Genomic DNA, 103,841 nt, shown 5'->3' with positions numbered 1-103,841 from the left:
GCCAAATAACCGGCAGACCAAGATGGTGTGGGCCCCAAGTCTTACAACTTGTAAACCGAGAGAGCAGGCTGCGGAGGGAACGCTGAGGGAAACCACGCTCGTCTTTTACGCGAGCAAACCTGGAGGAAGGCTCCTGCTGGTCAGTCATCGAGGAGGTAACTGAAGAGCTCAAAACCGTGCTGGTCCCCCTCACCAGGATCTGCGCGGCAGCATGGATTTGCCCAGAAGCTCCTGGGGGCCACCGAGGCAGCAGATGCATCTTCACCTGTCTGGCTTCACACCACCAGTGGATCAGGGAGCTACAGCCTGCTCCGTTTTGCTACCAGAACGTCCTCCAGCGAGATAGCAAACCTTGACCTTAGGAAAACCGTAACTGTCTGTACCAGAATTTCTGTCCAGCTCACTGTGATTAATATACCTCAGTCTGTGAGGAAGGATTATCGATACCATTAATAGCACACTTTGAAAGGGAGGTTACTTTTTCAGACTATCCAAAAGTAATCTATAGGCCCCAGAAGTAGGCTGAAAATTATTTTAGTTCTCCCAACACTATGTCATGGGAACACTGCCAACAAAATAACTTACGGAGTAGCATTTTCCCTGGAGAGCTCACATGTAAGTGCCTAACAAGCTGAAGACTCTTAAAGTAATCATCTTATCAGACCTTACTATGTCATCCTGCGCCCTTAAAGAAAGGCAAAAATAGACTGTTGGAGGATTTGTGGTGAAACCACTCCTGTTCTCATGGACTTGCACCCGTGCCTAGGTGAATTGTTTCCTGCATACTGGGAAGAGGAACACGTTAAGAATAAACTATAAGAATCTGAAGGGGTCAAATCATAAATCTTTAGCGTTTGTTCTCTGGATAAACAAGCATGGTGGAGAAACTGATTGAAAACTGATTTGTTAAGTGGTACAAGCAGAAAGACATTCAGGAAGATGGAATGAAAATATCTCAGGGAACATCTGGCAAATTAAACAATTTCGATTAGGTTTACAAGAAAACAAGGAAATCCGTGCCAGATTGATGAGAGAAGCATTTAAAAATCACTTGGAATCCTGATGGCTTCTCAAATAACCCATCTACCCAGAACAACATGATTCTTAGAGCAGTTGGTACCTTGCAGAGGTTTAAGTTATTAATTTCACTTTTGTTTTTCCCCAAGGATCCATTCTACTTAAGTATACAGAAACTAAAACATTTAAGAAAAAGCCAGATACTTGCAAGAGTTTGTAGGTACAGCTAAAGAGGCTATCACCAAAGATAAAGGTTCATTATCACTGATGTGTTTGGTTAAGCTCTCAAGAGTCAAATAAGAGAAAAGTAAGAACATTCCTGAATGGGACCTGCTTCCCCCCCCCCCCCCCTTTTTTTTTAAGAATTTTAAAAATGCACTTATAAAACCACAGTAAATATTGTTCAGCTACTGCAACAAACCAAACATAACAGAGTACCTGACTTTTCCTTTGTTATTTTTAAAATGCACTGGCTTCTTCCTCACTAATAATGACTGTTTTGGCATTTGTCAATCCAATTGGAAAATGTGCATAAAAAAGGAAGATTAGGTAGATTAAAATATAAGTGAATGACTATAGGAAGTTTCAGGCATATTTACTGGTCATATCCTAAAATGAACTGATTTAAAAAAAAAACAACAAAACAAAACACTAAAAACTTGGCCAAATCTAATTTATTGTGGACATGTGACCAGAGCCTCTAGTATCCCATATGCCAGGGCAAAAAGTATTGACCCTTGCTGGAGACACGATACTAGATAGTGGATTGTTAGACAGACCTACTATGGTAATTTCTACATTGCCATAACTTAAAAACAGATGCAGCAACAACTAAGTGCACCAACACAGATCTTAAAAAAAGCTTAAATACCTCTGTGTAATAAAATGTAGGAAGAACTAACAGCACGGATGGTCTATAATTAGTATAACCACACTTTGTAATATGCTTTCCTTCTAATTCGCCAGCAGAAGGAATGTAATCTTCCTAGCAGTTTTAAGCTTTATAGCAGTAATTATATATTTTGTGTGAAGTGTCAAAACCCACAACTTAAAAAAAAATGCAAAGTTCTTGATGGATTAAAAGAGATAAGATTAGGATGTTGAAACCTTAATCTCTTCATTATCATCGACATTTCTAGCACATTATAGGAACAGGTCAAAATCCTTGGGGATATAACATCACCTGCCCAGAATACCATGTGCCATAATAGCCGTTATTGCACAAGACACACATGCTTTTTCATCTGTGTTCTTAGAGTATCTAACTCTTCAAGTTTGGGTTTTCATACCATTTTACCTTTCTTTATTTTTACTCCATTTAAAATTATATATCCAAAACTATAATTAACACGTATGAGCAATATAAAGTTATAGTAATACCCAGTAATAAAGTGAGGGTAAGTCTCTGAATGCAAAACCGGTTCTTGCATGATCTGTTAAGTTTTTAAGTACATACATAATGACATCTAAACATACTATCAACTGGTTGCATAATACATAATTTATATCAGAATTCATCTGATTATAGGAGTAGTCTAGCTGACTATAAAAAAGGGAAAAAATTATGGTTCAATAATCTGGATATTGGTCAATTTGTACAGTTGCATACTTGTTTTAAGGAACATGTAACAACAGTCTTCTGGGCTTTGTGTGTTTTGGGAATGACTGTCAAACATATTCACAGGTCATCTTTTCCCAGATGGTAGCAAAAACAGTTTAGGAACTTTTCTATCCTACTGCTCCATGTACTACAATTCAGTTTGAGAGCAATCCTCATAATACATAGCTCAGTATAAATATTCATTTATTGAATCGCATGGGAAAGTGTTCTGGTTTTATTTTTTTATGCTCAAGAAGTGGCATTTCTCACTCACAATTAGGCAGCTTATAATATAAATTTTGTCCAAAAATAAATTTTTTTTTTGTGTTTAGAATAAAAATGTGCAAGTATTCTTCATTTGAAGTATCTTGTAGAGATTTCTCCTAACCTTTCTATAATGTGTTTTTAGAAGGAAGTGAGTGCTAAATGACTAATTAATTTCATTTCTTATTTCAAACAGAAGTAAAAACAGAAGAAAGTGTTTTCTGGGGAATTATCCTGGTTTATATTTAGTCTGGATTGAACTATTTCAGTGTGCAGTCATACATACACCATTCTACCTGGCCTGATCTTCATTGTGAGCCGCTTAGTGTTACCGCAGTTACAGAAAGCAACATGCATCAAAGAACCTCTGATGAAAGACACCGGACAAAGATTTTATGTCTGACTGGTTCAATGTGAAACCAAAAAAGTCAAGTAAGGAAAAACACATCCCATAAAAATGTACAAATAAGTCACTGTATTCTAGCCAACAAAGAAGCTGAGAGAATATACTTGATAACTTCCCTGGGCACATGACGACAGTGGATGCTAGTTTTAGTTGACTTCAGAATTTACAATGAGTCACCTGGAAATCACGTCAGCCACAGAGTCCTCCTCAACCCACTGCATAGGGGATTTACTTTCTAGCTGTACTAGTACCAGAAGCCTATTTTCTGAAAATAGGTTTTTGCTTTCTAGTTGCACTGAAGTAAATGAGCTTCTCAGGCATAGTTAAGTCAAAGCGACCCTTCCCCTTGGTTTGGCTGAGGTTTTTTGGGGGTCTTATACCTGTTCTTCATTGATACCCAGGACTGCCCTTCCCAAGAACCACAAACAGGAAATGTAGGATCTTTAACTATACATCTGTCGTAAATAACAAACAAGCAATAACCTGAAAGTGTATGGAAAACACATATGAGCCAGAGGTATGCACATCAGAACTATTATACAAATCAACTGAACCTGTCCCAAAGCAAACATTAAAATATTTAGTAAGAATATAGAAAGATGGGTGTTTCTTTTTCCTGAAATAACATTTTTAGATCACTTGAAGACTACAACCTGTGAAGTACAGATAATCTGCTTTCATTAGCTCATTTTAAAAGACAAAAAACCAAAGAACAATTTTGGTAGTTTAAGCCAGATTTACAAATTCAGGATTTTCAGTACGATACAGAATTCTGCATGTATGTGCTTTCTATATTTCACCATCATGACAACTAATAGAGAGTTAATGTCAAGCAAACATTATTTCAGGGTACAAAGATGCTTTGCTATGCCATTGTTAATGAAACATATTTAATCCTTGTTTTTAATTTTCTTACTATTTTTCTTCGCTTTCTTTTAGTGAGCCTGTCTTGACTATTTCTGTGCTTCCAGACAGCTGTCATCCCATACTGGCACCTCCCTGGTTCTGAACATGTAATTTAGAGGTTTGGTATTTGTACATGTAGTATACTGTTCATCTTTCTAGATGAGAAAGATTTCATCTTATCCCCCATAAAGGCTGTGAGAAACCATATAAAGAGGACAGTACAAATAATCTTTATCCATTATGATTTATTCTCTACAATACTTCATTAGAGGATAGAGTTCAATTATTTACACTCAGAAGTTATTATATAGGTAGGAGGCAACCAAGTGTAATACAAAGAATTGGTCTGACATCTCTGCACTGAAGGTCAAAAGAGGTCTCCTGCTTTAAGGAAATAAATTAACCAAAAAACCCAACAAAACAACATGTAGTTTCCAGAATACAAACATAAAACAGCACTAATAATCAGTGAAGATTGCAGATGTTTGTTAATGTACTATGAAAACAAATTATTCTGTGCAAAGGTTAAAATGAACTCTTAGATTTTCTTACAGATTTTTTTTTTGTTCTGATAAATTGTAGATATGTGATATTTTGACGATAAAACCTTCCCAAACTGAAATGGCCTCAGTTGAGACTGACTGTTGAACATTATGAAAAAAAAAAAAAAATTAAGAACCTCACAGTGGAAACATTCCAACACTGACAGACTCCAGTGATCAAAGACATTCTCCTGTAGTAACTGTAAAACAAAGACAACTCATAATTGCAGTGAGATTATTTCTCAGTTGTGGTTGTCATGAGAATAAGCCCTTCTAGACCAAAAGGCACTTGCTTCTAAGGATGAGTTAAATCCAGATCAAACCAGGTAACAGTTGCTTTGAGAAGTAGTTCTAACCTGCTGTCCCAGCCAAGTAACCACGGAGAAATTCTTACATCAGTTGGTCATTGATTTTGGTTGCCTCCATCTTGAGGCAACTCAAAGTACATTTTGTTTCTAGTTCACCTCTTTCATCCTTATGCATAGCTGCCATGTAATGATCTAGAAATGGGATTATTTCCTGAGACCACCTGTCCTCGTCATACATTTTTCTTAACTAACTTAACTATTGACACACTTTTGAACTGATTTTATAGCTGGACCCTTATGGGACTAAAGCTGAGAGGGCCTGTTTCTTAGGCAGCAGACCAGTGTTTCTGATTTGCTAGCTTCTCTTCTCACTGCAACAAGACAAGAACACAGTACATATTTAGAGGCATTTGTTTGTTTGTTTGTTTGTTTTTTAGACAGACTGAGTGGGGAAATGGAAATGGGAGAGGATACGGCTTCCCCAGTCCCAAACCATCTAGCCCACTTCAGCCTTAAACCAACCAAGTCACTCAATCCTCAAATTCTGTTCTTTAAAAATGACAGCTAACCCTCCCCACCCCACCCCTTAGTCATCCCCTATTCAAATAAAATGAAATCAGGAAAACACTATACACTGTTGAAGACACAGAACAGGGCAAATATTTGAAAAAGAAACAATATTGTTGAAAAGCCTGGCACTGTATGCCTGCATGACCAGTCTCACTGAGCGTGCTCAGGGGTGAAGTTTTAGCACCATTTTTTTGCTTTTTTTAAACCTTTTAGAAATTAAATTCTAACATAGAACACTTGAACAGTAATGAGTGTAGCCCTATGTATCATACTGTTTGACAGCTGAAAGGTGAATGGTCTGTCCAGAGCTGACCCCACCCTCCCCCATCACTACACGGCACCTGGGAGAGTAATTACAAACCACTCGAGTTTGTAACAAGACCGGTTTATTCTCAGCAGCAGGAAATCATGAAACAATCCCTTAATCTTCAATTGCTTTTCAACAACATCACAAGGGAAAAGTGGCAATTTATAAGAATGACCCGGTACAGGAGGAAAGCTGGGTCGATATTGCACCGTTATCCAGAATAGGACCCCCTCCTTTCCCTCACGTCTCTCTCCTCCAGCAGGAGGACGTTACACCAACATGAAGCGAAACTGCACGATTCTGTTTGCTTCTCTAGGACCGGAAGGAGCAGCAGCATGCAGTTCTGAGCTTTCTACCAGCCCTATTCCCTGCCATGCCAGGAGAGAATTTCAGGCTTGAAACCCCAGCCCATTTTAAAAGCCATCATTACCACACACAAGCAAACTTGAAAGATATGTGCAACCAAACAGCCATTACTGTGCTATGCCCTTGTATTTTCTTTCCTGATCATCATTGACCCTCCAGAAATTTGGAAAACAAAACAAACCCAAAATTATATTTTGAAGTCCAGTGACGTCATTGAGAGAGTATCATAATTTAGAGTCGATGACATCCCTCAGTGACGCTGCAGAGTAACAACTGGATAACTTATCTTCCTCTTAGATGAGGGTATTTCTTGTAATCATCAATGATGGGAGAAGAAATACAGAATGCACAAGTTTCACACAGTTTGGGTAACACAGGTTTCCCCACTCACTGCCTTGATGTGGTAATGACTAAACTGTATAAGATAATAACTTACCAGTGAAACTACATAGCTCTATTCCATAGGCCTGCTATAAACTGGAATACTCACAGTTCTCAAGATCAATAGTCACACCAGAGAAAGTGGCTGTCCTATCAAAAGGAAGGTCCCCGAGACTGTTAGCTTAAGTTAAACAAATTTCAGTCACTAGTCTCACTTGTATGACTACAGTCAATGTCCTGCAAATCCCTCCCCATCCCTAATCCAATTGGGCTCCATTACAAATGTTTGGACACAAAACTTGGTCGGAACAGAGAAAACCGTCCAGGGACACTCAAGTACCTTGTCCTTCGCATACACGGCATGTGCCTTGTTGCTCTCTTACAGGCGTAACAGCATTCTACTTCATAGCAGGCTACATTACAAAGCACTGTCTAAAAACCCAGAAAACGGTAAACCAAGAGGATTTCTAGAGACTCCAACCTACAGTAGCATCTGATAATTAAAGCCTTCTAGGGTTTATTTAAATAATGGATTCATCTGCAATACCATCCAAAGGTTTTTCACATCTTTAAGTGTTTTCTGTCCGTGAGGATGGGGTGCTATCCAGATGTTAAGCCCTCCCCAATATCATAATGTCCGCCTGTGATGTGTGGGGACTGCAATCAGCTCTTGGTACACAACAGATACCAGAGGTTAAAAAAAATTAAAAAGAACCTAAAAAATGTTTTGTTGGACTCCGTTGCCCAGGCTGCCAGGGGAATGCTCCTACTTGATCTGGGGGGCTTCCATAACAAACAACTCAAGTTTCCGGAGTGTTGGTAACACACAAGAACGGATCAGTCCGAAGTGGCACTTTCACTCCTAGAGGTCTTCTGCACCTCACAACAGTTCGTAGGCATGGAGCCCCAATCCAACTGAACCCCCGTTCGGAGGGAAGGCTGAGATAAGGCTTGGGCCCCTGAAGTTCTGTCATGCTCTCATCCTCCCCCCAGGTCAGCTGGAAGGCAGACTTGGCAACGGAAGCTAGCATCATAAAATGGTGCAGTAATAGAAGTAACTGGACCAGGAAGAGGAGGCATCTGCCCCAATGATGTCGTAGCCATTGGCAGCAACTGGGGAGTGGGACTGGTCATGCAGCCGTGTGTCAGGAGTAATGATTGTAGAGGGGGGGGGCATGAAGGGTGCCATTCTGGAAACAATGCTGACGGGAAGCCATGTATTCTGCATAACTGATTGTCACCTTCTCACTGCGGTACCTATGGGAACAGCGTAAGAAAAAAAAATAACGTGAACAGACTATGCAATATGAAGGGACGAGACAGAAGCATTCATCGCAGATCACCTTTTAGCTAACAGCCAATAATGACCAAGAGGAACCCGCTAACTTCAAAAACTACTTTGATATTGCCTCATGCAGTAGTCTGAATAACCCATCTAAGCTTGAATTAGCTTTGATGTCCCAAAAGTTGAGCCCCATTCAAGGCAATCATAATTAAGGGGACTCCTGAAGTAGCACACGGGAAACAAATGATCAATTTGTATTCTTTTTCCACTTGCTGTGGAAAAAAAAAAAAAGGCATGAAAAGTTTGCTGGAAGAAGAGTCAGTTTCAGAGACTAAATAACCAGTATTTCATTATTATTTACCTTTGTGGTTATCTTCACATTTGAAAAGCTAGTGAAAGACAATGATGGAGAGTCGGGTAAAGGGAGGTTTATTATAGCAAAATTGTGACTTAGCCCACGTTGTACAATCAGAGTTCACAAAATGTGAAGTGCCTTCTGAGAGACCAGAGATCTCCAGGTGCTTCTAAAGCATGCTACACAACAGATGACTTCAAAGTGGTTGTGAATTGCACACTAAGTCCATGTTACACCAGATTTTAATGAAAACCTTCATCCTGTCCTCTTTGTTAAAAAAAACCCTGCATACCCACCTCATTTCTCCAGAGGTAAGGAACGACCTGATAAATTAGTGTTTCTATACAAAACCAGAATGTCCCAATTTTGACTAACATAAAGGGAGCTGAAACCAATAGGACAGCTGGGGGTATAGAAAAGCAAGCAAATTCTGAAAACCAGCCAAATTGAGTGTGGTTTGGTTTTAAGACAGCTGTCACCTCCCAATAGCTACACCATCCACAGATGAGCACACTGAGAAAAGGAAGTTCATTGTAAAGATACAGAAAAATCAACCTTTTTAACTTTCAAAGGTTCTGCTTCTTTTGGTGTTTCATGTGGATAATAATATTAAAAACAGTGACACTTCTCTTAGAAAATGCTGACTTCGATCCTGCATAGACCGAACAAATTGCACTTCATTCCATATACATTATATGGGTAACACGTGGCATTTATGATTTTGTCTTTCAGACTACATCTCTCATCTGAAAGACACATGAAGACTTACTTCAAGCACAAATACTTTAAATTACCCACAAAACACTATAAAGTAAAATTATAAGATGACAAAGATTGACTCACCTGGTGAGTTTAATTGTTTTCCTAAAATCATTGGTAATTGGAGCCTTAAAGCCACCTTTCCTGAGTAAGGAGTCTATGGTCTGGATCTGATCCCAGTCTATTGAAAAAATAGAAGCAAAGGAAATATTTCAATATAAAAATGATGTTTCAAAAAGATAAGAGATGCATTAAAAGGCCTCTAGAAAAGCAAACCAACTAAAGAGGAAACTTTGAGCTTTAGAAATGCCAGTGTTGAACTGGACATACATGGTCTTATGCATGCACACTATCTGCACATGCCAACCCCTTTTAACCGATATTGGAACTGCAATGGTCTATAAAATAGTAATTCCATTTTCCATATGATTTCTCTTCTTACAAAGGTCTGTGCCTTGCTTCTGTTGCAGGGACCCCAAACTGTTTTATCACGTGCCACTCAAGTTGAGCTCTCTAAGCCTTAAAATAAGATAATACTTAGCTCTTTACATAGACAAATGGGGATCAACCTGATGCTCTAGTGATAGCACAGTGCACTGCTATGTGAGAGATCAGAGTTAAAATTCCTACCTTAGTCTTTTGCCCCAGAGCCAGGAGGATGCGACCACTCCACTCTGCTAGGTGGAGGAAAGGAGGCAATATTTTGAGCAGTTACCATGGTGACCGCTACTATATTTGAGTGGGAAGTGTGCTCCAGAGGGGCCCTGTTTCCTGCCCTCATCTGGAGGATGCTACTTTAGCAAGAATGAGGAGGAAAGGGACTCTCCTGTTGGTGCTGTGCAGCCTGCAGTTATCCTAGTTGGTGGGAGAAACATAGAAGAGGAAAGATGCAACGCTGAATGAAGCTGGAAGATCCATACTTTGAGATCCTCTATTTCTTAAGCCCTAAAACATTTTTACACTAAGATACAGCTGTGCACAGATGTGGGATGAGAGAAAGGCTAGATGAAAACCCAGCAGCAGCTGTATCAGGTGTCAGTTATCCAGATTAAGCCTGGTGGCTCCATGGCACTACTATGAGGATAGCATTGCAATCCAAGCCCAAAATCCATAGATTTATGTTACCCAATTCTGTGACACAATGTGTTGACAAGTTTGGCTGCCATCTCAAACCCACCTTGTTCCTTAGCAACCTCAGGTAAATACGTGGCTGTGCGTTTGACACCTTTCTCATTGATGAACTCTATTCTGATCCCATGGATCCCAACCTATAGATGGAAATGAATAGCCAGATAAGAGGTGTTTGCTAGCACTGAGTCCGTGATCGAGTTGTCATTCCCACAACGCTGTGTATCTCTCTCTCTATGGCCAGTTTGGCTTTTGCCTGGATAAGGACATTCTCTTCCCTGCTCTCTGTCCTTGCCAGGCAGGTCTCACAAGTAGCTCACTGCCACCTTTCCCAGACGAGCCTAACCAGTCTCCCTGCCACCTCTCCTGAAGTAAGTCTTGTCAGCAGTCTGACAGTTTTTCATCTCTTATGGTGGGCAAGAAAGACAAGATCTCTACACAAGAGTCACATCTAAAATAGCCCAACCACAAAGTCTATTTAATCTTTCTTGAACTAAATGCATTTCCACATACAAGGTCCTAAAAATGATTAATACCTTCGGTCTTAACTACTTTTTGTTCCCAGTTTCTATTCACAGCATCAAAATACTTCCCAGGTTTTTACGTATGTATTCACACCCATCTCCTACTGGGCCAAAGCCATAAAACACTTTCATGTCTCTCATTCCCATTCAGATTCCCTCCCAACAAAAAGCATACTGCTAGCCCATCCTCTTCCTCCCTTCTAGTTTTCCAGCCCCATTTCTTCTGTTCCCAGTTTCAATGCCCGTACACCCCTGTAACAAAGGAGACACATCACCATGTACTAACCCGAACCCGAACGGAACGAGAGAGTGATGCAGAGTTCCAAATGCACCTGTTCTCACCTCCCAGTCCAGGTAGTCACTGGCATCCTCAAAGTTAGTGAGGAGGGAGACAGAGCAGAAGAGTTTGGGCAGCTCCTCGCGGGTCAGGGGGGGAAATCGGCTGTCCTTAAGTGCACTAAAGGAAAGAAAAGATACATTGCCTAATACAAGCATCGAATTGAAGTGTCAGATGCTCAATTATTCCCTTTTCGATTATGCCTCTGTGAAACACGTTTGTCTTTGCTACTGCAGAGAAAGTGATTTGCATCTCTTCCTAATCTAATGAACTGTAATATGCAAACACTAGTGCAAGCTTCCTGATGCTGTCCTCCACTTACTGCAGTTGGAGAGAAATTATGTGCTACGTAAGATGTCAAAACTGTTAGTATGCAAGACAGAGTTGACGTTAGCCTTAAAGCATCAACCAGAATTCACCTGTTGCAAAGATGTTCCACTAAATCCCGATATATTACCTCACCCTAACTATCATACAATTCTCAGGTTTATTTTATTGCAAAGCATATTAAATTGAACTATGTCGATCCAACATCTTCACCTTGAATCCTTATAGATCTTGAGCAAATTAAACTCATTTCAGATTTATTTCATTTTCAACATACTTACCTGGTTAATGTGTATTCCCTGAGTCCTGAGTGAAGATTCATGGCTGAAAAGGTCCCGATGCAGCCACGAAGCCGCTTGTCTCGCCCCGTCTTCCACGTCACAAAGAGCGGACTGAAAAGGCAAAAAAGAGAAATACTCCAGCCTCTAGAGATATTTGGTTGCTAGGGGGAGACCAACAAGGTGTGAAAGAGCATGTATGCACGCACTTGCTTTCTTTCCCCCTAATCGACCCCAATAGGCATGTTTTCTCACCTGCTATCTAGCAATAATAAAGCCCCACATCCACACACCCCCAAATGCAAAAAACAGCATCTCCCCCCACCTTTTCGGCATACTCCTTCCTCTCCACCAGTACTCTGTAAGCTCTCCACCAGCACCTTCCTGGCCAGACTCTGCAGAGTCTTCTGATGAGTAATATGGTTATTTGATCCCACTGATTACCTCTGTGAGTAATGGCTTCACTTAGTAGCATCCACTAGTTTACATGACAACCCATATCAAAATTAATATAGGTGAAGCAAATAAGATTACTTATTTATCGTACTGTTGAACCTGAAAGGTCCCCAAACCATCTATAATTCAGGTTTGCAATAAAAGCTTTTCTTTTTTTTTTTAGGCATAAAAAGCAAGCGTAGGGTTTTTTTCCCCTGTTATTTCCATGAGGATTTGAATTCTGGGTCCATCCCTAGTGCTCAAACAGTTCATGTTCACATCTTTTGCTTACCTTACATTTGGTTTATTTCTACACAGATTCTCTCCTGTTGAACATATCTAAATTGCTATATTGTTCCTACTCACACATCACACAGATTTCCACCTTCCTGTCTACCATCATGAATGTACAGGTGTAACAATAGATTCTCAAATTCAGCAGGCTTATTTCAATCTGTTAAACTAGAAGCCATGATTAAGGCCCAAAAAGCAAGAAGTTCAGAACAACAGTATTCAGAAGAGCTCTAGGAAGAGGTAAACAGGTAAAGATGACTGTAAATATTAAATGCAAAAAGTTCACTTCTACAGAAGTGAGTGAAGTTGCAAACAACTGTAGAGAGAAACAGTAAAGAAAGGACAATCGTGGCCGCAGCCATACAAGAATGTCCAAACATCTGGAAAATTCTGCAAGGCAACTGTTGATGCTGATCTAATTATAAAAACAGGATGACTGATCTCACTTTTTCAGCTTCCATAGTACTGAATACAAGATGCGGTCACTTTGAACCCAAGCGTAAATGAGAAAGTTAGTCATCAGTGATTCCACACATCAGTCTATGGATTTCTATTGAACTTTAAAAGATAAGTAACATGATGGAAAACATGCAGTGTTAAGAAAATAATTTTCTGAAACTAAACAAACACTGGCAGGAGTTCTAAAGCATGAAAACAGAATAACTGATTGTACATCAGAGCACAGACACTTACTTTCCTCAAACCCTTGAAGCTCTTGTAAGCAATATATTTTTGCAACAAACATTACAAAAAAAAATATGAAGGGATTCTGTTCAGACAACAAAACCAGCATGGAGCGTGGATCATTTCTCAAATACAGGCAACAGAGCTTCTTATGACTAAAGCAGTTAGAACATAATTTAAACTGTAGTGATAGAGCAATGCCCAGTGATGTTCCTCAGAGCAACAATGGAATTAAAAAACCTCTATCACAGCATAAATCCATCCTTCAGGATCTAGTTACCAGCTGTGACCAACAGCAGAAGCACTACCCAAAATAGCAAATAGCCCGTAAGTGATAATTGTGAAGCACTTTGCCCACAGAGGAAGCGGAAACATTCTTCCACAACCAGCAGCCACCTTACGGTTGCTTGACCAAGACAGAGGATTTACTGTTCTAGTTTTCCAACAACACTTCAGGGCACTTGCAGGATATCATTCCTCTACGCTTTCATCTAGCTACCATATGTTGAAACGGAAAACAGAAACAGAGCATAAGAAAACACATTAGAAAGCTTACCAAAAAAAGATACTACACTTACAAAGGAGATTTCTGAGAAACATTACTGTCACGAGCTCAGTGGAAATTTAGCTTAATCGAAGTTTGAAGCCATTACTTAGCCCATGTGACACTCACCCCGAACAGAAACAGGAAGGGAGAAAATGAAAAGCATCACTGACAGAATACAAATCTAAGTTCCTTCTCTTCTTGGATTCAAATTACAGGTTCACATTTCCAATTCACCTCTTTCCCCTTCCAAAAAAAAAAACCAAACCAAAAACAGAAAAACCAAAACAAAACAAAAACAAACCACCAACCAAACATTTCCACTGAGCTGACACGGCTTTCTGCATCTATAACAGAAGAGGTATTACTGGAAAGGACACAATAATTACATTCAGAAGGCTGTCATATTTTAAAAGATCTTAAAGCACATTTTTAACAATTTTTCACGGTGGTCATAACAACTGAGGCATAAAAAAAGTTTTGTACAAGTATATAAAATTTCACTATTACAGTTTTTCACTGCAGAAAAGACATTGTTTCTATATCTGAAGAATAAATGCATTAGCAAACCGCAGGTGCAGCTGACAATAAGCCAATTGTTCACAGCCCCTCCCTGAAAAGTGTGTTTCCCAGATGTACTGAGAAAAGTCATGACAATCTTTGCCCATGTTCACCCAAGAGCACTTACCAGTACTTTGCGCTTATATCCTGAGCAGATGATGGCAACCGTTTCTCCCCCAGCCACAACATCCTACTTAGGTGTGTTTGATGAGGGTTGGCTAGGCTGAGGGGAGGGCAGCTTCAGCAACTAAAAACTAGGTTCTCCAATTGCAACTACAAAGGGAATTTTAAAGTAGCAAAATACAGTTTGTTCAAATCAGAATTTAGCTCGTACTAGGAAAAAAAAATGTTACAGTACAGATTTTATGATGCAAGTATCTCATTATTTGTCTTGCATGGCAACTGGAAACTTGCATGGTGTAGTTTTAGTACCCGTATGTAATACCTACTATTAAAAAAATCAGCCTGCTATACAGGTTCAAAATTGTCATTTTTTCAGTAACCTGAACTACAAAGGGGGTATTTTCTTCATTTACGTTAGTTCAGACATAACTACGAGTGTTGCAATGCCACCTTCTCTACATTGATTTGTGAAAGTCACTGCTAACATGTATATAAGGTTCCCTTAGTCCGTAGGTATCTAGCAGCTCCATAATTCCCATCAAGATTATTGTCCGTGTGCATATCCTCTCATGCTGGTAATTGGAATTCATGGTAGTTTTCAAGTCACAACCCTGTAACTTTTATGTTATTACCCTGTTTATGCAGAATCCTGACCTTCACGACTACTTCTATCGTTGTATTAGGGTTCAGCACCAATATAAAAGATCTGTTTTCTGAGAAATAGGTCAGGACAAACCTGTGCATCTTTCTATCCCTTCCACCAACAGCCTCTTTTCTGTCTGTCCAGAGAGACTTCTGGTATATACCTTTGTTTTGTTCAAAGATCTCTTACATTGGCATTAATTATGTTACAAAGGACAACAATGCAAATTATTTGTGTATTTTCACTTTGCTTACTCTCATATTTGATAACATTTGGCTTGAAGTTCATTACATTACTGTCTCAAGTGTGACAGTTCACACTTGGGTGCTGCCCTACAAGACAGCAAACCCCATGCTTTTCCCTGAGGTAGGGACAACTATTTGCTAGAAGCAACAGCGTAAATGCGGAAACACAAGAAAATTCAGGTAGGCATTTGCCCGGAGGGGAAGAAAAGAGAAGAGCTGGTTTTGCTTTGGAGTGCTGATCTAAAAGACTTTTAAATTATCAGCACAGAAATGCCCAGTGAACGATTTTTCACTTTTCAAATTTGGGCATAAAATTCAAACAGCTGAGATTCCTGAAAGAACGCCCTTTTTGAAACTAGTCAACAGGAACAGCAACAAAATCCAGCTAGAAATCTCCTTTAACACCAAAATAATGAATCTGTATAAAACAATCTCTCTTGCTGACTTAAGAACAGAACAACAACAAAAAACACGCTTTGCATGTCAAGTAACAAAATAATAAGCAGATTAATGTATAATTTCCTAAAAGGAGCCTACATAGCTTAGGCATGAAAAACAACAAGGAATATTTCAGTTTGAGGGGGTCCCTGGAACTATTCTGTATTCTAGTCCAGAGTATTTCTCCGTTCACTTATATATACAATATTAAACAGCTTAGTCTGTGGTAGCATTCAGAACATGCATCCATAATCCTGCTTGGATAATAACTGCATGGATGCACAACCTACATCTACACTGACAGCCAATAAGGTGGGGAGACATTCAATACACGGAAAAAGTCCTTGACCTGTTTAAGCCATTGTTCCTTTACATCAATTTAAAATTCATTAACTTAAATTACAGATGTCAACAACTTTTTATTTTATCTGTTGTTCTGGAGGTGGCCCCTGGAGGAGTGTCAGAAGGTGTACCTGTCATTGATCTTTCCCATATAATTCTTCCACCAAACATTTTAACAACATTAACATTTCCACACCTACGCATTCAACCTTCAGATAAACATTAGCTAAATCTCACCAAAGCGAAATACCTTCATAAATCCTCCTCCTCACTTCTTCTCATACACACCTCCTTTCTTCTTAACCTTGGTATCGTCCTTGAAAGTTAACTCTCCATTTCTCCCCACGTTGCCCGACTAGCACTGTCTTCATAACACAGTTTTTCAGTTCTGCAACTGGCAAATTTTTGCTTCCCCTCCCTGCTAAACCCATTACCTTGGACAACTCAACACCCTTGTGAGTGTCCTTGTCCAGTTCTCACCAGCTCAGCATTTGTTTCAGGATGAGCTGGGAACTTGTTTCAACTTCTTACTTTATTCCCTTCCACTTGCTCCACAGAAGGAACTCTCTCCCCTTGTCCCTTCAACCAAGTTAGTGCCCGACATTAGCAGCAACATCCTCTTCAAATTAATGACATTATTTTACTGTTTTCTGAAAACTCTAATTTCAGTTTCACTCATTCTTTTAGTACAATTTTATGGGAGGCACAGCGCAGTTAATTTTCTGCAGAGGAATCTATTTACAAAGAAGGGAGCAAACTTTAACAGAGTGTTATTATGAAGCCGGGTTGCACTCCTCGATAAAGCATGCAACACCTCACCCAACACCTCAGACTGTGAGCTGAAGAAGCACCACAGTTCCTCCTATTTTGCCTAGCTCTCTTTCTGTAGAGCTAAGCACGTTCTCCCTTGAAGGCCACTCTTCAAAGTGGAGAATCCATTCATCTCCACCAACAAACATAACAGAATATTTTTACTCTTTGGTGCACTTGCAGTGCATCATGTTTTGTTTCTTGTAGGCAAAGCACCAGAACAGCCCCCTTCCTCCCTGCACACCAGTTTTCCCATTTTCCAGAGGAAACCCTTCATCCCTCCCCAACCAAACCCCAGCTCCGGATGCTGGTTTCTCAGCTTTCCTCCCGCACATGGATTTACTCACTAGGGGTCATTGGTAAATCGAGGAAGTCGTGGCTGAGGGAAACCATAGAGATGACAGTAGAGTACATCAAAGCAGTAGCAGCACATCTCCGCTGTCACCACCAGGTTCTTGGTGCTGTTGGCAGTTCCATTGGGCCGAGTAAGTGGGCTCAGAGCTCCTGAAGTGGGATTCATTCGAGTAATTGGGGAATTTCCTGGGCCCAAAGTCAAGTCAGATACGTTCTCCCTTCCATTATTCCCGTCTGTATGCTGGTGGTTCTGAAGAGGACCTGAACTGGAGCCTGGTACAGTTGTGGCCTGATTCCCATGACTGTGCGTTCCACTCCCAGACAATTTGGGCTTCTTTACCCCACAACAGCCAGCTGCCAGCTTGGGCTCAAGTGGAGGAACACAGCGTCTTTTTCCCATCCTGCTTCAAAACTCGCTGCCTGGAGCACTGCAGAACCCTGGCAAGGAGGGCGTGGGGGGTGGGAAAAAAAGCAATACACAAAACAGTTACAGGTGAAAAACCAACAGCTGCTTCCTCACTTCTGCTAAGGTGTCAGAGAGGTTTGCTTTTGCAACAAAAAGAGGAAGAAAACCCTCACAACTGCAATTAAGTACAGAACTAAAACCAGTTCAGCAAGCAGAATGGGTGTTTTTACACATAAATTGAAAGAGCGTATAAACAACATGCATGAAATCACACTTTTAAAGTTATTGGTGAAGTGTACTGAACACTGTAATAGGCAGCTCATTGCAAAAAAACTATAACCAGCCTTACCATAAAGGGAATGAAACTGTGGGAGAACAGGAAAAAAAAAAAAAAAAAAAAAAAAAGACACTGGACTACAGATATACCCCATCCACTACTTTTCCAGGTCACCCATTCCCCCTCAGTCACTGCCCGCACCAATGGCAAACAATCTATTGAAAAACGACAAGTGCATTTCCCCTCCCCGTTCTCAACAGAAGAATGACAAGAACTCCAAATGACACCTTCAGGGCTGGACTCCCAGGGGTGCTGCCCCTGATTTAGCGCTACCATAAGCAAGACACAAAGAGAAGCTACCAGCGTTGAACCACCATCTTCTAAACAACAAACTATTTTCCAGACCCCAAGAACTAGCATCTGCATTTACTTTCTAGGATTAAGTAAATCAGTAGTGCTCACACATAAACACGTAGAGTGTAGAGTCAGCATATGCAGGAGAGGAAGAGCTGAAGACCAAGCACAGTCTGAACAGAGGGAAGCAGTAATGGCAGGAAACAGATATGGTATTAAAAAAAACCCAGAACAGTGTTTTGCTTACAGAGAGGAGATGCTAGCTCTTGCATCACAAGAAGGGGTGGAACAAATACAGGGACAAAAAGCCTATGCAGACAAAAATGAACAAAGATGATAGGCAACGATCGCACGTCAACGGTAGGAACTTAAGTTTAAGTGTAATACCATCATCACCATGAGATCTAAACACACAAAGGGAGGGAAAAACAGTTCCCCATCTGTCAAATGGGGCTAAAAGCACAGACGCATAAGTCACAGAGAACACCGTGGAGAACTGGAAGTCACACTCAGCTCTTGTGAGTACCAGGCTACTTCTTTAACCACCAGAGCATCCCTCCAGCTCTTCCAAGTATGTAACCGATGGCTGAACTGACAGCACATTCACAGAACAGGGGGGTGTGATATGTACTGAAATTCATGGTGTGACAACTCCCTTCCTTCTCTGCACATGCAAACAACGTAAACTTTATCCATGAAGTTTCATCAGCCATGGTAAGAGTCGTACGATGCTTGAACAGAACCTGAACTGGTATAAGATGTGTTGAGACGTGTCTCTTGACACAAAACACGTACGCTTGCAGTGCTTACTCTGCTTAGCAATCCTCACCTCAAGGTTTTAGAAAGATAACCTGCATAAGGAACAATTTACAAGACCTAATGAAAATGATCCTTGTTCCTTTGATCTCTACCTTTGTAACAAAAAAAAAAAAGGGAAAAAGAAAAGTATAACTTTGACAAAGTAAATGTAATTTTCTTCAGTGCCTATTGAAAGTTATGCTACCACGGCTCAGTGAAGCTGCTGGGATAGATGAGCCTTTTCAAGTTATCGCTGAAGGCTAGCCGCGTTTAGGGGGAGAAATTATTTATTTGTTTGAAACCATAACTCTTCATTGTAAACTGAGGACGTGGCGGGGGCAGAGGAGCGGTCTTCTCCGTTTATCGCCCTACCCGCCGGGCTCTGCAGCCGCAGAAGGGGCCTAACAAAGGCGGCTGCACCCAGCGGGGGCCGGCTCCAGCGGCGGGCCCCGGGTCCCCGCCGCGGCAGGGCCTCGGCCGGCCGCTCCGCCCCGGGCCGCCCCTGCCCAGGGGAGCAACTTCTGCGCGGAACCAGGCGGCCTGGCCGCCAGCACGGCCCCGGGGCGGCGCGGCTCCGCAGAGGGCCTCAGCCCGCTACTTCGTGACCGGACCCGCCGGAGAGCCGGCACCACGCCCCGCGGCTCTGCCCCGCGCTGCCACCCGCGCCCACCGACCTCCGCGGGCCCCCCGGAGCGCCCGCCCCGCGGCACACCCGCCGGGCCGCCCCCGCCGCCGGGGCGGCCCCCGCCCGCGGAGCACAGGGGCCGGCCGGCCCCCCCCCCCCGCGGGACGAGCCCCCCGCGCTCGGACACAAACTTTCCGGCGGCGGTGCCGCGGGCTGCGCCAGCCCCGCCGGGGGACGCGGCCCGGGCGGCCCCGGCAGCCCCCGCCCCTCGGCCCCGCTCTCCCGCAGGGCGCAGCCCCCCCCCCGCCCCGCGGGGCAGAACCGCCGCCGCCAGGGGGCGCCAGGGGGCGGGAGCCCCCGGCCCCGCTGACCCCTGCCCTGCCACCGCGACGGGCCGGGCGCCGCCGCCTCGCCCCCCCCGGCCCGGGCTCGCCCACCTCCTGCACCCGTCCCGGGCCGGACGCGGCTTCTCCTCCGCCTCAGCCCAGCCGCCGCCGCTGCTGCCCCGCCGCCGCCGCCTCCTCCTTCTCCCGCCTCATGGAGCCATGGGCCTGGGCGAGGCTCCCCAGAGAAGCGGGCCCGGCGGGCGGGGGGAGGGGAGCAGGGCCCGCCGCGGCCGGGCCGGCAGCCGGGCTTCCCGGGGCCGCCGGGCAGCGAGAGGAGCTGGAGGACTGGAGCGAGGCCGAGGGAAGGTCCTCCGCTATCCCGGCAGCCTCCTCCCCGCTCGTGAGGTAATGAGGGAAAAATGTACATAGTCCGCCAGCCTCCCGTCGGCCCCGCGGTGCCAGCGCGACCATAGAGAAGGGAGGACACTCTTCCCCCCTCGGAACCATAGATACGGGGAACTTCCGCTCCCGGGCGGAGGACGCGCGGGGCCGGGCTCCCTCCCCGTCACGTGACAGGCCGCACGTGCGAGGACAAACAGTCTCGGGGGCGGGAGGGGCCGCTCGCGCGCGGGGCTCCCCCGCCTCCGCGCTGACTCGTGGGGCGGGGGGGAGACACCCTCACGTGGCGGGGGCGCCGCGCTTCTATTGGCCAGCGGGCGTTGCGCCGGCCCTCCAGAGGCGGGGCGCGCGGTCGGGAACATCCATTCCGCGGTTCGGGGCGGGGAGAGCCTCCCCAGCGGCCTGCCGCCCCCCCGCCCCGGGGCCTTGGTCCGTCCCGCAGGGGGAAGGGGCGGGCAGCGCCGCGCAGGCGCACCCCGCTCGGGGCTGAGGGGAGCTGCGGGGCCCCGCAGCCCCCCGGCCCTGCTGGCGGCCTCGGCCCGGCCTCGCCCAGCGCGGGCAGGAGCGTCCCGGTGCGGGGACGGGCGCGGGCGGAGGCCCGCAGGCCCGTTCCGCCGAGGGTTTCACGGGAACGTACGTACGGCGCGGCTCCTCCGGCCCGGCAGGACGAGCGGGAGCAGGGGCAAACCCAGCACAACGCTCAGTTGAGGCCGGCCGGCCGCCGGTTCTGTCGCTGTGGTTTTTGCTTGCTAAGACAGGGATAAAAATAGCCCTGGCCGCCGAGCAGATTTTATTGACAGCGAGACGTAAAACACGCTTCTGGCAGTAGCATAAAGGTACCGGGTGTCACAAAAACTACTGCTTTAGTATTTCTAACTGCTTCTCGGCCCCCGCGGGGCACCCCAGTCTTCTCCACCCCTCCTACGCAGCCCTATCAAAAATACTGCAGAGAAGCAGCGATTCCCTCGGTGGCTCTAGGAGACGGGCCCAGGGGATAACCTCAAAGGAGAGATGTCTCAGCTGGTGCTTCCCGGTAGCAAAGTCTCTGGGGTGAGGGTTACTGTAAAAGTCAAGGTGTTGGGGCTGTTCTCGGTGCACAGCAAGTTACGTGACCACAACGCTACTTTCCAGCTTCCTCTTGAGAACACCGGCAAAACGCTTAAGAAAGCTGACAAACGGGTTTTTGCACACTACACATTCAACCTCAAGAGACAAATAAACTGGCATAGCTCTAAGACTGAAAAATGGAATTTCTGTATAGCGTTCCTGATCTAAGCATAACAAATAAGAGGCAAGAAAACAACATTTGCAGAAATCCAGTTGAATGTCCATGGATCTTACTACGAATCAATATGGTTTCTGCAGCACTAGGACAACACTGAAATTACCATTCTAAGGCTATGGAATAGCACGATCCCTTTAGTCCAGATGATAGCCTTGAATACCAGTTTATGAAAATTAAGGTTACTACAGGAGTCTTTCCAAAGAATCTGATGAGAATAGCCTAGAAGAAAGGATTAAGAGCAAGTTTTTAACTTTTGCAGTCTTTAGAAGAATCCTTCCCTCCCTCCCTCCCCCCCCCCCCCCCCCCCCAATACCTCACCCTTTGCTGGTAATGCCTTAGATTTCATCCAAAAGCCCTTTGCCAACGATGCAAAACAGTTCTCAACCCTATAAAAGGCAACTTCATAATCGCAAGCGAGCTTCTTGCAGAGTCTTTACGGACCTGGGAGCGTTGGCGGTGTCAGTGTTTTATTACTATGACAATGTCAAACAAATACTTGACCAGTTGTGCATGTTCTGTTCCTGAAGCACAAGAAACACGAGGTGATAAGCGGCAGTTTATCTGATTCCCACCTTTTCATGTCTTACCTCTCACATTTTAATTTCTGCTGCGCCAGAGTCTCTTGCATTTCAACAGCCACATGTATATGCACACGCTCCTTGGGGACTTGTAAAACTAGGGATATTTTGATGTTTTCTTTCTTCTAGCCAAGGAAATTAGCAAACGATTATCATAACTTTCCTCTTATCAAAGTTACAATATCATTATACTAGAATTGTATCTTACAATGAAAGTGGTTTTATTTTAAAAAGTAAAATCAAGCTAATATGAAAACGAGACTGCCATCCAGACAAATCTGAAATAAGTTGGTTGGTTTTGTATGTGTTAAAAAACACATGAGCAGTGTGAATATGGACGTGCTACTTACTTGTTCAGTTTAAAAAAAGAAATCAGAAATAAGGAATTAAATACCTTTTTTTCTAATCTAACTTCTGAAATAACTCAGTTCTGAATAAAGTCAAGATAACAGCCCTATAACTGGATAAGGAAAAAAAAAAAAAGTATTCTTAAAACAGAATTAGTTCACGAAACTAAAGCCTCCTGCTGAGGAGACTAAAAATTAACTGATTTGGCAACATTTCTGAAAAATTAAGGTTAAATGCACAAGCGCATGGGGGGGGGCATTCCACATTGCATCTTTAGGAGCTGAAACGTGAATTAAGTTTTCCTTCCCTCTGCAACACAAGAGGCTGACTACTTTCCAACATTCTGTTTCTTCTCCCTAAAAGGCTTCTTTCAAGGCTTTAAGTTGTTTTTGAGTTTACAGGTTGAATAGTTTCACTACTATAGAGGTATACAAACTGCTCACATACAAAAACCTCCAAGTCCTTTATTAATGTTTTCAGGATGTATGTGGTACATACAATTAACATTACACCAGCTACGGGAAGTCCTCTGTTGCAAGAGGTACTTCAAAACAAGTATCCCAGAGCACCAACATAGACACACACACACACACACACAGACAGACACTACAAAAACTTTGAAATGATTTCCCTCCCACTTTTTTTCCTTTTTTTTTTTTTTTTAATTTGACAGCTAGGACTTCTGAGCCATTGGAGATTCTGAGCATGGCAGATCTCCTAGTGCAGTGGCACTGGTTTAAGAAGGCTACTTCAGACACTGGAAGGTCAGAAGAACAAAAACTGAATGGGGTAACTGAAAGCGGTGCCATTTTCAGTGCTTTGAAGCATGGCTGCTGTCTGGGTCAATACCTGTATGTCAGCCTCCCGGTGTCCCCTGCAGAATCTTCCCCTGCATTACAGGTGTATACACACCTCATGTACGTTTACCCCTAAGCTGCAGAACAGAAGGAGAGCACTGTCCACCACACATTGCATCACTAGTTCCAATTAGTAGGCACTGACACATCAGGAGGGTTAAAGAAATGGGAGTGGAAAGCCTTTAAAAAGGGATGAGCCTGAGAGAAATCTTTGTTCATTATGACAGATCAGTGACAATCCCTTCAGGTCACCAGGCTTCACATGTCCATCTGTAGCCATCTGTTCCCTAAACTCATCCTTTTTATTCAGATGCTCTGCTTAAAAATAAACCCAAACTACAAAAAGGTTCAACTCCATTCTGTACACGTTCTCCATTTCCAGAGTCATTATTCTGGCTTTACACCTTCTCCTTTCGCTTTAATTTGGATACTTTCTTGACAGTTCCATTCTTGTTTAGAAGCTTCAAAACACGATCCTTGTGATCCAAGACCTTTAGCATGGAGTCTCGAGCCTCATTGATTTGATCCATCACAAGTTTACACCTCTGCATATTCCCCTGAAATGAAACACTGTCGTCATTAACAGCAGACCGTCTAGTCTAAGCAGCCACTGCGCCTTTTCGTAATACCACTTGTAACTGATGACACTGGAAAGAAACACGGGAAGTGTACCCATGTGATTTTTTTTTTTTTAAGCCAGCTTTAGCTCTTACTAATTGCAGTAGGATGTTCTGTAACTAAGGGTAAAGCAATTCTGCTGGGTTGAGAGGCCACAGGAACCTACCTGTATCAGTTCATTGATTCGATGCAAGTCATCATCGGTCGCTGCCTTTTTCTTAGGAATGAGTCCCTCCTGCAGAGCAGTCAGTCTCTCATACACATCATGCTCCAGGTTCGTCTAAAAGACATTAGCACTTCATGAGAAGGTTCACCGCTAGGCCAGAAAACATTCGCCCGCATTAAGAAAGCTACACAGAGAAGATGATAATCTGTTCCCTTCTCAGCTGCTCATGTTAGTAATTCAGAAGATGGAGCCTCTGACATAAGAGTGTGGCACTATCATTCTTACTAACATCCTATTTACAGGATTGCTCCACTTCTGAACAAACATGGACCCTAACCAGAACTGTTTCCCCTATTTCTCACAATACTATTCCAGGAATGCAGAGGTTTTGGGGAGTTTGGTGCTAGAATGCAGAGCACCTACCTCACCCCCAACCTGAAACAGAAGCATCCAGGAATGTGGATCAGTGCTGCCTCCTCAGATCAGCCGCACCATCCCAAACAGACGCTTCTTCAGACCTGTGCATCAGCAGGAGGGAGTTGCCAATTTTGATCATCTGTACAAAATACATCAGCTCTTATGTCTGGATCAAAACCAACACTCTAAGTTTCCAAGCCACTTACGCCACATTCCTGAGAAAGGGGGAAGCACGTCCCACTCCCTTTGGGCACTACACACCAGCTCCTTTACGGTATCCCAATGTCAGATGACCATGTACTGAGTTTGTAAAAACATCCTCCTGCCTTATGCAACTCCGTGTTCCCCCATGTCGTAGGAAGCTGGCAAGCCCCGTTCACCTACCAGCTGTAGTAGCTGTGCCGCACAGAGATGGACCTTCCACCCTTGTGCACGACAGGACACACCCTTCTGACTGGCAATCTCCTGCAGCATAGCCTTCTTCTCTTCTGTCACCGGGAAATACAAAGATGTGTTATTCAGATTTCAGGAGTTCGCCAGGCCTCTCTTCTCAAACAAAAACAGTAACCCAACTCTGGCTCCCCATACATCTTAATAAAGGAGAGCGAGCAAGGTTTTGATTTGAATAGGAAAATAGCTGCCCATCTGCCATGTACCTGACTGTTGCTCTCGCTTATTAACAGGTTATCTGTATTTCCAGAAAAATTATATCCTGTTCCTCGCCCCACTTAAAAAAAAAAGTAGTGCTCAGTGTTTCAACACCCTGCCTGAAAAAGTAAAGGGTCCACCCTTTACCACTGAAATACAGATCTACTCCCTCCTTGATGGGTTTTTACAACTGTGCAAACACAATCTGCTTAAAAAAATCCAAGATATTAGCTAAAAAACCTAAAAAACAGTATCTGATCTCTATTTTCCTCATATTAGGAAAAAAATTTTCTTTGAAAGCCCATTTGTTAGTTGAGAAGACTAGTTACGCTAAATCCAAAATGTTTTTGATTAAACTGGCAAGTTTGTTAGGTAGTAAGAAAATCAGAAAACTAAACTGTAGCATATCACTGTAGCATGTCACTTAAGGATTACTTTCTTTAGTAAGTTTCTATCACTGTACATAAATACATTTCTCAATAACCATAGGATTTTTTCTTTTTACAAAATTATATCTAATTCTACGTGGTGTCCTTCCCTTCTTTTCTCCTTTATCTTGAGAGCAGAAGAGATTTAGGCAACCTCTAGCTAACAACAGTCATTAGCTCACTTTATCAACCCTTGTTTTCCCCAACTGCAATCAAAACCTTTCTGTGGGATTGCTTATCAACACCAGCTAGCTAAGAATGCTCTTAAGACACCGTTACCAGATACGCTGAAGCGGTTCATCCTGGATGAATGAAACTGTCAAACTACAAGAAGCAGACTGACCTTTTACCCGGACATCACTGTATCGCTGAAAGTGGTGGTAAGCGGCTTTCCAAGGATTGCGATAATGCCGGAGCAACGTGATAGGCGGCCTTGGACGCACAGGGACGTATCTGACACCTTCTTCATCTAGAAAAGGATCCAGGGAGAACTGTATTATTATTATTATTATTATTATTATTATTATTATTATCATCATCATCATCATTAAGTAGGTGAAAGTAGGAGATCAGCATGACACAATAACTCCAGCAGAAGATCGGTAAGCACTACCTCATACAAAATGATGCATTATATATCAAGAAAGGTTATTTTCCCCGCAACGTCACTATACAGAAAGTGCTGAGAAGCGCATACTTGGACTCTGTATTATTTCTATTTTCAAAGCAGGAGAATGACAGAGCACCTCCTCTGAGAAACAAAAGGAAGCAAAAATACAGACGTTTGAATAGGAAAAAAGACATTAGAGATTACATTACCTATATACTCCTTTGGAGGAGACTTGCGCTTCTCTGCCTTCACCAGCAAACTTTTGGCAGTGGATTTCTCATCATCAGTGCTGTTTGTTTCCATCATGTCCCCTTCCTCTGTGGAGATGACATGCTGCTGCTTACGGGGTTTCTTCCTCGGGGAGGCACCAGGTGGCAAATCACTTGGAGGCATTGAAAGGTTGTTGGCCAGCAACGCCAAAGATGGAGACACAGTACTCGTAGTCAAAGGAGGGACTGCTGAGAGGAAGGAAAGAGGAAGAAAACCCAAACTGTCAGTAGTGCAAAGGTAACACACTGGCATTGTTTGAACACTACCTCTAGTTGCTGTTTCAGCGCTTGTGAGGAGCATGAACTCCACTGTATGTGCACTTCAGCTCCACGTGTGTAGAAGGCCAGATATTAAGCCAGCAGCAATTGCTAGGACAAGCCTATACCCTACGATCTTTAGTGTCTCATGTACAAGAGCATAAAGAACGAGAGCAGAGACAATTGTCCCTCAGTTCCTTCATATTCAAAGCTTATGTTAGCTGAATGCTACAAAAAGGAATCCATGCTAACAGCTGTCTTGCGTTACTGTAAAAAAAGGTATCTTTGTGTGCCAGCACAGATCACAGTCAATAGCAAGGAAGTCCCTTTCCTCTTCATAATGTAAGTAGAGAGTGACATGCAATCAAATTGGGACTGCAGTACTCCTTGCAAGAGTCTACTTGTACTGCCAAGCCAACAGCACCATGTCAGTAAGTCACTGCACCAATCAACACACTCTGAAGCTGGGCGGCACAGCAGCAGGTAGCTTATGGGGACACTCCTTGACATTCAGAAGGGAAAGCTCTATCAGCCATGACTCAGGCTGCCACAGAAAGCTTCTGGGATGGGATCTCTTGACAATTTGGCATAGCCACAACTGACAGTAAAAGACAAAAGAACACTGAAGAGCCTAGCGCTATCTGCCTGTGCTCCAGAGACATCTGTAGCAAGCAGCTTCTTCTATCACAGAAGAACATACAGCTTTAAGGAGAGTGACGAAACCAACAGCAACAACAGAACTCTGATACCACATAACCCATGAATGCGGGATGCATTTGTATCATTTTGCCACTGTATAGTGCCTGACCTGAGATCCATAAGAATCTGAATTTTACTCATCATACCATCTGAAAGCAGCTATGGCCAAGCCGGATAAGCAAGGCAATATAATGAATATTTTAAAAAGTTCTAGAGAAAAATATCCGTGAATCACAGGAGGGCCCTATGAAGTCCTACTCTGGTCACTAACATACAAGAAAGGCCCTTGGACCTGAACAGTAGGATTTGTGGGAAAACTGAAATTAACTGTACCGATTCATGATATACTGGTACCGCTGCTGAGCATGTGCCTTTTAAGCACGGAATTCACACCGACTCTTTGGAGTTGGATCATTTGAACATGAACACAGCAGTCACAGTAACAAGTGATTTCATGGGAGATTAGGCAGAAGGCAAAGAAGAAATTTATGAGTAATAAGGCATATGGGAACCCTCTGACTGGTAGTCTGTGCTACCTGAAAGAGAAGCAATTTCATTTTCAGGATGGAGGTGTTGAAATCCTCCTAATTTCTACGCTGTCTCAACAACAAAAGAAACAACCTGATGATTAACAACCACCTACCAGATACTGGTCGCATTATGTCCATAGGCTCCACTTCCTCTTTGATTTTTATCTCTGGTACCGCAGGACCCAGCACTGCTGACAGGGCACCGCTCATGGTTGATGGAGGAGCGGGTGCTGCCACAACTGCGGTAGAAGTTGGTGGAGCAGCTGGGACAGCTCCTGGAATGGTGGACAGAGCTGCTGCAGGCTGCGAAGTGGGACTGGCTGCTGCGATGATTGTTGGAATGGCAGAGGGGGGTTGCTGGGACGTGGGGGGGACCGCAATGGTGGGCTGCTCGCCGCCTTGATTAGACACTGCCTCCATAGACACAGTGACTGGAGTGGCCATGGACACATGAATTTCAGGTTTTGGCTTGGCACTGTAACATCAAAAAAGCAAAACAAACTGAAGTTAACTGCATTTCAGTCACAACCACCTAGCACAAAGTGAATGAGCCAAGCTCAATTCAGACTATCCAGTTCTTCCTGCACCCGCAAGTAACACCTGGCTCAGTAACGTGTTTAACAACAGGAGGTGTCATCTCAATTACATTTCCTCTTCCACTTCCTTTCTAATCCTCTGTATTTATTATAGATGGTATTTTCTTCCACTCACTGTAACAAGCAAATCTCATGACTAATTCCAGGTAACTTCAAAATACTTGTAAAAGGGTCAAGACAGTTTCACAATGCAGACAAGAGGAACTTTTACCCAAAGCTGTACTGCCCCCCATCCTCTGTTTCCAAGAGCTCCCACTGTGGCTAATAGTTATAAAACAATAAATTGTAAAGCCACTGAAATCAACTGAAGCAGGGTAGAAGCTCCGTTTACCTTTCTTCAGCATTAATTTCCAAGTACTATAGAAAAAAAAGTTTCAAGGCCTATCCTTTACAACAGCAGAGGATTTTTTGTTTGTTTCTATGAGAGCTCATAACCACATCTTCTAAAAGGCTACTGCCCCAGCTTCACAACAGCAGAACTAGTCAAGTCTGTTCAAAGTTGTCACGCTGACAAATTCAAAATAGATTAAGTTTCCCAAAAGAAAAGAAAATGATCCAATAGCTAAAGAATACAAATCAAACAAATATAATGAAACTATTATGATGCACTTGGTTGTTTCCTAAAGTCTTACCCAGCAGGCCTTGGTGATCCAGATGTGCTTCGCATAGTACTCTCGACACGTGTGCTAGCTACTTCAGGTGGCTGAGGTGGAATTAAGCTTTTCCGGACTGCCAGCCTGTAAGAGACAGACAGATCTAAGATTCCCACCTCCCTGATGCAAAGACAAATACCACTGAGAGCAAAGGAATCGACCCTCTCTTGCCCAAACCAGGACAGGAGTTACAGCTGTATCACTGCACTCTGTCTTCAGTATAACTGATTTGCTACAGAAAAGTCTCATTTTACTTTTCAAATTAGATGTTATGTTTTGTTTTCTTTAAAGGTAAAAGATTAGTTGCTCTGGCCTAGTCTCACCCCCATTTAGGCCAGTCAGACTTTCATCTGACTTTCATCCTGCCAGTCAGAGCATCTTACTGAGACTGCCAGGCTCCCACAGTGGACGAAGGGAAGTCTGGCCATGCCACTGTCCTCCACTGCTTTTTCAAGACTGAGCAAACATCTGGAACTAAACAGTGCTCAGACAGGCATCTGCTTTGTTTAGTTGGACTAGGCTGTGTCAAAGCCTGACTCCAAGACCTCAGGCCCTGAATGTGGATGTTGGGCAGCACAGGGCTGAATACAGAAAAGTATCTGAGAGACCATTCAGTCTCCTGTGGGGCTGGAAGTCAAACTGTTGTCCAAAATAATTAACCTCTCAAATGGAAGCAATCTTTAGTGATCTGCCTCTGCTTCTTTAATTTTTGTTTCAGTTTTACAGCATGCAGCTTCTCTGCCTTAAAAAAGGTTTCCACCCAAATAAAAAAAAATAGGCAATTTTAGTCTCAAAGGACACATCAGTTCCAAACGTTTTCATTTGTTAGTTGGGAGGAAATGCATTGTTAATTCTAAGGCTGTCTCTTGCCTCTTTATTCAGGCATTTAAAATCAGACAGACGACATAAAATATTTTAAGAGTTTAAGTTACTCCCTCCCTTTTTCCTAATCAAATTTCACAGCAGGGTACTAATCCTGTCCTTTCTACTCATCCACATATTCTTTCAAGAAAAGCACTGAAGACAAAGCACTGAATTCCAATTTTAGTAGATTATGAACTCTCTGTTTTTATTACACTAAGCAAGAAAGCCTCAAATCCACTTTCCCTCAAAAGGTCACTCTCAAGAGCTAGGAGGCAAACTGTCCTTCTTCTCATTTTATTACTGACAGTAAGAAAAACCTATATCCTGCCCTGGGCAAGGAAAAGAAGCATGTTTGACAGATCAGCAGGTTACTCACGACCACTGCTGACTGAATAATCTGCTAGAACTTTTCTTATCTCCACTGAAATGATTCCATTTAGCTGGGCTAGATTGCACAGAAGTGTCATTCACATGTCATCTTCAATTCTACTCACCCATCTGTGGTTGGTTTCTTCCGGAGGATGCTTGGGCGTGGGGAAGAGCCCTGGGCTGGCGCGCTGGCACTGGCACTCTGGCTATGGGTTTGCACAACTGTAGTTGCTGCAGAAGCCGTGTTGAATGTGTTGCTAATAGGATTGGCTACAATGGTAGCTCCATCTGCCAAGACTACTGCTGGGAAGGATGGACATTGACACAGCAAAGAGAAGAAGAGATAACAGAGAGGAAAAAGTAGCAGTTACTTAAGGAAATTTGATGACAAAGCAGGTGTTTGCAGAGCACATGTTGTCCATGCTCCCCTTGACTCCATCAATCTTTAACTGCAGTGCTTTCAGACTATTTTGTAAGCAACACCTTTGCTACAAGCAATCTAATCACTGAACCTTCTGCAGGGAAGATGGAAACTACCTCCTTCTGCCTAACAACTGCTGCTAGGGAAATAATCTTTTCCAGAAGAAATGGAAAACACAGAAATCACTAGGGAGATCACCAACACAACTGGGTCAACAGAAGAACACTCCTGGTAGAGTCTACGTGGCAATACATGCCATTCATAAGTAAGCACCATCAGCTGTGTTTATGTTCTGACCTTCTGCCAAAGCCTGTTTGGCCAACTAACTGATGCAGAGCGTTTAGACAGTCAGGAAGTCGCCACACAATAAGCCTGCCAGCTTTGCAACAGCGTATTCTCTTGGTTGCCATACCCCATTTCTTCAGTAAGTTGTTGGGGTTTCATCAGACCCATCATTTTTAATGAAAGATGGTTTCTATCACAGCCCAGGATCAGGTTACCAACTGCTGAAGCTACCTGGCCATATTTTAATTGCTACTGAGATCTAATGTGTAGCCGGAACAGTTTGGAGAACATCATTTACTTGTAAATTACTTTTCCCACAAGGCCTTACTGAAGAGAATTGTTTAAGCTCAGGCACTACCAGTCTCTTCCACTGTAGTAACCCATTCAAGGTTACCCACACACTCCACCCGGTACACTTAAAAAAAAACTAAATTAAGAAATAGGTAAAAAAATATTTGCTGGGAGAATATGCATATCAATGTATTTAGTGTCCACTACTGGACCACAAGATCATTAATCAAAGAAAAAAAATAAGCCAAATTTGCAGGAGAGAAGTTCAGTTGCTCTGACTAGATACAAAGCGTGGACTTTGGTGGTTGCTCTTACCTGAAGTCTTGGTGTCAGCTTGTGGCTGCTGAGCACCGATTGGTGCTGGCTGCAGTCCCTGCGTGCCAATTGGTGCAGCAGGGTGGAGTCCTTGCGTCCCAATTGGCGCTGGCTGAATGCCCTGGGCACTGATTGGTGCTGGCTGGATCCCCTGCGCACTGATGGGTGCCGGCTGGATGCCCTGGATGTGACGGGCATGAGACGCATCCACGGTCATCAGCTGCATGGGGTTGAGGTGGACGGTGGAGGCCACTCCCACGCCAGTCTGAGCCGTGATGGCCGAGTTGGGCGCCTGGGCTGAAACTGGGATCAGCAACACAGACAGCTCGTCACACCTACCCAGTGGGTCGCCTCAGTTCCCCCTAGCACCTCTCACTCGAATATTTACTTGCAAAGGCTATTTTGCTTTGAAAAATTAATTTGCCAGCCTGCTTGTTGCAGTAGTAAATTTGAGAGTTGAGAGACCAGATTGTCTGCCAGAAGAATGAAACATTACTCTTTATTTCCATTCCATTTTCTATTCCAAATTGCAACAAGAGAGAAAAGATCAAGTTCAAATCCACTTTTGGTTAGACTCAAATTATATTTCTGTACCCAGCTTCCAGTCTCAGAAAGCTGTGCACTATTTTTCCTCAGTATCTTATTTCACAATGCTTGTAAGTACCAACACTTCGCATTTTTCCTGCTTAAAAAAAAAATCAAAAAATCAAAAAATCAGAAGCCTAAGCCATTTCTTTTCAAGAGACAGTCTTTCCACAGAGCTTATCACTGCATCAATTAAAAAACACCAAACCTTTGACTGTACAAAAGCAAGCAGAGACTCAAGTGTAAGTACCTTAAAACAGGGCTTACTTCCTTATCCCCCTTCCCCAGCCACATAGTCATAAAAACCATTTTCCTTAGCACAAGTGGACAAACTGTTCTGAAGTTGAGTATAATCTTATCTGACTCAGAACAGGGCTTGCAATTATAGGCTGGATCCCACAGCTAAAATGAACACGAAATCCTTTTGTGGCAGAATGATGTCCCCAATGAAGCACCTGTTCTAAGACATTCAATCCATTTATTTGAATTTACAGCTCTGAGCAACTGTGATTCCATCTTTTCAGATCTACTATACGGCATATTAAAAACTTTTCCCAGGCAGCGTCTAACAATGCTGTTAGACTGCCTGCAGTTCCTGGGTCTCCAGATTTCCAGTCTTTACAGAACAGTACCACTATTTCTGCAGCCATACACAGAATGCAAGTGCAGACTTGCCAACAATGGACTTGCTTACTAACAATGGAGAGCCCTCTCATCGCAGAACAGGCTGTTTTTCTCATTGTCACAGGATTTCGATCAAGTTCTTGTGCTGACAAGACACTCTGAAAACAGCTGTCAAACCCCAGAAATCCAGCACTAGGTCCCTGAAAATGGCTTCTGTATAAAGTATGGCACATTCATTCTCTCAGTGGAACAGCTTATGTGAAACACTCCTGTTGCACAACTTTCTATCCAACAAAATCCTTTTGGGAGACTATATAAACCCAACCAGCATTTGGAAAGCCAAAGCCAACATTCTTCCCCAAAATTCCATGTTAACACTCCTTATCTCAGTAATCTTTTTAAAAGTCTCCTCTGCACTTTTACCTAAGCCCTCAACTGGCTGTGCTCAGCACAGCTGCATATCCTTCCCTGAATTGTCTGCTTTGAGTTGTCACCAGTTATTGCCATAATTAGTACCTTCAACTGATGCTTCAAGTCAATTTAACAAGCAAAATGTCTCTGTCAATGAGCTCCTGCTGAAGAACCCACATCTGATTTCTTAAAAATTAGCATTAGCCTACCATCACCCCAATACGCTACCAAAACTGAAACTCCTGATAGTCTGCAATCACGTTCTATCAGGGGCTCTACCACTCCTCAACCACAGCTGCCAACACCAAGTAGCAGCACTCACCTGCATATTCTCCTTTAAAGCCTTCAGCCAAAGTGCTGAAGGAAGGTACAAAAGAAGCTCACCTGCCCCTTTTGCAAGTCACTTAATTATCCTGAAGCCCACCTCAAATCCTGACATGACATAGTCAAGACTTGCAACTTGGAAATTTCAATGACAGAAAGAACAGGCCCCAGTAACTCAATTCTCTGTGCATACTTTCCCGTTCAGCAAATGGGCTTTGCCACCTACAAGTCCTTCCAAATTCCCTCTATACTGCTCAGGGGTAACATGCTGCCAGCAGACACAGATGTTCCATGAAAATCCAAATCATGCATATTCCTAGGATTTGGACTGTGGAGATTATCACATTAGAGAGAATAGTCCTAAACCACTCAGTTTTACCTAAAAGCGCTCCAAATTCTGTCACAGAATGACATAAGTTTGGGTTGGCTATGTGGGCTCGCATTACACATGATTTTTTGACTGTCTGCAAATCACTGCAACAGTTCAAACACATTAATTGCTCCATTCCTTTAAATAGAACACTAATGCAAAAGTGTGCAATACGGCTTATTTTTTCCATTTTCGGTTCAGGTTTCTCTCTCAAACTGTACACTCGTGTGGAAAGAGATTAAAATGGTCTCGTCAGAACACCAGGGAATGAAGATGCATCAAAGAGCTGGTTTGGTTTGGAGGAGTTGAACTTTTTGATTTGTAGAATCAGAAAACTGTTACTTACAGAGATGCAAACCCTTAGGTATCAAATGTGAAACTCCTGAGGAAACTGTTATTAGCTGTGTTTAGTACCTCTGAAGCGGTTCAATACCCCTTGCCCATGAGCCTTCCCCTCAGCCAGCAAGTCATCAAAGACTTTTTGTGACAAATTGTCAGAATCAAGCATAGAAGCCTCTTCGCTTCTCCCATCACTGAAGCTCATACATGAGCTAACAACTGAACAAAGTGTCAAAGTCAGCTTGCCCCAGAGCTTGCCTTACCTGGATACTGGCGAATGGTGGAAACTGAGCTGGTGATAGGGGTATAGGTGTGCGCAGTCAGAGGATAGGCAGAGGGCGGGTATGTTGGTAAGAAATACTGGAACTGGACAGGCACCGACTGCCTACAGGCATCAAAGAGAGCAAGTATTATACACACCATTTCAACAGCTCATCTTCAACCTCTGCCTTTGGGCCACTCCCTGAGTTTTGTAATCTCAACTGTCATAAGCTATCAAGTGTCTCAACTATCATGATTAATTCAAAACTACCAAATCACCCCCATCGCAGGTTTTTAAAAGACATTATTTCCAGCATATCAGAACCTAGAAAAGCAGCAAGGCACTCAAACCCTACTCACACACACTCTCATTCATAGAGCTGTTATTTCCCCACCTGTTGTCATTTCTGGTTTCCATTGCTACTGGGTTTGGAGATGCCCGGTGACTAGAGAGGGGTATGAGATTACTCCTCTCTGCTGTGTAATCAGACTGGATCCGGGGAGAAGTATGCGTGATTTGCTGAGGAACCACTTTAGCTGCATAAAGACAAATGTGTAATCAGTTAACAGTCAAAGTAAAAGTTGGTAGATGCTGCAAAGGCAAGATTAATTCTCCTGGCAAAACCCCCAATATTACTCCCTGCCCTCTGCCAAATTAAAAAACCCACCCCATCCCCAGACAATTTCCTATCCACAGTGGTGATAGGTTTCCTCAATAGGAAGAAATAACAAGGGAAATGAAGCATTTTTCATTGATTTGTACCAGAACAGACGGACATTATAAATGCACATGTAAGTTATACTTGCTAACAGATTAAGTTACTCCAGCGCTCAAATGAATTTTTTTTTTTCTTAGGATCAGCCCATTCCTTTCTGCTGTCAAGGACTTATTTATCCAAGTTTTCAAAGCAGAACTTGATAGAGACCAAGGGAAATGAGATCAAGGCAGACAAGTATACATAGACAGAGGCCAAGAAAAGAAAGAAAACACCTACAAAAGCTTTACAGGAAACACTGAGGTATTGTGTTACAACTTCACTCCTTGGAAATTTATGGCAGGGAAAGATATTACAAGATTTCAAAAGAACAAGAAGGAGGTCAGCAGGAAAACAGAGATGCACAGAAAGAAACTTATGCAGTTCTGTAGGAAACATCTCAGGCAGATTCCACAACTAGGCAAATAAGTGTCTCACCTCTAGACCTTAGTGTTTTACCTCACACACTAACCAAACTCGACTGGGCTACACTCAAGAAGCACAGGAAGGAACTTACAAAATCAACTATGAAAGCCATATTCTATTACCAAGCAGTTACAACTTCCAGTATATACAACACAGGTTCTGAAATGCCAAAAGGCCCAAGTTCGTCTAAAAATTCAATTGAGTAAGTTAATGAGCCATTTTATTATTTAGTCCTCCTAGAACATCTATTTCTTCCTGGTATTAAAAAAGCTATGCCACAGTAGACCTGTTAATTGGTTTCTCCCAGCTTGAACTGATTTTCTTCCCCTCCTTAATTTGCTAATATACACAAACACTACTAGTACGAACAGAAAATTGAAGCATCAGTTACACACTTTTCTTAAAACTGATATCACTCACCAACTGGGATGTTTGAGGTCGTGACAGCTGTAGCATGGGAAGAATGGGAGGGCATTGTCATGGTGACAATGGTGCTTGTAGGCGCTTGGGTGTGAGACACAGAACCTAAAGAAAAAAAAACCATACAAGATCTTTCTACGGAGCCCTACCACACCAGTGTATCTATATCCAAAGAAAGAGGGCAAAACCCCCAACCCAGACAACCTCCCTGAAGAACTCGGCAATTTCTCTCCTGAAGTCTGCTCATGCACTTCCAAATGCAGTCTTTACCATAAAGAAGTCCTCAGAAGTAATCAGGTCCCATCTTCAAGGAGGAAAAACAACAGAAAACCCAACAAAAAACACACCCCACATGTCTCCTACAACAGCGTTATGAATACTCACCAGCTGTGGTTGCTGAAGCAATCGTATTCGTTGCCAAAATAGGTGCCACTGTTGCTGCTGCCACTGGAGTACCAGTACTGAAAATGGTTTTCTATGAAAAGAAAAGAAAATCTTCAAGTTAAAAGACCAGTATATTTAAAATATTTACTTAGTATGCAATCATGCTGCATTGACTGTAAAGAACATGAATTTCTCACCGAATACTAACTCTTTTCCCAAATTTAATCTTAGCGCTCAAGATAGAAACAAAAGAGATTCTGTCTAGAAGAAGCAAGAGGTTTTTTTTTTATTCCTCCTTCTTGCAGTTTACCTGAGCCATGGTGTGGAGCTGTGGCTTCTGTGTTCCTATAGCTGGGTGAGACGGTAGTGTAATCCGAGTAGCTGTATCCCTCGGCTGTGCAGGCCGCTGAATACTAATAGCTGCGGAAGGCGGGTGCTGCTGGATAGACAGGGTGGGTCGACTGGAGAGAAAGAAAAATAGTTATGAAGATGACCACACGGATACTAAATATGAAAGATAAGATGCAGGGACACACATCAGGCTTTGGCCTCTTTCTTTTTGAAAGCAGCACTGCTATCAAATATATGTTCCAGTTTCTTATGCTGCTTTAACTACACTGTTCTGTCCTCATCTTCCGTAAGTGCCCAACTAGGAGGGCAGACTTATCAATGACGTGTGTCAGTTAATAAAAAAGACTTTCTGTCAGGGATGCTTTTCAATGTTCGTGTGTTATTTTTTTCACTGTGTCTTCATAAAAAAGGTGGGCTGAATTAGCCACAAGTTCCTGCAACAGAAACTCTGCTTTCCAGGAAGCAGGAGATCACAACTGATTCATTACGCTCTTTCTTTCTCAGAAGACAGAGCAACAGTTCATGTTCATAGTAATTTTTATTCACAGAACTGAAAGCATTTGCATTGTGCAGGCATTACTGTTTTTGTATTACATCATCCCCCATCTAGAGTATTATCAGCTCTGGATGATTAACACGTGTGTTTCCCCTTCCTGCAGCCTCTGTAAAGTCCGAGCACTGTAGATTTCAAAGCGTCTTTACCTGAGGGTTGATTCTGTAGCATGTGCTGCTGTTGTAGTTATAACAGGGGACTGAGCTCTTGTGGCCGAGACAGTTGCCACCACAGCCGGAGGAATAGTGCTTGAAGTTGTCACGGGAGGACGAGACTATAGAAATGTGTCAAGAAGAGACAAATTCAGAAGAGAAATTCTGCTATTTAGACAACAGCTTGGAATTACTTGGCTAAAACTGCTTTTTTCTAGATCTTATCGCTAAGTTTTGGCATTCCAAGACATTTCCAGTCTTTCTGACTTGATCTGCAAGCTCCTAAGCAGATCTGTCCTGGTTTTCAAAGCATCTATGTCATAGGAATCAGTAACCAAAGTTAACAAGACTGGATCCCTTGAAGGTCTTCAGGAAAAAAACCCAAAGGTCAGGTCCCTTCAGAATGAAAAGGAACCCTGATCCAAGTATATACAGGAAGTCAAAGGTGATTGCATTGGGATGCTAACTGAAAGCACAAAGTAAAGATGTTTAACCCTTTATCCTAACATTGAACACTAGTACTATTGTATGGAGACAATATCTACAATCTTCTCCTTATATGTGTATATAAGCTGAGATATACAGAAGCATATTAAAATGAGATTTTTTTTTTATTCTACATCAATATATATTTTTAAGAATAAATTAACATGAGCACATCATACCAGACCTTTCAGACTTTAAAACTTGAGTGTATCTAAACTAAATCCTCTTCCCAGTTTCTAAGCACCTTGGAGACAGTTAAAAACCCAATTTCTGGCACCAGGTCTATGAAGGAAATAAAACTAATTCACTATTATAAAGCCATTTCACTACTTGCTATTAGAAACTGGTACCCGAGAAACAGAACTGGACGAGAGCTGGCAGTAGCCTCAGCCCAGTAAATACACAGTTACAAGTAAATGGCAGGAAGAATTTGGAGCCGGTGGTCAGAGTTCTGCAGAGCTGCCTGGCTGCTACCTGCCTGGATTGGCTGATGAATGATGTGCTGAACGGCTGGCTGAGCTGTAGCTGCATTTGGCAACTGCGAAGCTGGTCTCAGGACTGTCGTTACTTTAGAACTGGACATCACTGCAGCAGCCGCTGCACCTGGGAAACAAACCAAGTGCGTTAAAATACCGTGCACCCAAATGACTCCATTATGACCGCAGAGACAGACTCTGATCTTAGCTGGTATGTATTTCAGTTTGAATGTATTTCACATGTATGTCAGTTCAGGTGATGTTGGTTTAAAAGTAAGGCTTGCAACAAATATACATAAGGTTCACAAAAGTATGTGGGGAAGGGTAGGTATTATTTTAAATAAATTGGCTTTATTAATACTTCTTATTCCCCTACAATAACCTTGCATTGCAAACCCAATCTTTTTCTATTCCAAGGTATGGAAGTCAGTAGAAATAATTCAAACAGTTTGATCACTGGGCTAATGTGTAAATAAGTCACCTGATACCAACACAAAGAAAAACAAAACAAAAAAACCCCAACCAACTTTTAAAGCTACAACAGCATAGGACTTTGCTTCATTTGTCTACTGTTGGCTGTCTCCTGATCAAAAGAAATTGCTATCAAAGGCAAATAGCCTTGAAATCATTTGATGGACTAGACTGCATAGCTTCTGTAGATGTCCCTAATTGAAATTATTACCTTGAAAGTAAGCTGAGAGAATAAAAGCAGGAAGGGAAAAAAAAAAAAAGCAAACAAGCACTAAGTGACGATACAAAGTCTGTGGCAGCTGTGCCACAAGAATCAAGTGAACAAAACTACATTTTACTTCACCTAGAAGTAAAGCTGCACAGTCCTTCCACCTGCTCTAGTAAAAGATTAGATCTTTACTCATGTCAACTTCTTTTTCTTGAGTGATCAAATAACAAATAGGAAAAGAAATAAAAATATAAATGGTACTTTGAATTCAAATCAGTTTAAAGTTAACTGGAAACTTAACCCATAAGCTTTTTGAAAGTAGAACTGCAGTCAAAAACCAGACAGACTGTATTGAGCACAGGGCTTCTTTTAAGGGGCTGATCTCCTGTTTTGTAAGCCATAGCAACCAAAATCCTGGGAGACAAGAGTCTGTAGTTTGCACCAGCATTTAACTCAAGGGTAAGTGCAAATGCACACAATAGGCTATGTTATCATGCACAAAAATGCACAAGTGATCCTGTGACAAGTGGGTACAAGAATATGCCTCACAACTGCTCAGGTGCCACTGTCATAGGCGAACAACGCTTGCTACCAAGAACCTACATGACATTTTGCAGGATAGGTCAGTCTATACCAGTGTATATTTTGCCTTGAAAGTGTTCCCTGTTTTAACAGCACAGAATTAGAATAACAGACGTGCTGGTATCTGCCAGCATTTTAAACACTGTCCCACAGTCCTGACCTAAATGGCTGAAGGCAACATAATGCTTAAAAGGCAACCAGTCACCTATTATGCTAGCAGTTTTAACAGCTGAAGTATTAGCTGCGTTAGCAGTGAGGAGAATTTTTAGAGGTGAAGGTTAGATGCACCTCCCCTGAGAGGCTGTGAACAGAAGGCAGGGATAGCACAGCTAGATCTTTACCTCGGGGTAGGTGAGAAGCTCCAATGTGTAGCGGAGGCCCAGGAGCACTACTTCTGATGATAGACATCTGCACATTGGTAGCCATGATATGATGCAAGTTACTGGGATGCCCCTGCAGAGTTAAAGAAATAGCAAAACCCAAAATAAACGATCAGCTGTGTTGACAAAAATTAATGGCCACATGTGCTGCTTTTGGCTGGGGTAGAGTTAATTTTCTTCATAGTAGCTGGTATGGGGCTATGTTTTGGATTTGTGCTGGAAGCAGTGTTGATAACACAGGGGTGTTGTAGTTACTGCTGAGCAGTGCTTACACAGAGTCAAGGCCTTTTCTGCTTCTCACCCCACCCCACCAGCGAGGAGGCTGGGGGTGCACAAGAAGCTGGGAAGGGACACAGCTGGGACAGCTGACCCCAACTGGCCAAAGGGATATTCCGTACCATATGACGTCATGCTCAGCATGTAAAGCTGGGGGAAGAAGAAGGAAGGGGGGGATGTTCAGAGTGATGGCTTTTGTCTTCCCAAGTAACCGTTACGCATGATGGAGCCCTGCTTTCCTGGAGATGGCTGAACACCTGCCTGCCGATGGGAAGTAGTGAGTGAGTTCCTTGCTTTGCTTTGCTCATGCGTGTGTGGCTTTTGCTTTACTATCAAACTGTCTTTATCTCAACCCACGAGTTTTCTCACTTTTACTCTTCTGATTCTCTCCCCCTTCGCACTGCAGGGGAAGTGAGTGAGCAGCTGTGTGGTGCTTAGTTGTTGGCTGGGGTTAAACCACGGCACCCCACTAACAGCATTACCATATCCAAGTCCCAAAGACAGAAAAGAGATTTTGTAGAAATACTTGGTGTACAAACGTTGCATGCTTTACAAGTTGAGTGCAGAAAGAGGCAGATATTTCTACAGGATAAAGTTACAGAACCTGCTAACATTGTGTGTGGAAAATGCAAAGATTTATCTATTTCACTGATCTATTTTTCTGGTTGGCACATGGGTGACAGACAGTCAGCAGTCACCCACGTATCAACCAGAGAGATGGCCCTCCTGCCACTAGTGACTTTTAAGGCATAGATTCATACCACCTCTCCAGTAAAGTCAAGAGAATAGCAGGAACCTGGCAAATGCTGCAACAAATTAATTCTGTTTTCTAATAATTCTGGACTTCCCAAGGATATTAATAGAGCTAAAAATCCACTGAAACTGCTGCACATCCTTAGCCAGCCTAACTCAAATCCTCCTAAAGGCACTTTACATCAAAACCCTGAGACATCAGAGGTTTAGTGATGAGTTTTCTGGCAAACTAGTTTCAAATCACAAGGACTGGCTCTGCAGTCCAAGTTAGAGGGGAAAAAAAAATTCTTATGTCTCAAGTTTTGTCCCTAGTGGTTTAATAAGAATACAATGCACAGCCATGGACTGTTCACCAGTCTCTTCTGATCTGCTCCCAGGAGAGCTAAAGAACACTGCAGTGATGAATCCCAGCAGTTTGTCTACACTAGAAATTCTCCAAGTGTTACTGAAACAGCAGGAGCTTTTAAGGAAAGACTCAGCTGCAAAGCAGCTTTTGGATATGGCTCTGCTATCACATCCTCACTGTGCTACGTCAGTTGGAAGATTACAACAAATCAGCAGCTTTCTAAAGAGCTAGTGATAACTGAGTCTGAGGTTTAATGCTCCAAGCAGAACCGATCCAACGAGTGGCCACTGAATGGGGAAGCCTGCTGCCTCTACCCTCCCTCCTGCTGCAAGAGCCCACCTCAGTTGTACCAATATTAGTATTGATCTGACCACGTAGTGAGCTGGAAAATTAAAAACAAAAAAAAAAAAACAAAAACAAAACCCCCCCAAAAACCCAAAAAACCCCAGACCTGTTGCCCACTGATCGTTGCCACAGGAATTGTTGGAGCCTGTGGTATGTTGCTTTCCATGGTCACAGTAACTTGCCCAGGAACCTTTGTGGGAGCCGAGAGAGTAGAGGGTGGAGCAGGAGCAATAGGCCGGCTGGGCATGGTGGGCTTCAAGGGAGGCTACAAGAAATACAAAGACAGAAACGTTGGCAACTCCAAATGAGAGCTCAATGTTGAAGCAGAAACCATTTTTGGGGGTCAAAGCCTGGAGAGAAAGTCAGCTTTGCGCAAGGATAAGTATGGTTAAGTATTTGGAGAGGAAGGATACTGGTCATTTACAGCTATTCCGTTTTCATTTGGGACAAAGAAAGGGCATATTTTGTACTGCAAATATGCAGCTTCTAACATACAGCATGAGTCACAAGTGGAATCTGTTAGGGCTATGGTATTCCCCTACAGACACCGGGCATCAACAGTTAATTTGATACTCTCATCCACTCCTGCAGGGAAAAGGGGAGATTTCAGAAACTGACTGAAATCACTCTTCTCTTAAGAGGAGATAAACAAAACCCACCCCCCTCAAAAATAATGCTGTGATACTATGAAGTCCTCAGTGTATGGTATGGAACAGCTAAACCCACGAGGCAGCGTACAGTCAGTAGAAGCACGCAAGGAAAGCTTAAGAAACAAAAGCAGGGGAGTCTTCCGTGCAATTTATTTTTTCTCAACACTGTAACTTGTAATATAGATTGTATTTTTTCCCCTATGAATTGTGAACCTCCTCATTACCTTCATAAGTCCATCTGAAAAGGAAAGTGGGACAGCTGGAGTCAAATGTGCTGGTGGTGCTGTCACTGTCACTGGGGCACCAGACTGGACAGGGTGGTGCTGCGTCAACATCTGAACCTGTGGATATGGCCGAACCACCACCGGTTCCTGCTTTTCTTCTCGAGGTTGTATAGAGCTGCCAGGGCCGATGTGCTCTCTGGGAGCAACTTCTGAGTCGCGACTAGATTCATCGCTCACTAGTGAAAAAAAACAAAAAGGGAACTCTGAGGAAAAAGGTAAAAAAGGTTAACAAGTTCACATTGGTCACCCACCAGGTCAGAGATGTGACGTCAGAAACAGTCTAAGTAAAAGAAATTCACCCTTACAATTAAACATATCCCAGTGATGAAAACCCTAGGAACTCTGGCACTGCTTCTGCCGGTTCCCCTCAGAACTGATGGGTCTTGTAATGCCAGGCAGCCTGGGGTCATCTCTGAGAGGTCCATCTAAACACCTTCTTCAAACAAAGATTTACTAATTTTTCTTTGAAGTGAAAAATACATCATTATCTAAGTAACCTCCATGAAGTCCCGCATCAAACAGGTAGTATTAGAAAGCCTTCATTTAATGCATTATGTATCTGAATATCAAGCTGAAAAATAAGCGTAAACCCCCCTGACAATGAAGCCGCTCCCCCCCCAGTCACCTCTGGCAGCCTGCTGGAAACCTGTAACCTTGGCAGGGACAGCAGTAAGTGGAATCAGGGCTCCCACCCCATTTTCAGCTACCTGAAATGTTCCTGTATTCACTCATCACTTGTGCTAAAAATTCGGAGAAGGGGAGCTGAGGGCGCAGGCAGCCGAGCAAACACGCTCGCAAGGAGCAAAGGAACAGCTCTGCCCTGACGTCGCTTTTCAGTCAGCAACTCAATTGATTTTCACGTTGTTCTTCCCGTTCGCGACCGAGGCAGCTTTCGGGCTGGCTGCCAGACGCCTGCGGGGCCGTCCCGCTCCTCCCGCCCCGCGCCCGCTGCCGCCCCGTCCTCCCACACCGCCGGGGACAGCGGGATCACTCCCTGCCGCTGGAGCCGACGGCTGCCCGCGGGCTGCGGCCGCCGGCGGAGGGCGGGCGCGTCTCCCGGAGCCCGCTTACCTGTGGCGGCGGGGGCGATGAGCCCGCCGGAGCCGCTGGTGGGGATGGGCGGCGGCGCTGGTCCCAAGCCGGCGGGCGGCGCGCCCGAGCGGGGGAACTGCTGCGAGCTCATGTCCGCCTGCGGGCACCGCCGACCGTTACGTTGCGTCACAGCACGTCACGCTACCGGCGCGGCGCGGCGCGGCGCGGCGCACCCCCCCCCCCCCCTCCTCCTCCCCCCCGCACCGCCACCGCCTCACGGGGGGCAACGACACCCCCCGCAGGCACCGCCCCCCGCTCCCGCCCCGCTCATTGGGCGCGGCGCTAGCGGCATTGCCAACCCTGCGCCAATGCGGCGCGCCCCCGCCACACCAGCCAATCCAGCGCAGGCGTCCCTGGCCAGTGAGGAACGACCGTACTAATGACCTCAGGAGGCGGCGAGCCAATGGCGGGGAGGACGGCGCTGGCCAATGAGGGCCGGCCGTGCCGCCCGGGCCCGCCCTGCCCTGCCGTGCCGTGCCGCCGTGAGGGGCCGCAGGGCCCGGATGTTCCCGGGAGCGCGGCGGCGCCCGGGGCCGCCCCTGCCCGCACCGAGCGTGACCCGCAGCGCCCGGCCCGGCCCGGCTCTCCCCTCCCCGGGCTGCTCTGCCCTACCCTACCCTGCCCCGCCCTTCCCGCCCTCCCGCCCCGGCCCCGGCCCCGGTCCCGCCGCCGCGCAGGGCCCCGCCCCGCCCCTCTCCTCTCCGCCGCCGCCTCAGCCGCTCGCACCGCTCCGCGGCGCTGCCGCCAGGCGCGGGCTCCTCCCCGCCGCCGCGCACTGAAGCGGCGGCCGCCGCCCCCCGCTCGCAGCCCTTCTCCGGAGCCACCCCCGGCTGCCGGAGAGAGGCGGCGCCGGCCGCGCTGCCCGCGGCGTTACCTGTGCCCGAGGCGCCCCGCGGCAGCCGTCGCTGAGCCGCCACCGCCGAGAACCGAGCTCTGCTTCCGCCGCCGTAGCTGCCCACGGCGGATTGGCCCCGGTCGGCCCCGCCCACCCCGGCGCCCCCCGCCCATTGGCCGCGGCGGCCCTCCCCCGAGGACTGCTGGGAGATGTAGTCCGCGCACACGTCCCGCCGGGCAAATTCCTCGCGAGAGGAGGGAGGGGCGGCGCCTCGCCCGGGCGCACTATTGGCCGTAAGCCCTGGGGTTTCCTGGGAAACGCGCGGGGGGCGGGGCCATCTGCCGGCCACCCCCCCCCGCGGCGGCTGCTGGCGGGGACCGCGCACCCCCGGCAGCCCCGGGCCCGCGGCGGCCTCCGCGTCCCTCACCGCCCGCCCCGCCGCCGGGCCAGCCCCGTCCCCTCTCCCGCCCGCGGGCCCCGCTGCCTGCGCCTCCCGCCGGTGCCGCAGGCAGGGCCGCTCTGCCCGGCCGCCCCTGCCCCTGCCCTGCCCGCGCCCCCTTCACCCTCGCGTTTCCCATTTCTCCCTGCGCAGGGGGCAGCGCGTGCTGCCAGCACCACGGCACAACACGTGCGTGCGTGGAAATCATTCTGCCGACGCGTCCCGGTGAGAGATCTGCTGCTCGCTGCTGCTTTCTAAATCAAAGCATGTGAAGAAGCACCCTGAAGTCAGGGAGAGCGCAAGGCACTGCGAAAAAGCTGAGCAGATCGGGGCTGGCCCTCTGAGATGTAAAGTTTCGCCGGTGTGCGCCTGCTGCGTTCAGAGAAATGGAACTTTGTAAACGAACAGATTGCATCAATGAATACCTGACTCCAACACCCCTGTTGTCTCTGGCGTAAATATTTGCAACTAACTGGGACAGAGGTGAAAAAATAAATAAATAATAAAAAAACCCTGGTAACAACGCACATTGCAACCCTGAGACGCCACCGGTCCAGGGCTGCCTCATGTTTGATTACGCGCACCTCAGAACACCACTATTTTCCATGACGTTGTTGTCATTTAGGTCCTTACGTCTTGAGGCTCAGAGATCAAGTCAGATAGACAACTGTCGTTTTCAGAGTTTTAGTCATATTTTTAAATAAAAGCAGAAAGAAAACCTTGTAATTACAGAATCACCTTTGAGTAATCCCTAACGTTGCCTTGCAAACCCTTCAGGTCTGTATTGTGAACAACCCTGCGGACAGCTGCTGAGGAAGCTTTGGGCACGGAGAGCGGCTGGGTTCACTTCGGAGGGATGCTGCTCTTTGGGGTGACCATTGACCAGGACTTGAGACCTGTCCTGTGGCTTAACTCTTGGGACACTGCCCTTACCCCTGTCAGAGTCACTTTGCCTGGCTGGACGCCCAGCTTTATTCTGGCTCAACACCTCTCGAACGAGATGTGCAGTTCTGTTCCCCCGACCCCGGGGCTCAGAAACACCACAGTAACGCAGGAGAACGTTCAGAGGACGTGACAAGGACAACCGGACACCGAGCACCTGAAGAATGGGTACATGGAGTCGGCATCTTCGGGCTGCAAAAGGGACAGTTCAGAGGGATTTCTGGGGGAAGAGCTGTAAAATCATAAATGGCGCAGAGAAGATGAATAAAGAACAACTGTTCTGTATCTGCCATATGCTGGTTTCACTTCCCCTCGTATTTACACTGTAAACAAATGAGCAAGTGAAAGAAGCTGCGCTTTGCACAGGGCGGCTAAGTTGTGGGGCTCTTTCCAAGAGGCCAGGGTGCCCACGAGACCCGTGAACGGAAGAAACGGCATTGGTTCCACCTTTGCCTCCGGAGTTACCTACTTCTCAAACTGAGACTGCCCAAATGTTCTGGAAAAATCACCGCTCTTCGTTTGCCCCCAGCTTCGGCTCTCGCCCGGACGCCCCCCGGCTCCGGTAGGGACGCAGCCGCCGACCGAGCGGCTCCGTGCTGCCCCGGCAGGGCTGTTCTCGCCTTTTATCCTGCGGGTCCCCCCGCTGCCGGGGCGGCAACACGCGTGTGCGGCGGCGGCGAGCCCCGCCGCAAGGCCGCGGAGGGCAGCGGGACTTCAGCGGGGCGGCACCCGGCCCCGCACCGCTTCCCACCCCCCCGCGGGCCGCGGCCGCCGGGACGGGGCTCGCCGCCGAGCACAGCCGAAGACCCGCGGCGGCTCCGGCCGGGCCCCGCTCGCCGCCCCCCGCCGGGCTCGGGCGGTGACAGGCGGCTCGCCCGGGACGTGCCCGCGCCCCGCCTGCCGCCTTACCGGGGCTGCCGCTCCGCGGAGGCGCAGGACGCCAGTAACGCCGCTCTCGTCCTGGCCGCAGCGCGGCGGGACGCGGCGACCCGGCCCCGGCTCCGGGCTGAGGCGGGCTCCGGGCTGGGTGGCGCCAGGAACGGGACCCTGAGGGGCGGGCGAGATGTCCCGCGCCGAGGGGAGAGAACGGAACGGCCGCCCGCCAACACCCCCCCAAGATGGCGGCCAGGTGACGCTCTGGCGCTGCCCCGCTATAACTCTATGGCGGCGCGGCCCCCCTCGCCCGGGAGCGGAAGCGTCGTGCCCGGAAGCGGCGGGAGCGGCACGAGCCGGAAGGGAGCGTGGCGGCCGCTGGCAGGTGCGGTTACCACGGAGACCCGCGCGCGGGGCAGGGGGGTCCCGAGGCCGCCTCCCTCAGGGCGCCTCCGCCGGGTGGGGGGGGCTCGGCGGGCACCGGTGGCGGGGCGGGCTGGGCTGGGCTGGGCTGGGTGGAAGCGGGCGGCCGGTGCGGGGCACCGCTAGGCCGCCGCCCCTGAGCCTGCGGAGAGGAGCGTCGCAGCCCGGCGGCGGTGGCGGGGCCCCTCGGGCGGCCTGTGCGCTCCGCTGGCGTCGGCCCGTCGGCGGCCGTGCGGGCGGGGGGTGACGAGGAGCTTCAGGGGCCGCCCTCGGGGGTTAAACGCCCTTCACCGTTAACGGACAGACATCCCAATTTCAATTTTTTTATTTTTGTTGTCTTTTGAGTCATCAGCGTTGTCTGCGTTGCCGCTGTTCGGTTAGCCGGCCTTGCGTCGGGAGCGTAGCGCCACGGGTAAGGTTTTTGTGAAAGCGCGCTGGATGTTGACTGGTAGCGAGAACAAGTTATTTCTAGTCGAGGCTCTTCAAGCCTGTGAATTAGGAGGGATCAGTTAAACGCCATGTTTTAGTTTCAGTATCCCTAGCACGGCAACAGGATCCCTGTGCTTTAAGAGGCGTGCTTACAGCAGCAGTCCAGGCGTTATCAGTGACCCTTTCCGTTCGCAGTACTCGGTTCACAGATACCTTGCTTCAGCGTCGTGGCCTTGACGCTGGGAGTTGGCGTCTTTGCCCAAGCAGCAGGTCTCTCTTCTTTTGCCCTTCCCTGAAGTGGAGCCTTTTACCCGCTTGCTACCGGGCAGGCTTCACAGTGCATGGCAGAGGTCGGTGCCCTCACGGTCTGCCAGGACCCGTGGCTGTGGGATGATTTATTCCTTTCTCTAAGGCAGGATGTGCAAGTTTCCAGAAGTCAGCTCTATTTTCAACTCAGCAATTGCAGGAAAAATGAGGAAGAAAAATACTTACAAAACAAACGAGGCTTGAAAAATCCACTTTGCAGTGTTATAATTCAGATTGGTTTTTGCTTTGTTACCTTCCACAGAACACAGCTGGATCTCCTCATGTCATTTATGTTCGTTCCCATGCCTCTTACCTCTTCTGTTCTCCATGGTGCATTTTTATTTTTCTTTGAGATACTGGTCTTTCCTTTGTTTTATGGTGGTTATTATTCAGGGCGTGTAGATATTTCTAACCTGCAGGTTTTCAGTTGGCTAAACTGGTGTCGGGTGACAGATGTGTCCTTTTTTTTTTACTGCTCCTATTTCATATAGAAAAAGGCCTTTATTACAGTCTTTCACAGAATGGGAAAACAGGCATGAGAGAGTAGCGTGGGAGCTTTAATCGTAAGAATGCAGTACAGTATATTCATTTGCATGTTCCGAACTACTGTGTATGATTTGCAGTGAATAAGAAGGACCCGATTCTGGGAGGAACCGCAAACCTCGGGTTTTTTTTGTTGCGCTTGGCAGAAGCCAAGGTTTCGCTCCACAAATATTGACCGAGCTTCCTCCTCTGCACAGAGCGAGCGGTAGTTGTAACCGCTCCATGTCATGCGATGCCATCTGTCTGCTTCCCAGGTGCAGTGTGAAACAAATGTCGTGTGCACTTCATATATTATAGCAGGGCATTTCTGGTTTTATTCTGAAAGAAAGGACCTTGAGATACAGAAAGACCAAAGGGTGAGTGATTGCTGGTGAACTTTTAGCTGGAGTAGTGTAAATTTTTAAAGGGAGTACAATGAGGTTGTTTTGTTTATCTCTCTTTATATATATACAGGCAGAGCTATAGCTGCAGATATATAACATGTGTGCAAAGACTATTTTTTTACATTGAGATTGTCATGAAAAAGAGGCACAAGTTAGATCCTGACAGGTTGTCAGGTGTGATATACCTAGAATTCAAGTGGGCTGTTTTTCCATTTGGGGGGCGAATGGCAAATGAGTTATCCAGAAAAATAAGAAGTAAGAGAGTGCCTGGGTGTATATTCTACTCTAGTCAGAGAGGGGGGAAAAAAGCTTGAATTTTTGGAGACTGCAATGGAAAGCTGACAGGAGAATTCAAGTGTTCCATAAGCTTGAGAGTTGTGGGCAAGGAAATTCCACTCAGCTGTGTTATGGTGAATAGGTCAGAGAATATACAGGCATGAAAGTACACATGAAGGACAACAAAGAAATGCCCCCCCCCCCCCCCATTTAATTTCTCATAGTAAGTTGTATCATTTGAGTCTATCTTCATTATTTTGTTCATTTTTCAGCTTCTAAAGTTGGTGGTACTTAGTGCATCCAGGAAATGCTTGTTTCTTCATTCCCCAGAGAAGTCGTCCGCTGTACCCAGCAGAACCTGAAGGGCTGACTAGGGAACCTTAACCTCACCTGGCTCTTCTGACATTGGTTAGTACACCAGCTGATGTATGTGTGCGAATACAAAATGCAACTGTACCTCCCATAAAATGAACAGTGGGTTGGTTTTCCACCTAATTTGAAACATGTGGTTTGTAATTCCTCTTCTTAAAGCAAGTAGTATATGATGTGGGTGTTCCAGAACAGAAGCAAGTTTATTGAAAAGCATAAATGTAGAGGAAACTGGAATTGATTTAGGTTTAGTTGCAGCTCAGGAGTCAGATCTTAAAGTCCTTGTCTCTTTTCATGTTTTCATAGTATTTTTGATTTTGTAAGCCCAGGTGAGACTATGATTATCTCACAGATGCATTACATTAAATGGGCCACTGAATCATAAAATATGCTTTCATATATTTGGATATGTAAGACTCTGTATTTATAACAAGAGACAATGCAAAACTAACTTTTTTCCTTCATCTTTTTTAGGCTTCTTCTATAAAATGGGAATACTTATTGCAGTTCTTGGAATCTGGTTCAGCTCTTCGCTTGTAAAAGGAGATTCTAAGGCTGTGACAACATCTCTAACTACAAAGTGGTCTTCAACTCCTTTATTACTTGAAACAAGGTAAGTGCACTGTGATTTTTCATTGACAAATCAGAATATGTTTAGATGATAAAGTGACGTGTTCTCTTTTTCATTTGTTTTGTGGTGCTTTGGATTCTGGTCATTACTAATTCATTGGCAGTAATAACACTTAATTGGACGTCATCGTTGCTGTGCTTGGGGAGATGGGATGAAGTTTTTAAAGGAGATAGTAGTAGTTTTTTGCGTGATAAATTCTTTCATTGTGCATTAGAACAAACATTAATAACAATGAATAATTCCATAGTGAGTATTTTTTGCCTCATGAGGTTTTACTCAAAGCAGAGGTTTAGCATGGTCTTGTAAGATTCCATAGTAAAATATTTTTGACTTCAATGATGACTGTAGGTTTTGATACATATCTGTTGCTCGTGTATGTTTAGTTCAGTTAAGCTTGAGTTCAGCTTTGTTCGTGTGAGTTGTGCATTGATCATCTGAAGTGAACTGCTTTGTTAAGAGTTGTGCAGGTCAGCCTGGGGAGATTTCTTCTATGGTATTAAAGACTTTTTTTTTTTAAAGACGCTATTTAAAAAGAAAAAAGAAAGCAAAATGCTGTCTTTTCCCTGCCAGTCTGCTTAGCACTTTAGAAGTCCCCACCATTTCATTTTGTGGTATTCTAATTTGGAGATGCCTATGCAAAATAGGACTTTTAGATTTTTGTGTAAGTGTGTGTTTAATTTTGTATCACTTAAGGGTGTTGCCACATATGGAATTCTGCCTGTGTTATTGCAGACTGGTTCACATGAAAGTAGTTGAGCATTGATGAGTTTCATTCAGATGGGTATGGCTTTAGGTGGCAAGACAGGTGGGTCCTACATGAAATTAATTCTCTGTAACCTTGTCTATAGAAGCTGAACTTTGAAGACTGAAAAATCCTTAGACAATGAAGTGCAAAGCTCAGGTGTTAATGCCAGGATTTAAATACCCTGACAATGCAAGACATTTGCTGGGGAAAAGCTTACCCTAAAAGACTGTGAAATAGTAAGCAAATAATTAAAATAATGTGCCAAAGGCTTGATATATAACCTAACCATTATATTCAAAGACTTTGGGTAAGTAGGATTGTTCATCTCGGGCGAACTGCAGAATGATACAGCACTGCAGTGTAAAATCATTCCTGCTGTTCAGTTTACTCAGCCCAGCACTGCAATTCATTACCCAACTGTTGAAGAAGTACTCATCACCTGAGGTCAGAGCAGGTTGAAGTGAACACATAAGGTATTGCGGCAGGTGGTAGGCTCCAAATCTTGTGTTGTAGCATCCTTTAGCGTGTTACAAGTTTAGACATGATAAAGTATTTGTTGTTAGCCATGTTTAGAGAATTATTTTACTATCTAATGTTGTATACCTACCTAATCATATGCTTAATATACAGTGAATTACAACATTATGATTTGAAACTGCGACTTCTCCTTTTGCTCATTTAAAACCAACCAACCAGCCAAACCCCACCAAAGCCAGTAGTTCCAACAGACTACAGTTTGTTACAGCAAAGTAAACAAAAATGTATGTTTCTCATAAAAGAGAGCCAGCAAAGAAATGCATTAGGGGGGATAGCTCCCAGCATGTACACTGCTGTCTGGCAGTGGTCTTTGAGAGATTAATACGTGTTTTACAAGCTTCTTCATGTAGTATGTGTTTGTCCTGGTGTGCAACTATTATTTGTTTGCGTTTGTTTGGTTTTTAGCTTTCCTGGTCTGCTTTTTCTAGTAACATATGGTTTTCTGATATAGGTAAATATATGGTAGGAGCTAACTTTCTCTAAAGCTTTATAAAGTATTAGAATTGTAACTTGAGAGAAAATTCATAGGTCTAGCTAACTCTTCTCTTCTTACTCAGTGAATTTTTATCAGAAGAAGGTCAAGAAAAATTCTGGAATTTTGTTGAAGCCAGTCAAAATATTAAGACACCTGAACATGATGGTAAGTTTTTTCATAATCTTTTTCTTGATGATGACTGAAAGTTACGTGGTTGAAAAAGAAACTAAAATGTTTTGTCTTCTCTTGTGTTAGTATTGTACAAGTCAAATGAGGACTGGCTTCAGTAATGTTTTTACTGCTAAGCGCTCAAGGCTTTTGGTTATCTGTTTGACAAAAGCTGTAGTGGACGAGGCTGAAACGTGTTTTACTTGCCAGTTTCTGTTTCAACCTGAAGTATAAAATATTATAAATGCTTTTTCTCTGTGTTTCTATTTCTCAACTGAAATTAAATGGGGGCTTTTAACTGTTTCCTTCCTCCCCAAGCCTATGTTTGCATCCTCAGGAACGTATATAAGTGTACTCTCATGGATCTCTATTGAAGTTCACTCTCATCCATCTGTAGAACTGGCTGTAATGAAAATGGAGGAGGAATGGTCATGTGCATATTTACAATTAATGTCATGGGCTTCTGTTAGTATAAATTGCAATTAAGATGAAAAGCCCCTCTTCAATGAGAGTATGGTATAGAAAGATAACGACTTGTACTTTGACCTTGCAGGTAGCGATTATTCTTCTTACCAGGAAATGCTGAAAGTAGCCTGCCAGGGTCTGTCACCTTTGCAGCAGAATTTGTTGAAATTTTCCTTGTCTTTACGCTCTTATTCTGCAACAGTTCAAGCTTTTCAACAGGTTAGTACAGAAAATCCTCAAATGATTTGTAGAGCATTACCTAAGGCCCAGGAAGGAGTGAGCTGTGTACGGAGACAATTGAGAGTATAAAAAAAATCCTGAACTGATTGAGTGCTCCAACATCTGAGCTGAAGAGCATATGTATGTACTAATTTCACTGAGTGCCAAATTTGAGTCCATCTGTCTAGAGACTAAAGAATTGGGATTTCGAAATGTCTGCATATCTTTGATGGCTGCTGCACTAATAAATGTGTGAAGATTTTTATGAGGAAAATCCCTATGGCTCTGTTGGTACTTGTGATGCCGCTGCTGTTCCCGTTATTCAGTTGTACTTACTTGAAGACAGTAATCCGTTAATACATAGCTCTAATGATTAGAACCCATAATTGGAAGTTTGTTGTACTCTCTGTTCTTTTTCAGACTCGGGGTATCATACAGTTCATTGCAAGTTGTCTCACATTATAATGTGCTTTATTTAAGTAATACTAGAAGACATCTTCCTTTTTCATCTGGAAGCATTTTATCGTTTGATGTTTAACAAATACAGAGGTTTCTGACATGTAATACAAAAAACCTCAACTAAAAACCCTACAATTGCAAGCCTCACTTTTTGTACCTGGAACTAATATTACAGCTAATAGTAATAGACTGGAAAAATATTTATAATAAGTTAAGACTTAACGCTCAATTTTGCAAGTTTTACCTTGCATTTAAATTATGTAATAAACAGGGAAAAAGTACTAGTTTAGAATTTAGGAAGCGGAAGAAGATGACCGATTGCTACAAAGCTATGCTGTTGTCATTTGCACTTGTTCTAAGGGCAAACGTTCAACCTACTTTATTACAAATATTTTAACACAGATAGCAGCAGATGAACCTCCACCAAAGGGCTGTACCCTGTTTTTTGCTGTGCATGGGGAGAAGACATGTGAATTTGACTCTCTTGGAAACCTTTTACAGGCAGCTTCAGAAAGGTATTTGCTTAATTTCCTGTCATTGGATTAACTCTTAGAATTTAACCTAGTTAGACTGACTGCTGTAAAGAGACTGTAACAAACCAGTAGTTTCTATATTCTTGCAGTGTTGATTTATACTGTCCATTGCTTGCACAGAAGTGGCAGTCTCGTATTTCTTGTTAATCCAGATTGGAATGATTGTTTTCTTATCCCTTGCTCTTTGATATTCTGCTAGAAGGGGGAATGCTTTGAAAGTGCACGGGAAAAGTTGGAAACAATTTGTTGAAGGACAGTAGGAATTCTCAGGAATATGTAAAGCCTTTAGTAAGTAGGGAGAACAGAAGGAGCTGGGCTGCATATTAGAATGATAGTTAATATAACAGAGATCATTTCACGAATGGATTGAAGCATGCATAGATTTTTTTTTTTTCCCTATATAACTTTCTCAGTATTAACAAAGAAAACTATCACCACACAATCTATTTCAAATTCAGATTTCTTTACAGGAACAGAACTTGATTGTAACTTTTAGTAACAAAAAGAAACTATAAAATATAATACTTCTTTAGAAAAAAAGAAAAAACCTTAAATTTCAGTTTTTCTTCATCTTGGTAGTTTTGGGTTTTGTAGGCATAAAGGGTTTTTTTCGTCAACGTGCAGACATATGGCATCTATAGCTCACATGTTATTCTTCTGACTCGTTGGGAATATTTTAAATATTTCATTGTATTTTAGACAAAATTTAAAAACAGAAGTTGAAAATAGTCTTCTTATTCACTTTCTTGTTTGTATACTAAGCCAAGGACAGGGTTCCCTTGAATTTGAGTTCCTGGAACATTTGCTTCGTTAGCCTTTTATTTTTTTTTATACAGAATTTATGAATCGCCATCGGGGGGGAAGAAAAGTTAATTGAAAATTTAAGGGAAGTGGTTAATTTTTGAAACGAGGATCATATTAGATTCAAAATAGCCCCTAGCTACTTGTTTCATTTTCATATGTCTGTTTTTAACAAAGCTTTATCAACATGCATCAAGTGCTGCCGACCTTGATAATATGGGGGAATAGCTTGACATACGTATTCAGTGAGGACAGGAACAGTGTATAAATGTGAGAAAAAGAAATTTTGCATCTTGCATTGAGTGAGGAAATGCTATGAATCACAGTGTAATAATCTTCAATGTTTACTCTTAGGCCAAAGCCATTTTTGTTCAAAGGGGACCACAAATACCCAGTGTCAGACCCTGAAAGTCCTGTCGTCATTCTTTACGCTGAGATTGGCTCAGAGGAGTTCTACAGGTACCATAAGAAGCTTGTTTTAAAGGCTGAGGCAGGAGAAATCACTTATGTCCTCAGACACTATATTGCTGTAAGTATATTTGTGCATTGTAACAGGTATTTGACATGGAAAGAGTAAATGGCCTGGGTTTTAAAAAAGAAAAATGGCCTAAGTTTGTTCCTTTAAATTGACATTTCCGTAATGTGTTGCTGCTTGATATTTATTTGGAATACTCAAAGTTTATTTTTTATTGCATGTCGTTGAGGAATTCAGAATATTTGAAATCTCGCGATTGTTTAAATAAGAGGATCATTTGATTTGACAAAGGCAGAGTTAAACTCCAGATTTTGCTCTTCCTATAGTAGATTATAGGAAATAGATAGTCAGAACTTTGCACAGTCAGGCCACTGAGTTACTTGATATGAAAAGCAGGGATTAACCTTAAAGGTACCATTTTCAGATGAAAGGCATTGTTTCTGTAGCAATTTTATTACAGAACCACTTACCATTCCAAGTGCAATTTATCCTGGTTTCCATCTCCCTCCCCTAAATTGCCCATAAGCACTGGATTAGTGTTTAACTCTACTTTTCAAAAGCTCTGAGAAATTTGAGTTGACTTTTTTCCCTGAATATTGCTTAACGTTGCTAAAACCTGCAGTGCAGCAGGTAGTAGCCAGACTTGAACGCAAAAAAAAGCATCAGCTGGTTCACTTCTAGTGACATTTGCACTTTTGATAAAAAAAAGTCACACATTGCATACACTCCTTTCCTTTTAAAAAGTAATTTGTTTGTCAGTGTTGGGAGGAGTAATTACATTCAAAATTAAGTGTATTACACAATAGATCTTGACACAGTTGTGTGACTCCTGTATGCTTCAAAATACTTCTAACAGTAATCATGTTTGTTTCCCATTAAAATCAGAACTAGTTATGCGTCTCTCTTGAGTCATTGATTTATCCATTTTTTGTAATTCTCTGTTGTAATTCTTCAGTGAATGTCTCATTTTTGAATGTCACAGTTGAAGTTCCTTTCCCTCCTCTATCTGATTTGAAGACATGAGTCTATCCTGCTCTACTTGACTTACACGCTGAATCCTGAAAACATTGTTTTGTGTTCCTTTTTGCTTTGTGGTTTTTGGTGTTTTTTTGGTTCATAGAGATATCTTTGCTCTCTGAACTTCAAAAAGTTTTGTTGAAATACAATAGGAAATATAATTATTACAGTACATTACTGCAGAATCACTCTGTATTTGTTTCTCACTTATGCATTACCATTTATGTCTGAAATGCGTACCAGCTTGAGATTTCTTAGCTTTGGGAAATGGCAGCTTTTAATTTGTACATCAAACTAAGAGTGCCGATGTGGTACTGTTTGCTTTTCCTTACAGAATCCTGGTAAGGAAAAAGTCTACCTCTCTGGCTATGGTGTGGAACTGGCTATTAAAAGTACAGAATATAAGGCCAAGGATGATACACAGGTGAAAGGTGAATTATTATTTAAATATTTTAATGTGAACATTTTAATTTTGCAAAGATAATTTTGTTTTTCTTTTAATATGAATGACTGTTTGTCTGAATTGCAGACATTCTTCTTTCTTCAGCTCTGAAATCTCTTCTCTTCTTTTGGAATTATGTTCTTTATGAAGCGTATCTTTGCCATAGCACTTGTCTTCTGTCTTTGTGAAATGCTGGGCACAATGCAGTCACGACTCTTGACTAGATCTTAGTAATAGCAGTACTAATGTAATTGATTTTTTACCACCTAACCAGATTCTCTGCAGCTGTAAAGCAACTCCTGTACCTTAATTTGCCATAGCTTATCCATCCTCAGAGCAGAATGTGTTTCCTGTTCTTTGGGAAAATAGAACTTAGAATTCTGCATGATTTTTTTGCTTTTGCTGCTCTCTTTAGAGCGCTGATCTCTGTTTTGCAAACTCTCATGCACCTGCCAAAATTTTTGTAGGGTAGTCTGTGTGTGTGTGTATACTTTTTATTTAGATGTTCACGCACACACATAAATCCCCAGAATTTCCTGCTTTTATCTTGGACTTAGGTAAAAGAAAAGGTTTTTTGGTTTTGGGTTTTTTTTAGTTCGAGATGACAGTTGTGGAGAACAGAACTCAGATTTTGAATTGGGTTCTTCAGAATTTTGCAGTTTTATCAGCTTCTAGATACAGATCTAAACTCTGACTCAGAATATTTTGCCACCATCTAGAGTGTAGACACATAAAACCTTTGGTCTTTATTTGTAAAAGTATTTAAGAGAAACTGACGTACTAGAGGAGGTGATCCAACTTAAGATTTCTATTACTGTGTGAGAATTTCCATTAATTTGTCATCAAAAAGTCATGCAAAAGCCCTGATATTGTTTGTAGATTAGGATATTGGAGGCCTTTGTCTCTTCAGGTGGGGGGGGGGAAGTAATTCTGGGGAAGATTTGTTTTTTGTAAACTTGTGAAGTTTTATACCAATATTGATGCAGTAATCTGAAATGTTTTACAAAATGGACAAACTGTACTTTTGTTGCTATGAGCTGCAAATAGCTCATAGATAGTAAGCTGCACATTAGAGGTACATGATTCTCATCCAGCTCCTGTCTGATTCTGGGAAAGTTCTGACTAGGCAGTCTTTTATTCATGGTGTGCTGTTTTGGCTTGTCCAGAACCAAATGCTTATCTAAAAGTTCAGGACCTTTAGTTAGACTTGAGCATAAAACATCTAGATTGGAACTGGCTTGTGTCCAGCTAGTTTATCATGTGAGTCTTTTGCACAGATTTCTTTTTGATGTTTAAGCCCAGAATTAGACTTTACTCAGATACTACTTTTTATCATGTATTTTGGGGCTAAAATCAGGGTTGTGTTCTGTCGTTGTTTAACCCCAGCCGGCAACTAAGCACTACGCAGCTGCTTGCTCACCCCGCCCCTGGTGGGATGGGGGAGAGAATCAGAAGAGTAGAAGTGAGAAAACTCACGGGTTGAGATAAAGACAGTTCAATAGGTAAAGCAAAAGCCACATGCGCAAGCAAAGCAAAACAAGGCATTCATTCACTCCTTCCCATCGGCAGGCAGGTGTTCAGCCATCTCCAGGAAAGCAGGGCTCCATCATGCATAATGCTTACTTGGGAAGACAAATGCCATAACCCCAAATGTCGTGTGTTCCCGTTCCCCTCCGCCCCCCCCCCCCCGCCTTCCTTCTTCCCCCAGCTTTACATGCTGAGCATGACATCATATGGTACGGAATATCCCTTTGGCCAGTTGGGGTCAGCTGTCCCAGCTGTGTCCCCTCCCAACTTCTTGTGCACCCCCAGCCTCCTCGCTGGTGGGGTGGGGTGAGAAGCAGAAAAGGCCTTGACTCTGTGTAAGCACTGCTCAGCAGTAACTACAACACCCCTGTGTTATCAACACTGCTTCCAGCACAAATCCAAAACATAGCCCCATACTAGCTACTATGCAAAAACTTAACTCTACCCCAGCCAAAACCAGCACATGTTCACAACAGAGGTTTAGCACTTACTCTGCACAGCTTGGCATGTCCTGAAAGCTCCTGGGTCCTAGTGAGTTCTTCTGCAATGCCTAGGTCTCTGAGATTTCCACTCATCTTAAGCTTTTCCATCTCAATAATCCACCTTGGTTTTATTTCAGCTGTTACTGCTTTCATTTATGAAGGTAACGTCTCTTGGATGCAGGTTTAAAAGTAAACCTGAAACTTGTCCTTTCTTTCTTCTTTTTCAGTTACTGCAGTGTAGTTTTGTTAAACTAATCAAAATAAGCGTGAGAACTGTTTCTGAATAGCTTGGTAATAGTGTGTCTCTGTGCGTTTATAGGCACAGATGTGAATGCTACAGTAATAGATGAAAATGACCCTATTGATGAAGTGCAAGGATTTCTGTTTGGAAAACTAAGGTAAAACTGAGTTGTAAGTTGTTGGTCTTTGGCATATCAAAAAACTTGATGCAGAGATGCTCATCTTTTGCTTTGTTCTTATTTTTTAAATGTCTATCCATATGTGTTAGCAGCATACTTTTTCATTTGTTAGTTTCTTTGAATTAGCAGCAGACTTGCTTATAGGAAACCACAGAAGTTGTTTTACCCTTATACCATTTTAGGCAGTTGTATCCTGACTTGACAGAAGAGCTGAAAGAGCTTAGAAAACACCTTGTGGAAAGTACCAATGAAATGGCACCTTTGAAAGTATGGCAGTTACAAGGTAATCTGCATAAAGACTTTCAGTACTGTACTTGCAAAAACTTAATGTAAACATATCTTCTTGTGTTCCGTGCAAATGAGGTTGCTCGTGGCTGCATGCAGTTGAGAGAGTTTAACTGTAAATTCCTGCACTGGAAAATACTGGATTTTCTACAGGGCCTTTGTAGAGTCCTGTTGAAATAGCTTTTAGAAAGATTGTTTCATAGGACTTCTGAAATGAGGTTTGCTTTCTATATTGTGAAGTACAGTAAGCCACTTGCTCTTAAACTGACTGCTTATATGATCTGCTAAATGCAGAAAAGCAAAAGAAATGTAAAGTTTCTTTCCATGGTCACGTTCTTGGTGTGAAAAGCTGAGATTTCTCAAGACCAAAGGAAAACACCATTTCAAAAGCATCTGCATGCAACTCTGGCCTTTTTTGCTGGAAATCATCTGTAGAGGCCTGTGCAAAGGATTTTCATCCTCCAAAAAAGAGAGTAATTTGAAATGCTGAACATATGTTGTAGCCACAGAGACTCCACCTATATTCAACAGATGGCTAGCTTGTGAAACAAGTACCCAGACCCCTTCTGAAGGGCAGATCCTCCCACCTCAGCCAAAAAAAAAAAGGTGATGGTCTGGACTCATTGAAGCAACCTGTAGACAGGATACACTGGTTCATTTTGAAAAGGTTACTTCAAGGCAACAAATAGAAGTTGAATACAAGGAAGAAGATTAAAAAAAAATTTAAAGACGCAGCTAGAAGATGAGTTTTCATAGGCTACAAATAGGCAAAAACGTTAAAAGCTGAAGTTAAGATGATGCTGCATTGGCTTGCTTTCAGTTTAGAGTTCTTGACTTCTATTTTTTCACTTCTAGATTTAAGTTTTCAAACTGCTGCTCGCATTTTGACTGCTCCCCCTGTGGATGCTTTGATGGTCATGAAAGATCTCAGTCAGAACTTTCCCACAAAGGCAAGGTAATTTTAATTAAGAGTTCTAGGAAGTTTTCTTGCTATCTTTTTTTCTGAGCAGAACCTGAGACAGGCAGCATCGATTGGGTTAATGTCCGAGTTTCCATTTAGCTGGAAGCAAACACTGGGGAATGTTTATGTAGAGAAGTTCTTCAGCCTATGGTTACAAAGAGGATCTTACAGTGTTTTTCTTGGATGGCAGTTGATGTGGACTGGTGGAAAATTTGACAGAATTATCTGTGCTATTTTGTGAAACGCTTCTGAACCTTTTGCATTAAGTCCTCAAGAATTTATTGGATAGGTTTTCTGTTTGGTGGCTTTAAGGTTTATCTATTCACTGGATCCCACTCTTCTGGGATCCACTCTGCCAAACACCCCAGTCAGTCTCATGACAGAGACTGATGTGCAATTCCACTGTTTCTTGCCATTTGTCAATGACTGTCTTGAGCATATTCAAATTAATTTCAAGAAATTCAGTCATAATCTGACCTGCCCAACCAGTCTAGAAACGTATTTCTTTTGATAAATTCCATGACCTGGGTCATGAAGATGATATTATAGGAGCTCCTCCTTTTTGAGTAGGTGGAGATATACCTGAGAGTAAAAAGAAGCTGGATTCTGGTCTTATTTCCCACTAACTGATGTTAAGATTGTGCTGTTTATAGCTTCTTAAGGTAGCCATTGCACTCTCATTGTGTTTTTAGTCAGATCTGTGGGCTGTACTTGCCCATTCTGTGATGGTGCAGTCACTAGATCCAATGTAAGGAAAGGAATGGGAACCCACAATGAGGAGTGAAATCCCCCTATTTTCTGCTGCCAGCCTCCACCTCTACCTTTCTGGCAGCTGCCTGCTTTTATTATGGTTAATGTGAAATTAGACATGGAGAGTTGGCATGTGGTTAACATGAATTATACAGTATAACTAAAAATAGCACATCCTACTGTTTAATGGTACCACAAAGTGCAAGTGCTTCTGATGGCAGCTCTTTATACTAGGAGACTAAACATATTTATATATAAGGTACAAAAAGTAGGACAAGTGGATATCTAATCTATGTGTTAGATAAACTGAAAGATGATTCACAGCATGATGTTTTTATTTCTGTAGAGCCATAACAAAAACAGTTGTTTCTTCGGAACTCAGAGCAGAAATTGAAGAGAACCAAAAGGTAATGCTTCCAGAAAGTAACATAATGCTTTTGCACTTATGTCTTAATATAAATTCAAGCTTTGAAAACATAGTTCTATTTTAAAACACATGAAAAACATGATTCTATTTAAAAGTTTACATTTTGCTCAAAATAATGACCCGGTATTTTCACACACAACTTTGTCACAGTATGTATCTGGGAAGCAAAGAAGTGGTGGATTTTCAAACACGGATTAGAAACATAATTTAGGAACATAATTTAGCTTGTTTGCTCAAATATGAGAATATTGGTCATAAATTCTTTGAGCGAGATCACTTTCTTGGGGAATGATGATATGGGATTTTGTTCACAGAGCTGCCCCTACAATGGTTGTTCACAGTAGTCAGGTGTTCTGATAGTTATCTGGCAAGCACTTGTTAATGTATATGAAAGTGACCTTCTGTTCGGTATCTGAACACAGAATCTGGTAACTGTATTTATTTATCTTTATAAAATTAACTTTAAATACAGTGGAAGTACTATGTTGTTAACCTTGGGGGAAAATGTTTATACAGAAAACATACGGTGTTAGGTTCTTACGATTTGCGTGCAGACTGTCTTAATCTGATCTATAGGACAGGACTGTGTCAAAAATGAAGCAGTAGAAATTTTGATGTCTGTGTTACATCAATCTTTACTCAGTTTCCGAGTTACGCATTTGTAGTGATGATGTGCCAGCTGAAGTTGTACAGGGATGGTTAATATGTTTCTTGTAGGACTGTGCCTGCCGGGTGGCCTTCTTTCAGGCTCTGACCTAGTTCTTACTTGAGTGGTACAGCAGATGTGTGAAGTCTGAATGTCACAGCACTACTCATCCTGGGTAATAGTTAAAAAGAGGATGACTTCAAGTTACTGATTGTAGGCTTTTATTGTATTCTGAACTTCTCAAAAGCAACTAGATATTAAAATTGTGAGTGCTTTTTAGTGGAAGTTATTAGAGTAAAAATGTAGTTATATTTTTAGATTATTTTAAAATGTCTGAGCTGGATGGAACGTAGCTTGTTAGAAAGCTATTGCTTCAAAAGCAAATATATTAAGCATCTTCTTACAGTTTTAAGGATGCAGAAGAGATTTAGTTCTCATTTACCCAATTTGCAATGGTGCTTAGATATCTGAATTCATCAATGTTTACAAGGATGTCACAGAATAAACTTGAAACTTTCTGCTGTGGCTTAGAATGATTCATACTGTGTGGAGGAAATGGTTCCAATGTTGGTGCTTTGAGAGTGAAACTAGCAAAGGAATAAAATTTAACAGCTATCCAAGTAAGTCTACGTGTGCTTTGAAACAGAATCATAAAAAAAACCAGGTTATGAGGGACCTCTGGAGGTCATTGAGTTGCCTCTGGTGTTCGCAGAAAAATGTTTCAACAGCTCTCTTGTGTACTTGGCATTAGCAAAGCACTGAAAAAAAAACAATAGCCACTTGGGAATTTTGTACAAGCTTTTCTACAGAATTTTGTACGATTAAAATACACCTGGTAGTGCAGTCTGGATAGAGCGCAAAATAGAAACATTAGGTGGTAATAAAAACAAAGCCAAACAACAGCTTTTGTTGTATGATGTATGCTGATGTATTAATACATTTCAGTCACACTTGGTATTAATAGGAAAAATACAAAGTATGTTACGTACACACTTATGTCTTTGTTTAAAATCTAATCAATGATATTTGGCTAGTCCAGTAGTAAATGCAAAGTTACCTGAAATCTATTTACCAGTCCCCTGAGATTCCTGTTCTGAAAGAGAAATCCCTTGTTGTTCAATAGCGATAAAATCAGAAAAGAAGGGATGCGGTTTGACACTGTCGTCCGGTGTGGTTCTGGAAGGGACAAAGTATAGAATGTAAGTGCAAGCTGAAGCTACCTGGTGGCTTTTCTGTTATGTGTTAGATCAGACTGGTCCACAGGTAAACCCATGATTTTGTGGATTCATTTTTATTCAAAGTGTGTCTAGGCTACTAGATCCAGATCTGGCTAGATCTAACCCTGCCCTTTAAAGCTATTCTTTGCATGACTCAGTTTGCGTGGATATTATTTGATAGAGAAGTTCACTGCTATTAGTAAGTTATAGTTTACTATGTAATTATCCACAAAAAGATACAATTTAACACTGCATGTACTCAGCTCTTCTCTGGGGGCTTTTTTATTTAATAAAATATATAAATTCTTCCTGATTAGATGCTGCTTTTCTGTTCTTGGTACTTCACATGGTACTTCGCTATTCCTCTGTTAGCTTTACTCACATTCTTCATGATAGTAGTGTTTTTAAATATCCAGATACACTGTATTCGTCATGTCTCTTAATAGAATGTTGTACCTGATAGTGCAAGACAAAAATGACATTGCTTTCTTCCAATACCTCTTAAGTTTTTAAACAGAGTTTTTCATGCTAGAGTTGGGAAATTTGCTTCAGAAGGACTGTGTTTTATTCAGCTCTCCTGATTCAAAATTGTTCTCTGTGATGGTGCCTCAGTTCAGAGGCAAGTATCCATTCAAATGGGGTACTGCTTAGAGGTACTTGGAAGAAATTCCAAAATATCGATAAGACTTTTTCCATTTGTGTGCTGCCTGATTTTGGGGAGATCAGACTACAATGGCAGCTCCTCTACTTTTTGTTGATGACATATCCACTAGGTCAGGACTTAACTGGTACCTTAAACAGTAGTTAGTTCCACTAGTCAGCGCCAGGCAGTATCCAGCAGTTGAAGTCTGTTCTGCCCAGAACTGTGTGTTAAAGAGCTAAGACAGGTAACTGGATGCTATTTGTCCATCTACTTTGTGGGTTGTCAGCTAAAAAAAAAATTAAATTACTTCTCTCAAGCATTTCTAATTATTTAATCTGAGTATATTGAAAAAGTCTACTCAGGGACTTTCCAATCACTACCAAATCACATAGAAACAAATAGAAATCCCATTTATGTATCTATGCAGTAAATAGCTTCCGTTGTTTTTGCCTCTGGTACGGATGTGCGCACAAAGTCAGCAAAGACTGTAGTTGAGAAGTAATGTAATGCAATAAGGGAGATAAAGTCTACAACTTCGACACATTAAACTCTCCAGTAATTTTTTTTCTGTGCAGGGCATTCTTCTAATGGCCTTGTACTTTCTTTCAGTATTTCAAAGGAACATTAGGATTACAACCAGGAGATTCTGCCCTGTTCATCAACGGACTACTTATTGATTTAGACACTCAGGACATATTTAGGTAGGAATGTTTTCTTTTTCAGAATAATTGTATCCTGTTTAGGAGCTTGCATCCTGCTTCTGCATAAAGTAATAAAGTAATAATAATATTAAAGTAATAAGTAATAATAAAATATTAAAGTAATTTAGTAATGTAGACCGTTTTGAACCTTCTTCACAAAGTCTATATCTAGACTATGTTCAATTGTTAAGTACTGGAAAAAGCAAATCATGGTTCCTTCTCTTACGCAAGTGCATTTCTAACAAAAAAGCTGATGTGAAAACTGGAATACCCTTGAATATTGGAATGGGAAGTCACCTCTGTACAGTTCTTTTCATTTGTGCTGTGACTAGCAAGATTTTGGTCTCCAAGACTGTCAACATACAGATTTTATTCTGAAGGTAGTCGACTGATTCTCAAAGGATAAACCACTGTAATGTTTTCGTCTGAAAACCACCCTGTATCTTTGTCAAGATTTGTTTCAATAATGTGGAATTGAAATTACATATATGTGCATATCATGCTTTAGTTATCTTGATTTAAGGTAGTTTTTCCTAGAAATATAATTGAATAGGTTTAAGTTATCTCAAGATTCTTAGGACAGTTAGAAGCAGGTGATGAATAAGTAGTAATACACAGACACGGCAGACTTGTTTATGCCTTTCATCTGTTAACCCTTAGGACAAGAGCAAGTTATTTGCTGTGTCTTTAAAATTCAACAACATTTTTTCTTTTCCTTCCAGCTTGATTGATGTGCTGCGCAATGAAGCCCACGTTATGGAAGGCCTGCACAGCTTAGGAATTGAGGGTCTTTCCTTGCACAATGTTCTGAAGTTGAACATCCAGCCATCAGATTCTGACTATGCTGTGGACATCAGAAGCCCTGCTATTTCAGTGCGTATGGTTTTATATAAGGAACACCGTATTTGCCATTGGGGAGCACATTCTTAAGCTGTCAGGGGAACATTTGTTCTTATCTCACAATCAGCTCCAAAACTGCAGTGAAGAAAAAAAGAAAAGTTATAATTAGCTCTTTTTAGAAAGCTTAACTTTTTATTCATACAATTCTCAATACAGTGTCTGATTTGTAAAAATATTTTTATGGCCTCATACTCAAGCAGGAGGACTGTAAATCATTTAAATGCCTTTATTTTTTCTTAGTGGATCAACAACCTTGAAGTTGACAGTCGGTATAATTCCTGGCCTTCCAATGTGCAAGAACTGCTGCGTCCCACATTTCCAGGCGTGATCAGACAAATTAGAAAAAACTTCCATAATTTTGTAAGTAGTGGTCTGACTAGAAATGAAATGTGCATTTTCCTCACAGCAGGGACATTAGCTTTTGCAACTTACCTATATGCTGGATTCCCTGTCACTTAAATATCTTGAGATAGGATGCTTTTCTAAAAGGTTTAGTTCTACCTGTACTAGTAAATTATGGCTGAGATTCAGAGATTACTGAGCATGATTCTATGGCATCTATTAGATGCCACAAGTTGCTTCATCAACGGAAAAAACTTATCACCTGACAAGTGGGAATTTGGTGCATTTCAACTTTGTGACAATACCTGAAGTTGGTTAATGAAATCCCTCAAATTTGTTAATTAGTATCTTCTTAACAGGGTTAAGACCAACTTCAGTTGTTTCAGTTAGAAAGCATTCTTGCACCAAGACTTTCAGTCCTCAGCTTAATGCTGGGCGTCCTTTTTAGTCTCTACGTAAACTACTTAAAGTTAGATCTAATAAGGAGTTTGTAAATTCTGTACTCTAACTCTTGTCATGTGGCAGAGTGGCCCTATAGAAAAAAGGTCTCCTCTGGTTAGTGGCAAACAGGGACTTGAACCACCTCAAGCTGTGGGAGCATTAATATGTTATCTTTTTCTCTGGAGTTCAGTACTAACATTGAAATTATTAAATGTAAAGGCAACAATTGGCATGAATAAAGGGCCCTAAATTCATTCTGAATGGCCCAGTTCTGCCTGGGTTTGGGCTTGCTCTGACAATGTCTTAGTAGCATTGGCTCTCCAGGGGGCCGAGCAGAGCAGTGCTGTGTTCCTCAGCTCTGACAAATGCCTGTCTCCCATGAACATCTTAATGGGTGGATTTGAGTACACACAGAGGCGGAAGGCTAAATGCTGGGGGATACTGCGGTAAAGATAAAAGTACATAAGGAGTTTGGTCTCTTCTGGTTAAAGGAGTGGTTTAGACAGGCTATTTTAGACAACAGACTTAAAGACTTTAGAAGAAACTATTATTTACTGGGCCTCATATCCCTGGCAGTGTATAAAATAGGACTGATGATAATTCTGCACTGAGACGTGAATGAAGCTATCTCTAATCAAAAACCTGTATCTTGACTTCTTAAGGGAATAGAAACTTTTCACTTGCAATTTATATGCAGGTGCTGATAGTAGATCCTACTCACGAGACCACAGCAGAACTACTGAATGTGGCAGAGATGTTCTTCAGTAACCACATCCCACTGAGGTAATCGCTATCTTTTAATGAGAATTTTTTTATATCAGTTTTATTTTTGTGACTTTAGCAATTGTAAAATTCTCATTGCTAAAACACTGTAGAAATGTTAGATATCTTGCGTTGGTGGTTGGGAAGGGCATTTACTAACTACTACTGCTTATTTCAAATTTTTTTAATTTTTTTTTTTAAACTTTTGCTACCAGCAAAACAGAGTTCAGTTTCTTTAACAGTCCAAAAAAACCTTAAAAGCAAGTACTTTGGATGAAAGAGAGATGAAAAGCAAGATTCTGATGGACTCACCTTTAGCGATTAGATGTGCTAAGTTTGATTCTTGGCTGCTCTGCTCAAAATCATATCAGTCTATTCCAGAAAAAGCCTTTGTCTAAGATGATGATCATAGCTGACAGTTGTATGAAGACTTGATTATTTATTAGTATAATAGATTCATGATCTGGGGATTTGTTTGGTTGCAGGATAGGACTAGTCTTTGTGGTTAATGACTCGGAGGATGTTGATGGACTTCAGGATCCTGGTGTTGCCCTCCTCAGGGCATACAATTATGTGGCACAAGAAATGGACAATAATTATGCTTTCCAGACTGTCATGTCTGTAAGTATTCATTTAAAAGGCAAATGAGCATTTTAATATTTTCCATGTATGTCAGATTATGTTAACGTGCTGATATGTAGATAATGGAAGAAATTTTTCTTTGACTCAGTGACTGTTCAGAGTATCTCCAAATACTAGTACCACACAATACATGTTTCTTTGTAAAGTGCTTCTGACCTAACTTTAACAAGTGCGACTAGATTTAACTGTGGCACTTAACGCTTTTGCATGTTTTTCTGATCCTGCCTCTGCTCATTCTGCCAATGAGTTCTAAACTGTTGTACCCCTTCAGTATAAGAATTTGTTTAGAACAGTTCCTGCTGCATACTTCTGCCACATCAAAGGATAATGCAGGTGCTGGTAAATGCATTTGCACTTGCGGTTTGACATTGTTGTACAAATCTATAGGCTGGGGCATACGGTAATATTAAACTGCTGGTGACTTTTATTCTCTGTTGGGTTTTTTTTTTTTTTGGTATGTATTTGTAAGTCGAAATAAAATCTTGTGCCTCCAATAGGGGAACAGTTACCTACTTTACATGTGAGGTCTGTTGTATTGTTTGTAACATGTCTTCAGTTCTGAAGGGAAGGGTAGGTCTTTAGATGTGCTTTACTTGAGCCTTTTTTCACCTAAGCACTACTCTTCCCCCTCAAATACTTTTTCTAATTAAAGATGCAAGTTATTATTTAAAGAAATACATGATATTTACCTCCTTCCAATCTCACTGCAATTACTATGAGGTAAAGCAAGATAATTATAAGAGCTACAAGTGCCTAGGAGCTGTTATTGCAGCTAATAAATAAGAAAATAAGTCTTGCAATCTGGCTGTTAATGCCTTATAATTACTGGAATACAGGTGACAGGTCAACTTACCTTTGGTAAGCACAGAAGCTTCACAGTTGCAGCTGTAAACTTGTATTTGTATCCCCCTTTCAGATATATAACAAAGTAAAAACAGGAGATCAGCTGAAAGTGGAGCATGTGGTTAGTGTTCTTGAGAAACAGTATCCTTATGTGGAAGTCAACAGCATTCTGGGAATTGATTCTGCCTATGATCAAAACAGAAAGGTAAGAATTCATGAAATAGAGCTTTTTTCACTTTTTTTGTTTCAACGCCGCTTTGAAAATATAGTTACATACAATTTCTTGACCCAGTTCTCTTACTAACCAGGTAGCTATTTTGTTATCACATTGGGTGACTTTTAGTAATACTTTAATAAGTATTTATGTTCAGCACAAAGCTTTTATGTAATATACATAACATATAATATATTGTAATATAGATTTTTAAAAAAATCTCTATGTATAGTACCAGAACCAAGATAACTTTCTTGTGACTCATAAGTCATGCTTTCATTCTGGTATGCAGACTTTAGTAGAGTTTAAAATTGCTTGAAAAAAATCAAGGTGATGGAATGGTTCATAAGAAAACCAAGGGGCTTAATGTCTGGTAGGGATTGGTGTGGGTTTTCTTCATCAGTATTTGAATAAAGTGTGAGGTAAAGTAATGATGATGAATTCAGAATGCCTCTCCTATAGCAAGGCATTCGACGATCTTCCTCAACTAATTTCTTAAAGTTATTTTTAGGGTTGATACTTTTCTGTATGGAGAAAACTGGTAGAGCAATTCACTGTTGGATCACGTACATGTGAGATGAAGCAGATTTTATTTGGGGTTCTGTCGGGGTATGGTTATGTATTTTTGTGAATATTTTAAAAGAAAGAATGAAAATACTGTCTACAATAGCTCTGTAACACAGACGATACTGCCTACATCTGTAAATGCAGTCAAGGTTATATAAATAGGCTTGTATGCACACATGCTTTCCACCTTCTGATGTACGAAAGTGAAGGGAAAAGCATTTCGAGGAAATCAAAACCGATAAAAGTATGGCAGACGTTTTTGTATGACAGGAGAGGCCTTTTCAGTTTACGCACTAGACACCAAATCAAACGCAAACAAAACAAAAGCAATGCCCCCGCCCCCCCCGAAATCCTAACACACGCAGAGTGCTCTCCTCCAGAAGACCTGAGAGGCCATTCTGGAGGCCTTGCTGCAACTGGTGTACCTGACGCCATTCAGCACAACCACATCTCAAAACATTGCAAAGCCTTCGGGTAAGGAAGGAAGCCTTTCAAAATTGCTTATCTCCATATAAAGGATACAGGTTAAAACAGCACTGAGCGCTCTTTCATGTGATCTGAGCTTTGTGATATTTGTGTCCTTAAAAGCTCTTGAAAGCCCTCAATAAGAAGCTCTAAACAGTAAGAACCTGATTAACTTCTGTCCATAACAGAGTATCAATAATGATGGTGCGTTTTGCAGTGGTTACATGAAATGGGGAAATTTGTCTTGACATAATAACCCCCTCCCTCACAAGTTTCTTACACTTTCACAAGTGTCAGAAACATGTTCTTAAAAAATAAAAAGAAAAAACCTCTACCATGTCTTACATTACAATACTATCAATGCTTGTGTTGCATTTATTTCCATATGCAAAGTCAGATTTCCTGTTGTGCATTTTTTGCTATTAGCAGAAAGTGCTCATTGGAATTAATTTATTTACAGTACGAACTTAATGGAATATTTTGCACTTCTGTATTATGAAGTAACTTTTTTGCTTTGAGACTCTGAAAGGCAAGGACACCTTCTGCATGTAAGATACAGAAAGTGTCTTACGCACTGCGTAAAATTAATATTCCCTGTATCATATAAAAGCTGGAAGGACACGTTAGTGTGGTTAGAATAGACTTGCGTGGATATTGCATGGAAATTTTATGAACCCTTGGGGTAATGGGCTGATGTGGTAAAGCGACTTCTTTCCCTGTATTTAGGCAGCGAGAGGTTACTATGAACAAACGGGTGTAGGTCCTCTCCCTGTTGTGCTGTTCAATGGAATGCCTTTTCAAAAAGATCAGCTGGATCCTGATGACCTAGAAACTGTGACAATGCACAAAATCCTGGAAACCACAAGCATCTTCCAGCGAGCCGTGTACCTGGTAGGTGCTGAGTTCAGCTGTGACTTTAGAGAGAAATAGGATTTGGAAAAACTGACTCAAAAGTCCCCAAATATGTAATATGCAAGACAACTTAACTTGCATCATTTCTTGGTTTGCTTTTTTTGTTGTTGTTGTTGTTTTTGGGTTTTTGTTTATTTGTGGGGTTTTTTGTTTGTTTTTTTTTTAAGTTATCTAAGGCAAATATGCATGTGAAATAACAAATATTGCTTCTTTATTCTATTCTTCAGGGTGAATTATCTAATGACCAAGATGTGGTTGAGTATATCATGAACCAGCCTAATGTTGTTCCGAGAATTAATTCAAGAATCTTAATGTCCGACAGAGAGTACCTAGATCTGACAGGAATGAGTAAGGGATGCTTTTAATTGCATTAAACCTGAAGTATCTCAGTCAGTCTTCTGCTGTCCCAATGGAAAGGTCTAGTGGCAAAGTATTAACAGCACCCCAAGTGATGTTCTAGCCCTGGTGCTGGGGGAGATGTTATGTACCATAACAACATTAATGTCTACAGATTTTTCAGAACAGAAATTTGTTTTGATTTTTATACAAACCTTTAGGGGAATATGACTCATGAAGCTGAGAAATTAGCAATGCTAGCAAAAGCCAAGAACAGTCATATAATGTATAAAGCAACAGCTTGTTTCTTATTTCTAACCTTTTGAGCAGAGATTGACAGTCATCTCTGGAATTACTTACGATTCACTGTGCCATACCTTTTAGGACTTTTCAAATGTATTAATGGCCAACGCAGCGACTCTGCTGTAATGACAGTATTGCCAAAACTACCTTTTTTGAGTTGCTTGAAAAACAGTAACACAGTGGATTTTTAAATGTATGTTATTTACATAAATTAACTTCAACTAACTGAGACTTGAACGATTCTTTCAACTGACTTCTGCATATCAAATATGCAGATGTAGTTATTAATGTAACTTATGAGACAACACAAATATATTCCTCAGCTTATTACATATTAACAGTGGAAATGAGAAATAAAGAGCAGTATCATGAGGAACAAAATAGGACGTGTTCTTAATGTTCTGGTAATAGTAGTGATTTTTCTTTCATTTTACATGGAATAGTTTGCTTTGGCATCTAATACTTTTTCTCTTCCTCAGATAACTTTTATGTGGATGACTTCGCTAGATTTACCACGTTGGATTCCAAAGACAAGACAGCTGCTGTTGCAAACAGCATGACCTACTTAACAAAGAAAGGTAACATCTGCAGTGGGTCATGAACCCAAATCTAATCTTATGTGTGTTTCCAAGTGTATATACAGTACTCAACACACGCATTGAGCCTTGTTCAAGCCTGTGGGTAATGGCGCAATCTAAGTGTTAAAAAGAAAGATGATTGGGTTTTTTTTTTTTTTTAAAAGACATGGCATCTACATGAAACAAGGATGTTCCCCTCTTTAAACCCAACCTTCAGTGAATAATGAAGACCCACCCAACCTGCTCTTGCTATATTGCAAATGACCACTAGAAATGCAGCAGCGTAAGCTCTGGTCCTGCAGTGACACTGACTAGAAAAATACAAAAGGTGTTCTAGCTCTCTGTCTATAATTCAAAATTACTAAAAGTTACATGAGTCCAGAAGAAAATTGTTATTGCCCGTTATATAAGACAACACCTAGCACGGTCTGTGCTGGTTTTATTGCTCCAGTGCATGTACTGCTTTTTCAATGATAGTATTGTTTTATTACAGTTACACATAAAGTCTCCCGTTAGTGTTAAAACTCAGCTGTACTTCTCAATGTAAGAAATGCATGCACAGACATAATACAGAGCTTCATCAGGCCTTTCCTAGATCCATTTCCGTTAGGAATCATAAATAAGCTGCTGTCATTTGAACCAATTCCTCTTGTTCCTCTCTGTCTGCTTTACTAGACTCTCACAAGTTTCTCCAGCAACATCTCCAGGCACCGCCACCTGCGTGCACTGCCTTAAATGTTCCTATTGCTCCTGTCTCGTATTTGCCCCTGGTTTGTGTTTAGTCACTTCGATCTGAACAAGTTTCTTGTTTTCCCTTTGTAGAGTATTAATTAAATATACAACTCCGCACACTCATTTGAAAGTGTGCGTTAATTTGCAATCCCATGGCTCGACAGTTTTGGGTCACTGCTCCTTCTGTTACTTAAGATATTTAATAACTGGTATCTGATTGCAGTAATGCTGTAGCACATTTATTTTCTAAAATAATAGGAAAGTTATATGTATTGCTGGCTCAGCAACAGTACTGAAATAACACTGTCATGCTAGTTTTTAAAGAGGGAAGATAACAGAAATGGTTAACATCCAAGTCGTAATGGCATGGCAGTTTTTGCAAATGGTCTTCAGAATGATGCCTTCATGGTAAGGTATGAAATTGGTAATATGTAGTATAATTAGTGCTGTAGCATGAAAATAAAGCATCGGTCTATTCAAGGGGAAGAAAAAATTAAAGCTTATTCTAATAAAATTATCACAAACTCATTGCTTGTTGGACTTAACTTTAGTTATTCAGTTATGCCCAATACAGTGCTGCAGCTTCTTGATACACGTTGGGATTACTATCAAATCAGTAATGTCTCTCTCCTTTTCCCCTTTCCTTTCTGATTTTTGACCAGGAATGTCTTCCAAGGAGATCTATGGTAACTCATGCTTTAGCATTTCATATATTGTTGTTCTGGGAGTTTTCTGGTTCCTTTATAACATTGGCAGGAAACGAAGAAGGCTGTTTAAATGCATGTTTGCTTCAGCACTTTTTTCTCTATACAAAACTGATTTTGTGAACTAACAGCTTCAGTATGAAGGAAGCAGTATGTCTGTACCCTAGTTGGAATCTGTAGATTATTTACAGGTTCCTTTATAATTTCTAAATTGAAAAGGTAGCAAACAAAAACTAAAAAAAAAAAAATAATCCAGCTTAGAAAGTGATGCATGCTGTCACATGTGGGTTTTATGAATGAGGTAAATGAAACCTAATATAATACCAATACTATTATTCTTGTCTTGCCAGACTTCATAGCTTAGCTGCATCCATCTCTTCTCTATGTAATTTTTTTTTTTTGAAACCTTTGCATGTGCATCGTATTTTTCCTCCAAATGAGGAAAAACTGAAGCTTTCCTTCCCTTCTCCTTCAAATTTCTCTGACGTTTTTTTTTAATTGCAGATGATTCCTTTGTTAGACCTGTTACTTTCTGGATTGTTGGTGATTTTGATAAACCTTCAGGGAGGCAATTGTTGTATGATGCAATTAAACACCAGGTAGGTAACGTTTTCATTTGAACGGGTTAGCAGTTCTAACAAAGCAGTAGGTAGAGGCTTGAAAAACACAGCTTCTTCCTGTTGAATGACCTGGGGAGACCGATTCTCCCTGCAGGGTCTCTGATTTCCAGCCTCATCTTATTTGTAGGGGCTGGAGCATTGCTGACCTTGTACTAGGACAGAATCCCCTCCTGGCACTGTGCTAACACAATAAAGAAGAGATGTTCTTTTAAGCCCATGGTTCTAAATTGAAGATGTCTGTGTTTTGGTTTGGAGATGAACATGAGCATTGCTCTCTGCTCTGTCTCACTTGTTCCAGGAAGATAATTGAATCATAAAAATAGATAGCTTACTCCTGAATCACTGTTTTGCCAGACCTCTGAGCGGTGGCCGTGGTCCTATATCTCTTATGTAGCACAGTATTATCTAGAAGATTCCTGTCACAGTGGTGCCTATATGTAAACTAAATACTTGATGTTAAATTAGTTCGTTCATCCTTTTAACCTTGTGCTGTTATTTACCTAATTTGGAATCTGGTTTTCTGGTTAAGAAATACAAAGCTTTTGCTATAGAGTTTATTATAATACACTTATTCTTCTCATGTAAAACACACCTGAAATCTAAAACTTTCCTAATGCATGTTTTGTTAAACACAGAAATCCAGCAATAATGTTCGAATTAGCATGATTAATAATCCTAGTGAAGATCCAAATAGCCAAAATACACTTGTCGCTAAAGCCATATGGGCAGCTCTACAGACGCAAACGTCAAATAACGCCAAGAACTTCATCACCAAAATGGCAAAAGAAGAAATTGCAAAGGCATTAGAGGCAGGAGCCGACATCTTAGAATTTGCGGTTGGGGTAAGCATGTTTGTTGGTATTTACAAAGGCAGGGTACTTTGCTTGTTCTTCTAATGAATTTTTTAGTGTAGTATGTTCGTATGCAAAAGATGCAGTAACAATGGAAAGTAATACTGTTGGTTTTGGTGTTGGTTTTGTTTTTTGCTCTAAAAGGTAAACTTACCTAAATACAACAGTCCATCTAAAAATAAAGTAAATCCTCATAGACATCAAAGCTACGTAACTTTGAAAAGTCAAAAGGAATGCAGATTCAGGGATCTATTTAAGTGAGTCAGTTGTTTCTTGGGGGGTTAGGAGAGAACTATAATCTCTTTAAGAAGCTGAGAAATTACCATTACATTTCTTAAAGTAGGTTTAAAAAAGTTAGGCAAGAATCACTTAAGAACAGAAGAATGGAACAACTGGTCTAAATAGCAACAGTTACTAGGGCTGTGGCCCTTCAGATCTTAAGTTGTGATAATGTCTGAAGGTGACAGGCAAGAACTAGGCTTAAGACTACAAAGAAAAGGGGCCCGGGGATAAATTTTAGCAAGATATAAAGGTGGTCTTGAATGGAAACAAAAAAGGTGCATTTAAAAAAAGTGTGCAGAGGCGTACTTTTCTTCCCATTTCAATGTCAAGTATTCTTTTCTTTCAGGGTATGGATATCAATATTTTCAAAGAAGCCTTTGAATCTCCCAAGGTGGATTTTATTCTGTCCCATGCTATATATTGCAGAGACGTTCTAAAGCTGAAGAAGGGGCAGAGGGCTGTGATCAGCAATGGAAGGGTGAGATCACTCAGCAAACAGTAGAAGAGATATTCCACCGGTGGGAAGGAAGCAGCCCTTGAGCAGCAGTCTAGGGATCAGACATGGAGTCTCAGCCGTCTTTAGGTCTCAGCAGCCTTTAGGACCGCTTTGTTTGATTTATTCATTGTATGAATAACTTCCTGTGTACTGTGTGCAGTTAGTTATTGGTGTAGTGTACAAATTCAGATCTCTCAATAACAGAGTTGCCTTCACGTTGGCAGTGAACTGAGTCCAGGGGCAGAAGGGGATGATAAATTTGAATGATTGTGCTCCTTCAGTTCATTGGGCAAAATGCTGCTGTATCTGGCCCTGATCAAAGTGCCTTGGCCTCTTCCACCAGCTCTTTTTATAATAGTCACTTAGATTAGGCAAATTATGTTACAATAGTATTTCGCTTCAAATAATGAAGCCCAGCTGTGTACAGCATTCAGTTTTCGTTTGCCATCTGCTTGCTAGTTAGGAAAAAAAAAAGCAAGTTCCAGTGGCTACTGTATACTTAATGGATTAAAAATTTCAAGCAATGAGTTGCGGTATTCTATTTCTCTCCTTAGCAAAATAGCACGCGTTGTCCACGTAGCTTTTGGGCTTCTGAAGGCTCAAGGAGTGAGATTTGCTGGAGTTTTGCTGGACTACTGGAATTGGCCTGGTATTCTATTGCCCCTTCAAGATGTACCATTGCGTGTGTAATTTAATATGCCTGATTTTTGCAAACCAAGCACTCAGTGAAAATTTTAAGCATTTATTTTATGCCTTAGTCTAGGTCTCTTGGCTCTAAACAGCTAGAATTAGCTCTTAAACTCTGATGCCATTGACATTAATATCAGGTAAACAGTTGATACCCACTGAGACTTGGCTGGAGTATTTATTTAATACATCTTTGAATTTTGTTTCAGTGTAGCCTTACCTAATAATGCTGATCCCACTTTCTCTGTAGATTATTGGCCCATTAGAGGATGGCGAGATGTTCAATCAGGATGATTTCCATCTCCTCGAGAACATCATACTAAAGACATCGGGACAGAAAATCAAATCTCAGATTCAGCAGCTGGGATTTGAAGAAGATCTGTAAGTACACGTGAAGAGGCTTACAAAAAAGTGGTGGTACTCTCGATAATGTGACTTTCTGCAGCCTGGAGAAAGCTCTATCAAGTAGACTCTCAATAGGTGCATGTGTTTGTACGGTCAAGGCTCAGCTGTTCAGAAGGGCAAGTGAGAAAGGAAAAAGATGTAAAATATCTTTATTGGGTTTGAATTGCTGTAGTGGCTTTTTTGTAGTTCACAGTCTCCTGGAGGTATGGAGCTGTAACTGTATGCCCCAGATTCAGGAGGCAGTTCTGAGAGTACCGGCAACCCCTACTATGGTACGGTGCTCAGAGTTCATCGTTCTTCATTCATTATCTATATCTAGTATCAACCTGCCACGGCTGGTCCGTTACCTCGTAACGGAAGTTGGAGGAGTTGTGTTGGCTGGAGCGTTACTGACAAGCAGCAAGAAACTGGGAAAGTGCCCGAGTCTGTAGGAATTTACTACAGAACTGTTCCAGTGAACATGAAACAGTAAATGTATTGGTACTCGCTGATATCACATTCCCTGGATCACAGCAACATGGGCAGCCAACAGCCTGCTGTGTTATCTGAGGAGTTCAGGAGGTGGTTTCTTGGACCGGGGGGTCAGGGAGGGATACAGGTGGACTGAAAAAATAAAGAATGAGGGTGGTGATGCATTCTACAGGGGCTGGCTAAATTCACTGCTGTGTTGAGCTAGATGAAGTTTCATTCAAGTTTTAGTTGACTCTGGTTGGTGACAGCTTTACCAACAGAGAAGAGGTCTATATGCAGAGAAGAACTGTTTGCTGCTTGGGATGTATTACGAAGTGGTACACGTTATTACATTTATTCTTGAAAATGCTTTCTGCACTCAATTACCTTTCTGCTCCTCTAAATGGAAGAGAAGCCTAACTTTTCATTAATATTAAAGCCTTCAGACTTCCTGTGGGTTTTTCCTCCAGCTAAATCTTAACTGACAGGCTCTTTTAAACCACTTACCACCAATATGTCACGGTTTCATAACTCATATGTAGGATTACTGTGGTATTGACTTAAAAGCAGAAAGAAGGGAAGAAAATGAGACAGTGGAGTATGCTTTCTGAATCTGTTTGCAGTTCAGCTAAGTGCTGCTTGGTCTATCAATGTAAAAATTATTTTAGTAACGCATTTCACTGTCAGTACTATGGAATCATGTAAACGGCTTTTAACTTTTTAAAAAGAAACAATAGGAAAAGAGGTAGAGATAAGAAAATGAAAAGTGCTAGATAATTATTGCAAAAAGCACAGAGGTGAGCTAATCAAAAGACAGTCATCTTCAGGTTCAAAAGAACTGAAGTCCCTAGGCATGCGTTTGTGTTTTGGAGCTCCTAGCTAAGAAGATAGTTTCTCTCAGATCTAGCATTACGTTTTTCCATGATGCTGCTTGACTCTTAAAGGCTGGTCAAGTAAGTTAAGCATGAGGTCTTTTGTGCAGAAATCTTAGAATCATGGAATCGTTGAGGTTGGAAAAGACCCTTAAGATCCTCAAGTCCAACCGTTAGCCTACCACTGCCAAGTCCACCACTAAACCATGTCCCTAAGCACCACACCTACCCATCTTTTAAATACCTCCAGGGATGGGGTCTCAACCACTTCCCTGGGCAGCCTGTTCCTAGGAGGACAGGTTATAACAGCATTCCAAACACTTTTGCATCCATTGCTGTGTTGGGAATCAAAAGAGAAATAAGAGTGGAGGAAGAGGGCATAGTTTGAACACAGGCTAGTTTTGGACAGAGCAGTGTTTTGGTTTTAATGCTGCCAAAGTTTTTTGAAAGCTTTCAAAAAAATCTGCTGCATTGGAAAACACTGTAAAACCTGGCAGACTTCACCAGGCTTGTGTTTTTGGTATGAACAATTTAAACAGCTGTCACTGTAAATCTGTGAGACTTACTTAAGTCAGGAAAAGCTGACAGACCTTTAAGTATATAGTATTGCTTCTTGGCAAAGCTATGATGTACAAATCAATTTTCATTGAACTTTCAAGAGGTTTTACATTTTCAAGATTAAATATATTCTTAAAATACTAGACTGAAAATTTATGGGAATAATAAAAAGGAAGAAGTTGTCAGAAGTAATTCTCTTTTAATGATAGGACCCCTCTCAAAAGTTTCTCCACATACAGGATTGCTTCCTAGTTGTAGTGTAAAATGGGAAGACTGCTGTGACACAAGTGTTTGATCTGAATTGCTTACAGGTCTAAGAGAGGTTGGTGAAGTTCAGGAATGCAGTGCCTGTAGCATGGCTGACCCCTAAAATACCAGCTGTTCTGTAGTTGTTACAGAGTTGAACCCTTTGGTACCCTCAGTAATAAGGCTGCAACCTGTTTAAATTAATGGCAGATTAACCCTTAAATATGTTTAATTCTTCAGAGCTTGTGTAGAGAGGTAGCAAAAGTGTTAGTTTGTGTATTTGAATTCAGTCTGTCTTCTCTTTTGCTGCTAACTGGCAGAAATGTGGTAAGTACATGCATTTTCTGAGGATCTGTAAACTTTTTTTTTTTTCTTTTCAGTGCAAGTGACTTGGTAATGAAAGTGGATGCTCTTCTTTCTGCTCAACCAAAAGGAGAGGCAAGGATTGAATATCATTTTTTTGAAGAACGATACAGGTATAGGATTGCTGGCATTTGCTGAGCAATATGCTTTTCCTTGTCTTTTAATGTTCCCATGGTTTTAAGTTGCATTTAACTTAAAAAAAATAAAAAAATAAACATTCCGAGTAGCAATAGGGAAGTCCCCAACAGTTTTCAGGGCACAGTGAGATTCCAGAAATTAATTTTGTCTACCTATCTTTACACACATGTATGTATATGTGTATTTTTTTCTCTGTCTAGTTTCAGAAGGTGCATTTAGGAAGTAATTTGACTTCAGAATGAGATGGGTAGTGTTTTTCCTATGTTTATCCATACGTTTGATACTTTAAAATTGTTTTTTCTTCTGTTTAGTGCAGTTAAACTGAGACCAAAAGAGGGGGAGACATACTTTGATGTTGTGGCTATTGTTGATCCTGTGACCAGAGATGCTCAAAGACTTGCTCCATTACTTTTGGTAGGTATACAATGTTGTAATGCATTTTATGGCAATTTCAAAAAGTTGTCTCAGTTCTGTAATTTTGGAATGTTTGTCTTCCTCCTTGACTGGGTGGTGACCAATGGCCTTCTAATAGTGCGCCTGAGTTGCACAATACATTTATTAGTGGAAAAGCTAATTACACTATACTACACACTAATGAGATCATGTTTAGCTATCATGTAGATAGCTTTTAGTTTCACCATTTTAATGGTTTGGTTTGCAATAGCTTGAGGAAGAAAGTCTCTGCATCCCAAAAAGAATACCTGCAATGTGAGGGAGCAGGCAACTGTTCTTAAAGCCACCAATTAAAAGGTGGGTGTGGTAAAGCAAATAATGAGAAGGGAGGATTGGGAAATGAGCAGGTAACATGCATTCTTGAGGTCTTGTCCGTAAAAAGAGTGGTCAGCTTTCCTAGTTAGCATTTTAAGGGATGTCTTTTTCTCATTACTTTAGGTTTTGAACCAATTGATAAATATGAACCTAAGAGTGTTTATGAACTGCCAGTCCAAACTTTCTGACATGCCACTGAAAAGGTAAGCAATACATGCCAAGGTTAAAAAGAGAGCGAGCAAGAAAAACCTGTTGGAATGTGCAAGCACAGAAACATCGTCAAATGTCCTATAGGAAGTCTCAATAACTGCTTTGAGCTTGTTTATATAATAGCATGATTTCCCACAGAGAATCTGGGAATCTGTGGATAGCATGAGGTAATTCTGCTGGTTTACAAGTTGGGTGCATTTTTATTTATATAAGTTAAATAACTTACTAATCTTAATGGTTGAGTCGTGCACATTCTGGTTGGTCCTTCAAGATGAAAATTCTGACCTCTTCTAAGGTCAACACAACCTATGCTGCTTTGGACAAAGCCTCCTGTATGCAAGAGGGAATAAAAAATTTTGTATCTGGCTTCTTGCAGACATTGAAGGTCTGGGAAAGCCGATACTGTCAGCAAGTTCAACAAGAGTGAAATGTTTGCAAAGTTTGGCAGAAATATGTTCTAACATTTTCTTTCTGAAATTTCAGCTTTTATCGCTATGTTTTGGAGCCGGAGATTTCTTTCACAGCAGATAACAACTTTGCTCCAGGACCAATTGCCAAGTTTTTGGATATGCCCCAGTCTCCACTGTTCACTTTGAACCTAAATACTCCTGAGAGCTGGATGGTGGAATCTGTCAGAACCCCATATGACCTTGATAATATTTACTTAGAGGAGGTAAGACGTGTTCCTGTTACTGCATTTAAATCGTGTTGTTTTTCCAGGGCTTATTTTTGTAATAGGAAAGAAATGTAGAATTTTAAAATGCTAATAAACATAGAACTGTGCATTTTAATACCTTTTATGTTTGCAGACCCCTAAATGTTTTCTAGGAGGGATGCACGTAAACCTAAGCTCACTGACAAGAAGATTGTTGTTCTCAGTTACTCATGGATGCCTGAACCACAGGTTGAAAAATACTGTAGGCTTGAAGCAGATCCTACAGATGCTTTGAGTGTGTACATATAACATTTTAGAGTGTCCTGAGCGAGAAACAAAAACTCTTTCGTCATTAAATAACTTCTTCAATTTATTAGTTGAAAAATTCTTTCAGATTAGAGCTCCCTACAGCTAATGTCACAACTAAAAATAAGATTGTTATTTTTTTAAACTCTGTTTAGAAATTTTGAAGTAAGACCTGAGTCCGGTTCCAGTAAGTAAATTCTACTGAATTTCCCTTGCTCTGAGAAGCCACCAAGCCAGTTTCAGCTACCTGCTCATTTTCACAGCTTTTGTTACCAGCAAACACTTCTGTGGCTAACGATTAACCTCTTGCTGTTAGCAGTTAACTTTAACAGTTCTTAGAAGATCTAGAAATAGTGGGCTAGTAAGTGGTTACAAAATGCACTACACTAACGTGTTATGATGGGCACTAAAACCACATATTAAAAGTTAGAAAATCCATGTGTGATGCAAAGTAGAAAATTTTGGATTTCAGGGTGCAATGTTAAATAATAAAAGTTAAATGAGGCAGTCCAATAGTTTTTTTCCCTTGAAATAAGCCATTATTTGGTTGGCCCTGAAGACTGCCGATATATATTAAACCCAGTAATTTTCTGTGTATGATCCAGCATATGCAAAAGATGCCAGGCTGACAGCTCTGGAGGCTGAAGTCCTCTATTTATGTGCAGAATGGGTATGGCATGGGCAGTGGCAGGACAAACTTCCCCACCGATACGCCTCAACCCTGACCTCTAGAGGTGAGAGGGGTCTTCAGGCTCCAAAACCAGCCAGCCCTGGGCCCTGTCTGCCAAGACAGGCCACAGCAGCCCCAGCTGTGCGAGTGCCTCCTGCAGTACAGAAACCTGTCTGCTGCATGTGTAACAACATTGTCAAACCCTTTACAAATAGGCCTCTTGAAAAGCAACTGTCTGTCTGACCTCGTGGTCACTACAAATGTGGGTTACTTTCTCACTGAACGTTATTAGTCTCCCCTTAAGTTTGCATCTCTCTGATATTGTTTGGGAATATGATGCAGTATAGTGGTACAGTCTGATATTGCTAATCCTGTGCTAGTTATTCAGAAATCTCGGAAATTGGGTAGTTGTTGTTTGGGGGGAGGGGGTTGTTGTTTGTTTTGTTTGGTGTTTTTCTTTTTTTTATTGCTTTTCATCTCTTAACTATAAAGCCATAAATGAACCACCAAATGGCTGATACTACTACGCATTTCAAGCCTCTGATTTGCACGCCCCCCCCCTTAGATTAACTGAAAGTCTGAGAGAGAGGGGAATTAAATGCTTCAGGCATTCGAAGCACCATCCTGAGTCGCCAAATAAACAGCTGCTTTACTTTTGCAGGTGCACAATTTACAGTTCCTAACGTGCAGTCTGTTGGTGGTATAGCAATTGAACTGTCATTTTAGATGTGCAATGAGAGAAGGTGCTTTGTGAGATTAGACTAATATTTTGCTTATGTAGTGTCCTCAGGCTACATCTGAATTTAACCTGGTTTTGGGGGTTTGTCTTTTTTTCTTTCCTTTTTTCTTTTCTTGGCACTTTTTTTTGGTGTAGAAAAAAGGAATTGGTCTTTCTGACAGTACCCTAGCACACTGTAAGAGTAATGCAGAGCAAAACAAAATGTTTATTTCAGATGATAAATATTAGATGAGACTAGCTTTAAACAGATTTAGATTCAAAGCTCTGGAGCCCATCATATACCTTTTATGAGATGCCAGACTGATCACTTACTTGCCTACATTCTCCAATAAATGTTTAAAAAAAAAAAAAGTGTGAAATAGAGCAACAGTCCTTCCCTTTTCTTATCCTAGCATCTTACCAGTGGAGATCCAAATCTTTTTGGTCAGGGATGCTCTTAACAGTATGTGTGTGAATTTCATCACTCGGAGGAGCTGAGCTCTTTGAGGCTTTCTAGGTATTTGTTTAATAAAATCACTCTGGTAAAATAAAGTAAGTGTTATTTAATTATTATGGCTATTTTAGAGAGTAACTGAATCACTAAAAATGTGCATTTTAGAGCTAGTGCTGAATTCAGCAGTATCTTCTCCTTACAGGTGGATAATGTTGTAGCTGCAGAATATGAATTGGAGTATCTGCTTCTGGAAGGGCACTGCTATGATATTACTACTGGACAGCCACCTCGGGGACTCCAGTTTACACTGGGAACTTCAACCAGCCCCGTCATCGTTGATACCATTGTTATGGCCAACTTGGTAAGCTTTCGAATGAAACTGGCAACAAATTACTGGTCCTACAGTCAGCACAATCACTTGCATAAATCGCTGAGTATTTTCTAGTATGTGAGCTATGGGTATGTGGTGTTACTTACACTCTACAGTTGCTTGCACATATATCAGAACCACATCATTCCTAGCATTGATGTCTCAAACCTTGCAGTCTTTTATTCTTTTCAAGATGTAGTCCTTTCCCCTCAGCTTGCTGAGGAGGGTTTTCTGGAATATCTTAAAATGATGCCAATATTCTTAAGCAACCTCTTTCCAGGGAAGGTCAGACAGTTCTGTTTTTTCTAGACAGGGTACTCCTTAGACCATCCACTCTGGTACTGTAAGCCTAGGTGGACAGTTGTCTTGGTTTGGGACCCATTTCTTCAGGAGATCTATGGAACAAATGGAGAGAGTCATCAGGAATAACTGGTATTCTAGAAAACAAAGGAAGTGTCAAAGAATGGCAATTGCTTAATTTAGTTGAGAAAAGGTGACGGAAATCCAAGCATATGGTTGTTCCCTGCAGCTGCCTTTATAAGTTAGCTGCGTAAGGGATCAATCTGTTTTCAGTGTTCACACTGGGCAATGAGAGAGGTAATGGACTGAAGTTATGCGAAGGGAAGTTACCCACTGGAGTATTTTCTTGATATGTAATGTTAGTGAAAAACTGGAATAAATTGCCTATTGTGGTTTTTGGAATCTTTAAATGTATTACAGAAAAAGCAAGGAAGAAATATTCACTGATGCTAAATATTTATTTTAAAGTTCTGACACTCATTTTCTACTTCTCTGCGCCTTTTCTTAGCCAAAGTATATCCTATAATGATGTAATATTTGTTATTGTAGAAATGATGATGACCCTTATTTTATGTGTGATCACATTGTGTGTGTGTATGTTGGGGAGTAAAGCTTAATGGCTTGGAGGTGTCTTTTTTTCTAATTAGTTAAACCAAAGTGTATGTACCATAGTGCTGTGTGTGGGAATCCTCTTCCTCAGCTCAGTGTCTGTACTGTGAAGGAGTATGAAGAGACCAGGAACATGCCCTGTGGGGTTTTGTTGTTGTTTGTTTGTTTGTTTGTTTTAAAGCAGACTGGTTCACATACGGAATTGCATGCATTTGGGGTCACTGTACAAAACTGGATGGGACACTGAAGTGTCACTACAAATGTTTACATCTTCTATAGGTCTAATAATCTAAATCACAGAAGAAAATATTCAGATCTGGAACCTGAAATTTCAACAAGACTTGTACACAATATTTGAATTTCACATTGTAATTTTTTAAGTTCTGTAGAAGAGAGATCTTGTAACATACAAATTATGTTACTATTTCCTGTGTTAGCTGAAGTACCAGTCTGTAGAGCTTCCAAATGGATTTAAATTGTGTAGTTACTAACTAGTATTTTGTGTAGTTACTAACTAGTGTTTTGAAATTCACTCACTCCTTCACAAAGGCAAACTTTTGCTGAAAAAACTTGGGGATTGCACTGTTCCCATCAGGACACCCTGAAGACTTTACGTCATCTAACAAATAGTGCTGGACCTTTTCATACTCCTGTCTCTTACGGGGGGGGGAAAAAACCTAACAGCTATTTTGAATGGAACTTCTGGGGTTTTTCTCCTGTCCTCTGGGTTTTTTTAAGGTCTTATGGTTATGTTAATCAGCTGGCTTACAAATAATTATTTTCAGATATAAAACAGTGGGTCAAAATACATGACTTAAAAACTTGTTTTTCTACCTTTGCGCTTTCTGGAAACTGACAAATATTCTTCTTGCTTTACAGGGTTACTTCCAGTTAAAAGCCAATCCTGGTGCATGGACTCTGAGACTCAGAAAGGGCAGATCTGAGGATATCTACAGAATCTACAGGTACGACAGTATAAGAAATACTTTTAATTTTTTTCTTGTGAAACTTTTGAAGTAGGTAGGCATTGTAACATGTAAATCTAACAGTTCCCTTGGCAAAGTGTAGTGAACTGAACAGCAAATTACATTTCATACTGAACATCAGTTATGTGAGATGAAATAAATTAATTAATTTTAAAAACCCAGTAAGGGTGTATTCCAATACATATATTTGTTACTTTGTTGCGTGTCTCAAACCTGTTTCACAGTGCTAAGGTTTAATACCATGTAGAAAAATGGGTAGAAGAAATAAAGAACATATTTCTGCTTTGTAGTGAAGGTCAGTATTTTACTGTATTTTCAGCCATGATGGCACAGACTCTCCACCTGAAGCTAGCGAAGTTATTGTTGTTCTCAACAACTTCAAGAGCAAAATTATTAAAGTGAAGGTGAGTTTAAAAACTGGAGTTGCTCTTAAAAAAAGACTGTTTGACCAATAGTGGGGAAGAAACTTTGATTAAGGCCTGATGATCCCTTCCTACAAGCATACATTTGAGGCAGTGTCCTGGTTTCGGCTGGGACAGAGTTAATTTTTCTTCCTAGTAGCTGATATAGTGCTGTGTTTTGGATTTAGTATGAGAAGAATGTTGATAACACACTGATGTTTTAGTTGTTGCTGAGCAGTGCTTACACTAAGTCAAGGACTTTTCAGCTTCTCCTGCTCTACTGACTGAGAAGGCTGGAGATGCACAAGAAGCTGGGAGGGGGGCACAGCCAGGACAGATGACCCAAACTGGCCAAAGGGATACTCCATACCATATGCTGTCATGCTCAGTATATGAACTAGGGGAAAGCTGGCCAGGGGGCCACTGTTTGGAGGCTGGCTGGGCATCGGTTGGTAGGTGGTGAGCAATTGCATCGTGCATCACTTGCGTTGTACATTCTATTATTTTTTTTTTTTTTTCCTTTCAATTATTAAGTTGTGTTTATCTCAACCCACAGATTTTTTTTCACTTTTACTCTTCTGATTCTCTCCCCCATCCCACCAGGGGCGGAGTGACCGAGCAGCTGTGTGGTGCTTAGCTGCTGGCTGGGGTTAAACCACGGCAGGCAGTTTACACAAAGTTCACATCACAGTATCTATAATGCAGAGAATTATCTGTAGACTTGGTTTTGTTTTTTTCACCCAGGCGAGAATGACATGTAACTGCTGTTCCTTTTATATGCCCATGAGAAACAATTATGCTCACATTTTACTGACTCAGTAGTGCTTATGACTTAAGAAAAAACCCATCAGTTTTGTATGTCCCATAAATCTAGTAATAAACATTCAGTGTATCCATTGACTCAGTATTTTATCTGTTGCAGACAAATTTGACTAATCTTGTAATAAATTTTCTGTCACTCTGATTAAGAGTAGGCAAGAATACATTAAAAAAAAAAAGGTAAATCAGTAATCAACTGTTTGTTAGGGTTGCCTATCAGGTAATGACATAGCTGAAAAGTTTGAGGACAACTGATAGATAAGTGATGGTTTTAACACATCTGGTTCACACTTCCTCACAGGATTTACTTGTGCTAGAGTTAATTCTGGGACATTTTGCTGATTTGCTGCTTTGTCTATGTATCTGCTTTGGAGTCTCAATGGCCAATAATACCTCTTAGAAACAAAGTGGTGTTGAGGTGTTGTGTTGGGTTTTGCAGGGGAGTTGTTTTGTTTGAGGGTTTTTCTTTGCCAGTGTCCATCATCAAGGATGGTCACTAAACACCTCTTAGCAGAGCATTTTAACCATCTAGACTAACATGCCTTTGGTGTCTGAAAACAGCTTTGGAAATTGTTCTGAAGATGTCAGTTCACTACTGAGCTGTTTCTCCAGACAACGTAGGTTACCTGTCAGCTCACTGGACATAATTCAAATGGACACAAGCAGAGCCAGTGTCAAAAGAACACTCCATAGCTGTTTGCCCAGTATGTGGTTCCACTCACTAAAGCAATGTTATGCTTTACAGGTTCAGAAAAAACTAGATATGATGAATGAAGATCTACTAAGTGATGGTACCAGTGAGAATGAATCTGGATTTTGGGAATCTCTCAAATGGTAAAACTAATTCAGTAATAACCTGCAAGTCTCTTGAAACTGGAAAACTATTTCATGATACAGTTAGGTCTGTGATATTCCACAGCCATCTATTAAGACTGCTTGAATTTAGGTCTTGCTAACTCCTTATCTTTCTCAGGACCCCTCTGTTTCTAGAGAACTGAGCTACTGCTTTGCATCTGCTTACCTTCCCTTACCCCCAGTGCTACCTGGGAGCCTGAAAAGATTCCAGGAGCTGCATCTCAGCCAGAAATCTTTCAACTGAATAGAAGTTCACATATAAGCTATTGGGTCTTCCATGTCTCCTGACCAACGTGGGGACGACGACACCAAACCCCGCAGTGTACTATATTAAACCAACACTGTAGCAATTTGTAATCTGTTGCACTTTTTCCTATATAGCTGGGCCTTCCTATCTTGTCCTTTATATAAACACATTTGTCCTTTCAGGGGATTCACAGGAGGACAAAAGAATGAAGATGTGAAACAGGATAAAGACGATGTACTAAATATATTCTCTGTGGCTTCAGGACACTTATATGAAAGATTCCTACGGTTAGTTCAGAATTTATAATCTAGGGGTCTCAAATGGTAGAGGTGCCCTGCTTTCCACAACGAAAAAGGTTAGAATTTGCAAGAATATTAAAAAAAAAAAAATTCAACATCTCAGAAATTCTCTAGATTTTGCATCTACTGTATTATAGGAACTTTTGTCCGCATAACATTCATATGTTCAAAATAGACTTAGTTTAATAGATGGTATGTTGCTGTCCTAGAATTTTCTCGCTACAATATAACCAAATATAAATGTATTGTTAAGAAGTAATAGAATAAGTCATAGCTGCTTTGAAAAATAAACTTCTTTTCTCAAAGGACTGTGAAAGCCAACAGGTTGTATATTCTCTGACTAGTTAAAGTACATAGATATTTGGGGTTTAGTAATTTTTTAGATAAAATTAAGCGATTTGCAATAGGCTGAAGCTACCTGCTTTTTCTTCATGCGTGAAGATCAGTTACCCAACACATAACTGCAGTTAGTCTAATAATGTAAAACAGCAATTTGTAATCTGTTACACAGCTGATCTCTAGTGGGTGGCAGTTGTTGCTGTAAATGCTTTATTTTTTTTTCTTTTGATAGCATAATGATGTTGTCTGTGCTGAAACATACTAAGACTCCTTTGAAGTTTTGGTTTCTGAAGAACTACTTATCGCCTACATTCAAGGTTTGTTACTAATTATAAATTTAATTCTATTGTGGGGAAAAGTAAAAAAAAAAAAAAGTTGCAACTTACGCATCATACTATTGTGTAAACATATGTACAGTTACGTGTCTGTATAGCTTCTATTTTGACAAAGCATCAAGTTGGTATAAACTGGTGGTTCTTTCTAGAAAGCTTTGAGAAATGACAGGTTGACAGTGGACTCACACTGAAGGTAAATATTTAAGAGAACAGCACATACTAGGAAAATCATACTTGAAAGAATCTGAACTTTTTTTTTGTGACTTGCACAATAATGGTGTAGATTTTAAGAGGAAATTCAGGGCTATAAACTTACATCTAATACATAAGGGTTGAAAGATTATAGGAAAAAACCTACCAGAGAAGCAGCGCCTATGACTAGGTACGGAGAGAGCTTCATAAGAGGAGACATTAAAGCCACATTTCAGACTGACTAGAGTACGTGAGCGGTGCATGGTAGAGAGTGACGTGGGCCGTAGACGAGTATACCTCCAAATACTTATCAATTACATGTGATACATCATAAAACAAACAGCAGGATTCGAAACAGAACCCAGAGGTAAATGGACGTCAAAACATTCAGGAATTTGCAACTTGTAACATTTGATATTAGGAAGTAGCATTTCTTAGAGAATCTTGCCTGTTCCGCATGCACTCAAGGGGAAATAATTGGCAGTGTCCTCATTGCTGCAAACATGGGCTGTGCTGTGACTCTGCTGTTGTCAGTCACCTCTTGGGGTGGTGCAACAATCTGCCTCCCCCCTCCCTTCCTAATGGCTGTGTTGTACCAGCATTCCTTGCCTAAACCTGTACTCTCCCAGTGTCAGAGGAAGGCTCACAGCGGAGAGTGTCAACTGATTTGACAGTGGGCCAAGTTGTTCTAGTAAAAAAATCTCTCCCAATTCTTTTCTCTCATTTTATTATTGCCATTTACACTGCTTTGTACAGGCCTAAATAATAATTCTCCCATCTGTGAAATTTTACGATTTGAGTAATGCATTCTTTTAAACTGATCTATAGATCACCATAAAAAGGTTTCTAAGTAATTGTGTGGGGAAAAATGCCAGAATATTTACTTGTCTTATAATAGTTGGCTTTACAATTTGTACTGATTGTTCAGTTTGGGGTTATGTCTTTGTTTGAAGTAACAATGAAACTGTAGTTCTTTGTGGTATTTAATTTTCTAAAGTTCTATGCTTTATTATAGGACTTAAGTCTATCTCTTGTAGTGCACTTTTCTTTTACCTGCAGAGGAACAAAGAACTGAGATAAGCTACTTTCTTCCCCCTCCCTCTGCAGGAGTTCATCCCATACATGGCAGAGAAGTATAATTTCCAGTATGAACTTGTCCAGTATAAATGGCCACGCTGGCTTCATCAGCAAACGGAGAAACAGCGTATCATCTGGGGTTACAAGATCCTCTTTCTAGATGTGCTCTTCCCATTAGCTGTTGATAAAATCCTGTTTGTGGATGCTGATCAGGTAACACAGAGGTTGGAATTACTTGATCTTTTGCTTTTCTCTTTTTCTGTTTTTCTTTTCTCTAAGAATAGTATGTTCTTGAATACAATTTCTGTGTTATTGGAAAGGTTCCAAGCTTGAGCCCTTTGCAGGCATGACTGAAGGCTGATTCTGTAACTGTAGCATGCTTCAGTGAGTGCTGTTTTTTGTGCCTGTTCCCACAAAGATTGGTTTTGTTGGCCTGTCTTTTAGTTTTGTCTGGTTCCTCATTCACTCACTGTCATTCCAGCTAGTTTGCCAAATAGATTCTTGTTTCACCCTTCCATTTTTCCAGTTCTGTCTGTTCTCCCAGCCTGCAGATCACTTACCACATACAGTATTTTCCTAAGTCACCAAACACCCTCCTCCTCCCACTCACCCCTGCTTTCAACTTGGCCAGGTCTGAGTGGCTTTCAGAGGAGCGAGGAGGCAAATCCCTTGTGCGTGAAGCCATGTCCTGCTGCCAAGCAAATGAACGGTGTCTATAAGGCTTTGTATGTGCTTATTGCCTGAACGGTTTGAAAGTACAGGATGCATGTGCAATGAGAACTGCCAAAAATACTCCTTCAAAAACATATATGAAACTGAGAAGTACAGATTATCGACACATAAGTATAAAATGCCTGAGGTGTTTTGGCATATGTACAGTATGATCCCATGTCAGTTAAAACCATTACAACTTATGCTAAACTATCACCTAGGATAAATTTCCAGCTATGCTGTTCTTATTTTAGGCAGGTTTTGCTCTGTTTATAAAAGAGACAGTAATGCATTTTTTCCCCACCAGAGTGGTATTTTTAGAGTAGTATTACTGCCACATCATCTGTGTCAAAAAGACATCAAAAAGCCTTCATCCCTGAAGGGTTTGCAAACTTTCAAGAGGAAAGGATACAAAGGATCACAGTAGAGTTCATGTATAGTGAGAATTCTTCAACAATTTGGCACTTCAGCTGTCAAACCAACCCCTATCAGATTATTTTAAGTTCTGTTTTAGTTGCTCCAGCTCTAAGGGCAGGAGAGACAACGCCTTTTGTGATGTGTTTTTGTACTACATATACATAATGCAAAAGACTGCAGAGCATAACAGGTAATTCTTCCTTTAATTGTTTGCTCAGTCTGAACTAAATCCTGACCACCATTTCAAAATAACCCATGGCAGGCTTCTACAAATAATAATATAATGTCCTTTCCCTTCAGATTGTGCGCACAGATCTAAAGGAATTAAGAGATTTCAATCTAGATGGTGCTCCTTATGGATACACTCCGTTCTGTGACAGTCGAAGAGAAATGGATGGCTACAGGTTCTGGAAATCGGGATACTGGGCAAGTCATTTAGCTGGAAGAAAATACCACATCAGGTACTGAAGAATTCAGTTTTTTCAAAATAGAGGGAGAAAGCTTTTGCTACTACTTAGAATTAGCAGAAAACTGGCTGAGGTATACAACGCTGCAGTGAACCACTTTTTGCTTACTGTTGCCTCTTCAAGGTTCCATTGCCTATGGTCCATTTGAAGCACTAGGGACACTGAAGTTACTTTCAGTATGCTACAACTTTTACAGATGAAGAACTGAAGCGTTAAAAGAACTGAACTATTAACTAATCAGACATCTTCATTTGTTAATAACAAATGTTGGAAGAAGGGACTGCATGACAGCAAAGCTAAGATTGATTTGTTGAAAATATTTTTCGTACGTGCCATGACCTTGTTAGAACTGCTTTCCTGCATCGTATTAGATAATTTGATGTACTGCCACCAAGAGATTGTTTTAGCATGTTATATCTAGGGGTCTACTGGGGCTGCAGCAAGTTACTCATCAGTCACATGCCATTACTAATTGTGTCATCTCTGTGTAGTGCTCTGTATGTTGTGGATCTGAAGAAGTTCAGAAAGATAGCAGCTGGAGACCGACTCAGAGGACAATATCAGGGTCTTAGTCAGGATCCTAACAGTCTGTCCAACCTTGATCAGGTGTGTTTTTATTGTGTTTGTTTTGTTTTGTTTTACTGGGGTATGATGGCAGGTTGGGACCTCTCCTTTCCTGGCCAAATTTCAATCACAGCCCGGTGCCAGTGGCAGTCCTGTTATGCCCTGCCTTCAAATGAGGCAGGTATTGATAGCATCAAATGTAACTGGTGGGTAGAAACAACACCTTCCCCTTAAATGTCTTACTACCAAGTTTTCCAGTATACTCCAAGACAAATACATAACACAACTGGGTACTTGTTTCTTGAGCTATCCAGCTCTGAGTGCTTTACTGTGTACTGACTTAATTACATGGAAATAAGGCTTGTACTGTGGCGGATGCCAAAAATAACACAATGGTTTTAATCAATTGAGAATAGTCTTCCAAACTGGTCCAGTACAGATTTGATACTGGATTCATATTGCTGCTTTAATACTGTTTGCTAAATTACTAATTTTCAACAAAATAAGATTAACAGTTGTAGTATGCAGGTTTTTTTTCCAAAGGACTTTGGAATGGAATGAAAGGTTGATTCATCACTTTTTATTTGCACTGGAAAAAAAACTCTTTACAAAAGTTAAACTTCTCAATACTATCTGCTTGGGGAGGTTGTTCCTCTGACCTTGCACCCTCTGGAAACTGCTACTTACTCTTATTCTTCACAACAGGATTTGCCTAACAACATGATCCACCAGGTGCCAATTAAATCACTCCCACAGGAGTGGCTGTGGTGTGAAACATGGTGTGATGATTCCTCGAAGAAGAGAGCAAAAACCATTGATCTGGTAAGTACAGTATGGCTCCGTCATTCTTATGTTACAACAATATATAGTGACCAATTTTAGAGGCGCTTCCCTGCCTCAGATCTAGGCACCTCATCCTGTATTGTTACATAAGTGTTTTCAGCACTTCAGTGTTTTCCTTTAGCTTCTACGTTTCTTTTACCTGGAGTAGTGGTGGTGTTATGAATTTGGAAAGAGACTTTACACTGTACTCTAGCTAAAATACAGGCATGTGGTGTTCATGAACAGCAGATTAATTCCACCAGGGGGAAGCATACCTCTATTCAGTAAATAAACCTTTTTTTCGCATTAAGTATCTGATCAGTTTGTATGTTTTGTTTGCAGTGTAATAACCCAATGACCAAAGAGCCCAAGTTGCAAGCAGCGATGCGTATAGTTCCAGAATGGCAGGACTATGATCAAGAAATCAAACTGCTCCATAGTACTTTCCAGAAAGAAAAAGAAACGGGAACACCAGCTAAGATGCCAGGACAACACACACATGGTAATCTTTCTGACTTCTTCCCTACTTCTGTGACTTTCTTCCTCCCTCTTTGGGCTGGGGTTAGGTTGCATACTGGTTCACTGTAAGCTTGCACCATGCAAAGGCTTGCATGGAGGATCTGTTAAATAATCTGTATATTTTAATGGGACAGAAAGGCCTTGCTGAGTGAGGCTGGTGTAACTTAACCTGATTCTGAAACTTAGAGAACAGAGAGCTATATTGCATACTTGTTCCAATTCTGTTAAAAGACCCTCACTGTTCCTGCAATTTTATGAGCTTGGCCTTATCTTAACCCTTAATTAAAGTGCTGCTATACGCAATGGATATGAATTGTTCTTCAGTCACCGGTAACCTTGCAAAGAACAAGTCTTTGGGGTTTATATACTAATTTTCAAACCAATCTGCCAATTGAGGCAGCTGGAAACGGAGTGCTCATTTTTCTCTCCTCTTCTACAGATCCAGCAGCACATGTGGAATTATGATCCATGGAGAAAAATTCAAGTTAGACTGTTTCATAGACAATTTTTATATTGAAAGCTAGTTTTTTCCGGTATGTCTGCAAAACTGCTGAATAATTGAATGGGATGATGTATGCATTTTTATTACTTGCCTTTGGGTTAATTTCTGCATATGAAATAGGATCTGGATTGCTGGAATTAGCATTACTGTTTTTTTGCACCTGTGGTGGAGATGAAAGAGCCCATGATGGAATTTAGCATTTCAGAAACAAAACTTCAAAATCCACTGGAAAAGCTACAGCCTGTTCCTTCAGCTGTTGCTACCTCTGCCACTGATGAAGATCCTGTTAGCCTCAGATCTAACTCGAGAGCCTGGAAATCGCAGACCCATTAAGCCGTTGGCTAGAACATAAGCCCTAACCTCAACTGACGGAGAGGATTTTTCCAGGTAACATTAAAAGGCTCAGAATCATGCCCTCAGTTTGGGATACTGTTTTATCTGCAGGTTTTCAAATGGTTGGAAATCATTCTCAGATTTGTTCAGTATGCCCTTGATTTTGTAACAAGTCCAGCATTACTTAGATTTTCTATTTCCTTTCTTCATTTATTGCCCAACTTTTGAAGGTTTGACTTAATGTCAAGCTACCACAATCTGTTTAAATGCCCATCCAAATACAAATGCCCAAGCCTACAAAGTGAGCAGAACATTGAATTTGACAGCTCAGTTCATCCTAGCCCATCTGACTTGAATCAAACTGCCCTCCTTCCTTCCCGCTCAAAGTTTAAATCAGTCTGCAAAACTGGCAGGGCCTTACTATTGCTGTGTTTCACTGATTCATGAATGTTTTTTGTTTATGAAAAAATCTGTGGAAGCTTAGAAGTTTTTCATCATGTAAATTTCATTAACTTTATTTTTCTTCAAACACAGATGTTGTCACATCAATAAAAACTTTGGAGTTCTTGGGTCTTAAGCTGTAGTTCACACTCAGTCGTTTGATCATCCTTTTTGCTTGCACATATTACGGTCCTAATTTGATATTGGGGTTTCTCAATATTCCACTTGCATTTGTTTTCATTCTGTGCACAGACAAGAAACCATTTTCCTGTGAGGATTAAGTACCCTGGGCTAGTTTCATAATTCATATTCATATCTTAATTTTTAAAGATGATACTGCTATAGTTCTGTTATGAACATACCAATTAAAAAAAAAAAAAAAAACCACAACCCTCAAACCCTGTTTCCCTTATTCTGTAGGATTATTGTCTGTTCCCTAGAACACTGAGAAGTTGAAGAGTTGAAATGGAGGAACTAAAGTAGTATTTCTAGTACTAAAACATAGCTCCCTGTGCACTGCTTCTTTAGAAATCCAAACCGGGATCATTTCTGCCTCCCATATTTTTATACAGGTAAATGTCCTGGGCTGTAAGAGCTTCACACTAAAGACAATCCTGACTTAAGATATTCTTAATAATTATTGTATTATATATCCTATAAATGTTTTGGAGGAATCTGAAGAACAGTTTAAACACAATAACTGCTGTCTAACGGGGCAACTGAACAGAAAAGCAGCTCTTCTCCAGCCAGCTCAAGAAAGGGCCCAAATTGCTAACCCAAACTCTTAAAAAAAAAAAATGTTAAAAGAAATAGCCGGGATCCCTTAAACACACATTGCTGGCACTGTTGTCAAGGTCAGTAAACTAACCAGTAACACTGCACATACACTTCCTGTGAGTATCAAAAGTGGGTAATTCTAGAAAGGTATTGGAAAGGACAGTTTATAATCTCCCCCTCTCCAGAGGGAAAGCTATTCAAACATGGGGGGCTGGATATCAAGCCGTGAACTTACAGAGTGTAAGTTATCAGCTTAGGTATTTTCTACTTTGTGGGTTTTTACATTCAGTCAGCCTCCCTGATGCTCTGTAAATTACTAGTGGCTTATGCGTCCCATCAAAACTGTTCCAGTTAAGGATAAGCAGACTTACACTAGGAGGATTTTTTTCCTAGTGTAAAAAACCAATAATGTGCCTGCCAACAAATTGAAGTAATTATTTACTCTGTTAATTAGCCTATTTTAAACAGATAATACAGCACATGTAAGATTTCCCTTTCTGTGTTCAGCTACAAACCACTTATGCCTCTTTGGAGCACATGGAATGGCACAGGATCAGGTGGGCAGCAGCTGTACACCGCAGTTCACCAGGGATGCACGGGGCAGTAGAGGAGGATCACTTAGGACGGATGGTGTGTGGGTGGGGAAAGAATCTGCCCAAGCCCTCAGAACAAGAAAAGTGCAAGTTTTCTGCGAAACAAGACCCTCTCCTATCTAGAACTATATTTGGCTTCACTTTTTTTCCAATATTATTAGAAGCCAGAAGATAGAGAATAAAGTAACCTCTTAAATTCAGCACAATATTTACAATGCCTTCTTTGGAGCTGAATAGTGAGAAAATATTTTTAAAGTAAATGTCAGTTACAGAATTATTTTTTTTTAATTATGCTCTTCCATTCTAATAGTTAATGTATGCACTTAAACACCCACACTGCATCCTTTTTTTAAATTATAAGATCTAGCAAGCTATGGAGAATATTTTTGTTCCCTCTGATTAACAGAGACTATGCTCTTCTGTTCAGTTCTTATTAAGAAAGAAAAAAATAAATCTAACTCACACTTGATATGGAAAGAAACCAGAAACGTGTATTGTGAGATTTTGTATGTTTCTTTTGCAGTACTCTTAAGAGTCCTGTACCTGTTCTCAAGTACATTATAAAATGCACGTGGTACTAATCAGTCTGAATGTGAACTACTCCAGTTTTTCCTGGGAAGCCACTATTTATTTGCACATAAGAATAACAATCACAGAGGAGAACAGTCACTTATTTTGGATCTGTGCATATGCTTGCTTGTAGTGCCCAACTGGGCCTTAAAAGAAAAATCTTTTGACAGCTCCATCTAGAAAGAATCTCAGAGTAAGATGATTACTGAAATAGTTAATGAAATCATACCACTGATGGCCTGTTCCTGTAAACTGTAAGACTGATAAGAAAAAAAAGAAAATGGAGATTACAGAGGTCACAACATAATTTTGCATCCCTCAGACTAGAAAGGCCACTTCTGTGGCTGAGTGATGACACCGTTCCCAATCTCTGGATACAAGCAGCTTGTCCTCTGGGTGAAAAGTTCACACTGAAACTTGATTTCAAAAGGAGGATTTCACTGCCTTACTAGAAAACAAATAACAGAAGTATGTTTTTAAGAGTTCTCTTTCATTTAGCTATTGGGGGATGGGTTGTAAAGGAAATGAAAGGGCCCTCATTACATGTACAAAGCAGTAAATATCCAGTCACAATCTTAAGAACCAAATTTTTTTTTTTAAATAAACTGTTTGGCATATCCAAATCCTCTGTAATCTGTTCAAGAATATACCATAATTCAGTGTGGCACTGATACATACTGACCCAAGATATTGGGAGTTATTCTCTACTGAATGTTACCTGAACTGAGATTACAGTGAGTTTCCCAGTATAGTGGCAACAATAAGATCTGTCTAAGATAATAAAGCCTCTTCTGTTCTTTACCCATGCCTCTCATGTCAATTACTTTGGGTCTGATAACTGATGTTTTAATGGAGTTGCTTAGAGTACATTTTTCACTTATTCTTGTATGCAAGTGTTAGGATACCGTTGGAAAGCTTCTAGAAGGGAAAAGTAAAGAGTTCTTCCTCCAAGTCGGTCTTGTTAATCATGGTATTAAAGTAACCCCTAAACTGAGACTCTTCTGTTAAAGAAACAATAGAAATATTTTACTTTAAGGTAGATTTATATTTTTTTCCTAACTCTACCTACTATTAATAAAAAAAAGGTGCTTCTATGTCAGTTTTCTTAATTTGATTAAGTTTTACACTGATACATTCATAGTAAGCACTCAAGAGAAGTTAGTGTTTCTCAAATAATGCCTGCAACTACAAAGCTGTGTATGGGTCTCTTTCAGAGTTGGGAATGAATTCGAAACTCCTATGCTCAAGCAGAGCATCTTTATTATTCAAAGAGCTATGAAATAGACAGTTTCACACAGAAAGCTCAGTTGAATGCCATAGGAATACGTATTTGGTTTCCTACAGTTGGCTGTGAACTTGCTCAGGTTTGGAAAATGCAAACAAATCCTAGGAGACAACTAAAAGGGGAACAGGAAGCAGCCAGAAAGAATAAATACATGCCATATGCCTCTTGCCTCCTCAGCCAATAAGGGAATTTGCACCACCCCCCACTTCTAATTTTCAAAGTACATATTTAAGCATGTGACTGTACGTCGATACATGGTCTTACGTCTGAGACTGATTTCCCTCCACCCCCAAAGAGCTAGCTTAAATGAGAAACTCTGATGGCTGCAGAGGGAATGGAAAAAGTAGTTTTGAATCTTTTTCTACAAACCCCAATTTTAAAAATTGTATTAGCCTGAATACAACAGATGTTTTTGATGGCCAAAGCATCCTGTTCCCCTCCACCCCCACCCTATCAATACATGCCTGTAACTTCAGCCCTACAGCATATATAGCTCAATGTAGACGTGTCAGGAAGCACATTCCTCCAGCTGGGACTGTCACACCACACGGTGCAGGATGTCTCCTTCACTGCTGTAACACACCAAGGGCAGCTGCTGTAGAAGCCCACCGTGTTCTGGCTTGTCTCGACTTCTTGCCACATGTGCAAGGCATTACTCAAGGGTGTCCAACCTGCCCCTTCACTTTCTTGACAGCAATCTTAAAAGCAATTCCCAGCACCTGTGTCTAGCTCTCATCAACAAGCAGCTTTTCCAGTGCAAGACTTACTGCCCTGCTCCGAATTAATAGCCTAGGGAGACTCAGTCATCACAGTGCACGAGAACACAGAGGCTCACGTGGGGCCTGTCCACCCGACCCTGTGCTGAGGCTGTAGCTGTAGTCTGCGCTACAGGCAGGTACCACTGTGTCCACAAGGCAGTCCCATACCAATGGGTATCACCAGCTGCTGCATTATCACCTATGGATGTGCTCTTACAGCATCAGAACAAGTTCCTGCCACTCTGCCTTTCTTCAGCCTGAAATGTCTTTCACTGCAAACAAGTTACACCTAAATTTCTGCTCAGTCACTCTACGTACTAGTTAATGGCATTCAGGAGATCTTGGGGGGGGACAATGACAGGAATGGGGGACTGATACAGGGAAGTTACAACAAGGAACAGAAATGCAGTTGAGGAAAACCCACTTTGCTTCTAGCTTGTTTTAATTAGGAGGAGACAAGCACTGCAGGACGCTTGTTTTCTCTCATGGTCCTGTTTAAAGGAAAACAGGCAGTTGAAAAGCAGAGGTCCAAGGCTACCCGAGAGCACTACGAGGTGCAAGGGTACCTGCAGAACCAGAAATACACACTGGTGGCAGCCCCTTGTCTCTGGCATATCAGATCTAGACTGTGTGAACCTGTGACCCCAGCTTCACTGGAGCATAGCTAATCTCCCCATAATACAGTACGGTAAAACTCACCTCACCTCTGCATTCCTCCATGCGTAGCATTTGGTTTTGGTATTGCGCGTCACCCTTCAGTAAGGAAGCACGATGCCTCTCTGGAAGAGTTCGCCACAAAATGAAAGCAGTACTTTTGACCCAAAGCTCTGTTCAGTGCTGCCGCTGATGTATTCAGCGCAGCAGCTCAAATGCAGCTCCTATCCACACAGGAGAGACAGAAGGGAAGAGAAGCCTCTACACACATCGCAGGCACTCGATTCATTTCTTGTTTGCCTTGTACCATTTGGGCTCTAACTGGGGAACAGATATACAGCCATATGACGGTAAGCAGTGCTTCATCTCCAGGTAAACAAACCACCTTTCCACATCACGCTGCTCTTGCTGCCTGTTTCCATCTATTGATCAAATACTCGCACTGATATAACAAGATGAAAAATCAGTCACTAAAATGCACTTCAGAGTTAGACACATTACAATAGTTAGGGTGCCCTTATCATCAGGGCTTAGAAGTAGTGGCAGAGATAGATACCCCAGGCCAGTCTTCCATGCATGCTTTGCTAAGCCTGAAGAGATCCTCTCTAGATTACTGGTTTGGCCTGGGTCCTCATCCAAGACACACGTGGCAGTGCCTGCGCACACAAAAACATCCCCGCAATTCAGCACACAGCGCGCACCAGCACCCTCAGCTGTGCTCCGGCTGCCAACAGGCTTTCCTGTCCCATCACCAGCGACTGCTTGCCTGCACGCAGCGCTATGCCGTTCTAACAACCAGCTAGCACCCTCTGTAGAAAGGGCCACCGGATTTAATCCTATCCCTAGCAGACATCTGCAGTCTGCATCACAACAGAAAACCCCTTAAATCAGCAAAGGCAGTCACAGGGGCTTCTGGTGGGAAGTTCTTGCTGGGCTTTGACAAGCTTGTCAGGTCAGTCCTCCCACTACCACTTGGTGGTGAGTGGAGATGCTGGGAGCATAACTGCAAACCTCACAACTCAGAGCCAGAAAGAACACTGAGCTCCTACTGGTATTGTAACTCCATCCAGCAGCTCTACAGTGCCTCTGTCACACATCTCACCAGCTTGTAGCTGTCCAGAAAATGTCTTCAATTACTTTGTTTGACAAGTCCAGCCTGATTTGCAGTCACTGCAGAAATGCCCGAAGTGCACCCCAGGAAAGGAATTAAACCTGTGCCTTCTGGAACCAAGAGACTCACAAATCTACCATCTGTTTAACACAGCCACTGCCAGTGGAGCACGAAGCACAAGGTTCCTCAAGGAATTCACCTTCCCAAACCCTGCCGCTTCCCCAGAGTGGCCTTGCAAGTCACCACAGAAAGGTTCACTCTGACACTGTATTTACACTTCACGCTTCCACCTTGGCTAGCAGTGACAGTGTAAATACCCCAACATTCAAAGCCTACCCACAAGGAAATTCCTCTCTGTTTGCTTTGCCTTCCTCCTCTTTGCCATATAACTGTATTTACCCAATCACGAGTATTGCTAGTGGATTATACACTCCATCTGTTTTGATTCAACACACTGGTCTTTGCTGACTTGAAGATAATTAAAGACCTCTCCCCCACTCTCCCTTTCTGTCTGCAGCATGTATGCCAGCTGCTCGTTGGAATCCAGATAATTGAACAGCATTCCCTAATCAGGAAACTCAAGGAAAATCACTTCTGACTATCAGGGTTTATTGCTGACTAGACTTTATTAAGCTCATTGCTAAGACAGATTGCCTTGTGCTTGGAATACATTGAATTTGCTCCTTATTAGCCAGCTTGGGGCTTGATGAGGAATGAGAACAGTGTTTCTTCTGTGTGAAGATCTGGAATAAAGAACTCAGAAATATACTTGATTACGGCACAGCAGGGTCCTCTTCTGCTCCTAGGCAGCCCAGGAAACACAGGATAAGCAATCAAGCATTCTGCTTCTTTAGCTAATGCTGTTACTACACCTGAGCACAGACACACCTGGAGATGCAGGACCTGCCTGACTGCAGTGCAGTGACTGGGGTTATCGATCTGCTGAGGAGCTGCTGAGCCTGCAGGTGTGCGGGAAGCACCCTAGCACCCACTGACAGGCCCACTTAGCCAAAATCCTCACGACTGACCTTTTCTAACTCTTAGAGATGGGAGGGGAAGGACTAAGACACACAGCCATCTTGAAGACAGGGCAGCTGGTAACTTAGCTGACTGGCAGGTGAGGGGAGTACCACATGTCATGCACTGCATTACCAGTTCCAGAGCACACTGGTCTCACCGCCTGTTCATCACAAGCTGTTGTATTTCTCACCATTCCCCCTCTCCTAAGCACCGTCACCTTGTGTACAGCACACCCTCTTGGCTTCCTCCCAAAAGATACCACAGAACAGAGAACCAACTGTTTTGTTTGCTTAAAATTAATTCCCAACACTAAAGCCATGCTTTTTTTTTTTTTTTTTAATGTCTTTTCCCCTTTTCTGGGGAAAGTTTCTGCCATTCATACATATTACATCTCCTTTCTCTGCTGAAAAGAACACGTCTCAGATCTTAGACTCTTAGTCTCCAACGTTTTCTCTAGCTGTAGGTGTTTATTTATTACAATAAATATACAGTAATGACTTCCAGAGCTCAAAGTAATTCCTTCAGCCTTTAGACTGTTTTCTTGATATTTTCTGGTTTGCTTGGTTGGCTGTTTGGGTTTTTTGTTTTGTTTTGTTTTGTTTTAAATAAAGGAAATCTTGGTGCCAAACCTGGATACATGATTCCAAGTATTCCAGGATCAATTTCATCAACACTACATAAAGAAAAAATGTTTGCAGGCATCTGTATTTCTGTACATCCACACTCCTTCTACTGAGTATTTGCCTTTTATACCATCAAGAACCACAGGAGGCCTTCTACCCATCCCACTGAGAATTTCTTTTGAACTGCTTGTCCAGTACAATCACTAAAACCCTTTTTTTGACTCAAGAATACAGTCCCTTATTTGTTGGAAGTCCTTATGTTTCTTATTCCTAGATGTGCAATTTCAAATTTGCCTTACTGAAATCCTTTTGTTGCTCCCCTCCAGAAAGAGGCCCCAAGAAATCTGCATTGCTGCGTATGATTCACTGCTGCTCAACAGCTGTCACCGCAATTGCTTCCAGACCTTTATGAAAGCACTGAATAGCACAGATCACTGCAGAGGAAAAGAATCTCAAACACCTATTTCATAGGGATTCCCACTAACTATTCTAACTATCTATTACCACTAAAACTTTGCTAACTGGTTCTTAATCCTTTTAACACATGCTCTAAGGATATGCTATATAGTTACATTATTTTGGAGCAACAAGGTAGGCTTGTGAAGCATTTATGTATACGCTCAGTGTTGCTATTAAACCCAAACCTGCAATTCCTCAAAGCCACCACACTTGTTTGACAAGAATTATGTCCCATAAAACCCTCTCAAGAGTCATGTCGGCTCTCAAGGCACCACTGATGTCCCAGGAGCTTCCCCTCTGTATTGTTTCAGACAGATGTCTGGACAAGTAGCTCTTTGCTGCACTTTTCTGGAACACATGCCTTATCTTCCACAGTTTACCAAAAACTGATGTCATTGGGTCAGCGATTTCCCCAGTCATCTCTTCAAATTCTTCCTAAATACCAGTTATTGAGTTGTCCCTTCAGAAACATCTTAAAATATCAGCTGCTTAACGTGTATTGCATCAGACTGATGAAGATAACCCAGTACTACCAACAAACAAGAGCACACCATTCTGATTCTTTCTACATATAGTACACACATACCTAGTAAGTATCCTGCTTTTTATTACACAATTTTGCCATCTTCACCTAGCAACAAAGCTAAACAAGTTAAGAACATTTTTCCTAATGTTCTACTTCTTGTCCTTAAATTGTACTGTATTTAAGATGTGTTCGTGTTTCCCTCTCTCGGGTAAATAAGGCCTTATCTGTTGCTATACTGGCAGCCACAGAGGCCAACTAGCAGACAGGCTGACCGAATTATGCTCCTACCCAGGAATGTGTCTCTAACTTTGAATGGAGGCACGTTGGCAGGCTCATGTGGGAAAACTCCTTGCTGCTGTTGATCTGTCCAGACCTCTGTAAGAACACATTGTTTTGTTTT

The 103,841-nt window shown here is 41.8% G+C and overlaps 3 protein-coding genes and 1 long non-coding RNA gene across 15 annotated transcripts; 1 reads left to right on the top strand and 3 right to left on the bottom strand.

Annotated features, from left to right (window-relative positions):
- Positions 1-4,418: 4,418 nt before the first annotated feature.
- Positions 4,419-20,489, bottom strand: AMMECR1L (AMMECR1 like). 3 transcript variants are annotated; one of them, XR_015700585.1, is made up of 8 exons: positions 20,031-20,489; positions 17,127-17,571; positions 11,664-11,774; positions 11,061-11,175; positions 10,244-10,334; positions 9,697-9,740; positions 9,151-9,247; positions 4,419-7,924 (listed from the first exon to the last, which is right to left on the bottom strand). XR_015700585.1 is itself a non-coding variant. In XM_087739994.1 (7 exons), the coding sequence occupies exons 2-7, from the start codon at positions 17,531-17,533 to the stop codon at positions 7,813-7,815; spliced, it is 933 nt and encodes a 310-aa protein (XP_087596120.1). In that variant the 5' UTR covers positions 17,534-17,571; positions 20,031-20,487; the 3' UTR covers positions 4,419-7,812. The 3 variants fall into 3 exon arrangements, 1 of the variants encoding a protein (XP_087596120.1); XM_087739994.1 differs by lacking the exon at positions 9,697-9,740 and having other exon boundaries at positions 20,031-20,487; XR_015700586.1 differs by lacking the exon at positions 4,419-7,924 and having other exon boundaries at positions 9,160-9,247; positions 9,697-10,334.
- Positions 20,490-22,968: 2,479 nt separating this feature from the next.
- On the bottom strand, positions 22,969-45,095 carry SAP130 (Sin3A associated protein 130). Of its 5 annotated transcripts, none has more exons than XR_015700276.1 (22): positions 45,002-45,095; positions 44,107-44,224; positions 42,976-43,211; positions 42,208-42,366; positions 40,343-40,454; positions 38,743-38,867; positions 37,776-37,900; positions 37,033-37,183; positions 36,723-36,813; positions 36,339-36,443; positions 35,133-35,274; positions 34,740-34,861; positions 31,824-32,126; positions 30,637-30,814; positions 29,258-29,362; positions 28,143-28,504; positions 26,483-26,731; positions 26,007-26,132; positions 24,972-25,075; positions 24,594-24,726; positions 24,171-24,284; positions 23,920-23,943 (listed from the first exon to the last, which is right to left on the bottom strand). XR_015700276.1 is itself a non-coding variant. In XM_087738463.1 (21 exons), the coding sequence occupies exons 2-21, from the start codon at positions 44,216-44,218 to the stop codon at positions 23,785-23,787; spliced, it is 3,180 nt and encodes a 1,059-aa protein (XP_087594589.1). In that variant the 5' UTR covers positions 44,219-44,224; positions 45,002-45,095; the 3' UTR covers positions 22,969-23,784. The 5 variants fall into 5 exon arrangements, 3 of the variants coding, with proteins under 3 accessions (XP_087594589.1, XP_087594591.1, XP_087594590.1); XR_015700277.1 differs by having other exon boundaries at positions 24,594-24,688; XM_087738463.1 differs by lacking the exon at positions 24,594-24,726 and having other exon boundaries at positions 22,969-23,943.
- Positions 45,096-46,071: 976 nt separating this feature from the next.
- On the bottom strand, positions 46,072-47,378 carry LOC148050865 (uncharacterized). Its single transcript, XR_015700278.1, has 2 exons — positions 47,253-47,378; positions 46,072-46,535 (listed from the first exon to the last, which is right to left on the bottom strand). It is a non-coding gene; the product is annotated as an uncharacterized LOC148050865 (long non-coding RNA).
- Positions 46,529-97,806, top strand: UGGT1 (UDP-glucose glycoprotein glucosyltransferase 1). 6 transcript variants are annotated; one of them, XM_087738458.1, is made up of 43 exons: positions 46,529-47,601; positions 47,992-48,051; positions 49,849-49,984; positions 50,420-50,558; positions 52,416-52,498; positions 53,055-53,185; positions 54,047-54,159; positions 55,333-55,507; positions 56,805-56,901; positions 59,241-59,319; positions 59,523-59,623; positions 60,481-60,580; positions 61,683-61,743; positions 64,879-64,970; positions 65,693-65,843; positions 66,111-66,230; positions 67,351-67,436; positions 67,901-68,036; positions 68,974-69,105; positions 70,873-71,037; positions 71,286-71,406; positions 72,177-72,275; positions 73,670-73,693; positions 74,216-74,310; positions 74,967-75,173; positions 75,811-75,942; positions 76,898-77,028; positions 79,559-79,654; positions 79,991-80,093; positions 80,571-80,650; positions 81,141-81,330; positions 83,663-83,821; positions 85,619-85,704; positions 86,045-86,129; positions 87,691-87,779; positions 88,230-88,334; positions 88,918-89,002; positions 90,320-90,502; positions 91,718-91,878; positions 92,376-92,490; positions 93,154-93,270; positions 93,613-93,772; positions 94,229-97,806. In XM_087738458.1, the coding sequence occupies exons 4-43, from the start codon at positions 50,434-50,436 to the stop codon at positions 94,252-94,254; spliced, it is 4,596 nt and encodes a 1,531-aa protein (XP_087594584.1). In that variant the 5' UTR covers positions 46,529-47,601; positions 47,992-48,051; positions 49,849-49,984; positions 50,420-50,433; the 3' UTR covers positions 94,255-97,806. The 6 variants fall into 6 exon arrangements, with proteins under 6 accessions (XP_087594584.1, XP_087594583.1, XP_087594586.1 ...); XM_087738457.1 differs by having other exon boundaries at positions 47,985-48,051; XM_087738460.1 differs by lacking the exon at positions 47,992-48,051 and having other exon boundaries at positions 49,907-49,984.
- The last annotated feature ends 6,035 nt before the right edge of the window (positions 97,807-103,841 follow it).

Source organism: Nipponia nippon, unplaced genomic scaffold (genome assembly GCF_047370975.1).
Source record: "Nipponia nippon isolate SJK-2023a ecotype South Korea unplaced genomic scaffold, ASM4737097v1 scaffold_7, whole genome shotgun sequence".
Taxonomy (NCBI): domain Eukaryota; kingdom Metazoa; phylum Chordata; class Aves; order Pelecaniformes; family Threskiornithidae; genus Nipponia; species Nipponia nippon.
Note: the sequence above shows the minus strand (reverse complement) of the source record. Positions and strands in the feature narration are given on the sequence as shown.

Excerpts from the sequence above, each read along its gene's own strand:
- AMMECR1L (XM_087739994.1), bottom strand. The coding sequence starts at position 17,533 with ATGGGAAAAAGACGCTGTGTTCCTCCACTTGAGCCCAAGCTGGCAGCT. Across the intron at positions 10,335-11,060 it reads GTGACTACCTGGACTGGGAG|GTTGGGATCCATGGGATCAG; the intron begins GTGAGAACAGGT and ends TTCCATCTATAG. Across the intron at positions 7,925-9,150 it reads AAAACAATTAAACTCACCAG|GTACCGCAGTGAGAAGGTGA; the intron begins GTGAGTCAATCT and ends CTGTTCCCATAG.
- SAP130 (XM_087738463.1), bottom strand. The coding sequence starts at position 44,218 with ATGAGCTCGCAGCAGTTCCCCCGCTCGGGCGCGCCGCCCGCCGGCTTG. Across the intron at positions 28,505-29,257 it reads GGATCACCAAGGCCTGCTGG|TGCCAAGCCAAAACCTGAAA; the intron begins GTAAGACTTTAG and ends TTGATGTTACAG. Across the intron at positions 26,732-28,142 it reads CATAATGCGACCAGTATCTG|CAGTCCCTCCTTTGACTACG; the intron begins GTAGGTGGTTGT and ends CCTTCCTCTCAG.
- UGGT1 (XM_087738460.1), top strand. The coding sequence starts at position 50,434 with ATGGGAATACTTATTGCAGTTCTTGGAATCTGGTTCAGCTCTTCGCTT. Across the intron at positions 71,407-72,176 it reads CCTAGATCTGACAGGAATGA|ATAACTTTTATGTGGATGAC; the intron begins GTAAGGGATGCT and ends TCTCTTCCTCAG. Across the intron at positions 89,003-90,319 it reads ACTTATCGCCTACATTCAAG|GAGTTCATCCCATACATGGC; the intron begins GTTTGTTACTAA and ends CTCCCTCTGCAG.